This window comes from Phoenix dactylifera, chromosome 14 (assembly GCF_009389715.1).
Source record: "Phoenix dactylifera cultivar Barhee BC4 chromosome 14, palm_55x_up_171113_PBpolish2nd_filt_p, whole genome shotgun sequence".
NCBI classification, from domain to species: Eukaryota; Viridiplantae; Streptophyta; class Magnoliopsida; order Arecales; family Arecaceae; genus Phoenix; species Phoenix dactylifera.
The window spans coordinates 14,516,748-14,660,926 of record NC_052405.1 but is presented as its reverse complement, the minus strand read 5'-3'; the positions used below and the strand labels follow the sequence as shown (position 1 = coordinate 14,660,926).

The 144,179-nt window shown below is 37.9% G+C and overlaps 5 protein-coding genes and 2 long non-coding RNA genes across 12 annotated transcripts; 4 read left to right on the top strand and 3 right to left on the bottom strand.

The window, feature by feature from the left end:
- The first annotated feature begins 12,666 nt into the window (after positions 1 to 12,666).
- Positions 12,667 to 25,265, top strand: LOC113461643. 3 transcript variants are annotated; one of them, XM_039133793.1, is made up of 5 exons: positions 12,667 to 13,046; positions 13,123 to 13,209; positions 19,013 to 19,150; positions 19,248 to 19,310; positions 24,488 to 25,265. In XM_039133793.1, the coding sequence occupies exons 1-5, from the start codon at positions 12,954 to 12,956 to the stop codon at positions 24,944 to 24,946; spliced, it is 840 nt and encodes a 279-aa protein (XP_038989721.1). In that variant the 5' UTR covers positions 12,667 to 12,953; the 3' UTR covers positions 24,947 to 25,265. The 3 variants fall into 3 exon arrangements, with proteins under 3 accessions (XP_038989721.1, XP_038989722.1, XP_038989720.1); XM_039133794.1 differs by having other exon boundaries at positions 19,010 to 19,150; positions 19,251 to 19,310; XM_039133792.1 differs by having other exon boundaries at positions 19,010 to 19,150.
- A 10,408-nt stretch (positions 25,266 to 35,673) lies between these two features.
- Positions 35,674 to 38,736, bottom strand: LOC120113075 (probable pectate lyase 5). Its single transcript, XM_039133791.1, has 4 exons — positions 38,409 to 38,736; positions 37,573 to 38,313; positions 37,335 to 37,473; positions 35,674 to 36,043 (listed from the first exon to the last, which is right to left on the bottom strand). The coding sequence occupies exons 1-4, from the start codon at positions 38,534 to 38,536 to the stop codon at positions 35,822 to 35,824; spliced, it is 1,230 nt and encodes a 409-aa protein (XP_038989719.1). The 5' UTR covers positions 38,537 to 38,736; the 3' UTR covers positions 35,674 to 35,821.
- Positions 38,737 to 41,491: 2,755 nt separating this feature from the next.
- LOC120113076 lies at positions 41,492 to 43,365 on the top strand. Its single transcript, XR_005514916.1, has 3 exons — positions 41,492 to 41,945; positions 42,467 to 42,521; positions 43,329 to 43,365. It is a non-coding gene; the product is annotated as an uncharacterized LOC120113076 (long non-coding RNA).
- A 19,615-nt stretch (positions 43,366 to 62,980) lies between these two features.
- LOC120103838 (protein STICHEL-like 2) lies at positions 62,981 to 79,790 on the top strand. 2 transcript variants are annotated; one of them, XM_039133790.1, is made up of 8 exons: positions 62,981 to 63,322; positions 64,060 to 65,662; positions 65,802 to 66,021; positions 74,481 to 74,672; positions 74,874 to 75,089; positions 76,860 to 77,598; positions 78,548 to 78,618; positions 79,140 to 79,790. In XM_039133790.1, the coding sequence occupies exons 2-7, from the start codon at positions 64,130 to 64,132 to the stop codon at positions 78,612 to 78,614; spliced, it is 2,967 nt and encodes a 988-aa protein (XP_038989718.1). In that variant the 5' UTR covers positions 62,981 to 63,322; positions 64,060 to 64,129; the 3' UTR covers positions 78,615 to 78,618; positions 79,140 to 79,790. The 2 variants fall into 2 exon arrangements, with proteins under 2 accessions (XP_038989718.1, XP_038989717.1); XM_039133789.1 differs by having other exon boundaries at positions 63,168 to 63,322; positions 63,989 to 65,662.
- A 2,686-nt stretch (positions 79,791 to 82,476) lies between these two features.
- Positions 82,477 to 102,586, top strand: LOC103711593 (probable Ufm1-specific protease). 2 transcript variants are annotated; one of them, XM_008797805.4, is made up of 14 exons: positions 82,477 to 82,819; positions 87,094 to 87,441; positions 89,665 to 89,918; positions 90,562 to 90,646; positions 90,774 to 90,949; positions 91,927 to 92,017; positions 92,153 to 92,275; positions 92,419 to 92,466; positions 92,585 to 92,661; positions 93,046 to 93,134; positions 93,426 to 93,537; positions 101,090 to 101,192; positions 101,762 to 101,808; positions 102,341 to 102,586. In XM_008797805.4, the coding sequence occupies exons 1-14, from the start codon at positions 82,621 to 82,623 to the stop codon at positions 102,344 to 102,346; spliced, it is 1,758 nt and encodes a 585-aa protein (XP_008796027.2). In that variant the 5' UTR covers positions 82,477 to 82,620; the 3' UTR covers positions 102,347 to 102,586. The 2 variants fall into 2 exon arrangements, with proteins under 2 accessions (XP_008796027.2, XP_008796025.2); XM_008797803.4 differs by having other exon boundaries at positions 82,478 to 82,819; positions 101,762 to 102,586.
- Positions 102,274 to 106,273, bottom strand: LOC108511469. Of its 2 annotated transcripts, XR_005514915.1 has the most exons (3): positions 105,715 to 106,273; positions 104,284 to 104,543; positions 102,274 to 103,948 (listed from the first exon to the last, which is right to left on the bottom strand). It is a non-coding gene; the product is annotated as an uncharacterized LOC108511469 (long non-coding RNA). The 2 variants fall into 2 exon arrangements; XR_003386557.2 differs by having other exon boundaries at positions 102,274 to 104,543.
- A 17,322-nt stretch (positions 106,274 to 123,595) lies between these two features.
- Positions 123,596 to 128,111, bottom strand: LOC103711595 (ultraviolet-B receptor UVR8). Its single transcript, XM_039133788.1, is given in 7 exon segments — positions 123,596 to 124,166; positions 124,522 to 124,589; positions 124,592 to 124,675; positions 124,678 to 124,904; positions 125,371 to 125,772; positions 125,854 to 126,555; positions 126,642 to 128,111. Coding segments are annotated over 6 exon segments (1,671 nt in total). The 5' UTR covers positions 126,501 to 126,555; positions 126,642 to 128,111; the 3' UTR covers positions 123,596 to 123,923.
- Positions 128,112 to 144,179: the final 16,068 nt, after the last annotated feature.

Sequence of the window (144,179 nt, the reverse complement as noted above, 5' to 3'; positions counted from 1 at the left end):
ATAATTATCAATAAAATATGCTAGCTAAGTTTTAATCAATTTATCTTAAACAGTTGTTTCTATCAAAATTCAGATTATAATTCATTTGTTATCAATAAAATATGATTCATTAGAGTTAGATTGAAGTCTTGCACAAGGGCACATAAAGAGCATACAATCTGGTCTACTAGCTGTATGATAAAATAATTATTCTATCATGCTTCAACACAGCTTTAAAACAATAGATCTACTTTGCTCATCCTTTTTAAATTCTACAAGATGGGGTCATAGACATACCTTCTTCATGCCAATCCTTTATAAGAGTTTTCTTGTGGACTAACTTTGGTCAATGAAGATCCTCTTTCTTGTTTGTCTTAATTTGGAGTTCGAAAGAAAATGTTAATTCATTCATTATACATATTTCAAACTCACTTTACATGAGCTTAGTAAAATCTCCATATAAATCTTCATTAGTAGAACCAAAAATGATGCCATCAATGTATGCTTTGAGCAAGCAAGATATCACAAATTCTTCTTTTTAATGTATAGATTTATCATTATTACTTTTTATCAAAAAGTTACTCAAGCTTTTATATATCATGCTTTTGATGCTTGTTCCAAATCACATATTGCTTTATCATATTTATAATGAGTGTTTTCAAATAAGGTGGTTATTTTACATAGATCTTTTTTAATGAAATAACCACATAGGAGTGCATTCTACACATTCATTTGACAGAATATAAAGCTCATAAAGCAAGCAAATGATAATGGTGATCTTTACTTCTAATCATGCAAGAATTTCATCAAGATCTATTTCATCTTTTCTTGATTTAGTCTTTTAGTAGTTATCAATTTTTCTTCATTAAGTGCATTTCTGAAAAACTCAATTTCGTTCTAATTATTAACAAGTTTTCAGATTGTTATATGTTAAAGATTAACCATATACATATATAATTTGATTTTAGTATCTTGATAATAAATCATTAGTCTCATAAAGAATAAAATGAATTGATATTTCTACAACTAGAATCTTTTCATTGAATGTTCTATATGCATTGCTTGATGAATGATATCCAAAGATAGAAATATCTTTATCAGATTTGGCATTATTTTCAAAAGATCATATCAAGCATAACATATACTACTGAAAAATATGAAAGATATGCAATAGATCATTTTTTATTTTTCAGAAGATCAAATGGAGTTTTCATCAAAAAATAGATCTAATAGAAACCATATATATGACAAGCAATGATGATAGCTTTTAACAAAAAATCATTTAAGTAGATGACTATCATACAACATTGCATTTTTCATTTCTTCAAGGATTCTATTAATCCTATTTTACTTATGGTGTTCTTGGTGCAGAAACAATTGTATTCAATATTATTTTCTGTGCACAGCTTAATACAAAATTGGTTTTCAAAATTATGCCATGATACTTCCTTATTTTCATAGTTTGCAAACCTTTTTCATTTGAACCCTTTTTGTGAGTTTGTGCCAATGTAAAAAATATTTCAATTGAGTGCCAAGAACAAAACTAATGTAAGCTTTTGAAAACTTAGTAATGGAAACAACATCTTTAGATTTAGAAATTGATTTTTGTTTGTTTTCTTAGTTAACATGCATAGCAAACTTTGACCTTTTAGAAGATAATCTAAGTAAGCTAATGGTAAGGTCTTTTGAGATTAAGTACATACTAGCATGAGTTGATTTTATATGCCAAAGATGGTTTCTTTAATCTTGGTATTCATAGTGCATATATTCAAAGGCATACCAAGTGCACATTTTCATATCTATGATCGATAAACAATAATGCCATGGATAAAAACTCTCAATCAAGCATATAAAGAATTCATAGAGTTATTCTTAATAAATTGATTAATCATTTAGCAACTTATCCAATAGTGAGTAAAGCATACTATAAAATGAAGTGATTTGATTATATTTCCAAAAGTATTTTCTATATCACAAAATTGATCAATACTTGCAATTCATATTTTAATCAAATACTAAAGCAAAAATAATGATGAGATGCAAGGGTTACTGATTTCATTATTATTATTTTTTAATTACTTTTCATAAGTATATTTTAAGTTTCATTTTTTGACGTGTGTCTAGAACACCCATTTGTATGAAAGTTCTATTTGTTCCATGGGTATCTTGGCACACCTACATCTACATCCTCATATTTTCATTTTGGGTACCCAAGCTTGCTTGGGTCCTTGAGAGTTAGGACATATAGTTCCTTTTGAAACCCAAATTTATTTAATTGTAATAACTTTACCACTTGATTTAATTATGTTAGAACGATAGGTAAAGTTGTTATGCCCATTCTTTTCATGTTTGAAATAAGTTATCTTATTTAATGGTTTGCTTGGTGAATTGATAACCTTTTTCTCTAGAGATTTATTGTTAAGTAAAGGAGTCAAGCCAAGTTTTGATTTATCATAAGCAACATATTGGCTTTCAAACATCATTTTTAATCTTTCTGAACTTACAGTGAATTTGTTAATAAAAGATTTTAATTGGTTAATTTCTTTACTTAAGTTTTAATTTTCTTTAATTAAACTCTGATTTTTTTGAATCAATTGTTCTAAATTTAACCTTAAGCTTTTATTTTCAGAATTTAGTTTATCTTGTATTTCATCACTAGAATTTCTTTCTTTTGAAATTTTCAGATTTAGTTTCTTAAGATTTTTATTCTTCATAGCTAATTTTCTATATTCACCATACAAATCATGAAAAGCATTTAATAATCCATCATAAGGGAATTCTTCTTGAAAATCATTTGATGTAAAAGTAGATTCAGATTTTACCTTATCTTCTTGTGCCATAAAGCACAAGTTAGTTACCTCTTGTAGTTCTTTGGAGCTAATATCATCATTGTTGCTCCTAGCTTTCATTTTCTTGTTTAACTCTTCCTTGGTCAAGGCTTTCTTCCTTTTTATCTCTTTCTTTCTTTCATCTTGCTTCCTCTTCTTCTTTGTCTTTAGGAAGCTTTTGAATTTTTTTGTTGTTCTTTCTTCCTCGAGTCGACTCGGGTTTACCCGAGTCGACTCGACTGACTTGAGAGTCGACTCGAGATCTTCGGAAGACGTCTCGTTCTCAGAGGCCTAAAAGATGATTCTCTGTCTTTTGAACTGTTCTGCCTCGGAGTCGACTCGGGCCTTGTTGGAGTCGACTCGGCTAACTTGAGAGTCGACTCTGAAATACTTGGAGTCGACTCGTTCACAGGATCTCGAAGACTGAGTCTCTGCCTTTCAGACTGTTTTTCTCTAGGAGTCGACTTGGACAAACTGGGAGTCGACTCGGCTAATGTGGAAGATTCTGCAGTCTCATAGTTAGTATGCAATTGAAGCACATGTGAGCTAATCTGTGATTTATCATAAATATTTCTTAAAGTATCCCAGATTTCTTTAGCAGATAAGCATGCAGAAATCTTATGAAATATAGATTCATGGATAGCACAATATAGAATGTTCATAGCATTAGCATTCAATTGTATTAAGTCTTTTTCATTGACAGCTTGAGAGAGTGTGTGAGGGCCATTTATAATGATATTCCATATTTTATAGTTTTGTGATTGAACAAAAATTTTCATTCTAGCTTTCCATTGAATATAGTAAGTTCCATCAAATAGTGGAGGTCTGTTTATGGAAAGTCCCTCGGCAAATAATATATTATGTGGGGTTGTCATAATCTTTAGCTCTAGTCGGTTAAGACTATAATTAATAGAAGAGCACCTGCTCTGATACCACTTGTTGTCCAAGGTGACAACCCAAGAGGAGGGGTGAATTGGGTTTTCTAAAAATTATGTTTCCTAATTTTTACTTTGAATTGAATGCAGCGAAATGATAAGATGTTATTTACTTAAGCTCTAGGCAATTACAAGTAAAGCAGTGGAAAATTAAGCTAGAGCAATTATACTATGGCTTTAGGGTGCAATTGATCTAAAATTAACTTATAGTTGTCTGATCAATTTTAATCTATGTGTATCGTAAGAATGGAGTGAAAGCTAAACAAATTCTAAATAATCACTTATAGCTCTATAGAAAACTAGAGATATTACACAATCAAGTATGAGTGTAAAGCATGAAATACAAGAGATAAGGCATCACAAACACAAAGATATATAGTGGATCGGTGCACCCCAGCACCTACATCCACTCTCCAAGACCTCTTGGAAATTTCACTATAATCCCTCAGATTACAGCCGGTTGTTTTACAAGCTCACAACCCAACTTGTTGTTTTGCGAGATCACAATGAACTCGGTCGGTTTTCACAGGCTCACCGACTAGAACCAACCGATTGTTTTCACGGGCTCACAATCCAACCCAGTTGGTTTTCTCCGGTTCACCAACCACAACCTTACACAGTTGGTTTTTTCTTTGGCTCACCAACAAACCTTAACACCGTTGGTTTTTCTTTTGGCTCACCAACAAACCTTAACACCGTTGATTTTTCTTTTGGCTCACCAACAAATACAAGCTTCTTAACTAAGCAAATATAGCAATGTAAACAAGTAGAGTAAAGAGAAGCCCTCAAACAAGTTTTGAAGATGAAGGAACTTGGCTTCTTCTTTTCTTGACCCTCTTCTGATTTGGCACGAGGTAGAGGATCACTAAGGCAGCGCACAGTTGGAGAGAAAGCTTTGGGATTCACTTGGATGCTCTTTTTCTCTCTATTTTGCTTTGAATGGCCCTTTTGTGCTTTTGGGATATTTCTCTTGTAATCTCTTTGAAATCTCTTTCCTAAATGTTCTCTCCCACTTCCATACCTTCTCCCCTAGCTCTCCTCTTGATTTTATAGCTTTAGATGGCGTGGAAACAAAAATCTAGCCGTTAGAGACAAAAATAGAGCCATTGGAATCAAGAAAAAACTAGCCGTTATGCCTCCCAGCGTGCTGGAGTCGACTCGGCTGAAGTAGGAGTCGACTCGGCTGAACCAGGAGTCGACTTGTGAATAGTAGTCTGTCGGCACTGTAGCTGGGAGTCGACTCTGCACTGTAGCGCTGAAGTAGGAGTCGACTCGAGCACTGTAGCACTGAAGTAGGAGTCGACTCGAGCACTGTAGCGCTGAAAATCAACTCTCTGTCTTTTTGTTTGTTCTCAGTCGGAGTCGACTCGTAGAGTATCGGAGTCGACTCGAGCACTGTTTCTTGAAACTCCGGAGTGCCAGAGTCGACTCTAAACTTCCAGGAGTCGACTCGAGGACTATTCTTTGAATCTTTCTTTAAATTTGCTCCTCTAACTTGAATCATTTGAACTTGAAACTTGGCCCAATGAAGTATAGATTTCTTCCAACTTTTCTTGAGAGCTTTTGAGGCCTTCTTCTATTCTTTCAACTTGTTATGTTTCTTGCAAAATAAATTATCTTTCTTCTTGCAACACAAACATTAGTTTTTATACTTCAAGGTTTTGTGATCATCAAAATCAATCTTTAAATCAATCTTTGGGTCATCAAGTTGTGTGGGTATAGGGTAGATGAAAGGGGATTAGCCCATTCTCTAACTCTTGGTCGACCCTCATATTGATGTCCATATGAGGGTCATTAAATACTTTCAAAAGTACTTGGTTTTTCTCATTAAATACTTCTAGCTTGATCTGGAGTTGTATGACTTCCGTTCTCAATTTTTCTGTCTTCTCCATATCATCATCTCTTACTTCGGTCATTTATTTTTTCAACATGCTATGAGTTTCTTCCCTCCATATCTTACATGATGTCTCCATATGAAGTCTCTTTTTCCAATGTTTTTATGGCCTCATCAATCAAAGCTTCACCCTCATTTATATTGGAAATCCTATCGCGTGGCTCCGTGCCCATATATTTTCACTGGACATATGCATTGGCTTTTGCATCCTTTTGGATTGGAACCAAAAAGCCATCTCTCTTCTCTTGCATGTTCAAATAGTTTGAAAGAATCAACAATGACAAAAATTAGTTATGAAGATATTTGAACATGTAAAAAAGCTATAAAACTAAGTCTATGTTCAATTCTTATTGAGGCGGTGAGACTTATATTATGCAACAAGTCTCCTTTCTTGTAATATCAGTTAAGCTTCCAATCAGGAGCGGCCCAATATATTTGGAGGCCTAAGGCCATTTTGTCTTTGAGACCTTCCCTGTAGTGGGCCGACCTAAGGCGAACTCACAGGGGGCCTTTTTTTCTTTTCATTTTGTCTTTGAGGCATTTCCTGTGGTGGGCCTTCTTTAGGCCGGGGCCTTAGGCGACCACCTTAGTTGCCTAATGGTTGGGCCGGCCCTGCTTCCAATTAAGAAATCTAGGAGTTTTCCCATGTGTAAGCTGCTATCCACATCCATTCTGCTCGTAAAGCCAAACTTGTATTATAAATTTTGTTATTAAATAACATAAATTTGAATCCTAAATGCTTAGCAATGAGAGGAATTTGAGCAGACTTGCGGGCTAAACAAGTATGCAGCACTTTGGGCAGCCATCACTTTGAACTTCTTTCCTTTCCCTTTTATTCTCTATCAGCTCAAGACTTGTGAACTGTCATTGCCAAGCTTACTCTCACAAAGCCTCAAGAGGATCCACATAAAGTACCATAGTGAAGTATTGCCCCTTTAATTTGCGAGAATGAAACCATGCAAAAGAGAGATAATATAAGGATTTTGCCAAAATCCTCCAACCGCAAGGCATAACATACTAAATCCTTCAGGTGGTCTTGTAATCTTCTTCTTGTCACACTTACCCCATCAAAATAAGTCCTCTTTACTGCTAAATTTTGACTTCATACAATTATCCACCACTACTGATTTCCTTCAAGGTCGATAAGCTAATAGTGAGTGTCACATCCTAAATACTTTCTAGCTCTCATCCCAAGTTTCCAAAATATCATTGATTCCTCCTTTACACCAAGTTTCGGTATTTGAAACAGTGGTTAGATGATGGAATGGATTACTTTGAAGAAAATCATGATGCAGCTCGATCATATTCGACTTCGAGTCCTTAACATAGAATTCATAAAATGGCTGCATATAGCATTAATAATTGATTAACCTATGCTTCTTTCAATTCCCTTAATCCTTTGCAACACCATCTCCCTCGCTACCATTAACCTCATAGTTATATTCTTGATTTGAATTTAAAAGTTATGGGCCACATCCTCCTATTCTCTCTCTTTTTTTTTTTTTCTAAACCTTTTTACATTCCTCTCGTCGGAGCCTCTTCCAACTGTTTCCTCAATATCGTCACCCTATTTTTTAACTCTTACTCTCTTAATCATTTCAATTCTGGTCTCTACTCGAAGCCTCTTGGTTCTTTTACTCTTCTTCATAGTTGTTGCAGCTTTAACCTATAGCTTGTATCGTTTGTGTAAAACCTTTGTCCCATTTCCACTCTAGAATTCCTGAAAATAGAGGCAAGAAGATCAATCCATATAGGAAGAAGAAGACCTTTAAGATATATATACAAAGAACAAAATTCTTAATAGGCCTACAATATGTTTTTCTTTTAAATCAAAATTTTACTTTTTAGCTTTGAGCAAGTTAGGAATGTAATAATCCAAGTTATTAATGTATGAACAAATATTACACTAAAAACTTCTATTAGGATCAATGGAGTAAAATATTCTTCTATAGTGGAGTAGGCATGTTCTATGAGGATTAAGTTCAACAAGGAAAAACCAGTAGCAACTGTAAATATGTTGATCACTAAAGTTGGTATATGGTAAAATCAATGAGGTATTTACAAAGAAGTGCATGTACACACACATATACATGCATGAATTCATGCATACACATATATTTGTATATTCATTTGTGCATATACCAAACTAGCATATATGTACAGGAAAAATGATATATAATATAATATATATATATACATATATATGTATGTATGTATGTATATGTATATATATATTCACTTAATGCACATATGTACATGTATGTACTACGTGCTTGTACATGTGCTTGTTTTTGTGTAAATTTATATACAAATGTATGCATGCAAATTTCTCTTTATTTTGGAGTTAGCTGAGTTTTTGTTTCTCCTTCCTTTTTCCTTCATAGCACTTTATATATATATATATATATACACACACATATACATACATACACACACAAACAAACACATGCGCACACGCGTGCGCGCACACGCACGCGCGCGCGCACACACACACATATATATATATATATATATATGCGCCGTAGTGTTCTTTTGTTAGAATGGACTTTTTTTATGATCTTTGCTTTCCCGTGTACAACACATAACAAAGAAACTTTAGTTTAAAGAATGGATGGATATTTTTGGTGGTAGATTTGGCTGTATTATGCTAGATTAGAAGGCAAATTTCATCAAGTTAAAATGTTATATAATCATAAATGAGGATCTCATATGTGATTCTTTATCATTGAATTTGTTAATTCACAATAGAGAATCTTAAAACATTTGCTCTTTTTCTTTCCCTTTTTGGTAAGTAATTTTTTCGCAATCAATAGATATTTTAACCTATATTGTAATAGCTCTTTCTTGGATGGTCTTAAATACATGCTAATTACTAAAGAAATTATAAATTGAAAAGGAAAGAAAAAAATAATAACTGTTTTACTCTTTCTATTATTTATTTTAAATATGTTCAACTTGGAAATTTTTGTAAATTGATTACCAATACTTTTCATTCATATTAATTGGTAACATTTATCTCTCAAAAAGCCCATTTTTGAGTTGTTTAGTATACCCGTCTATTTTAAAAAATAGCTTATTTGTAAGTTCCTCAATATAGATATTTATAATTAAAATCATAATTATTGATAACTACCATTTAAAGCTATGCATTTGATTGGGTTTTTCACTCAAGAATCTTGCACCTAGCTAAATAAAAATTTTAAAAAAAAATCCTAGATATAGCTTCACAGATCTTACCCTACATATCGGCAGATATCCCATCATTTGCACAAATGCTTGAGGCTTCATGTTTGTTCTCTTTGTTGCCCAGATAGACAACCCAAGAGGGGGGGGTGAATTGAGTTTTAAAATAATTTTGCAATTAAAACGTTTGAGGATGACTAATTAATACTTTTGCAAGATGATTAATTAGTTGCTATGTGCTGTGAGTGAAATGAGAGTGAGAGAGAGAGACACAAGCAATCACAAACACAATGTTTATAGTGGTTCGGAGCTAACCCTTGCTCCTACGTCCACTCTCCAAGTCTCACATAGGAATTCACTATAACCCCTTGGATTACAGCCGGTTGTTTTACAAGCTCACAACCCAACTTGTTGTTTTACGAGCTCACAATGAACTCGGTCGGTTTTTCCAGGCTCACCGACTAGAACCACCTCGATTGTTTTTCCGGGATCACAATCGAACCCTTACACGTTGGTTTTACCCTCGGCTCACCAACCAACCTCTACACTCTTGATTCAATCCCCCTGATTGAATCAAGCAAAGACAAGATGGAAAGAACAAGGACAAACAGAAAAACAGAGTTTCTAAAAAATAGATATACAGCAATATAAACTAGAGAGAAGTTAAGAGCCCTCAAACACGTTTGAGTTGGAGTAGAGTAGGGCTTCTTGAACTGTGAGTCTCCTTTTGAATGTCTGGTCGACTTGAAGGCAGGAGGAGACTTCTTTTAAATGCTGGGAAGAGGTAGCTGGATGGAGTTAATGGCGCTCTTCCTTCTTTTCTGTTGAAAACTAGTTGGCAGAGATAGGATGCTTGATTTCTTTGAGTGGAATAGTGCTTCTCTGCCTTGCTACAGTCCTCTGTGGCTATTTAAGCCATCCCCCATGGAAACTAGCCGTTAGACACCTTTTTCTGCCCGTTCTGCACACTCTGCACATCCTGACAATATGTCCGTTGGGGTCGGAGTCGACTCGCGCGATCTGGAGTCGACTTGGCTGTAGCGGGAGTCGACTCATGCTTTTCTGGAGTCGGCTGGGCAACTGTTCCGGATTTGAATTAAAGTGACCTCCGCGACTGGGAGTCGACTCGACTTAACCCGGAGTCGACTCGCCAACTTCTGGAGCTGACTTGCCATTTTCGGAGTCGGCTCATCCCATGAAGTCCATGGAGCTAATTTTTCAACTTGGCCCACTCGAGTCGACTCGACAATCCTGGGAGTCGACTCGGCGCTCAGAGCCCGAACTTCCGATCTTCTGTCTTTTGGCTCGTCCAGTCTTGGAGTCGACTCGAACTGTTCCGGAGTCGACTCGGCTCTCAGTTTCCGAAACACAGCCTTCTGCCTTTTTGATGTAGCGCTGCCTTGGAGTCGACTCGAGCTGTCTGGGAGTCGACTCGGCTCTCAGAGACAATAATTCGGTCTTCTGTCTTTTTGGGGTCGCGCTGTCTCGGAGTCGACTCGGATCTCAGAGTCCGAAAACTGCTCTCTGACTTTTGCCTTGTGTACCACTGAGAGTCGACTCTCACTTTCTTTGGAGTCGACCTGCCAACCATCGGAGTCGACTCGCGTTCCACAGGAGTCGACTCGAATCTCAGGGTCGAAAATCGCTCTCTGACTTTTCTGTCTGTAACTCCTTGGAGTCGACTCATACTACTCCGGAGTCGACTCGGTAATCATCGGAGTCGACTCGAGTCTCAGACTTTGGTTCAAACTGACTTCTTAACTTATCCAAAATATCTTGAACCAAGTCTAGAAACACTTAGACAAGATTTTCACTGAAATACTCAATTGAATTCATTAGTAATCAAAAGATATACTCAATTGTTTGAGCTCATCAAAATCAAATAGGATTTTAATCAATCACTCCACACTCTTTAAGAGAGTAAACTAAGAGAAGTGTTGAGGTCCAAAATGATGTAAACTGATTTCTTTAAGAATATATAATATAGGGGTGTTTTGGCTAAATTCTACCTTCAATAGTTCGGTAGAAAATTTGCTCTCACTTTAGCTAGGGTATCCATCTTTGTTAACATCCTGCATCCATTTGATCACCCATCACTAAATGGATGAGTGAGGTGGTCTCTCTGCCACTTCTTAAGCCCATATATTCTCTTTGCTACGTATCATGAGCGGTTTTAACTGAAATTAAATGAGGATGGTTTCCACAATGGTTTTAAAAATTAAAAATTATTTAGTTTCGATTTTGGTTTCAATTTTGTTGAATTCTCTAACCCAAAGCCAGTCCAAAACTGAAGCAGAAACCGAACCCCGCACCAAACTCGAAATTGAATATATCCGATAATTAATACCCTTAATACCTTTCTTATTTAGTGTAAATACAAATTAGGAACTCCATAAGATAGTAGTGAAGATGACATTTATATTGACAAGGTAATCTATAGAACCTTTCTTGGTTTAATAAATTTGTAGAGTTTAAATAAATGATTGTAAATTATATTATAAATTATTTTATTAATTGAGCTTCCTTTTTTTTTGCTTCTCTTAGGCATAATATGTTCATGGATTGGTGAAGGTAAAATGGAGGATTGGATTGCTCACCAAAATTCTCTTATGTTAGAAAATTTATCATTACATTTTCTTTAATGTAGTTGGACTTGTTTTTAACTTTGATTATTGTATCTATGGATGGTTTTATTATTATTTTTAAATTATTGAGTTTGTTTGATGGTGGTGTTATTAGTTTGGGATATATTTATTAGTTGAGGTAGTATCAATTATATTATGAAAATTAGGATGATGCATTTAATTTGGTTATTTCTATGTGAAAATTTTGAAATGAATAAAAAATGATAAATAGTTTCAGTTCCAATTTTGTAGTTTTTTCGGTGGTGGTTATGGTTTTTATTTCAAAAACTATTTGGTTTGGGTTTTGGTTTTGGCGAGCGGTGTAGATTTCGGATTTGGTTTCGGTTTTTCACCAACTATACTGAATTCGCCTCGTTGACATCCCTAGGTGGGGGAGCTAACCTTTGCAATTCTCCAAAATCTATATCACTTTGTGTGAGAGGTGACAATCGGGTTAAGTGAACAAGATACGGATTGGATCGGATACAAGATATATCAAAAATCTATCAACTTAACCTAATCTATTTATTAAATAGGTCAAAAATCTATATCTGCATCTAACCATTTTTTTTAAAACAAGTAATCTAACTCAATCTACGATGAGTTGAAGCAGGTTAAATGGACTAAACAGTTAAACATTGCCACCCCTACATTGTGTTCACCATTACCTCCATCAACATTAATTAGGTTTCTTACTTGAATTCTTCCGACAAATCCTCACTTCTTTACATATCTCTCCCCGTCTTCCCGATCTAAAACACTTTCAATCATGAATACAAATAGCCCCTGTAACTGTCATTATTTTGGTATTTAATAATTCCAAATAACAAGGGCCAATAGCAGCTCCCCATCCTCCCCATTTCTAGTTTATTTTCTTATTTCCTCTGCTCTTCTCTTGTTTTATTTATTAAATGAAATTTGTGACGTAGCTTGACATTGTTTTGCTAAGAGAGAATTTCTTTTGAACAAAGTTATATGGCTCATTAATGTAATACTTTTTAGTAAAATGGGCACTAAGTAGGTCACTAGGTAGAAGTCAATGAGCCTAATATCTCACAAACTTAATTTTACGAGGCTAAACTATTGGTAGAGACAACTTTAGCTAAAGGTGGCAAATAAATCCAACAACTAACATCCCGCCTCCCGTTGTGGAAAACCGAGCCAACAAAGCTTCTTCTTTTTCTGTTTCCCATCGTCCCGTGTTCTACGAAGCAGAACTCGTTTTGTTTTTCCATTTTTGGGTGGACTTTTCGGAGTCTACCCAAGTCTTCCTTCCATGCGAGAGACTGCTACGCGGAGTGTTGACGGCCGCTCCTCTTTGAGCTCTCGAGTTCAATCAGCTCATTGGAGCTATCAGCTTCTGGGCTTGCTCGCAGCACCTGCGAGGTAATTCCCCCCATCCTACTGTTTCGCGCGCCGTTCGTCGCCCTTCAAGCTTTCTCCTCTCAAACGTTCGACACCCCGTTTATTTGTTCGATCTCTTTCCTCTCTCCACAATCATCTCCGAGCCATGGCTCTCTTCTGTGTTCTCGCTTTTCTCCAAGTCCTCGCCCTCACCGCCATCGCCTCCGTCAAGAGCGGAGGTCGCCATGGAAGCGACGAGGTAAACCAATCCTCACACTCAAATCCATGTACCGAAATTTCGGCCGCTCATTCGTTTCTAGTCGTCTACTTTTCAGGTCAACCGCGCCGAAGATGTCGAGGGCCAGCCAGCGAAAGGGGCAGAAGCCGAGATAAATCCGACAACCCGGCAGAGCTGCCATGAGGTAAATTGCTTCCAGTCCCATGCTGCTGTTTATGTGTTGCTTTATCTTGGTTCAAAACACAATAATTGGAACAAAAATACAATGGAAAATAGCTTTGTTTTTTTCTTTGAGGTGAGAGCACTAATTAGGCTAAGGTGTGGAAATCTTGCCCTCTTTAAAGAGATTCAAGCTCTATGTAGTTGGTAAAGCCCACGAACCGATGCAATAAACCTTCTCTTTAGCTTGTTCCTTCCAGAATACAACAGCTCGACTGGGTCGTTGAATGGCTCGTGTACAAGAGGTTGAGCCCAAAAATCCACCAAGAAAACACTTTCTTAGCTAGAGAATTTTCAAGTTTATTGGTATGGGGAATGACAATGTATTGTGTTTGAAGCTAACGTTGAATGGTCTATTTTTAAGCTCATAGGGCTTCCCAAATTAATATGGTCAATTAGTAGTCAAAATAGAGGGGGTCATAAATGTTCCGTTACAAAAAATGGGAATAATTAGGACCGTTAGTATATGAGCAGTGCCAAAACATGAAACTTCTATCCATGCATATTCCCCACATTATCTCAAATTTATTAACACATTATTATCATTTTGATATTAAGATGCACCAACACTTTAGAGTCATCCAATCTACTTTCGGGTAGCTAGACGAGGGTGTTGTTGCAGTGGAGAGTGGGAGAGGAGGAACAGCTGATAAAATTGTGCTGACCAAGAGTGCTGAGAGTGCCTGGAAGTATATGTTTGCCTTCTTGGTATGGCTTGGGTTAGCCGGCGACAGGTGTAATAGAAGGGTAGTAGGAAGGGCTCCCTCAACGGTAATGATGTGACTTAGTTTTGATTAAGAGATGGTTATAGGAGTTGATTCTATATTTTCTTTCTCCTTTTTTATTGATGACCCCTTTTTTTTTCCAACCAACGGACGACTTTGAGGCTCAGTTGGGAAACAGCTTCTAATGAAAAAATTCTCTTAGGTGGGATTCCTGAAGATTCAAAAGCACATGAGGTGTATCTTCACTTTTTCATTTTCTTTCTTTCTTTCTTTTCTTTTTTCTTTAATATATAAACACGTTCTCTATAAAGTAAGAGGGTGGGCCTCGGTGCAACGGCAAGGTTGCTTTATTATGATCTAGAGATCACGGGTTCAAAATATGAAAACATTCTTTCTGCATGGGAGTAAGGCTATATACATCTGACCCTCCTTTGACCTATAATGGCGGGAGCCTTATGTACTAAGCCTCCCTTTTTGTTCTCTATAAATATATTCCAAATGCTTATGGGGGGAGACTTATGTACTAGACTTCCCTTTTTGTTTTCTATAAATATATTCCAAAGACTTCGTTATTCTCCTTTTTCCTTTTTAATCTTTCTTTCTCTCTCTATCCATCTCATCATTTGAATCAGAAGAAAGAACATTTAATTCCATGACATTGTTTCATGTACCTTATAAATTAGGTGCCATAGCTTTTAGCTTCACTTGGATGACATCTATTATGGTAATAAATGATTGAGGTGATGTGGTGCAACTCATCATCCATGTGGCGACCCAGGCGCCTGAAAGTTAGGACGAGCAGACTAGAAGCAGTGACTTATAGAATCGAAGTCAAGGTAAGCCATCTCGGTACCGGGCTCCGTACCAGTGCCATCCTATTACTATGTTGGTACGTCTGATATAGGGGCTAGTTGTGCATACCAAGTGTCGGTACGCCTTTCGTACCACATACCGGTACTAAACAATATGATATGATACGCTCCATACTATCCAATTCGGTACGGTATGGCATACTTTGGCTGAAGTCCTTCAACTTAACTTGGCGACCTTGGCGACCAACCCAAGTTGAGCAGAACTACTTTGTGGCAGAGACAACCTGGTCCCTTCACCTAGGTGTGCACGTGACTTCAGCAATTCTATCACGTGTTAAGTGGTTGCAGCACATCCTTGGATTGTTACGCCACGTCAGCAGTTTGTTACGGCACGACCTTCTCGAATTTATTGGGATACAATTCGCTGAAGACTCGGAATCCTAGCTATAAAAGGCTCGAAAGGCTCTCCATAGAAGATGAATGCTTCACTACTCTCTAGTATCGGTATTATTATTATCCCTTTTATCCTTCTTCCTTACTTCCTACAAAAAATTCTCTCTGACTTAAGCATCAGAGGGCCCGACTGGAGCCAATCTGGCGAGCTCTTTGACCCTTGCCTGTTGCCTTGTAGGTCCATAGAGCCAATCCATGTCGGCGTCCATGGATCAGTAGCAACAAATTGGCACTGACTGTGGGAACAAAACAAGGAAAGCCATGAAGCTTAGGAAAAACAACCACCAAGGAGTTGGCTAGCTAGAGTTCCATGGCTTTCTACACAGCTCCTTAAGTTCTTTGTCCTCTTGAACAACTACGGAGGTTGCCGACTCCAGACAACTTGAGCTGCTTGTCTGGTAGGTACAAACTCTCATAGTGATGATGCAAGACCAGCAACAATAGATGACCCCTCCTTTGAGTCAGACGAACCATCGGGATGAGCCTGAGGCAGCGATCGTCTTGATCTCGAAGGTCCCGGAGGGGGCGGAAGCAAGGTCACTACCATTTCCCCTCTGGAGCCTATTCCAACTACGACAATTCCTCTCCACATCAACTAGCCTGGAGACTGACCTCGACCATACAATAGAGAAGATGAGCAACCAGATCAAGGCCCTGCAAGGGTAGAGGGTCAGAGAAGGGGACGATTTTGAGACGAACGAACCTCCTTTTGCCAAGAAGATTATGGAAGAACCTCTGCCGAAGGAGTTCAAATACCTCAATTTAGGCTTTATGACATACAACGGACCCAATGAACCACCTCTAGAGCTTTAAAGCTCTCATGCTGCTGCAAGAAGCTTCAGAAGCCATGATGCGCTAAGCTTTTCTAGAAGATAGGACATTAGGACTCGTCCTTTGAGGCAGCACCATTCAGGAGTTAATAGCCTCTTTAAAGTAGCACAGAGTCTAATAAAACGGTTACTTCATTTGTCCGAACCAAAGAGATACTTCGGACTCGGAAGTGGGGTGCTAGTGTTATGACAATAATTGATTAGGGTGGAGTGGTGCAAATCATCATCCATATGGCGATTTGGGCGCCCACAGAAATTCTCCAAGGCATTCTTATCAGGCTCCCTGAGCCGATCTGGAAGCTGAGACGAGTAGATCAGAAGCAACTGACCTGTAGAGCCGAAGTCCGTCAACTCAGTCCGGTGACCTCAACGGCTAACCCCAGCTAAGTAGAACTACTTCGTGGTAGAGGCAACTTGGTTTCTTCATCTGGGTGCGCACATAGCTTCAGCAATTCCATCACGTGTTAAGCGGCTACAACACGTCCCTGTGTTATTGCACCATGTCAGTAGTTTATTGCGGCATGACCTTAAATTTCTTAGAATACTATTCATTGAAGATGAGGGACCCCAACCATAAAACGTTCAAAAGTATCTCCATAGAAGCTAAATGCTATACTACTCTCCATCACCGGTATTGTATTATCCCTTTTATCTATTTTTCTTACTTTCCACAAAAGAAATCCTTTTTGAGTTAAGCATCATAGAGCTCGGCCGGAGCTAATCCGGCATGCTCTCTAACCCTTGCATGTTTCCTTGCAGGTCCACGAAGGAGGTCTGCATCGGCATTCTGGGATCGACAACAACATATTGGCACTGTTTGTAGGAACGAAAGAAGAAAAACCATGAAGCTAAGGAAAAAAACTACCAAGGGGCTGTCCAGCTAGAGTCCTATGGCTCTCTATATAGCTTCCCAAGGTCTCCACCCCATTGATCGATTGTGGAGGCTACTGACTCTGGCCTACTTGTCTTTCTTGTCCAGCAAGTATAAGCTCTCACTGCATGATGCAAGACCTACAACAACGGGTCGCTCCTCATCCATCAAGTCAGTCGAACCATTGTGACGATTCAGCTCGAGGCAGTGGCCGTATTCATCTCGAAGGTCTTAGGGGACCTGGAAGCGAGATTCGCTCCTCTTCCCCTTCTGGAGCTTATTCCAGCTCTAATAATTTCTCTCCATGTCAACTAGGAAGAGTCTCCAAACAAAAGACCGACCTCAACCGTAAAGTAGAGAAGATGAGCAACCAGATCAAAGCCCTGCAAGGGCAGAGGGTCAAAGCGGGGGATAATTTTAAGGCTATGAGCGAACTTTCCTTTGCCGAGAAGATTATGGAGGATCCCTTGCTTAACAAGTTCAAAATACCTCAATTTGAGCTCTATGATGGTATTGTGAACCCGATGGACCATTTCAAGAACTTCAAAGCTCTCATGCTGCTGCAAGGAGCTTCGGAAGCCATGATGTGCTGAGATTTTTTGTGAGGCCAGGCGTCATAACTCGTCCATTGGGGGAGAACCACCTAAGAGTTATTACTCTCTTTAAAGCGGCACAGTATGACAAAATAGTTACTTCCTTTGCCCGAAGCAAAGAGACACTTCGAACTCAGAAGTGTGGGGTGCCAGTGTTATGGCAATAAATGATCGAGGTGATGTGGTGAAACTCATCATCCATAAGGCAACTCGGGCTCCCACAAGAATTTTCCTAGGTATGCTGGTTGGACTCTTTGAGCCGACTGGAAACTAGGATGAGCAGACCAGAAGCAGCTGACCTGCAGAGCTAAAGTCCCTCAGCTCAGCCCGACGACCTTAACAACCAACCCGAGCTAAGCAGAACTACCTCACGGTAGAGGCAACCGAGTCCCTTCACCTAAGTGAGCACGTGGCTTTAGAAATTTCATCACGTGTTAAGCGGTTGTGATATTTTCTGGATTGTTGTGCCATGTCAGCAGTTTGTTCCAACACGATTCCAAGTTTGTTGGAATATGATTCACTGAAGATGCGGGATCTCAGCTATAAAATGTCCGAAAGGCCCTCCATAGAAGGTGAATGCTCCATTACTCTTTAGTACTGGCATTATTATTATTATCCCTTTTATCCTTCTTTCTTGCTTCCCACAAAAGAAACCCTCTCTGACTTAAGCATCGGCGGGCCCGGTTGGAGCGAATGCTATGAGCTCTCTAATCCTTTCCTGTTGCCTTGCTGGTCCATGGCGACAGTTTGTACTGGCGTCCCAGGATCGGCAGAAACAACTTCCATCTTTGAGATGGAGAACACATTGTTGCCATCTGCAGCCGTGCCAATGAGGACATACTTTGGTATAGCTTAAAGTCTTATTACTTCTGTTATGTTACCGAGATTTCAGCTGACTAACACTAGTGAAGATGATGATCAATTAAGGAAAGCGGTGAATGAAACTAAAAGGTGCAAGAAAGAAAGCACTTCACCCATGAAGAGGGCTGAAATTCTTGCTTACCCCTCTAAGTGCAATAGAAGAATCTGTTTCTGCAATAATATAAGATTATTGCAATGGTCAATACACAATCTATAGAGTTTATGCAGAGATGGTAGTTCCAATTTCTGTTTATTTACATGATTTTTTTTCCTTTACTAGCCTATTGATCAGATTTGTTCTTCAAATGACTGAATTATTGACCAAGTATTTAAGAATTTACAAGTTCTGCCAATTGATCAGAGTATTCATGATATATTCAGAATTACTGAAATATTGATGCTCTTTGTTGTTCCTTGGTAAAGATGATTGACAAATAAGTATCATAAAGTTGATATGCAGGTCTTGGTTTTTTCCGTTTTTGGTTCATAAACTCATGCTAGTTGTTTCTATTTGTAATCTCCATAATACAAAAATGCATACTTGGCATAATTTGCATATGTACATATCAATTTCGGCATTTTCTTTTTTAAACCAAGTGCGGTTTGTTGCCTTCCTCTAGCAGCACCATCATTTACAAGCTGAAAAATCCTCTGGCACAGAAGATGAGCATCCTACACCTTGTATGCTTCAGAACATGCGTGAAGAGGCAAGTCAGTACCATGATGACACTGGGAACAATAAATTTGATCAAGTACTCCAGGTAAATTATATATTACCCATCTAAAGCAGTAAGTTCTGAAGAGTAAATTACATTGATTCAAAGTTATGGATGACTGACTCAGAGTTATGTATGGCAGCAGACAGATTTATCTCCAGCAACCACTGTTAGAGATGTGCCTGAGCCAGCTGAAAATAATAGAGTAACTGATATGAACTCAGAATTGTTATTATAACCTCCCACATATATAACTTAGATTTCTGCATGTTCTCTTTTATGATAATCTTGGTGATATGATTATACTAATATCCTGTGGTGTATAAGTATGACATTCTAATTTTTTTACACTGTTGTTCTTATTACTGGCTTTGTCTTGTTGTTTGATAGCTAGTTCCATACAGAGGTTTTCAGTCAGTTGTTCCTCTCATCCCACTAGTGCATAATATGTACTAAAATAATAAACTAAGGTTTGCTATACTGGTCGGTACCGTACCATATTGGGCATACCATACCGTACTGGTACTGAACCGGTATGTGGTACCATACCATACTGGCACTCAGTATGCCAAATCTTACCATACCATACCACGTATCGATATTGTAAGATGGTATCGGTATGAGGTTCAGTACTGAAACAATGAACCTCACAAAAAAAACATTCCATATTGGTGTCATTTTACACTTTTGGTAGCAATATCCGTATTACCAGAAAATTTGATGTTACTTAAAGGTTGTATATGATTTATTTTTGTCTGATTTTTAGTGAAGAGTACATATGCAATATCTCCCCACCCTAACCCCTAAAGAAAAGAAAAAGAAAAGTAACAAGATGAAAATAAAGTGAAATATGGTGGACCATGATTAATGGTGAATCCAATATTGTGGGAAACCTTCACCCGATTCGTGAGAAACATAAATTCATATTAAAGGTTCTCTGTTAAACATGAAAAAATTGTTTCTTAGGATTTTTGTGAAACCGATAATTACATTCATGAATTACACCTATGAACCCTTAAACTACCTCCAGTTAAGCTGGCTGAAAATTTATAATCCTTCCAATATGATAAAGACAACAAACTAAAATAATGAATTTTATTAATATGAACAACAGTACACCATTTGAGAAAGTATCATTTATTTGGATTCGGCGTAATAACTTGGATACAACTCAGACCATCTTTTTTACCTGGAGTGTGTGTTGTGCACCTGCTCACAGGCATGTGTACATGAATGATAATTTTATGTATATGTATACAATTATGTACGTATGTGCATGAGTACATATATTAGCATGCCAAAAGTTCTTTTGTCCAAGTTCTATCATCTAATGAGCAGTATGACCAAGGAAATTATGCAGTCTTTTGCATTGCGAGCTGAGAGAACAGTGATATATGTTGGCACTTTTCATGCTGGCCTTCACTGAGTATTATTGGCTCTTGCAAGAATATCCCAAATACAACCCTTTGGGTTGAAGTCCTGTCCATCCAACCTTCCATATCTTTGCTGGTTTCTATCATCCCTCATCAAGGACCACCTCATCTAGCCAAAATTTTTTCCAAACCCACCATACAGAGGTTCCCCTATCCAACCCAAATAGTGGCCGTGGTGGTCCAACAAGCCCCCAAGTACATTGCTGAACAACCTGAACTACTCTGGGTGAGTGCCCCAACCAATAGTAGCATCCACAGTCAGATTATGGTATCAAAGTTGGGTGCCATTCCTCCATCCATGCTTGTTCTTTTGTTCGCAGCCTGTGTTTGTGCTTGGGCCTATGTTTGCACCCATTCTTACACATGCACCTTATAGACTTTGCTCCTTGTATGCCCATGCTCATGCGTTTTGTGCCCTCATCTGTCTAAGTCCTTAGTTGCCGTGCCCTCATGTGCATGTCAACTTTTGCTTGTGCCCATGGTGGGTGTCATCACCCTATGTTTGTAGTGTGAACTCATGCTTGCATACTTGTGCCCCATACCATCATGCACCTACATTCTTCTTTGCTCAGTGTCTTCATGCACTTGTCTCCTCATGCTTATGCCCAAGCTCATGCTTGTTCTTTCTTACCAGTGTCCCCTGCAGCCTTACCTTGCACCTTCATGTACTTGTAACCCTTGTTGGTGCCCATGTTTTCCTCATTATTGCATGCTCGTACCCATGTTTGCATACTCATGTGCCCCCCATCTTCATGAGCTCTTTTGTAACTATGCATCTTAATGAACATCTTTCTGCTTGTTCTCGAGATCTGCAAAATGGACACCTAATTCTATAGCTCATACCAGCTGCTGCACTACTGTCTGGGGCTTCTTTTTCTTCCATTGGCAGATTGACTGGTCTTAGCTTGTTAAGGACATAGGGTGTTTTGGCCTTGCACACAATGCAGACATGCTGACCATGATATACTCTTTTTGAATGTGATGAGTCTATACATGTTCAGACCTATGCATGGTGGCTGACTTCAATCTGAGTCCTTGTGACTTGTGTATATGTGGCTGAAGCCCCAAAAGTAGATGGACTCTTGAACTTGGCTTCTCAAGGTCTTCAAATTTCACCATCTATCAACATCTATTTTGCATGGCAATTTTTTAGTTAAAAGCTAATGCTCATAAGGGTGCTGAATTTCTTATGTTCATTGAGAGATGAAATCACTTGATACCAATAAAACAATAACTTGTTCCTGTTGGAGGAGGAAAACATGCAATTGACAAAGATGAGAATAGATTCTTTAACATTTTCTCAATGCGACTTTGGACAGACTGAAGACTAGGTTTCTAGAAAAGGATAAGCACAGATCTACAGTTATCTTGAAACCATTCCTCAAGGGGCTGAGCATATTTATGTAGAAGAATGATTATTTTTAGAAGAATGATTGAACATTTTGTGATTTTTTTTTTGGCTTAGGTTGCTTGTACTAGAGACTCTCTATTTGAAGGTACTATGATAGTCAAGAAGCATATAACATTGCTTGCTATTATATCTTTAGTGAGAAGACTGAGCACATAACCGCAAATTAATAGTATGTTCATGACGAGAGTGTGAAACGAGATCTAGTCAGGCCATTCAATAATTCTTAAGATCATGTGACTTATCTGTTCAAGGAAAAGGTTAGGAAGAAAACAATAGTCTGAGTCTTGTTCCAGGCTTGAGAACTTAAATATTTAGCTCCTTCCGGCGGTTCTTAAAGATTGATTATTTTGATTAAATGATAAATGTGTAGATGTTATCCACAAAGTATGAAGTGGATTAAAATAGTCCTCAACCACCTTGTTTTGGACCCAATCATATCATATGACAACTTATAAGCACACAAATATTATGATCATTCAAGCATGAATTATTGCTCTCTCTCTCTCTCTCTCTCTCTCTTATTTTTTTGGTTGGGAGAGGGGGGTTAGAGGATCGCATGGCTTGTTGCGATCCTCTAATTGCCTTTAAAGCTGCATACCTAATTTGCAGTTTTTTTTCCTATTCCATGTATGCATACATATGAAGGCTTCTTTTATAATCTCTTTCCAAAGATGACCATAAAAGTATACTGCGGGTAGGCATATTTATTAGAAATTAAATGGACCTGCATCTCAAAAAACTTAGGTACATCCCTCGGAAATTATATAAATGTTTTCTACTTTCTACTCTTTTAATTTTGAGGTGCACATTCAAGAAACTTTGGGATGAATGGAGCCTTGTAGGTAAGGATTGTGAGTGGACTGTGTGCTCTACCTATGCTCCAAATCAAGGTCCGCAATCTCGGTACCGGATACCATATCAGTACCTTATTGGTTCGCTTCGGTTCGGTACGATACTGTATGGTATACTTCTATACCAAAATAGCTCTCTAGTCATTTTTCTCAAATTTTTTCGGTACGCCTTGATACAAGTCGGTACATCTTGGTATTGGTCGGTATGCATCTTAATACGCCTCGGTACAGGACGGTACGAGGCTTGTACCGACTTGAAGTTAAATTTTATACAGGTTTTCTCGCGATACAGTATGGTACAGGGCGGTACGGCAGACTATGCTCCAAATAGAAATTAACTACCCAGGATGTCATCCAAAAAAGCTAGCTGGAAAGTGTTATTTGGATTTCTTGGCCCCACATAAGTATCAAATATATATCCAGTATAGGACCGATGTGGGGCTAAACACATGCCACATGGGTCCTCACATATGCCCTATGTTTAAGCATCGGCATCCTCGCCAAGCTAAGTCCCGTAGTCTGCATGGGCTATGAGCTAAGTTCACTCTGATACTATTTGTAACAGCTTAGAACCTCGTCCAAAAAGGCTAGCTAGATAGTATTATTTAGTTTCTTGGCCCTGTATAAGTATCCAATATCTACCCAGTGTATGGTCAAGGTGGAACTAAATATATGCCTACACAAGTCCTCACAAGTATATATTGGAAATATCAAGTGAGATTCTTTTTTTTCTTGTAAAAGAGAAATAATCCTACAACCTTTATTTAGAATCTCTTTCCTTTTCCAGTTCATACAAAGAAAATTGCATTGTCATAACCATTCATAAAGTATTCCTGCTTTCATGTACTCACAACTATTTACTTAAATATTTGAATAATTTAATTATGTTATTTGTTGTCTCTTATGCTTTTTTTATTTTTTTCCACATGTAACATTCGTCTAAGTATAGTCAAATGTACATGTATATCAGATTTTCTGAATTCATCTTTTAATTTTTTATTTCGAAAATTTCTGCTTTCTTCTCACCTAGACAAATTGTAGCTTATTTTCCGACCTGCAACCGTGCTGGATAAATCATTCTACTGGTCAAAAGAGAAAAAAAATGCTTCTAGGTGTCTTGTTTTAGTTGCAATCCAAGCCACCTGTATGCCTGCAGTGCATTTTATTATCTGGTAATCTCATTAAAATGATGATACCTCCTGCTTTTAGAGGTGAGGAGTCATGGGTTTGCTAATAAAGATATTTTGTTGATGTGCTAGGGCAAGCTGATGAGAATCTGTTTAAAAAGTGATCAAATAAATTTTGAGGGGTCTCTGTATCTTCTCTCTCTCTCCTCTCTCTCTCTCTCTATCTCTCCTTTTTCCTTCCCTTAGTGCATGTACCTTCAGAAGATTGGTAGTCAGATATGTGCCTTGTTCTTGACTAGCATTCACATGATGGTGGTCTCTCCTTTTTGGAGAAAAGGATATATTTCTGTCTAAAATTAGATATAGTCTGAGTGCCATCTTGGCTTATAAGCATTCAAATCAAGCATTATTTTTTCAAATTACATTTGGATTATATTCATCGCCATTTCTACTAGCTTGCTTCCTGTTTTTGATGCACTGCTACTATCTATTGTTACTTGAATGTCCATTGTTACTTTTTTGATGAATCTGAGACCAGCGTCACCCTATTCAAATGCAAGGATGGACAGAGAGAGGTTGGAGAAGCGGAAGAAGAGATGAAGTCCACCTCAAAATTTTCTTACTTTTCGACTGGCATTTCTGTTGCTGGAATCATAAGCATTTTCTCTGGATATCTTGGAGATCAAACAGGACATGCCCATACAGTCCCTCTCAAGGTTTGCACCCTCTTCATGCTGGCCACCTTCGTATCTGGAGCCAGCATGCTGCTTCTGACATTCCTCCATCTTAGCAGCCGCATCTCTATTAAATTCTTCAGAAGCCTCAAGTATACAACATTGGGGTTCCTGACCCTTTCGATGTTTAGCGTCTCCATTCTCTTCCTAAAGATGTTTACCATTCTTGCCTTTGTTCCGGCATTGTTTATAGCAATGATCTCATTCATTATGGCTTGGCATCCATGCAGTCATCACCAAGGTAATAGGGGCATGTCATTCAGACGTTTGTCCGAATCCGTTTGAAACATTTGGATGCTGTTATTTTCAATCCTGGACTCCTGTTACTATGTAATATTAGTTCTTAATATTGTTTTTGGTGATGATTGCATTCATTATGGCTGGGTTTCCATGGAGTCATCATCAAAGTAATAGTGTCATGTTGTTCAATCCTTTATCCGAAGCTGTCTGAAACATTTGGATGCTGTACAGTTGCATTATATTCAACACTAGATTCCTATTCGTATGTAAATATTGATGTGTAAATTGATCAGTGACGCATTAAAACCATTGTTGTGTACTAAAACCATTGATCAGTGAAAAATAGATTAAGATTCTTTGTGTACTGAAACCGTTGTTGTGTTGTCTGATTTCATTTGGATACAGGGAAAAGTAGAGAATCTGTAATAATGTAGTATTTTTCTCAATAATCAATTAACCTTTCAGATATGAAATTATGTTGGTTTTGAGCCGGGATCCTTTGCGGTACACATTTTGCACCTGTACTGCAAAAGCCAATGGTAGAAATCAGTGCATGTTTGAATGGGGGACACATCGCTTATCTCAAAAATGGATGGCTATTGCCCATCTCTCAACCCACATGTTTGGCATGCCAGTCATATTCGGCACACCAACACAATGAATGACAGCCATCCATTTCAAAGATGGACGATGTGTCGCCATCCAAATATGCACAAGCCTCTACGGTGCAAAACATGTATCATAAAAGATCTGAACTTGTTAGTTTTAATATTTCAGGTTGCACATCATCACCGGTCACATTCTATATGTTTGACATATATTTTCAAATAAATTATTTGATTGATTTCTTTTATCATTTTGTGAGCATGGAAGGTTTTAACATCAAGAAAAGTTCATTTTAAAGAGCAAGCTTTTCCATCTTCGCTCAAGCTTCAACCAAGCATAATAATTGAATTAGTGTTCAGTTTTGGAAATTCAAGATAATTTTGATTATAATATTTCCTGTGTCAATCAAGATCAATGCATTAACGTACAAAGCAATCAAGAGGATCAAACATTTTGGGAGCAACCATTAAATAGGAAATAATTAATGTCAACAAACTTTGACCCAAGACTATGAGTGAAATGTACCTAACTTTGGAGGGTTCTAGTGTTTGAATCCTGGTGGGGGTATCTCTGCCCTAATTCCCGACAAAAGGAGAACCGAGCCTAATTTATATTTTCATGGATTGTTCTTGTTCAAGCTTTACAGTTTTATATGTTTTGGAAGATGAATAGCTTATTTCTCTTTTTTCATCAGTCATCATGGCATCTACCTGGTTATCGTTGATACATTTTTTTCTTTGTAACAGGGTAATAACTAAAAACAGTCATCAAGCATTGTCCTAAAAAGTTTGGGTTTAGCTTTATGATTTCCAAGTCATTGATTAAGTGTTCCTTTTGACAACTTCCATCTATAACAGCTTAATGTTCTACTTGATTTTCTCAAATCCTTTTATAGATATAATTATCAGCAAGGGTTAGAAGTAGGCTCGAGTCGGCTCGAAGTCCATCGGGCTGAGCCGACTGCAATGGGGCTAAGGCTAGGCCTGAGCATTTTCAGTTCCAGTCTAAGCTTCAAAGTAGAGCTAATATATATTTTGGGTGGGGCTCGGGTAGTTATTTGGCCCGCCTGAGTTTGAGCCCGAATCAGGCCCGAAAATCAAGCAACAAACGGGCTTTGTATCTGGCCCAACGTGGGTTTACAAGGTTTACGAGGCTGAGCCCCTTGATTCCTCGCCCTCTCTCGAGGTCACGTCTAGCCCGAATCAAAATGCTCGCCCTTCTCTTCTCTCCACTTCCGCCGCTTCTCTGCCCCATAAACACCTTTCTTCCTCTCAAGTCGGCATGTAAATACTTCACTCCAAACCTCCCCTAAATCTAAGTTTCCTCCCCACTCTTCTCTGCTGCAGCAGGCTCTAGAATCACCTCTATGAAAACTCTAGAAATGGTGCAAGAAACTATAGAAATGCACGATTTGATTGCCTATACCACTGACTAGGCGGCATAGCAGTGTTCTGGCCCCTCACTATCCCACACGGTCTCCTCCAAATTTGGGGAGCATGATACTGTTCAGACGGTGGGTAATGTGGATCCAACTCCTCTACTAGTGAGGGAGAGAATCCTTAAGGGGTTGTCCAAGATTATAAAATAGGTCGGTACTCAGGGTGACAATCTTTGCCTCCCTCTTCCTTCAAAAAAAGAAAAAAAATAGGTCAGTGCTTTCTCCCACTTGCTAATTGGGTTTCAGGTTGGGCCCGAAACAAGGCACTGGTTAGGCTCAAGCCTACATTTTCTAAATTTTTTTGGCCTAAGCCTATCTTGATGCCCGGAAAAAAAAAAATCAAGTTGGGCTTAGATAGGAGAAGTCCCGGTCCGGCCTAGCCTAGCCCGTTTCCCACCCTAATATAGAATCCTCTCTTCTTTGGATATATCATCTAAATTATTTTTGTATTACATTTATAAATAAGTTATTTAACTTTGGAATACCCATTTCTCACTTTCTCCTTCATTATTTTCTAGCATATGTATTCCAATAAGTTTGCTTCAAATGTTTAGCTTATTTCTTTAGACCCTTATTTATTGCCAAAATCCAAGTCACCAACACAATAGATAAATGTGTTTGAAATCCAAAAAAAACACTTTGTTGAAATTGTTGTCTCCTTTCTCAAAGCCTATATATAGATACCCGCAAGCATCCACTCTTAAGCTTCAAGTCTAAAATCTATAAGGATCATGCTCCTAAATTAAAGACTCCTTGATTTTCTTAAATTTTTCTCTCACTAACCTCCTTTCCTTACTTTAGTTAACACAGGATTGTTCACTCCCACCTTCAAATATGCAATCGTACTCAATTATATCAATTGAACCATTTTTCTCGATTTTAAACCCTAATACATCCGTTTCAACCAATTTAACCTATCCCGAGCCATTTCAAACCCAATTCACTCTCTCTTCTATCTAATTCTACATTCAATCGATTAATTACAAACCCATTAAATAAGATTTCTACTAATTTCATCATATAACTTGAACGAGCAAGCTTGAGTTTTTTTCGATCTAGCCTGATTTTCTAACCCTATCCAATTATATCCAAACTACCCATCATTCCCCTCCTCTTTTTGCCTAATTAAAGATTTGTGGTTCCAATTAGACTTTTCCAGGCCTGGTTTGATCAATTTTCAGATATGCAATTCGATTGGACCCAACCTAATGTACTTTTGAGCCTAATTTTGATGATTTTTGAAACCTAGCCAAACAAGATTAGGCTGAGCTCAAAACCGAATTATGGTGTCCTCTCATACTCTAAGTATTTCAATTAACTTCATATTTTTTGGACATTTCTACCTCTACTAACATAAAAGATCCCCAAATAACCTAAAGATCCATCTAAAAGGGAAAAGGGGTTATAATATAAAGTAGATATGATCTTTTTGAACTTTGACTAACTTTTCCTCTCAAAGCTGAGTAGAGGGTACTACTTCTAGCTATTAGATCTAGGAGAGAGATTCCTATCCATTGAACATGCTTTGATCTATGGCTCTCTTCTCAAACAATCCTAAGATGCTACTTAGCATCATCTCCACCCTTCTCCAGTTCAAGAAAATTAAAACTCCATCATTGATTCCTCTCTCTCCTCTAGCCATTCATAGCCTCCTAGAGGAGAGAATTAGATTATCTCCCATTTTATAGCCATCTTAGGGGTTATTTGAAACCCTGCTGTCACGGTAACTGATGTTGCAATGCAAGTTGAGTTGCAAGCAATTAAGCTGCAAGGGCTTAACCTCCCCTGTATGGATCTGAAGATGAGGAGTGGTGGAGAGGGAGGGGAGGAATTGGTGGAGAGGGAGGGGAAGAAGAGTGAGAAAGCAAGAGGAAAGATGGAAAGGATGAGAGGAAGAAGATGGCAAGGATAGCCTAGTGGATTCTCAAGTTTGTCTTCTGCCAGTCCTTTAAGGACTGAGTGGCAAAAGAGATCCTCTTTGCCCTCTCCATTCTCTTACCCCTTGCCTCAAAGACACCCTCCTCCTCCATCGCTTCTATTCCAATCTTTACCATTTCTCCTTCGGCTACACACTTCTCAAGCTTATTGAGGAGCTTGATCATTTCACCGGTGCCAGCACTCCCTCTGACTCCCTTGCTATCACCAATGCCATGATTATCGTCAGGTGCACTACCCACTTTCTTTGTGAGTGCTCTAACAATGACTATGACAAGGACTTATTCAATGCCATCAACGGGATCTGGTATTGCATGGTCATGGTCTGATTGCCAAACTAGTCACGCTAGTGATGAGAGAAGTGAGGATGGAGGTGGAGGTGGCTATCATGAACCCCATCCCAAGGATTAGTCTCATGGGGAGGACATAAAGAAGGTGGCTTTGGGCACAATTAGGGTTTATTTGGAGGAGGTTGAGAAGGATATGGGGCTTTCTTATCTTGAGCACATGGCAGAAGTGGTCATTGAGGAGTGGAGGAGCTCAGGGATGACTTTAGGAGGAGCTTATGTCTTCAGCATTGGTGAGATGGGTTTTACAAGGCAAGAGAGTCTAAAGTGGGACTATGCTCGATGGAGGGATGGGGTGTATGAAGAAATAACGAAGGGACTCATGAAGAAGACAGAGAGACATGGAGGAATTAGACAGCTCGAAGACTCGAGTCGCTACAACTCATGCTGCAGTTATTTTGACCATGAGTTGACCTACTATAAGATAGTCTTGAGTTGCAGTCCAACAAGCAACTTGACTTACTGCGTAATCCAAGCTAGCACACATGTACAACTTGAGTTGTATGTGTCTGTACTCCAGAACTTTAAACAACCTTTGAGTTCTCTTGAACTCTCTTCTGGTCTTTGCTCTCTTAGCTTGAGCTTAGATTCTCCTTAACTTTAGCTTCCCCTTTCTTTTTTCTTCTTCTTCGCTCTCAATTCTTTTAAATCTAGATCTCCCAAAACCAAGGAGCAAACTCCATTCAGGAAGGCTAAAGAAAAGAAATGTACAAATTAGGAGAGATCCCTAAGCGGTTTCTTTCAAAGAGGAGGAAGCAAGCCGATTCATGCCGATTCACTCTGGAGAAACTTCTTTTCCTTATTTTGTTTTTGCTTTGATTCATATAACGATGATGGCACTATTCTGTATTTTAATTGAAATCAAAAAAAAAATTGGTCCTTGATAACATATTGTCCTGTTATCTTGTTTTTTTTACTTATTTAGGTTATTTTTATATACCTTGTGGATATTGGATTTCTCTACTTTTTTTATAAGGGCACCTAGATGGATAGATATGGTCTAGGATCCCTGTAGTTCATCCTCTAAAATGTCTACTACATCATCAAAGCCCTAATATAAACCATCCTAGAGTATACTGGAGCTAAAATTTATAGTTTCTAGACCCCATCCACTATGAATCTCTCTAAGAGATACATGGTGGGTGCACCTAAGCTCTTCCACATAAAAAAGTACGTGCCTAGGCCATTGTACCTATATTAGATGAAAAAACTAACTTCTTGAGCCTTCTTAATAGTTCCTTCAAGTTATCTAGGATAGGATGGATCTACCTTATCTGCTTTTGTTCTTATGGATTTCTAGTTGTTAAGCCAGAAAAAACCAGCGGCAACTCATACTCCTCCTGTATTGTACGGTTTGTCACCTTTTCTCTTGGGGTGACCATAAGGCCCTTATTCACAACTATCAAAAGATCGGACATGCCATTTCTTTGGGCTTCCCATATTTAAAATTATTAAAAATCTACGAAATTTCTTTTTTTTCTTTTGGGCCAATTTTATTTATTATCATGCCATGACACAATTCACAGTAATTTCAAATTAATCGTTCTCTTTCTACCTTCGGTATCATATTTTTCTCTTTCCTTTTCTCTAAATACCATTTCTTTCATTAACTGTAAATCCAATCCACCAATCTATAAGGTTTGATCATGTAATCTGAAAATCATACTATCAATGAATAGTGATGTTATCGGAATAAATACAACTCAACTCAAGTAAGCGTTAATCCCAATCTAGTTAGCGTTTCCGCTAGGTTTGGAGTCATATTTTCTGAAAAAATATTGACATATCAAGACCTTTTTTACTACCTCATGCCATATATTTTTCGACCTAGCTTTTTCCTTCACTTCGTCTACATACGTCAAATCACTCTTTTGTATTGATACATCTCTCAGCATACATTATACATATCCAAATCATTTAAGTCATCTTCCTCTCAAATTATCCTCTATTTGTGCTACTTCTTTTTTTTTATAAATAAATTTATTTCTTATGCTATCTTTTTTAAGTATTATCATACATTTATCTTAATACTCTCATTTCGGTCATGCATTCATTTCAACAGTATTAAAACAAATAACAAAATTTAATAATTAGTAGGCATGCATGTCAATTTACGAAGCACATGACCGACTCCGCAATCACATTTGCGGAACATCAGAATGCGTAAAGATTTTTCAATGATGAGCTACAAACTGACAACACGATGTTAGAAGATTATACTGATGCCATACATTCGCAATGGTTATTTCGGTTCTTTGATGTTTTAAAATTTATGGCTAAAATCTATTCAAACGCATCTGCTCCTATGGCAACACAAGCAGCCCTAAACTAGTCATATCTTTAATGTAGAATCGTCAAGCCTGGACCCTGGTTTACTCTCCTTGCATTCAATTAGTCATATCCTATTAAAAGGTACGGCAGCCTTCCTCCATGAAGCACTGAAAGCGAGATGAAGTTATCATATGCCAAAAAAAAAGGGAATAAAGTGGATTTAAACATGCACCCCATATAATCTTCGTCTTCTTTTACGGCCATTGAATGCTTCAAGCTTAGTACAGTTCCTGAATAAAGCCGCACATCATTTTTATACTTGATCATTTATGCTCGGATGGCTGAAAAAGATGAATAGTTTAAAGTGTAACCCACCTATAACCAGTATCACCATAACCTTCAGTGTAGTGATTGAATATGAGTGATTATTCCGGTCTACTAAATCAAGTTACAGCCACTGCAACCAATATGTGTACTTTACTGTGCATTACTGGTGCTAATGGGCATCATATTTGTTGTGATTAGTGCTTTCACTCTTGATTCTCTGAAGGTCTAATACTGGTCTGAGGTCCCAAAATGTAGTTTAGATTGGCCAATCTCCCCAAGCCACAAGGCATTTCAGGCTATAGGCCTGCTCATGGGGGAGACCCTCCGTTTTGAATGTGATGCAATGACTAACCTGCGGTCCTGCCGATATGTTGAGAAAAGACAACAAACAAGTGAGTGAGCCTGAGAATCTGAAGGCTTTGCCTGTTGAATTTCAGCCAAAAATTGTTGATCATCTGCTCATCCCATAATACGGTACCTTCGTACATATACTGCATGAACAACTTCCAATAGTTCCAATTTGGGCATATGATTGGCCCATCTTGTCCGATCTTCTACAGCTTCCTCGATTTAATTTGCAGGACCATATTTATGATCCATCATAGGTCTATCTTTCTTTATTTGTAGAATTTACTCCTGCAGACTTCTTAAAGCTATCTTCATTTACTCCTATTTGGACAAAGGATGGAGAAATGCTATTCCCTCATCCGAAAAGATCGTCTTAGATCCTTGCTTCTATAATGAACCTCCATAGATGAAACTTAACTATGCAAACAGGTACATATGTGTCAGTTTTAGCCTTGATCTTTAGCATTAGATTCCATCTCAACTTGTAGTTAGCATGCACATATGACTGAGTTCAGCCAAATTTTTCCATGCATTTGCAAGATAGATGGTCCATGAAGCATGCACATGAACATGATACCTTCTTTTATTCCCATTTGGGTAGGGGAACATCCATGCATGGACATAGCATATCTTATCTTGAGTTGCTAAATCTTCTGATTTGTGTACAGTGGCCTATAATAAGAAAGTCTTGAGCAACTTTTCATGGGTTGGAATGCAGCATTTCTATCTGATCTGATTCTAACTACTAACAACCATCTACTGGTCTGTGGCTATAAATTGTGAGAGATGTAATGCTGCAAACATGTCGGTGAGCAACAGTGTCAGTTGTTTGAATGGGTCCCAAATTAAGTTTCTAGACTACCTTGTCCAAAACAATGTCTGCAAGAGGACAACTTCTAGGGTGCAAGCAGTGGCAATTATGACACTCCAACTAGAGCAAGTAGAGGTTTACTCATGACTGAAAATTTTGATTGTATTCCTTGCACATTGTACGTGGTTACATTTAAAATTCAGGACATTTTATTTGATGGAGAGATTGGACGAAACCTAATCGCTTTCGTTCAGTAAATGAAAGAGACCAGTTGGTGAGATGCAAATAGAAATAAGAGCAGCTATGTCGGCCAACACTTCTTATTCCTGGAATAACAATTCCAAGGGAACTTGAATAGCAGTATTCCTAAGATAAGGTCCTCGATCTCTAATTCCTGCCCACTTTTACATGGGCAAAGAGAGCTATTTTCGCAAGAAATAAGAAATTTTGTATGAACAAAAACTGGAGAAACGACTCATTCCTATACTGCTTTTTCTTGTTCTTGAACAAATACAACCTTGGTGGAATTCTTTGGACGTCTCACTCTAGTATTCCTATTCAGTTTAGAGATGTACTGTTTTCTCATTCTGTAGGATGTATTCATGCATGTATGATCGAGCCATCTGGTTTAACAAAAAAAAACAAAAAACAAAAAAATACAACCCAAAATATTGGTTCAAGCAGGCCAGGTAGAATTTAGTCCAATGTATTGCTCAATTTAATTCACAGCCAAGCCCATCCTCTAATTCTAGACCAATGTAACAGATACAGGCATGTTGAGAACTGTGCTTCAGCTACGTTTGTGATGAATCTCACAGAATTTGATCCAACCCAGTGATCAGGATCTAACTTTGCTCATTTCAAACCTGACATGAAAAGGACTTGTTATGCAGATTATTTGAGTCAAATCTTGGTTCAAGTCAAGATCAAACTTAACCACATTTCTAAACTCTTTCAGTTGAGATCGTAAGGCCCATGTAGCAACTTGGTTGCACCTAGGTTTTATGCTCTCTGCAAATAGAGCACTAAAACTTAATTTAAGGGCTTATATATTCAAGTTCATTACTGAACAGATCAAGGCCAGACCTCAATTTTTAGTTCGACATGTGATCTACTCAAAACTCTAATGACATCCGACTCGCAGAAATGAGTAGCAATTCAAGCCAAACTCCTTATGTCTGGTGAGCAAAGCTTAAACAGTCGTCGCTGAGGTTGGTTTTATAAAGTCTGATATGTATTGCTGTTTTTGAAGTCATTAGCGACTCAATTATCTCTCCTCGTACGAAGTCCGGGAAAAGGCTACACATAGTTATCCTTCTATGCAAGTAGATATATAGTTTTGGAAGGAAGGTATTAAGCATGATATATGTTACCAATCCATTATCTATCAGTTTAGGTTTTAGAGATCAATTACTCGGTCAACAGTTTTAAGCATAAGTCAAGTAGTCTAGACTAAAATGGTGGCAAATTGGTGGCAATTCCAGTGCCATATTGCTCAGTTATCCTTCTTGCACAACCTTCGTGTGTATGGTACTTAGTACTTATTCCAGTGATTGATTACAGCAATTAATGCCCTTGGCCAAGGCGACTTCTCCGGTTCCAACCTCGCCAAACATGAGCTTAAAGTCCTTAGAGCCAAAAAAGTCAGAATCTTGAAAGGGAGCTCCTCACATGCTTTTGCGCTCATCTTCCCGACATCCCATCAATACCAACCCATTCTTTCTACCCATATACATACATACATACATACATACATACATACATATATATATATATATATATATATATATATATATATATATATATATATGGGGATTGATAACCTACTCTCTGGTAGGTTATTAATCTACCCATTTTTCATTGGACAAAAAATACCCTTATTTTTTGTAACTTTTAAGGGTGCTTTATGTCTTTTTACAATCTCACATTTACTCACCCTCTTAACCCCTCCAATTAATGCTCTCCCTCTCTCTCTCTCTCTCTCATACATATACATATACATATGCATACATACATACATACACATACATACATACACACACATACATACACATACATATATACACATACATACATACATACACATACATACACACATACATACATACATACATACACACATATACATAGATACATAGACATACATACATACATAGACATACATACATACATATACATACATGCATACGTATGTATGTACATACATGCATACACACACACCGGAGAGAGAGAGGGAGAGAGCATTAATTGGGGGTTGAGAGGGTGAGTTAATGTGAGATTATAAAAGACATAAAGCACCCTTAAAAGTTACAAAAAATAAGGATATTTTTTGTCCAATGAAAAATGGGTAGATTGATAACCTACCATAACAGAGAGTAGGTTATCAATCCCATATATATATATATATATATATATATATATATATATATATATATATATATATATATATATATATATATATATATATATAGAGAGAGAGAGAGAGAGAGAGAGAGAGAGAGAGAGATTGTGTTCAATAAGCATTTTCACTTCACACACAATTTAGTAGTATCAACACATCAGTACGTGCTGCCCCTAAATGCCACTAGGTTTCCAGTGTGGAACCAAGGCGGTCATTGGAACAACAGGCCGAGGTTGGTATTACAAGGTATAAGAACGGGCAATGAAATTTAAAAATGAAACCGAAAACTGAAATCCAGGTACCAATTTGAAATATATAGAAGACATATATAGCATTGAGATCCCACTCTCCAACAGTATCTAATTGTCAAGTCTTATTTCTGGAAGTCCAATGAATCAACACTCAATGAAGCATTCCTTGACCCGGCCGGTGGCATTCAACAATGCGAGCCCTTCTTGCAGAGGAGTGCACCAGCCGACATGGTGATCGAGCTCACCAGAGAGGATGGCCTCGCCCCCAAGCTCGAGGCCTTGGCATAGCTCGATGAGGCCCCGGCGCCGGAGGGTGTGAAGAAGGCCCCATTTAACATCAGGTCCCCTTCCGATCTCCAGTTCCAGTTCTTCCACTCGCCCTCTGAAGCATCCTCGCGCTTGGTCACCTACATAAATGAGATCAATCCATTAGCATAGTTACATAACTGAAAGTTGGTGATACTTCTACTTGTCTTCTTCACCTAGCACTTGATTTAGAGATGGTGCCTATTGCACCGCAATTCATTGTGTAACAATCTAGGATCTCATCTAAAATGGCTAGCTGAAAGTTAAGTAATATTTAGGTTCCTTAATCCTATATAACTACTCGAGATCTATCCAGTGAATAACCAGTGTAGGACTAAGTGCATGCTTGCACGGGTTCTCACACATTGGGAATCGAAAATTTGATTCATACTGGTCTCCATGTTGTTCTTGAGAAGTCCTAATCAATGACCATTAAGTTCATGTATATGTGGTCTTCTATCACTGTTTATACACTCTAGTTGAGCAGCAATGTTAACTGCAATTCAGATCAGTTCCTAATACTTCTTGAGAAAACTATTCTACTCTTATTTGAGTCGCAATTCATCTCCCACAAAACTATAATTCGTATCGATAACAAAAAAGAATGCAGTGCAAATGTATAGGAGCAATTTATGTTAGCTTTTAGTGGAGTTACATTTTAGCGGCTCTTAAGGCAAGCACATGCAACTCGTAGCACAAGAAACATAAGTGCTTTACCTAACTAAAAGTGTCACTATAAGGACATTGAAGCGCACATGATCATGACAAGTACTGCACTGTCGGTGGAAACACATTGTTTTACCCACCAAGCATGCTAACTAAATTTAATAAAGATAGATGTTACCTATAGCCTTTGTTGTTTCTAAGATATCTTTAATATATATAAATATGTTAAAGAAGGACAGGGGTTGCATTTTTGCACGAAAGGAGGATTCTTCTTCCTTCACATAAATCTACCGTTGGATCATGCAACAGTGGCTTTGAGATCTGTATGGAAAAATGACTATTTTGAGATTTATGCAGAATGCGATTTGACAGTTAATGTCATAAAGAAAGATCAACCATTCTTCCATGCGAAAGATACAACTCGAACCCACCATGTAATCCCACCCATTGTACTAGTCTCTGGCTGCTATATATAATTGATCTATTAAGCATTGTATCTAGAGAGATTAAATGCAGTAGCTTTTACTATTTATTGCACAACTTGTAGAGGATGGATGCATGGACAATAAGAAAATAAAATTTTTTAATTGACACCAGGACAAAAAAGAATTTACTAACTAAATGATATGAAGTTAATTTAGAAGGTCGAGGTGTGAAAAAGAGCCAGAAAAAAGAAAGTGGGAGAACTTATGCGAGTAAAGCCAAATGGTGGAACAATGGCGTCACCTCTTTGGAGAACCGGGTGTCTGGTGCTAAGAACCTATTCCCTTGGCTGTTTATGGTGGGGGCCGCGCTCCCTCCAATGGCGTACATTTCCCAGTGCGTGTAGTCGTTATTCACCACATGGAAATACCCAAGCCGACACCTGCCCATAATACCAGGAATAACTCATGGAATAACTATTCCAAAAGGAATAACTATTCCAAAAGGAATAACTATTACCAATGAAAGGAATTAATCTCACCTCGGCATCCTCTGAATGAGCCCTTCCCCGAAGTGGTTGAAGGCAATGGTGGCCTGCATGTTCTTGTCATTCGTGAAGCCATCACTATGCCCCAAGAGCATCACCTTGTCATGGTGACTCATGTAGTTGTTCGATATCGTGATCGCCGTGGAGCCATGAATTGCGTCGACGAGCCCGTCGTGGCAGCTCGACAGCGTGCAGTGGTCGACCCATACATGGCTCCCTCCGAAGATCGACACACCGTCGCCGTCCGACACCGTGCGCCACCCGTAGTGCTCCGGCGAGTCCCGCACGTAGGCATTCCCCCCGGGCTTGCAGTCGTGGATGTGGAGGCCGTGGATGATGATGTGGTTCACGTACTGGATCGTGATGCAGGGGCCGCCGGCGATGTGCACGCTGGCGCCGCGGCCGTCGAGGGTCTTGTAGGAGTTCATGATTAGCTCCTCCTTGAGCTTGATAACCATGTCTTGCTGGAAGATGATCCAGAGGGGCTCGTCCTGGATGACGGCGTAGCGCAAAGTTCCGGGCTTCGGGTTGACGGGGTCGTCGTCGCCGCTGTCGGTCACGACGTAAATTTTGCCGTCGCGTCCGCCGATAGCGTTCTTGCCGAACCCGATGGCGCAGTCCGCGAGGCGCTGCCGGTTGCTCTCCCAATTCCGGTCGCACCGCCAGCAGTCGTCGATCGGGTTGCCGGTGCCGCACGACAGGTAGCCCAGCCGCCGCCGAGAACTGTTTAAGCTCCTGCAAATGGACATGAACTCATAGCCAATTGAGCAAACTTGTACAACTGAGAGCTACATTGTGTTATAGTAACAGCATGATCTGATCCTGGTTACCTCTGCACTTCTTGGACTACTAACTCTGGATCTTGAACTGCTGCTGATGGTGTGGGCGTGGGGGAGGAGGAACTGGGGATTGTGAGGAGTGAGGAAAGGAAGAGGAGAATGAATGGTAGAGTGGCCATTTTCTAGTTTGGTAGGGGAAGTATAAAGAGAAATAGATCAAGAGAGAGGGATGAGGTGGGGGTGAGAGTTGTGAGGAGAAGGGGAGAGGTGGGAAGGGGGTTATAAAGGAGAGCCAAAAGGGGCTGTGGGGAAGGAGGGCGTGATCGAACTATGCATGCGGTGGGGCAGGCCTAGTAACGTGATTTGTGGACTCACAGGATCCAACTTGGTAGTTTTAGGCCGTTAAGCAAGGGGAAAAAAATATTCTCGTTTCTCTCTCTCTCACTGTCTGACTGTCTTTCCTCTTCTTTGTGCTGCTAAATTATGATATGGATAGGACTGCTGACCTACCATGTCCAAAAGAGCACCGCTAGGGAATGAGCCTTGTTATAAAAATACGAGCTTAAAATTATTTAAAGATGTGTACTGATGAATCTAGGTTATATAGTATGAGAGGATAACTTCCAATTGTCACATTGTTAAACAACTTAGAATACCTTAACATTCTTGTCCGGGTTTCATGCTTTCAGATACATGAATATTAAAATTTGTTTCATGTCATGTTTGTGGGACTTAGTTCTAGTTTAGTTACCAAATTTATGGATTAATATGAGAGAGAAACATGGAGAGCAAAGCCGGGATGACAATTTACAGTGGCAAAGTAGAATGGACAAGACCAAGTGGGTGTGCGCACATTGCGTGAGAGATTTGGAGATCTAATGAAGAAGATTTCATACATCACCCTATCTACTCTTTATCTTGGAAACAAGCGAGGACATAGATGTGTAAGAATCTCATGAATCGTATGGTACCAGTAATCCATTCCCATCACATGGATATTACTCGATCTCGGTTCTAAAATATTTTGGAAAACGAGGGGATATTGCTGTTGGTATTAGTAGCCATTCGAAGGCATGAATAGCACTCACATGGACAATGTCAGAAGGGGTTGAAATCCCCCACCCCAAATGTTTATTTTGATTGAGAGCGTGCATTCAATGATCACCTGTCGGTGTTACGCCTTCCAATCCACTGCCTTCTTTTAGGTAGAGCAGAAGATTTGTTCATCTCTTCCTGCAAATGCGTTGGGGAAACAAGCTCTTGTGCATTATTGAGTTGAGGACGGCCCGGGTTTGCATGCATGGGGGGACGCATTATCCCAAATCTTAGGACCCACCTTTCCTTGGGGGCAGGTGGGGCTCAAATGGAAGCATTCACCTAAGGAATGTTAGTCATTGGGTTGGCTTTGGCTTTGGCTTTGGCTGTATTTCAATCTTTTGGAATTAGAGGGTTTGGTTCGATCATTCGTCATCCATGCATTAGTTGATAGTGGATGATTAACAGGGTTGAATCTAGTTTTATTCAATTATCCACCATCAACCGATGAATAGGATATCCTTCATGTGCGATATCCTTCATATGTGATATTGGCCAATGCATTGGGGGGGTTTCCTTAAATAATGCATGCATCGACTATGGGTGATCGAACCGGTTCTTCGAATAAACAAGGATGCTTCGAACTCTAGAGTTGTATGTGGAGGGGATACGCTTAATTAGCTTAGACTAATGATAGCTGGTTTGATGCAAACTCTAATTTGTCTTAAAATAGAAGAAACATGCAACAAAAAATATTACGTTCTTAGTCATGCAAAACCTCTATTCAGGTATACTATTTTCTAATTTAGGGTAGCATCGAGCCATTTTCTCTCACTCTTTGCCATAAATAAAATTCTATCATTGACTTATTGGCCTTTTCACAAACTTTGTAGTCATCTTCTAAACGTCTTTTTTTTAGTTATCAGTATAGTACTTTCTCATTTACATCAATATCTAGCCCCTTTTCTCATCCTTTCTCTCCTTCAACTTTTCACAAAGATAGCTTATAGAGCCATACGCTGAGTAAACTTCCTTATTCACATTAATTTTTGATACATAAGTCAAGCTTATACTTTAAAAAACCTAATTAATTATCTATTTATTATTTCTGGTGGAAATCTACCGGACCAACAAGGCCAACGAAGAACAATTTTGTTTAACTTTTTTTTTATCTTTCTATAAATGAACGTTAAATAACAAGATATAACAATCTTATTCTACCATGAGCGCAAAACGCATCATATATTCTAAAAATAATTTAGACAACTATAATCAAATCATATAACCTTTCTTCATAGTTTTGTTAGTATTTTTTTTATGCATGTCCAAGTAATTGAAAAAAAAAATCTTTTACATATCTACCTAGTTTATTAACTTTTTCGAAAATGATAAAACAAAAAATATCTTTGTATATGACAAAAAAATTATCCCATGGAGATCTCTATAATTATTGGGTGTGATACCCAGTAAGCATGTTTAAATTCAAGATAAATAGAATGGAAAAAATTACCACCCCAAATTTGAAAGCAAAGACAGTATTGTGGGCGGGCACATGGGGGGTGGGACTTGGAAGCTGCTTCGCAGCCGCAAAATCCGCCGGGATTTATAGCGAACCACCACCACCCGACCAAGATGCTGACGTGGATAACATTCGTCACCTTCCATGCCACGTCAGCAAGTCATGGTCCCACTTGGGAGGCCGTGGTCAGAGGACGTACTGTCCCGGTGATAGCGTTTACGCTGCAGGCAGGGCACGTTCTCCCATGTGGGCTTTCTAACCGGCCCACGCCATTGCATGGGCCCACAAAACCGATTCTTGAAGGCACCATCGCCGTCGATTCGGGGATCGAGATGATATCTGCCGTCGGGTGGTTGTGGGGTCCGCTTAGGTCTAACGTGGGTGTCACTGTGGAGAAGGGCACGTGATAGGTTTGGGCCCGCCATAATTTGGGCCTAGCCTTGAGATGGAACCAAAAGCCTCTCGCCTAGAAAGGGAGTGATGGCTCCTCCTCGCCAGCTAATTTCTGAGGGAACTGCTCCTCTAAAACTCAAGTTGTATGAAATTCCTGCAACTTTGTCTGCTTATGGCATGCGTTCTCTTCCTCTCTCTACAATTTTTTAGCTGCAAGTGTTTAGCTTAACACAAAAATACTTGCACTTTGTTGTTCAAAGAATCTATGATAAATTGTAACATATTGTTTGAGTAATACTTTTGTGAGACCCTGGAACTGGGTCCGGTCCACTTGACCGGCCTAGTCCCAACACTTGCACGTGAGGCAGCAACGGGATGGATTCTTTCCATCCCGAAGAAGAAGGAGGAGCCCTGTTTTAGGGCTTCCTTCTCCTTCTTCTTCTCCTTTGAGCCCACCGAAGGAGAGCCGCCGCACGCAAAGGGAGGAGGGTCTTCTTCGTGTGGCCACCGAGAGAGAGGGAGAGAGGGAGAGAGAGAGAGAGAGAGAGGGAGAGAGGGAGAGAGAGAGGAGCCACGGCACCGGGTGGTCTCCTTCTTCCTTGCCGCCGGAGAAGAGAGGTGCCGTCTTCGTCGGGGCTAAGGTAAACTTCTCCTTCTCCTTGCTTGATGCTTGGCCATGATGTGTTGGGGGTTGGGGCGGGCCGATCGCCGGAAACTTGGGTCCAAAAATGGGTCGGCCGAATGCTCCATCGTCGGCCATGTTCGCCGCCGCCAGCCGCCGGGAGTGGTCGGGCTTGCTCCGCCACCTCCTGCCGCTGTCAGGGCCGGCCACCACGGCCGCCCTTGGGCCCGACCGAGAGGGAAGAAGAAGGGGGGCGGGGGCTCACGGGTCCCCTGTCTCGCCGAGGAAGAAGAGGGGATTCGGGAGAAGAAGGGAAAAGAAAAAGGAAAGAAGAAGGAAAAAAGAAAAGAAAAGAAAAGGTAAAAAAAAAAAGAATAAATAACTAAAAGAAGGGTGGTTTACGGGTATGAACCCGGATCCGAACCCGAACCCGGGGTGCTAGACACTTCGGCAGGGTCGGCCCTGGGAGAATGTTAAAATTTAGGTTTTATATATATATTGTGATGAATTTTAAAAGAAAATATGGTTTTTGAATATTAGGTGCTGCAAGGGATTTGCGGAAATAATTGGATTTGTTGTGGATCGCGTTCGCAAGGTAAGTAATGTAACCTCTTTTCTAGATTTATCGGCAAACTATATATATGTTTCACGAATCGAATTATTCGTGATTTCGAATTTGATGCATGGATTATATGTGTATTTTTAGAATATTATATGATTATGATTGAACGTATTTGTTTCTGATTTGAATTGTGTTTAATTGCTCTGACATTGTACCTTTTGGTTTAGAACACTAAACATAATGTAAGAAAAGATTATGACTTGAAATAGATTTAGACTTGCAGTCGGGCTATGTTGAGGACCCTGCCAATGGGGGCTAATACATTGGTACCGCAAGATGAATAGTCGGTGATATGACCCTACCACAGGGAACATGTGGTCATAGTTTCTGGCTGTTGAGTTGAATCCGATAAATTGAAAGAAATTCAGATATGAACGACATTTGGTTTTGACATTGTATGATTTTTCTTATATATAACTGAAATATGAAATAGAGAACAAACTGAACTATCGACCTGGCTATGTTGAGGACCCCGCCAATGGAGGCAGATACGTTGGCAATTGACTGTCCTGAAGGACTCACCGCAAGAAGATTAGTCGGTAATATGACCCTACCACAGGGAACATGTGGTCATAGTCCAGGATCGACATGATAAATTGAATATGTGAAAGAATCTTGAAACCGCGAAAAGAATCTTATGAATTCAAGAAATATTTGACTTATACTTTGGAACTGCATATTTATTTATTTTCCACATATTATTGCTTGATTTATCTAGCTAGAGTGTTCATTACTTACTGGGCTGTCTAGCTCATTATATTATCTCTTGTTATTTTACAGATTTCGAGAACTAATCTATTGGGGATTCAAATTGGGGAGAGCGACTAGAAGGATTGTGGCACAAGTTATCTTAGATTAGGGTTATTTAAGTTGATTTGTTATTATGGACATTTATTATGATCGGTGGACTTTTGTTATTTTAAGAACTAGGTTTTTGCATGTTGGTAAATGATTATTCCGCTGCGTATTTAGACTTGTGAGACCTTATGACTTGAGTTAGTCAATGGAATAAGATTGCATTTATTCAGTTAAATTATTTTAGAATTGCATAATTGAGGTGTTTGGTTTAGATGCCTTGCATGCTCGTGGGGAGAGTTTCCTACGGGTGTGCGGTGGTTGGCGCGACCCCCGGCCCACGATCTCGGGACGGGGGCGTGACAACTTTTGAGTGAAATTTCTATATGTATAGACTAACAACTTTACGAGAGACATAATGCTATCTTATATGCACAAGCATAGTGATTTTTATGCGGTTGCCGGATATGCGGTTGCCGGATTTGCTGTCCATATCATGATGATGTTCAGATGTGATGTAAACAATCTGAAGATAATTTTATTCATTTCAAGTGATAGATATTTTTATTTATTTATTTATTTATTTTTGCTAAAATGGAGGTATCATACATAACGTGTACAGATACACTTAAGAAAATCAAAAAATAAAACATCACGAAGCGCATCAAGCAACTCCGCATCGCCCACTCGTAGATGGTCTTCAGAGTGGTTGGCAACAAAGGAAGCCATCTAATCCGTAGCCCCATTGGCCTTCCTGAACACATGCCCCGTCTGGATCACCAACCCATCACAAACCATAGCCCGAATGTCTCTCAACAGCGGGTGGTAATCGCCAACCCCACCCGATGTCTATAGGATCCACCCAATGACCGTCGCAGAGTCATCCTTCAGGAGGACCTCTCATCCCAGTAAAGCACACCGAACATAGCTCAATCCCGACCAAGCCACTCTCAACTCCACCGCCGGCACCGAGGTGTCGATCAAGTGGCAGCCCCCGACCGCGATCGCTCTACTTATATTCTACTTATTATTCTACTTGTTTAGTTCAGTGAGGTTCACAAATGATCTCATGTAGGCTCGATATAATATATCAAGCCTATAAGTCAGTTATTCCGGTGCCTCCTATGTCATTCATGTCTTCTACTAAATGAGACCCGTAAAATCTTCGGACTAGGGTGTTGAAATTTTTTCAATCTAATTATTGTATACATCTGACTTTTCCAATCTCTCTAGTGGTGGGAGCTCTATACAATGGGATGCCTTTTTTTTATCCTTGATGAATAAAAATATATCCAAAAAAGATAGGGAGAATCTGCCAATTCCTTTATACATTATTGTGCTTCATATCCATGTTGAATTTGTATTAGCTGCAAGCCAATTTCATTTACCTTTCCCATAGATCTACTACGATTTGCATCCTAGAGATTAAACTAGAAACACATGCAAGAGGTTTGAAGCCTCATTTTGAGATGCTCTCGCCTTTATAAACCGGCAAGGTGCACAGGGAACATTGTAGTGCTTTTTTTAAATGCATCCAAGTCCTGAAATATAACAGAGATTGCTTAAACTCAGCCATCGTTTCTTTTTCCCTTTTTCTTTCTCAATTACTCAGGTAAGAATAATTGAAACAACTTCACAAGACTTTGTCTTTTCCCTATAAACCTGTAATATCTTATCTGGTGGGAGTCCCGTCCATGAATAGGCTTCAATTATTTTGTTGAGGGCTAAGATTTGTAATACAACTATTGATATATAATCTTGGTAGCATAGCTATTTCTGATCTTTCAATAAAGTTGACTGTGTTTTTGCCGAGAAAAAAAAATTAAAGATAAAAAAAAATTGGATGTATACTCTTCAAAATATATAAACTTGTATGAATATCTGCGTAAAATTGCTATTTGCATGAATACCCTCATAAAATACTTATTTTGCATGTATATCTTTTTTCTCTTTCTTTTTAATATATATACCCATACTATCTAACGTCGTTAAAATAAACGATTTAAATTTGCTCTTACAGGTAAAGATGCAAAAAGAAAACTTTATAAGGATACATGATGGGGACATCAGCTAGGTCCCCATCTTATTTGCATATTTGTTTATTTTATTTCTGGGTTTATTTGCATTTAGGGGTTTATTTGTGGTTTATTTTATTTCTGGACTCATTTGCATTTTAGGGCTTATTTGTGGGTTTTATTTTGTGTAAGGGGTTTTATTTTAAGTGTTCTTATTGGGCCCTATTTATAGGGAACTTTTATGTTGATTAGGGTTAATGAATGATTAAGAATTTTTTTTCCTTACGTTCTTTCTTCTCTTCTTCTCCTCTCCTTCTCTATTCTTCCTGCGTCTCTACAACCTCTTCTTCCTTCTCCTTCTCTTGTTCTTCCTTCTTCTCCTCTTCCCCCGCACTGGTGCTACATCAACTTGGTATCAGAGCTTCGGCTTTGCCACTGCTGCCAAAGCCACGATCCAGCGTTACCTTTCTTCCCTCTTTCTCGGTTTCCACCAGGCGCTCTCTTTCTCGGTTTTCACCAGCCCCCCCTCCCTCCCCTCTGTCGATTTTCACCAGAAAAAAAAAAAAAAAAGAAACCCCTGCAGCGGGATCCTCCACCGCCCGACACACCCGCGACCACCATCACTCCCGCTCGCCGCCGCAGGCCACCTGCGGTCACCACCTCGAAGTGTGGTCAGGTCCCCATCCTCCCTCTCGGTTGTCACAAAGAACAAAGGAAGGGCCCCGCCATAGATTTTCCCTTCTGCCCATCGCCGTGTCTGCGCCAACTGCCGCCCCACCTCGCAGCGCCACCGACTCGCCACCGGAGATCGTCGCGTCCCCACGAGAGCGCCGCTGCCCCCGAGTGCTTCGCGTCTGCCACCAACCGTCGGCGTCGGGTCCATAGAGGGGACCGCCGCCGACCTTCGCCGCTGGCCACGAAGCCGTGGCCGTGATCTCGCCGCCGCCGCAGGTCGCGGAGCCGCCGTTGTGATCCCTGCCTCGGCCCGCAGCCGCCGCCGTGAAGATCGACGCCCTCCCGAATCCGTCGGGAGGTTGAAGAAGGTTGGGGCAACGGGTAAGTCTCAGACCCGTTAGCCCGCCCCACTAGCCCGGATCCGTTCCGGAGGAAAAAAAAAAAAAAAAGACGCACGTGACCGCACGTGCCGCCTAAAAAAGAAAAAAAAAACAAAAAAACCTTTGCACGTGACTGCACGTGCGTAAAAAAAAAAAAAAAAACCTACCTGTTCATCTTCCCCGATCGGCTGCCCCTCACCGCATCTCCGCCGAGCTGCGCCACCACGCCCGCCGCCGTGCGACGCCTCCTTCGGGCGCCTCTTTTCCGCGGTCGACCGCCGACGATCGAAGCCGACCGTCACCGAGCCCCGACGACGCCCCTCCCCGCCGAGCCGCACCACCTGCGTACCCTTCGCCGCCTCCACCGTGCCGCTCCGCCTTTGCCGCCTCCGCCCGTGCCGCTCCGCCTTTGCCGCCTCCGCCTGTGACGCCTCCTTCCGCCGACGAGATCCGCCTCCGCCCGTGCCGTCTCCTGCCGCCGCCTCGCCATCGCTGTCCCGCCACTCCCGCAACCGCCCGATTGCCACCACCGCTGCATCCTTCCCCGGGCCCGCGTGCTCCACCACTGCCGCCGTGCGCCGTCGGCCGCTGCCTACTCCGGACTTGCAGCGCCCATCGCCGAGCCTTCGTCCGAGCCGCTCCCATCCAGCTCTCATCCGCGAACAGGGACACCCCTGTGTGCCAGGCTGCCAGCCGAGAGGTGCATCAGGCCACATCCGAGCCCGACCGGCCTGGCCCAGTTGTCCTCAGCAGGCCGCCAGCCCAGCCCGTGCGCCATACTGTAGCGCGGTCCAAGCCCAATCAGCCGCAGACCCTGTTTCAGGCTCGATCTAGCCATTTTTCAGCCCACTCCAGGAGCCCCTTGTGCTGCAGATCCAGGACCACAGCTCCAGCTAGTTTCACTCGGCGCCAACTTCGTGCTCGAGACTTTACAACTTCCGGTTGACTGTATCCACCACAGGTAACAGGTTGTTCTTTCTTTTGGGCTTGTTTATCTAATTATGTTCTAGTTCTCTTGCATGACGGTCCTATTTTGAAAACTTACTTTCCTGTCAAACTGCAAAACCTAGAACATTTACTACCACACCCATCATACCCACCATTTAAATCTAAATATTAAATTAACACACTTTGGCAACAGGATAATTCTCAATATCCGTCGATCAGATTACTTTAGGATTAGAACGACTGTAATACGTGCTTGCAACCTAATTTCTCATAGTGATTAATTTTCTACTTTAACTCTGAAATAACCAAAGTACAAATTAGTAATATTTAATTTTAAGTTATCTTTGTGAAAATTTGTTGATTTCCGAATTTATAGTAGATTGCAGTAGTAGGTTGTCTTGCATTGTATTTGGTAAGTTAGGGTTCATTAGTAGCATTGCATATCATATCACCAACTAGAGTAGTCCCTGCATGCCAACCCGTAGTGGTAGAGAGTACCTCCTCACTGACTCTCAGACCCCTTACCCACCATGGACCCCAGCGTTCTACAAGATATTTTGGGACAATTAGCTGCATTACGAGCTGATCGTGACGAATTCAAACGAGATCCGTGTTCTAGTGCAACACCCTAGGACTCCTGAACCGTCAACCCCAATTGCAGCTTATCCCGAGCTTGGTTTGACCACACCACCTGTAGCTTTTCCCCATCCCCCTAGGAACCAACCTCCTCCTGATCACCAGCGCGATCTTGATGAGCGACTACTTCGTACCGTACGAGTAGATGTCCCACATTTGCTGGTCAATTAGAGCCGAGTGTGTACCTTGATTGGAGAGCAGCCATGGATAACTATTTTGAGTGGTACGAAATGACTGACGATAGAAAAGTACGATTCGCTAAAATGAAGCTTATTGGGCAAGCTCACTGGTACTGGCATAATGTTGAACATATGCGTGAGACCCAAAGGCTTCCTCGTATCACTACCTGGGAGGATATGAAGGAAAAGCTGAATGAGAAGTATCTGCCATTCTCTTACCGACAACACCTTATGGATAGGTGGCAGAAACTAACTCAAGGGACATCAACCGTTGCTGATTACATTGCACGATTTGAGGAGTTTCATATGAGGTGCGGTGTAATCGAAGAGGAGACTGTTACTCTCTCTAGGTTTCGGGCAGGACTCCACGAGGAGATCCAGAAAGAACTAATCCTCCGAGAGATTAATACTCTTGGCCAAGCATACCAGTTGGCTCAAGATGTAGATAGTTTCTTACAAGCCCCTGTAGTGAGGTGTACCGACTCTCGGTTCATACCTCCAGGAACCCGACCTAATCAAAACTACCCCGCACAACCCAGGCAGTTTCCCAATCCTTTTAACCAGCCCGGCCCTAGCCAAGCACCGATTAGGACATCCCCGATACCTGTCCAGAACCATTCAAATGATAAAGAAAAGGGCATACTACGGTCCCAATCCTCCTTCTAGAAGCCAAACCCAATGTTTTAGGTGCCAAAATTTGGCCATATAGCATCCCAGTGTAATGCCAAGACCTATCTCATGACTGAACTAGAAGTTGGGACTCAAGCGAATGAATGTGTTGAAGAAGTCTATGAGCCAAACATTGAGGATTTTGTAGAAGACTTTGGAGACGAACAGACCCGGGTTAGAGTTTCTCCAGGCTGAACCCCAAAAGGAGCCCCACTGATCCAAATAACCAAAACCCCTAGGCTTCATGTGGTTAGGTGCACTCTAACTCAGACTAAGACCGAACAAGATTGGCGTAGGACCTCCCTATTTTACACACTCATTAAGATCAATGATAAAACATGCAAAATCCTATTTGATAGCGGAAGTTGTATTAATACCATTGCTTCCGGAGTTGTCTCCCGCCTCGGCCTGAAATCTACCCCTCATCCCAATCCATATAAAGTAGCTTGGGTAGATAAGACAGTCTCTTTCGGTGTCGGAAAGATGCCTCGTCCCGATTCAATTCCTATCCTATAAAGACGAAATCTGGTGCGACTTGCATTCCGATGAATGTAGGTCAAGTCATCCTAGGGAGGCCTTGGCTATACGATATGGACGTCACACTTCATGGGCGTTCGAATTCGTGTAGCTTTATGTTCCAGGGTCGGAAAATTATACTGAACTCATTGCCTCCTCGAGAGTCCACCCCTGAAAAGAAGAGTGCCACCTTACGAAAAGATGAACCATTTCACATCATTACTTCGAAAGAGGTAATGAAAGATATCGAAAGCCAATCATCTGTGTTTGCCTTTGTGGCTAGAGCCATTAGTATGGAGTCGAACCTTGAGCACTCACCAGCAACAGTTCCCCTGTTGGAGGAGTTCCACTCTGTTTTCCCTAAGGATCTTCAGATACACTTCTTCCGATGCGTGATATCCAGCACGCGACTGACCTCGTTCCCGGAGCACCCTTGCCAAATCTTCCCCATCATAGGCTCAACCCAAACGAGCACACTGAACTGCAATGTCAAGTTGACGAACTCCACACCCCGAGGGTATATTCGTGAGAGTTTGAGCCCCTGTGTTGTACCTGCACTCCTCACTCCCAAGAAAGATGACTCTTGGAGGATGTGCATTGATAGTCGTGCCATTGATAAAATCGTTAAGTATCATTTTTCCATTCTTAGGCTGGACGACCTCTTAGATTTTATGTCTAGTGTCACGATCCCATGGCAAGATGTCAGTATGAACTTCGTGTTAGAACTTCCTAGTACCTATGTCAAGCATGATTCCATATTTATGGTTGTGGACCATTTTTCAAATATGGCTCCCTTTCTCCTATGTCCTAAGACTTCTAACGCTTCTAGATTTGCCAAACTTTATTTCAATGAAGTCGTTAGACCTCCTGACCTTCCCAAAATCTATTATATATGAAAGAGATGTTAGATTCGTGAGCTCCTTTAGGAAAATTCTTAGGCACATGATTGGCACTAAATTAAAATTTTCGTCGGCCTATGTTAGGACTTTGGATTTAGTGTTACCGACCGCCGAGTTTGCATATAATAGTTCGGTCAATAGGTCCTTAGGCATGAGTTCTTTCGAAGTGGTGAATGGATATAAACCTAGGCAACCCATAGACTTGATTCTCATGTCTCATCAACATAAAGTCTCTGAGTCTGCACAATCATTTGCATCACACCTGCATTCATTGCATCAAGAAATCAGCAAACGTATTCACTCTAATAACTTAAAATATAAATTCCTTGCTGATTTGCACAGACGATATAAAGAGTTGAATGTAGGAGATTCTGTCATGGTGAGAATTAGACCTGAACGGATTTCTCGGAAACATTCAAAAAGTTGCAATCCCGTAGTGCAGGACCGTTCAAAATCCTAAAGAAAATCAGTTTCGAATGCTTATGTTGTAAATTTTCCTGAAGCCTATGGGATTAGTGCGACATTTAATATTGAAGAGTTAGTCCCATACAAAATATCCACATTCATTCCTTCTGACCCTTTTGTTGCTACACCCACTGTTGTTGATCACCCTGATCTAGCACCTGCTAGTGAGCCTCCACTTCACAGTTTCATGCACGCAGAGAACACATAGAACATATATTAGATGAGCAGGTTATATCTACCAGGAGAGGAAGCTACCAACGTTACCTTGTTCGGTGGAAAGGTCGATCCGAATCAGATGTGTCGTGGATTTCGCGAGCTGAGTTGCAGCGCCTTGACCCGGATCTTCTGGAGCAGTACGACAGCCGACCCGATATACACTCGACGGAGTCGAGTTTTTCTCACCCGGGAGGAGTTGATGGGGACATCAGCTAGGTCCCCATCTTATTTGCATATTTGTTTATTTTATTTCTGGGTTATTTGCATTTAGGGGTTTATTTGTGGTTTATTTTATTTCTGGACTCATTTGCATTTTAGGGCTTATTTGTGGGTTTTATTTTGTGTAAGGGGTTTTATTTTAAGTGTTCTTATTGGGCCCTATTTATAGGGAACTTTTATGTTGATTAGGGTTAATGAATGATTAAGAATTTCTTTTCCTTACGTTCTTTCTTCTCTTCTTCTCCTCTCCTTCTCTATTCTTCCTGCGTCTCTACAACCTCTTCTTCCTTCTCCTTCTCTTGTTCTTCCTTCTTCTCCTCTTCCCCCGCACTGGTGCTACATCAATACACATGCAAATAGCAACTTTGTAAAGGTATTTATGCAATTATGCATATTTAGGAGGGTATACACTAAAAAAAAAAGATAAAGTTTTCTTAATAAAAAAAGTGGCAAAAAATATTAATATTATCATATCACATGATCTCATATTAATATCAACTCTTATAGAATGACTAAGTTTGGATCTTTTTTTTAATAAAATTTTTAAATGTATATCCTTCTAAATATGAGAAATTACATGAATATCCTCGTAATATTTCTGTTTGCATGTATACATATATCCTTATAATATTTTTTGCATATCAATCCATAAAGGTATTTCAGTCAATTTAGTTTTAAGCCCTTTTTTTTAACGACATTAAATGGTATAGGTACATATGTAATAAAAAAGAGAGAATATATATGCAAATAGTAATTTTATGTGAGTATTCATATAATTTCATATATTTAAGAGAGTATACATGTAAAAAAAAATCTAAAAAAAAATACTATATTGCCGGCATCAATTTGTTGCCACTGAGAGAAGAAATGATGACTTGAAAGGTATAGTCAACTTATAAGTTCTTTTGGAAGAAGGTTGGTGGTCCTAGAATTCATAGAGGAAAGTCCATGCGGTAATTATAGTGCCAAAGCAAGACCGACACTTTTGTTATCCGTGTGAATTAAATGGTGAAAATTCAGAGATTGCAGAAAATATTGTATATGACTATTTGTGTTGCAGGTTTAGCTAGGAAGAAAATATGAAGTTTTCGCTAAGAAAGTCAGATGAAACATCTAGCTTTTGTATTCTCTAAATCACTATGGTGGAGTTGCCTTCTTATGATATGGTAACAAAGTAAAACTTATTTAAAGTTGATGTATTAATTCTCATCATGCTAACAAGTATCTTAACTATTGTGTTGCTTAAAAAAACAAATCTCTTACACAGGGTTATAGAAGGTGGTCAGTTTGTTTGTTACCTTTATGGGCTTGCGTGCATTAAAAATATAGGGTCTTGTTTGCTTGCAAAAACTCTTGGGTTGGATGGCACTTAGCCTGTGCTACATAAGATTCTTGTTTTTAGTTGATAAAGTCATCCACACCGGTCCCAGATGTGTTTCTATTTCCTTGTAGTTTTCCGGGTGTTAGCAAAAAAGAGGTGGCTATCCTTTGACTGTTGTATGCGTGGGCTGTTAATCAAAATAATGGCTTGCTAAGAACATATTTTGAAATTATTCTAACATTAGCTAGATCAAAGTGTATTTTCGCATGAAAGAAGGATTCACCTCAATTCGTGCCAAGCCACCATCAGATTACCCACCACATAGATCCCAAAGCACTCTGAATCCATTTTCCATCCGTTTCCACATATTTCAAAGCAACCAATGAATGATGCAATGGTGAATTCATGCGAACGAAGGTGATTCCTTCGTTCTTGCTTATGATGCACTTTCGACTTGAAACCAAAAAAAGATCAAGGTATTGGTTTTTCCTTACCTTTTTGAAAGTGTTAGCTTTCCAATATGAAGTTTGTAGTTTGATTGTGATTTTCCTACTTTGTGATCCATTTTCTTTAGGCTTAAAAGGTAGCTTTTGAACTTTATCCTTTATTGATTTGCATATATATATATATATATATATATATATATATATATATATATATATATATATATATATATATATATAGGGACTACCATAAGCTCTCAATCCTATTTATTAAGAATTTTTCCAAAAAATACTAATTTTATTCTTATTTTTAAATGTTTAGTTATTTTGTAGAAAATCTTCAAGTATTAAAAATTTTGGATAGTTCTAGGCTGCAAGGATATATTTGAGAATAAAAAATATGTGCATCTAGAATTCAAACTAAGTATGCCCATTTGATATTGAAAATATACGCATTGATACTAAAAAAATATGTATATTTATTATAAAGAACTATGTGCTTTTTAAAAAAAGAATTAGTAAAAGATGCACGTTCAACTTCCCTCGAAAGAAGGCTGAATTCCACTATGGAGTCAGAGGCAAAGGCATTTAAAAGTCAAAACTAAATAAAAATTATCCAAATTCCTAAAATATAGAAAAGGATCATTTTTACAATTTTTATTTAATTATAAAGTGCTTTAGTTGATCCTTCTCTTTCACAAATTTGATGTGAATGCCGGTGACTAGCTTTGAACCATGGATTTATTCCCCTCCATTGTGAGTGAAAGAGAGATGTGCTAACCAACATATCTAGAAAGTTGGATAAATATTTCCTACACTTACATTAGGAAGTGCATTTTCATACAATTTAAACAATAGGAGCTTCTCATGAAGTGAAGTAAAATTCTGGTCGATATTGATAATTTATATTTTCAATAATGTGGGCTTTTGGCTCCTACATTAGTGAATATAGGTTAATAATTTACTCTACCCTATCGGTTATGCAATCCAACCCGATCCTAATAAGCTGAGTTTTACTTGACCTGCAGGTAGTGTAGGTAATAGTAAAACCCGCTCTAAACTTGACCGGGATATGCATAACTCTTCACAAAGCCTTTTTTTCGAGAAAAAAAAATATAGCTTTATTCAATTCGATACACCCAACCAGTTTTGTCTTACTTTATCCAGCTAACTCTACCAGCTCTATCCTAAGATAAGTATGGGATGGGTAGAGGTAACAGTAGCCTACTCGACCATTACCATCCCTAAGTGAATGTACGTTGTTGGGGTACCCATATTTGTGAACGTAAGACCGTGAGTGGCAGTAGTTTTTAACGTTGGCACTCCCCATACTAAGAGAACCTTTTGCCTCCATGCATGCATGGTTAAAAAGCACCCATCAATGGAAAAGCAGGCCAGGAGAGGATTTTTTTTTTTTGCTAATTAAGGTGGTGAGGCAAAAAGATGATATTGCTTGCACTGCAAGAAAATTGAGCATTAGTGACGTCTTTTTTGGCCATTACCGACGCTTTTACGCGTCCGTAAAAGGATTTCCGACGCTTTCCAAAACGTCGGTAAAGCGTCGCCAATGTAACCGTGGAAAAAATATTTTCCGACGCTTTTGAACCTAGCGTCGGTAAATACCTGCAATTTAGCAAATGAAGCAGAACGTAGCGATGCTTGAAAGCGTCATCTTATAAGCGTATGAATGAAGTCTGACGACGTTTATAAGTGTCGTATTATTTTTTCTCTACGCCGACGCTTATAAGCGTCGGTGATTAAATCTTCCGACGCTTATAAGCGTCGGTAATGAGCCGCTGACGTCGACGCTACAGAAAGCGTCGGCGGAACCTTTTTTTACCGACGCTTTTTAGAAACGTCAGCGGTTACTGTTGCAAGAAAAAAAATTACTGACGCTTTTATCTAACGTCGATATAAAGTCGGCAAAAATCTTTTTTGTTGGAGTGTTGGTTTGGCCTCGTTGTCTTCGTGATCTAGAGTACTGAAGAGTGCTTGCACATGACTACATCAATTCAGTGCTTAGGCTGGCTCTCAGAATTAGGGCTTGGGCTCCTTTACCATAATTTTTAATGTTACCAAACCTCGATCGGCGAAGTCTAATCCATTAGAATGACAATTAATCACAACAACCTAGTGTGTCTCCATCAATGCCTTTCATGGCATGTGTCTTGAGTCCCAACTTGCTTGCCTTTAATTGGGTGCATGACAATTTCTTCTTCCACTAGAATTCTTGGTGGAATTCCAAGGATCCTCTTGAGTGTTCCTCAACCATGATCGCAGCTTGTTTTGACTTCAAACTGTATAATTACATGGAAAAAACAACATCATGCATGTGGGTTTCTTGTGCAGGTAATAATTTGATCATGAACCCTGGCACCAACACAACCAGTGAAAGGTGTGGACGTATGAAAAGGTTTTGAGGCTTTAGGCCTATGATCACATGCATTTAGGGTTTCGATCGATGGAGATAAAAAGTCTCCAACCAAGAGAATCTAAAGATTATCTTTACCGCATTCAATGGAGCAAATAAGGCTTTTGTGCTCAATACCTGGTTAGACTTTTTAGGTTTGCCTCACCATGATGTTCCCTAATGTCCCGGCGGCTCATGTGCTTAGAAATAAAAGAGGTCCACCACTTGATTTACTCTTTGTTTGCACAGTGTTGTTGAAAGAGACATGGTAGTTGTCTTTAGTTTATATAAGAGCACAACATTAGGCCATGAAAATAGATTAAGCCTTTCCGGAAGTCAGCTTAGATCTGATAATGTGAGAATTTTTTTTCCAATGTCTTGCTTGTTTCAGAAGTGTATGAAGGGGAATCATCCGAGTTATGGTGTATATATCTTGTCCTTATCAATGGTCCACTTTTGATAAGTTGGTTAGGAACCTTCAATGTACTTAAGGATTCGATCAAATATATATCATTTCGATCAGATGAAATGTGTTCGGTTTAATTGGATCATTGCAGTATAATGCATCCGAAGTGTGACCAATCTACTACTAATAATATTAATGCAGATGTTTAGTACTCTCCAAAAACATTTTCTGTGACTGTAGGTTAACCTTCATCACACAAATGCTAGTGCAATTTGATATGTGGCTTGTAAGGTAGTCGCATATTAGAGGAGTCTATTAGGGGTACTAATGGGCTGGTTCATTCCGAGTTGAGCCTACCAACCGGATTGGGCCCAAAGCTGGTCCAAGAGTACTAGGCTCTTGAAGAATCTGAGTCTAGGTACATTTTGAGGCCAGAAAGGGCCCAAATAAGCTGGGCTTTCTTTGAACCCAAAAGAGTTTAGGGCATTTTTTTTCCACAAATCTTGTTGGACACAGGCTATCCAATGCAGTATTGCTACCAAGTAATTGGCTGTACCTGCCATTGGATTTTGACCAATAAGCAATCTATTAAAAGTGTCTAGCTATTTCTATCCAAACATGCATTGCCTTCTTCTTCTTTTTTTGTCGATGTTGAGAAAGATGTAGAGACAATATTATGGTTTCTTGCATCCATTTAATGACACGACAACTTCTATACTCAAATAGTATCGAAATAACATGAAAATTTATCCCAACAGGAAATATATATATATATATATATATATATATATATATATATATATATACATATTTGAAAAATACTCAACTCAACTAAGCCCTAGCAGTTAAATCAGGTTGATGATTTTGATCTCTTGGTTTTCTTGATCTCCTGCCTAGAATCTTCATTTAAATCATCTTTCTAATTTCTCCTTGATCAGCTCATCATCTTTACCGTACAACACTTGTAAAAGTAATTAAAAACTTGTAAACTTTGGAAAAGGCAAACAACTATTAGAAATTACATACTACTAGCTATTGTTATATCATAAAAGAATACTATATCTGCAGTGCATTTGTGTGTATATGGAGTAAAACTTTTGTGTTTAGCTAGTAAATATTTTGCATGTATAAAATATGTATAATATTTTTTTTGCATATTGTATTAAAAGATGTCATGGGTAATTATAAAAAAATTGTATGAAATGGAAAATTATTTTACAAGCACTACACATTGATAGGTATCATCTTACGTCATACATTTATGTTATCATCACTACTATGAAAGCTAGTTGTATAAATTTATGATATAATTACCATGTAATGTTTGACTAATCAAGTCTTGAACTATATTTTTTAAATAAAATAATCATTATAGTGGATGTTAGTAGTTAGTAAAATGAAAAATAGTAGAACGATTGTGTCCATTTTTATAAACAAAATACTGGGGTTGCCACTGCTAGAGTTTAAATCCTAATCCTCTCAAATTTGAAAAAGGATGCAAACTAACTAGAGGTGTATACAATTTGAAAACAAGTGAGCTGGATCTTATTTGAGCTTTAGCTATATAGGGTCAGCTTAAGATTAACTTGAGCTTGAGTCAAGCTGTGGAAACCTAGCTTGAACTCAAGTCATAGATAAATCGAACCAACTATTATCTCACTATCATTGTAACCATCAATGTTGATCTCACCATTATTGCCACTATTGAACTCGCTATTGCCATCTAACTTGCCCTTGCTCATCATCACCACCTTCGACCTCAATGTGGATGTCACCAGCATCAACCTCGACCTCTCCTCTATCGTCCTCAACCTCAGCCTTGCATAATTGGGGATGGGGGAGATACGGGAATCACCAATGATAGGCAGGGATTGGTGCTGTTGTATGGGAGTAGTGGAATCCCAATAACAGGTCAGATTGGGATGGGTGAGATTTATAATGAGAAGAAATTAAAGTGCAGAAACCTTAAGTCTAACTCTAAATTTGATGATGAGGGAGAAGTAAAACTAGTAACAGCAAAAGCAATGGCAACAACAATGGAAGAGGAGAACCATTAGTGGGTGGACCTCTGGAAGGAGGACAGCTAGTTAAGGACTGTGGACCATGGAGGAGGGCCCTTGGTGGGATCGGAAGAACTATGATTTGAAGCAAAAATGAAACATGGATTTAAGAGACAAGGAGAAAGGGATAGGGTTTCACCATTTTAATTATTATTTATCTACCCACTACAATGCTTCAAACAGATAACCAACTTCTAGATAAACAACTTCGATGGTTGGTTTAAATTCAATAGCTACTTATTAAAATATATAATATTTATTTATATATATAAGTATTAAATGAGATGGTTCATGAGATAGAAAATTTATTTGAAGTTGAAATTACTTCTACATAATATCTTGCAATTATTATTATGATGTACAAATAATCAATTATTTACAGTTTTGTATTTTATTATGCATTAATTTGAATGTATAAAAAAGTAAAGTGAAATTTAAAAATGCATTCTTTTATTTTAATAATTATTAAATAATAAATCTAATAAAAGTTCTTAAAATACTTTGTCTCTAATAATTTTCTAATAAATCAAAGTAGAATTTTTTGTTAGTTTTTTCATGCATAACTTGTTTAATAAAATATTTTCAAATGATAATATGTAACATGAAAAATTTGTTAGATCCAAATTAAAGATATGATAACATCGCATTTGGTATTGGTTGATTTGTTTGTGTTCTAGACTGATGATTACTAATGTCAAAATAAAGATCTTAATCTTGCAAAAGATAAATAACCTAAAACTACCTTCACTGTAGGTAAAATATCCTAAAATAATCGCAGAAAAACTAGCATGTTTGTATTGCTTATATAGTGTTCTAGGCTATCATCCAACATGATAGCTAAATTAACCAATTAGTCCCCATCATTTACACTAATGAAAAGAAAAATTGAAGAAAAAATAGCAATATTTTCTTGTTATCGTATTTTCCTAAAATTTTCCCCTTGCTTACTAGACTTCTACATAAGAACACACCTTGCACCATTGTCGTAGTCACCAACTAGGCTAGGGTTAGACACACACATAGAAAGAGAGAGGGAGGAGATGGCATGCTAATGATTATAAAGCGAACAGGTTGCTTGAGTTAAGTTAGGACCCTAGGCCCCAACCTCTCCAAAGGTCTCCAGCACCATCTTTGTGAGGTTAACAGTTTGGAGGTACCACAAGAGGGTGGTGGACCATCACAACAACCCTTGGAAACATGGAGTACTTCCACAAGAACAACCCAATGGTGGGGATAGGGTTGGTGGGCATGTTGACCTATGGCAACATCTTGCAGCTCTAGTACAAGGTTAGTGAGAATTTTTGCAAGATCATCGATACCCACTCAAGACCTTTGATTGCTCTATCATCACCTCATGATAATAAAATCATAGATGACTATAAATTTTAATAATAGTGAGGTTGTTGAGATTGGCGAGGCAGGAGAGCCAGACAATGGAGGGAGGCAACATCATGCAGAGATGGAGCAGTGGAAACCTCATCATTGTTGATGCATCTCGGCTTATTGATGAAGATGGGCTCAATGGTGGTAGGAGTGTAAGGATGGAATTTAAGATGAAGGGATGGGCCGAGGTGAGGTCGATTGTCACAATAGTGGCATCTACAATGAGGACAAAGGGCTCAAGCAACTAAGAAGCAGATAAAGAAGTTCAAGAAAAAAATTACAATGAAGATTTTCTTTATATAATGTTTCTCTCCATTAGAGTATATATAATAGACTTATTAGTTGCCACATTGGAGATAGCTTAGAATGCACATAGATATGCTAGTTTTGTATATGACATTTTCCATGTTACCTTAATATTACTTATAAGGAATTGATTATCTATCTCAAGTAGCATTTTTCGTGTTTTATTTGATATTTTTATAAATTAGAGACACAAACTAATTAGCACAATTGAAGACAAACAATAATAAAAATAATAAAAAGAAAAGTAATCAACCAAATAAGAAGAAGAATAGAAGAAACAACAACAATAAACAATAAAACATTTAAATAAATCTAAAGGCAAAATAATAAAATTCAAAAGAGGAAAATATCCTAGGTTTGTGGGAGAAAAAATCATCTTGCTTGACTTGCTTTTATTGAAAGCACAAATAGCCTTTATACAAAAATAAAAATTGGAGAATCCTAGTCTATGCAAGTGAATATTTAGATCACCACGATTCATAAAGATATGCAAGTATAATACCCAAATTTAATTTTATTAGTCTTTTCAGTTGGATAAAACACAAGTGCTAAGATATTTTTTTGCTTCAATTTACTCAAAAAAATTTAGAAACAAATTATTTAAGAGTTTTATATAAGATTTCTCATTTGACAAATACTAAGAAAAATAAATAAAAAAATAAAGTTTTAAATCCACTAAACTTTTTTATACATCCTTTTCTGAGAGAAATATTTATCTATATATTCAAAATGATGAATAACAAAAATACAAATATTGCAGCTATGTATTAAATTCAGAAATATTTAAAAAATAATATTTTTATTTTTAATATTTAACATAATTATCCATTGGTGTATTTTTGAAGATATTTATATATGTTATGTATATAGAGTCTAGTATAATTAGTGTAGAACACAATTTTTTAAAGGTTTAATATGACTATTGTTATGCATAATTGTAAGCAATGATAATAAAATAACAACTTAACAAAATAAACTCTTTATTTAAGCTACTTTAAGATTAAAATAATAGAGCTATATCTCTCTATGTAAATGGATGGACCATATAGCCTGAGCCTTATTTTATTTTATTTTATAAAATATAAAATCTTAAACAATCCTAATGATGGATTATGTTTTTATTTTTTGAATGTCAAAGTGTGTTGTCCTCTTTCTTAAATATTTGATTAAGAAATGTTAATTTTATGATCTAATTTTGGAGAAAGAAAATTTTTCTCAGCCTGCTCAACTTGAATCTCTTAAAAGAATTATGAAAGTAGGGTTTTTAAGTCCTATTTTCTTTTATTGATGAACTAAAATCAAAATACACAACCTTTATTTATAATATGAGGTTTGTTCTCTTACAATTCGGGTTGTACTCTTCTTCTTAATTCTAATAGAACTATCTTTCCTAAAATACATATGATTAGTAGAAATAAACTTAAAAAAATAAAATTATTTAGAGGTAGCTCAACTTTTACATTAACTCTATTTTCTGTTGTTTCACCTAATTTTTCTCGGATTGGGAGATACATCCGGTCAAAATTTATTCGAACAAGAAACTTTCAGTTTGATTAGCCCATTTTAGGCTCCAAATAATAAAATATGGGCTCAGGCGTCACCTCCTAAAGGACTAAGCATCATGGCTTAGATTTTAAGAAATTATTCAATTTAAAAAAATGATCATTTCAATCGGATGTTGTATGATCAAATTATAGCCTTTGAAAATTTGGTTTGTAGCTTAGCTTTTCGATATTGCAACTATAATGCCAACAAGTTGATCTTGTGCTTGTTTCACTGCCTTTGTGAATTATGGGTGGGAATATCCCTAGAAAAAAGTATAGGCCATTAATTCCAAACAAACTCATGAATAGTTTAAGATAGCTAGCATTATGGGTGTAAATGGGTCAGGTCGGACTGGGTCGCGGGTGATCCTGACCCAATCCGGTTCTTTGTTCGGATTCTAATTTTGGATTCATATCTAACCCAATAGAAGATCGGGTAGGGTTAGATCGGGTCCATGACTATAATTTTTGACCTAACGGATCATTTAGGTTGGGTTGGATCCATGTATAATCCGGTCCCAACCCAAAAAATTTGGGTCTGGTTCCGATTGGGTCCCAACCTCATTCAATTTTACAAAATAAACTCAAACCCGAATGTATTCGGCATAGAGACATAGTAACAAAAAATCAAGACCATAACAATCTTCAAGTATTGCAAAGACTCAAAAATTTATCTTATTTTCTGGATAATTCTTTTAAAACCACTTTTCGTTATATTTCTTCGGTATGTTTCAAGAAATTGCAACCCTCATCAAAAAAGAAAGAAAAATAGAAAATTTACTAAACAAAAGTAAAAGGGAAAAAAAATCCAAACTTTCAACTGAAAAAGAAAAAAACAATCGAAGAATCTTAAAAAAAGCTACGGTACCTGATCAGAAGCGACTCCTCCAACGCGTCCATGGTTTCCAGCGGCCCCTTATACTTGCTCTGCACCTCTTTCTCCTCAGACTCCTCCCTATCTAATCCTGATCCCGCGGCCGAGCAATCACTGTTCTGCCCCATCGATGAGTTGCACGACTCCTCTTCCTGCCCTTTCACCACCCCCTTCCCCGCCGCCACCTCCTCCTCCAGCAGATCAATCCACCACCGCTCCGACGACTCGTAGATTGAGAAGCACTAGATCCCCTATCGAACCCCAAGTCTCGGATCCCATGCTGCCTCTCAAGCACGATCACATCCCTTCGATCACCCAAACAATCTATGCGACTAACTCAAACTTAATGAAACTCTCCACCAAGGTCCACCGAACGGTCCTCCGATCCTCCCAATGCCAAATAACGATTCCTCTCAGCGAGAAAGAAGAAAGAAGACCTTATTCAAATGGGTCGGGTCGGGTCGAGTCAGAATTTAGTAAATTCAGACTCAATCTGAAAAATAGAATGAGTCCAATTTTAAAACTCGACCTAGCCCCACTAGTCCTTTAAATCAAGTGGAATTAGATCTAAGCAGGTTAGGCTCGATCAGGTTACGGTCAATCCGACCCATCTGCAGCTTTAGCTAGCATGCAAAACAATTGAAATACAGTACACTTGACTCCAAATATATATATATATATACATATATATATATATATATATATATATATATATATATATATATATATATGTGTGTGTGTGTGTGTGTGTGTGTGTGTGTGTGTGTTACACTATTGCAATAAAAAATAAGCTAAAACCTGGAAGTCGACGAAATCAACACAATTTTCAATCCTGTGACACATAAAATAAGGAGCAAAAGAAGCAGAACCCAAGGCAACCTAACCAACAACCCCTTTCAAAATTATTAAACCAACCCATGTTGTTCCGTCAACTAAATGAGCTCTAGATAAGACTAGAAACGCGACACCGTGTGGTGGACTCACACGGCACAGCTACGTTTTCCCAACCGTTAAATTTTTTCCGCTGGCTTCTTCCCCCACGGGAGATCTGCCCCTAACCGACAAAAATAGCAGCTTTTTGCAGAGAGCGAAGGCGCCCCTTGTCTTCCACCATAATTACCGAACTACCACCCCCCCGGCGCCTTTCACGAGGCCGAGCCCCGTCGCAGAGGAGCGGCAGAATCTCCGGAAACCCAACCCCACACGCTTCCTCTCGCGGCCAAACACTATGTCCCTCCTTTTGCCCCATCTCTTGGACATTTTTTTACCATCCTGCCACTCTACCCTTGGCTCCATTCCCTTCTGGGCCCTGGTTTCTAAAACCAGGGTTAGCGTCAGTCTCCCCTTCTCTCCCGCTCTCTTCGTTAGGGTTAAGAGTTTTTGGGAGAGCACTTTCTTGCGCTGCATTGTGGCTGGTGAGTGCTTTGTTTTCCTTTTCTTGTTGTCTTTTGATCTTTGTTTCCGTTTCTGGTTGCATTGAAGGGATTCTTGGGTGGTTGTTATGGCAGGTTTTTTTGACTTTGGGTGCTTTTGGGGGCTTTTGGGGGATTTTGGTATTCTTTTTCAGATTTTTTTTCCTGCTTTCATTGGGTGGGAAATTCTGAGAAGTACAGTCCTTTTTCTTACGTTGCTATTCTTTCGCTTTGTAAGATGATTTCCGCAGTGTTTTGGGATTTTTTTTGCTATACTTCTTTATTTAAATATTGTGCTGAATCCTCCTTTATTCTATTTCCATTACTGGGAGTTAGCTTCATCTACTTTGAGTGTCTCAGATTTCATGTTAGATTGAAATTTTATTTTGTTTGTGTCTCATATAGTCAAAGCAGCTGAACTTTCTAAACTCATAGGTGCTGGAAAACCTGAAGGATATTAGCGGGCATTACTATCGTGGTGAAACATACAACTTACTAATTCTGTATTCTAATAAATTTTTCATGCAATGATTGTATTTTTTTGTAAATTTTTCCTCTCAGTATTTGATAGTGGCATGGAAAATAGATTCTTAGTCTGATGAAGTAGTTATTGAAGTTGTTTAAGGAAACTTCAGCTTCTAATAATTACTGTTTGCTTATTTTGCTCAGGCATCTAATTTTGGAGAATTTTCAAAAGATGGGCTCACTGCAACCTGCCTTGTGTTGTTTGATCCTTATAGGGAAGGAAGGAGAATCAAAGTAATATAGGACATATGCTATGAATATGTAAAGAACTGAGAGCATTACAAGATGTCTGAGGCAAGGCGGCATTCCGTAGACATCCCTCTTTCAAAAACTCTAGTGGCACTCAAAAGAGTTCGGTCGCTAAGGGATCCAGCGACCATTTCTATGAGCAAGTTTGCAACAGTTGTAGACAATATACACTGGCAAACAAATCCTTGCAGTGGTGCAGCTCTAGACGTAAACAATTGTGATAAACAACTTATAGTTCATTCTGGTAACTGTCATTTGAAAGAAGAAATTGAGGATCATGGAAGTAATCCTGAGTTGGATCATGGCTCGAGAATACCCAGAAACAGAAGTGCTGCTTCCAAAAAATCTTCTATAGTCAAAATTAGAGGCTTAGATCCGAAAAGAACCAAGCTAATTCACAAAACTCGTCGAGACCGACCACTTAAATCACAGAATTCTACATGGGTACAACATTCTGCAAACCATGTGGAAGAGGAAGTGGATTCGTATCGGGAACCAGACTGGGAATTGACCAAGAGGGTCAATGCAACAGTAGTAAAGAAGTCTCATCATGGCAATTTGAGGAAGTCATCCACTGCATTGAGCTGTGTAGGAAGTCCATGCATGTCTTTGAGTGAACCACGGACAAATGCTTCGAGACATAGCACCTTGGGGCGTACGACTGAGGACACCCAAATCAAATACAATGATGTCGTCGATTCAAATTTCAGTGGGTGTGGAATCAGTTACTGCTGGTCAGGAACACCAAAATACAGGGACCGGAATTTTTCTTCTGAAAGTGAAGATCAGGAACAACCTTTGCTATCTGCTGAAGGGACAGAGACAGCTTACAGAGATGCTGCTCCCTGTCCAGCGAGCCCAAGAAGTTTGAGCCAGAAATTTAGACCAAGATCCTTCAACGAGCTAGTTGGGCTGAGTGTGGTTGCTCAATCTCTTTTGCACGCCATATCAAAGGGAAAGGTGGCTCCTATATATCTGTTTCATGGTCCTCGTGGTACAGGTAAGACATCAACTGCAAGGATTTTTGCAGCTGCTTTGAACTGCCTTTCTTTTGAGGATCAAAAGCCATGCGGATTCTGCCGCGAATGCATTTTTGTACTCTCTGGAAGGTCTAGGGATGTCAAAGAGCTGGATGCTGTGAAAATTAATCATATAGCTAGGGTTAAAGCTCTTGTGAAGAGTGCATCTCTTGTTCCCCTTTCCTCGCGCTTTAAGGTCTTCATAATTGATGAATGCCAGTCCCTAAGAGGGGAGGCATGGGCTGCCATTTTGAAAAGTCTTGATGAACTTCCTCGAAATACTGTATATGTCATGATTACTTCTGACCTGGATGAGCTGCCATGTAATTCCATATCACGCTGCCAAAGGTTTCACTTTCCAAAGATAAAGGATGTCGATATGGTCTGCAGGTTGCAGAAAATTTGTATAGAAGAAAGATTAGAGTTTGAGAAGGATGCATTGTGCTTCATTGCTTCAAAATCTAATGGTTCCCTTCGCGATGCAGAGACGATGCTTGATCAGCTTAGCTTGCTCGGGAAGAAAATCACAGTATCTCTTGCATATGAGCTCGTGAGTAATAATCATTAATTTCCATGCTTACTGGCTGTCTTGGTTATCTTTGGTTGCAGTTGCCATGTATATTACATGTCTTCTGCAAGTACTCAGAAAGAAGTGTTGTATTACATTTGTTTCTAATGCTTCTGTGCAGATAGGAGTTGTTTCTGATGATGAGTTGCTCGATTTGCTAGATCTAGCACTGTCTTCAGACACTGCTAATACAGTTAGACGGGCAAGAGAGCTTATGAGTTCGAGGGTTGATCCTCTGCAGTTAGTATCACAGCTTGCAAATCTTATTATGGATATTCTTGCTGGAAGAAGCCAATCAGGATTTTCTGAAGTTGGCAGGGACTTTATTGGAAGACACGCTTGTATGTGTCCTGGCCCACTGGCCGTTACTTATAAACTGTTGGTTTAGTGATTTTGATTCTAAAGGTTTGCTGTGTTATCTGTGCTGTCAACTCGAAACATCCATTTCTTGTTTCCCAAGGGTCTAGTCCTATTATTATACTTATCTCTTTCAGCTCATTCTCTTATCATTAAATGGAGAGTCTGATAGTATCTTACTTAGACCCTAGGTATTGTTATGATGCCAAACCACAGATTGCAGTCAGTCACATCTTATTTAAGCCATACTGCAATCATTTTATTCTAGTCATCCATTGAATGCCATTTGATACCTATTAAATAGTAATTTTTACGTTATTGAGTTTTATTTAAAACTGAAAACTGCATTTCTTACATCTACAACTGATCCTTCTAATCAGTAAGACAGGAATAAAAGGCCAAATAATTATCATTAAACATACAACACAATAAAATCATTTTATACTCCTAAATTAGATTCCTGAAAGAATATAATGATAAAGTTATAGTATTCATTGTTGTTTATCTTTTTTTGGGTAAGAAATTGCTGCGCATCTTTTCAAAATACTAAATTCAATGGACGCGTTTGTTGGAAACATGATGTGAAATCATGTGTAGTGCCCATGTTGCTTATTTCTTGGCATGTTATTTTAAGTAGCATCAGTAATGTTACTTTCATATATACATGCGCACACACACACACACATATATATGTATGCACGCACGCATGTACGTATGCACGCACGCATGTACGTATGCACGCACGCATGTATGTATATAAAACCACACTTGGCTACACTCAAGTAGATCTCCACTTAGATTCGGGCAGGTATAGATTGGATGATGGGGGTCTCACATTGATGATCCAAGCCGTCATAAGTGATCTACCACCGTTAATTGCTTACATACCAAAAATCATGCGATTCGGAAACCTCTAGCCTATGCATCAAGTAGTCAAAAAATCGGACAATTTAAATTACATTAAATTATATGTGTGTGTTTTTTTAATCAATTGACATATGCTAGGAATCTTCAAGTCACATAATTTGTCATTTGTAAGTAGTTTAAAGGTAGTAGATCACATCCAGTGGTTTGGATCATCAATGTAGGATCTCCATTGTCCAATGTAGACATGAACGGATTTGAGTGGAGACTCACTCAAGTATAATCAAGTTCAGCTCTCTCCCTCTCTCTCTTTATATATATGTATATTCATTTATTTATTGATAGGCATATATTTTTTTTAAAACTGTAGATGATTTTGGATAGATTTTTAATTAAGGATGTAAATGATTTGAACCTTTCTATTTGTTCTCTGGTATAAAATTCAAGTTTTTATATTAAAAAATTTAATTTAAAAGCCATTATATGTGCATTTTTTTTTTATTCAGTAAAATCATTATTCTAGGACCTCTTAAGTAATGGTAAGATTTCTGACAGCTTTTTTGCGAAGTTAAGGTTCAATAACTTCAGTTTTAGTTTTGGCTTCAATAGAACAGATTTGGTTGTCTTAGCTCCAATTCTGTTAGTTTAGATTGAAAATCATTAAAAAATAAAAAAAATTCAGTTAGTGGTTTTGCATCAATAAAGCCCTAATGATACTTCATAACATATAATGTCAAGAAATGTGAGCACATTACTTTTTTATTGTTTGATATCAATCTAACACATGGCAATCCAGATGTCAAGGAGATTTGACTATTAGGATAAGGAAAACTGTATCTAAAGATTTTCCTTCTAAATCTCTTTAGAAGGTATTGTAGCAATGCATCTAATCTTTTCAAAACTTGCAAAAGCTTTATTTAAACTAGATACAGTGGTTTCTTGCATTAGGAAAGGATAAATGGCTGAATGGAAAAAAGAGGCATAAAAGGCTCATGCAAACACTGGACTAGGACGCATCAATTGCTAGCCTTACTTTTTGTCTAATTTTGGCCTAAGCTGAAACATTTTGGTTTTGATTTTGCAATTTATGTAAAATTTTAGAGCATTGTTTCTGTAAAAACATTTTAGTTTTTTTTCTGACTTTTCTATTCTTTTTATATCTTGTATTATCCTAGCTTTGGCACATGATTTAGCCCATATTCTATGAGTGTCTTATCAACTAAGGAAATGACTCATTTCAGCCATTTGATGACCCATTCAAACATGTAAGAAGCTGATCAATCTACTCATCTACCTGATAAGTGCAAAATATTCACTTTTGGGCATTGTTGGCATCATGACCAAATTGCTCCAACCATAGGCACATTTTTAAACACTTAAAGCATACAATTGGTGTCCGCATTATATCTAGCAGTGTTTGGATGATGTTCTTGGAGACCAGAGGTTTAAAAATTACCAAATTGTTTAAAGGTTGAGGGCAAATTGACTGATTTGAAGGTTGGAGGAACTCCTTTCTTTGTCAAAGCCATCAAAAGAACTTCTCCAACATGAGGAATAATTATCCTCCATTCTTCAGTGAAGGCACCTATGAAGTTTCATGTAAATTGAAAGCCTAATGCTGATTCTAATTAAGATCACTGAAGAATATTTTCATCGTTTCACCATTTGATCAATCCTCATGAAGAGGTCATGGTAAACTTATAAAAGAATAGGCAATCAAGACTTTTTGCCCTGCCTAATAAGTCTATTGACTTTGTTGAAAATGCAAATGACCATATTCTCCTTGCCCTCACCTGCAGCATGTTCTCAACAAAATACATAGAGGACTTTGCCATGGGTATTAAAACAATTTTCAACTAATTGAAAGCATGAAAAGTCTATCGGCTTTGCTGAGCTTGCAAGAGGACTTTTTTTTTTTTTGCTTTTTCATTATTTGGATTTGTCATGTGAGGACCCGTGCGGGCATATGTTTTGTTCCACATCGGCTATGCATTTGGGTAGAGATTAGGTACTTATATAGGGTCAAGAAATCCAAATAACACCTTTCAGTCAGCTTTTTGGATTAGGTCCTAGGTTATTAACATAGTATTGGAGCAGAAACAATCTATGGCCTATGTGGACTAGGGGACACTGTAGTATGAGCTAATTTGGACTAACCATGAGCTGATCGTGGTATTTGTAACTAGATTTATAATACTTATGATTGGATTTAGGTGGGTTTGGACTCGTAGCCTAGCAAGGATGCCGGGGCTTAAATAGGAGGAGCATGTGAGGACCTATGTAGGCGCTTGTTTTTTCCCACATTGGCAATACACTGGATAGATCTTGGGTACTGATACAAAGCCAAGGAATCTAAATAACATCTTCTGGCTAGCTTTTCTGGATGAGGCACTAGATTGTTAAAACAACCAATTGTTAAAACAACCATGTCAATGGGAGGAATTCTAGTTTTTATCTCTCATTGACACCATTTCTAGCCTTTTGAGAGCTTTGGTAGTCTATCAACTTCACTAGGCCCATCATGGTATATTTTGTCCTTTGTCATAGGTGCTTTACCCTCACATCCCTCATGATCCTCACCGTAATTTTTGACATAGGAAGCTTAGGAAGTACATTATCTACGAGAGATTGTTACATGACTGTTCCATCTTTTCACTATTTGAGTCCTTTTCGCAACAACCAAGGCCATGAGGCACCTAAGGACTGGATGCAAGCCCCCTACCTCTTTCAATGAGCTTCAACATTAATTTAGCCTTGCTAGAAGACATTTTCATTATGTCTCTGTATGAGTTTTATTCATAAAGTCACCCAATAAATGCCATGAGGAAATCAAAGGAGAAACAGTCAGCTCCTTCCAGTGAGTGTTAGTACAATTTGCAATCCTTTGGATGCTTTGGAAGTGTATCAAATTCACTAAGCACATCAAAAGACATTTTTCATCAATTGACATAGTTAGTCTTTGCCTATATAGGAGAAGATCTTGTCTTAAGACACTTCAACTTCATCACTTTAACATCATCAAGGGATCTTGCTGGGCTTCTTTGCCATAAACTTTTTGAAATGATGTCATTTAGTTCAATGATCGGCTTCTGGTCAACCCATGGCTGAAAGATAATTATAAACCTGAAGACTTTGTAAGGAACATGAAAACTCCATTCTACTTATTAATAAGTGAATTGCTTTTACTGACAACCTTTTCGCCCAAATTATCATGATAATCCTATTGTCCTTAACTATTTAGCATGACAGATAATGCTGATTACTTATCATCATCATGTGATGAAGAAAGCCATGATCTATGGCAACATATACATAACCACAACAATGGCCTCCATGGAATAAGCACCTTAGGCCATGATCACTTACTCTAAGGACCTAATGACTTTCACTCAATTGCGAAGACTTGAAGAAGAATGTACTTGACTCCTGAGGATGCTTGATGAACAAGCACTGAAAATGAAGGTCTTTGGTCTTAGGGCCTAGGAACCCAAATATTAGGGAGGGGACGAAAAAGCAAATCCCATTTCTCCACTTCTTGTTTAGCTGATTTTCATGCTCTGCAGTGTTTTAGGGGGCTGCGGTTTGCATTAGTCAAGGGACCGCAAGCACAAATGCAGCATATTGGCACATGTGCTGTTGGTGTTTTTCTAAAATATCTAGAGAATAAATAAAATACATGAACATATAATAATAACAAATAATAACAAAAACCTTTTATAAGAACGACAGCTAACATTTAGTACTTATTACTACTAGTTAGTGCAGTATTTATATCAATTATTAAAAATACCCTTAATGGGTTCCATCCAAATCCATCTTGATTGTATGGGCAAACATGATAATGGACTGCATGCTGGGTATGCAGTGCAGTCAGAGGACTGCATCTCCATATGCACCACTTAAAATGCTAATGCTGTGTGTAAAAGATATGGAGTGAGTCAATAGAAGGATGTTGGAAGAAGAATGGAGATTCTAGGATTGGATATCGAGTTTATAGCATAGTGAAAAACATGGGTGTTGGTTGATACCACCAATCAACCGCATGGCATGTATTATAACATTATTTATGCAGGGCTATCTTTGAGCCATTTGTTTTTTGTTCTTTTCTTCCCTCAAGGCAAGCCTCAATGCTGAAATAATATGAGAATTTGTGTATATATTTCATGCTATCCACCCAAAGGACAGTTGGATTGGGGCACGCTTGACCTGGCCTGAAGGATCATGATTTTGGACCTGAACCCAATCCATTAATTGATTAGGTTTTTTTTTTTTTTTGGGGGGGGGGGTCATAGAAATGATTTTAGACCTAGCAGGTTATTTAGTTTTCATGAGGGTCAAGTATTAGCAGGACTCGACCCAAAATGTTCAAGTTTGCCGGGGGTTGGTGGGGTTGGGTTTGCAGTTTGAGGCACGCATCTAGCTGTTCTTTTATAGCTAAAATATAATAACTGACAAATAAATATAAAATTACTAATAAATAAATAAAACTAAAAACAACCAACTTAAACTTGAACTTTCATTCAAAATCTTTTAATTTTATCCAAGTAATTGATCATTCTTAAGTTTACAAACTATGATTTTTTAATATATTCATATTAGTAGAGGCCAATCTAAATGAGAATCCACCAAAAAGAACAATGAAATATGAATGTTTAAACATAATTAAGTGAAAATTGATGAGAAAAGATATAGTTGTTGAGATGAAAAAGGGGAATTAGTTTAAATGACAATTCATTCAAGGAATTGCGAAAGATATTTAGAGTGAAGGAGGAGGTTTATATGATTCAAGTTCTTAGGTTGGGCTGGATTGTGCCCATTTTTTGTCGACCCAATTTGACCTAGATGACATATGGCCGGGTTGGGCCGGGTTGAAAATTACATGATCTAGACCCATTGGACCTTAGATTGGGTCTAATTTTTGAACCTGAGCCAACCCATAGGTCTTCAAATACAGATCGGGTTGGGACTTGGTTTGGTTATAGGTTACTCGGCCCATTTGCAGCCGTAATTATATGTTACATAAATCAAGCTGATGTAGGACATTCGAGGAAAGAGACCTTATTAGGGTTTGGGATAAGGTAGAAATATATATCTTGCAAGAATTTCAAGTTTTAAGATATGAGTTTTCCATAAAACTGAACTAAAAAGGTTATGTTTTAAAAGTAAATAGGTAATGGATGATTACTATCTAACCTAGCCTTCTAGGGTTTAAATTGGGTTTTTAAGGATTTATGCCAAGGTTTGCCATACCGGTCAGTACCGGTGCATACCTACTGTACCATACCGGTATTGAATTGGTACATGATACGGAGGAGCATATCTACACTTGATACGCCGAACTGAGTACCATATCGAGCATACCGACATTGTAATAAGATGGTACTTGTACGGGGTCGAGTATCGAGATGGTAAATTTTGGTTTATGGAATTAAATTATTGAAAAAAATGCTTGTTGGAATGTCCTGGAAAAGAATCTGCGATGTATATGTTATGAAATATCTTTGTGACATAAAATGATATTTTATATGAACAATAAGAGACGAGGTGGATTATTAGTAGAAGGAAAAATAAAAAGGAGAGAAGGAAAAAGGTAGAGGGAAGAGGAAGGAGAGCATCGAACTTACCCCGAGATCTAGGAATCACATCTAGTCTTTGAAGTTCTCATACCTCCATTGTAGAATTACACCACAAAAGTAAATACCAAATGAAACATCCCTTAGACACAATTCAACTCAACTAAGTCTTAATCCCAAACTAGTTGGGGTTGGCTACATAAATCTTTTTCCTCCATTCAGCTCTATTTAGGGCACTCTTTTTGAAATTGTAGCGATGTCGGGTCCTTCCTTATACTTGATCCTATGTGATTTTTAGTCTACTGCTACCTCTCTTTCCTTCTTCATGTATCAAATCAATCCTTCATGCCATTGCATCCCTTAGTCTACATTGTACATGTCCAAACCATCTAAGTTGTCATTCCCCCAATTTATCCTCTATTGGTATTATCACTACTTTTGTACAAATGACTTCATTTCTTGTTCTATCTTTTTTTGTGTTGTCTCACATTCATCTCAACATTCTCATTTTGATCACACTCATCTTGTGCACGTGTTTTAACTATCTAACATTTTGTATCATAAAGCATAGCTAGTCCGTATAGCTATCCTATAATATTTTCTCTTCAACTTGGTAGGTATCCTGCGATCATATATTATCTTAATTGTACTCTATTTTAACCACCCTAACACTAATTTTATCACGATTATTCTCTCCCTGCTCTCGTAATATCTACAATCCCATTATATAAGCTCTTACATACAGCAACTCCTACTCCATAAAGAAAATATCCCTTACATTAGTCAATTGTCCAACTCTGTTCCATAAAACATTAAGGCCCTTACATATAACAAAGAAAACACCTAATAGCACTTTTTGATTCGCTGGTGATTGTTCATAGTTAGTGTAGTGTGAGCAGTATTATGTGAATAGTACCATGAACAATGCTGTGACCAAAAATTGGGCCTATCAAGTTGTTACATGACATCTATGATCACTTAGTCTAAGTCTTTGGTTCAAAGTAACCCACATATAACCAGAAAAACAAAAAGAATATATATAGAAATTTGACTACTATAAGTAAATCTATAGAAACCATAGTTTCAAATACTGCTGAAATGAGACAAGGTCTGGGACACCAAAACACAGTGGAACAAGACAGGGCGGTGCCAGAGGAGGAGGAGGCAGCGGCGTGGTGATGGAGGAGGCAGAGATGGAGGAGGGGGAATAGGCTCCATTCATGGTAGTTTATGGTGGTTTACAGCCACTCCCCCATTGCCTTGCACGGCCGGGCCAACTGGGGAAGGCAATTGCTGTGCATGCACGAGAGAGAGGGAAATTTTAGGGGTCCGAGCATCCGAAGGAGGAGATGGGGAGTTAGGGTTCCTCCCCCTCTGCTTAATTGAGAGGACGGATTATCTTCAATTGGCATATTCTAGGCTTTAAAGCCTATTTCTGGGCTTTAATGGCCCATTTTACCCTTCATAGACCCACCACATTCAACCTGTGTCTGCCCCGAGTGTCCCAAGTGTTCAATTGAAATATTGGCACACCCTCGTACCAAGGTGTTTAAAACCCTGAAACCAGTTTGGATCATAATGCAATTTTGTATCTCCATTATGAGCTTTGTAAGGGTCTTATGTTAGGAAGGGTAAACATGAATGAAATTTCGGCTTCTAGTGCATTCAGTCCGCTAAATTTTCCTTTTTTTTGGTGGGTATTTTTTTTTGGTGGGTCTAAATTTTCCTTTTGACTCCTTTATAGTTTGAACTCTTTTTAATAGGACTTATAGTACTGAACTCCTCTGTGGTGCTGCATGTCAAAACTGAGTTTCTTATTTCTTGCAATTTCCATCGCAACAACCATGTCAGCTTTCTTCTGGAACTACACATTTGCAATCTCCTGAGCATGCACACATTCATGTGGATTATATCTGTTTCATATATCTTTAGCGTTTAGTGTTCTACATATCTTTGCATAAATCCTTGGAAATTGGTTCTTATACAGAGTACTGATTTTTATGTAGTTGCTGAGATTGGCATGCAGAAACTGAGGCATGCATTAAAAGTTCTGTCTGAAACTGAGAAACAATTGAGGGCATCAAAAAATCAGTCCACATGGCTTACGGTTGCTCTTTTGCAGTTCAACACTGGAGAATCTTCTCCTCTAATGGAAATTAATGATTCACAGGCGTATGCGAGAATAACATACATGAGAGGTAAGAGGTAAAATTTAGAGCATATTTACCTCTAGGGGAAAAAATTCTTTGTAATACTCACTGTTCGACTCCCAGAAACTAGCCATTTTTTGTGAGCACCAAATCTCTGAACTCTGAGATTCTCAAATTTTGGAAATGAAGGTGGCTCGGTTATATTTCTAATGATAACATATATTATGCAATATTATTTGTGGAACGCAGATGACAAGGTATCAAGCATATCTTCACCAAGGGGGAGTTTAAAGAGCTCTGCTTGTTACACGTGCAACTACAACAAGTCAAATTGTTCAGAGAGACATTGCAGCAGAAAAAAACTGGAAAACATCTGGAAGGAAGCCTTAATAAAATGCCAATCAAACTCATTAAAAAACTTCTTACATAAAGAAGGGTACTTATCAGCAGTCTATGTCAATGAAGGTGATTCCACTACAATATATGGCAACTTACTGCTTTGTATCTTAAATACTTGCATTGATATTACCTCATTTGTTCTGCTGACCATGCGGCTGGTTAGTTAAGCTAGGGCATAGGACAAGCCATAGGTTCATCATTGATGCTGGCTGGTTCAATTCAGAATTCCATGCTGTAGTGTAATTTTTTGAGTTATTTACTGTACATAACAATAGTTGAAACAACTAAGATGCCCTATGGTTGAAGGTTCAATAGGTGCTTTCATCACATTGAGAAGATGAACATGTTTTTAATAGTCAAAGTGCTATAAATCTTGCAAGGATTCCAATGCCAGGGCTAGCACACATCAACATTTAGTATACTGAGTTGAGAGAGGTTGCTGATGAGGAAAATGGCATGATTCAATTACAGAATTCTCTTAAACAAATGTTGTAATGGACATGAGGAATTTATAGTGATACTGAACAAATTTTGGCGATAGCCTATTCTTGGCAAGTCTTTGTTAAAGACCTGGTGATAAAGGTGATGATATGAGAGAGAGTCATGGAGTACCTTTTGTGCACCAGCAGAAAGGACTAAATAAGAAATAAATTGAGTTGATAGGATGTTTTCTCACACAATTTGAGAGACTCTTTTCTTCTTTTTAGGGTCCACATGTTTCCTATGGTTTTGTGTTTGATCTAATGGGACGGTTGATTTCCTGATTTTGATTTTTCCTCTTGAAATAGATGTTATGGGATGTCTTCTGAAGGGTTTGTGTTTACATCTTGACAGGCTTCTGCTAGAGTTTCAAGAGAGCTTTCTTTTCAGGGTTTAGTGCATGATTGCTCTTGTCTTTAGATTAATAGGAGTACTCTGAGGTACTTATGATAGGAAGAAGAATAATTACACTGAAGACTCTCTCTCTCTCTCATATCTATAGGATTTTGTTCCAATGATGTAAAATTCACTTCTCTTCTTTTACTTTTTACTCTTTGATTACCTGTGTTCTCTTATTTGGCTTTGCATCTTGTGGTAGGTTTGCCATTAGAAAGTTATGTACGGTTGCTTTATGGTTCAGCACAATACTAGAATATGAAATTCCCATTTTACACGTAGCATAGACAATATCCCCTCATTTATAATGCCTCTCCACAATTTGATTATGCGGGGAATATGTAAAACATAGAGTTGTCTAGGATTTCAAAGTAATACCAAAATTAATGATTTTTTTATCCCTAAGAGAAACTGCGAAGAATAATGACCATTTAAAATTAACTATTGATAATCTGTTGCTACTTGAAGAGCAAATTTTTCTGGAAGGTTCACCAATATGGGTTTGACTAGTCTGATCTATTATTGGACTCTTTGCATTTACTTTTAGGTTCCGATGGCTGTTATGGCTGAGCTTTTGTGGCTAATGCTGGTATCCTCTGTAAGTTTTGTTACATATTGTCAAATTCCATTTCATTATTAATTTCTAAATCATAACCTGCAAAATGGTGAAAATGGAAGATCGGTTGCTTGACTTTCCACTGGGTATAGTCTGCTTTACTACTTTACTATCATCTTTGCATTGCTCCTAAGATTATTTTGTAACGCTTGTCTTGCATATCATCTATATAGCTCTCTGGCATTATTGCATTACAGAGCAAAGATGTAATGTGGTTTGAAGTTTTGCATTTCTTTTGAGGATGTTTAACCTATTAGAATGTTTCAGTATGTTTAAGCGTTTGCTTTCTTGAAATTTTTTTCTTGGTAAGAAGGCTATAGTTTGTAACATCTTCAAAATTTCAGGTCTAGCAATTGCTGAAGTTGAATTCTGTCATCCTGATCATGTATCCAGGGCAGAAAAATCACAGAACCTAATTGCAAATCTACTTCAGCATGTTCTGGGTTGCAATGTAGATATTAGAGTCAAACTCGTCCCATCATCCATGAGAAGGGATGCCAAATGGAAGAAGCTATCATTTAGTTTGCTGAGCTGTTCTGGTAGGAAGAAAGAAAATTCAGATTCAACAGTATCAGAAGATGAAAATGAAACATCTGCAGGAAGAGAGACATCTTTCAAAGTTTATTTATCTCATCATGGGCAGCAGTTGCCACCTCAGCAGTTTGATTCTAAATCAGTGCGTGACTTTCATGACACAAAAGCAGTCACCATTAGAAATGCTGAAGGGAATGCTCAAAGCATTGAAACTACGGCATCTGATAGATCTGTACTAGATGACCTGTCAAAAAGATGCAAGTTAGAATCTGACTTATCAACGGAAGTAGGTGAAGATGTTCCATATGTTAGCATTCAAGAACCTGAAACTCAGCCGAGCTGTTTTTCACGGACATTGAAACTTCAAAGAAAGTTATTTTCATCTAATGGTTCTCATACAATCTGTTTAAGGGTCCAACCACACAACAAACTGGAATTGTCTGTTCCCAAGAGGGGAGCATCTGAAACATATTTCTGCGCATATGATCCTTACAATTTACATTCTAGATCAAATTCGCAAGTCACCTGCAGTTCTGGTGAAGATAATCTGTAAGTGATCTGATAATTTTTGTTGTATTTTTCAAGGAAGTATTTATATCAATATTTTTTGATATATTGAAAAATTGTATGTCTTGTGAACTACATAAATTCCACCATTACAGTAAGTCCATCAAGCAGTTCTTTTTGGTTCATATCAAATTATGACTCCTCAAATGACAAATGTAATTTAAGTTGAATTCACAAGCATCCTCCAATTTTGGGGGAGAAATATGGTGAGTGGAATGAAGCATCTTGTCATAATGTTGTAATGTTGTGAGTGCTTTCTTGCATTGCATCTCTAGGCAGATCCATGTGCCATGAGCTTTATAAATTCCACCTATACTGTAAGTTAATAAGCAAGTGCTTAATGGTTAACAAAAGTTTTTGAAAATTTTTTTGGAATCCATTGTTATGCAGCTAACACCATTAGTTCAGAAGTCCCTGGATTAGTAAATGAATCAATGCAACAGCACATTTTTCTTAACATTTGTTATGTTTGTTTAAGGTAGCATATTTGCACTTTTCTTTATTTTTATCCACACATATATAACGAGATAAATTGAACTCTATATATAGGTATTCCATTGTTAGCAAAATGATTGCGTGCCAGGTCACAGCTCCATGGTTAGTGTAAAATTTTTGTTCTGACTTTATATATCCTAACTTGGTTCCAACAATAATTTCATCTTAATGAAACACCTATCTAGTTATAACTATTCTCTGCTATTTAAAGTAGGCATCATGTGTATACATTGACAACTCAAATGATTATTTCTGTATTTGTTTCACTTTTTTATGTCGCTTAAAATTTATCTATGCACCTGTGGATGCATTGTGCTTGTAGCAACTATTCCTTTTGTCCATGGTGTTATTTATAAGATATTTGTTGCATGTACATGGTTGAGGGAGTAGTATCAGTTTTTCTGAAATGTCATTTGAAAATTCTCTCTCTCTGCAGAGCAAGTGAAGATTCAAGGTTTAGCTCAAAGTTACTTTGTTGGAGGACTCCCAAGGCTTTCCATTAGAAAGGTAGTTCATGTTTCTTTTTTGAACTATTTAAATAAATTTAGAGAGCTCGTGTTGTTTTAAAGAGGGACGCTAAACTGCAAACACCATGTTCTCTGACATGAGAAAATGCTTTGATGATGCTCACAGAAAAACCCCATACTTCCCCTTCTGGGAAAAACAATGTTCTGACACATGGGGACCACCAAATGCATGGTATTTACTTCCAAAAAGAAATAATTAGGAGGGTTGTCTTCCCCTAGTGTTGTCATCATAGCATTTCCATTCTGAGACCCTTCGGGATCATGATAAAATCGATGTCTGGCATAATAGAGGTCCAGCTAAGTCAGTGCAAGACGGTACACTTGTCTGTAGGCCAAGCATGGATCTCTTTTAGTATCTGACTATAATAAGTTCCTGCTGAGAATACCGTTTCATGAACCATCATGAGACATTGGTATGGAGGTTTATCATCAATAACTGTGTATATTTGTTTTCAGGGTAATGTAATCTACTAATGTTTGCTGATGCATGTCTCCATTCAGGTTTTTTAATGCGGAATTGACGCCAGGAAGCATGGATTGAAAATTGTAGTGCAACTAGGGTAAGTTGGGATTGCATTGTTCTTACAGCCATGGCAGCAAAAATAGCATCACTGAGGATTTTGGTTGAGTATATTTTATCTTGCAAGGACTCCTACAGATCAGTCATGGTACATTGGAGGAGGTGCATCTTTAGGAGTTGCATCCAATTTTGTTTCATCATTTTTTGAGGCACACTTAAGATTTCTACGTGAAACTTGAGAGCTATTTTGAATGATGACTCCCCTGACGAGCTTTTTCTCAAGGAATTGCAGTAGTGTGTGGATGATCCAAGAAGCGTGAGTATGCTATTCTGTAGTTCCATGCTTCCCAGAGCAAAAGAATACCTGGTTTTTAGGTATTTCAACAGGCAGGAAATCTGTAAAGCCATTAGCTAAGAGAAATTGCATTTTCAGGGCTTAGATCATCTTGTTTAGTTTATTTGTTGGTTTATGGACGTTATTATAGATGAACTCCTAATTGGTTGCATGGACCGCGACTGTTATGTATAGTACTTCTTACAGGAGCTTATCATCTGCTACATTTTCATTCATACTGTGTGATTGTGATCTTTATGTGAATTAGAATGCCACCGAGTATGCTATTCTGTAGTTCCATGCTTCCCAGGGCAAAAGAATACCTGGTTTTTTGGTATTTCAACAGGCAGGAAATCTGTAAAGCCATTAGCTAAGAGAAACTGCATTTTGAGGGCTTAGACCATCTTGTTTAGTTTATTTGTTGGTTTATGGACGTTATTATAGATGAACTCCTAATTGGTTGCATGGACTGCGACTGTTTTGTATAGTACTTCTTACATGAGCTTATCATCTGCTACATTTTCATTCATATTGTGTGATTGTGATCTTTATGGGAATTAGAATGCCTCCGAGTATGCTATTCTGTAGTTCCATGCTTTTTTTTTGCTAAAGCTGTAGTTCCATGCTTCCCAGAGCAAAAGAATACCTGTTTTTTTTAGGTATTTCAACAGGCAGGAAATCTGTGAAGCCATTAGCTAAGAGAAATTGCATTTTCAGGGCTTAGATCATCTTGTTTAGTTTATTTGTTGGTTTATGGACGTTATTATAGGTGAACTCCTAATTGGTTGCATGGACCGCGACTGTTATGTATAGTACTTACAGGAGCTTATCATCTGCTACATTTTCATTCATATTGTGCGATTGTGATCTTTATGTGAATTAGAATGCATGCATGAGTGCATGCTCATGCGCGCCCACATCTGTGATTATATCTTTTTCTGGTTAGATTGGGCATATAAGAGAAGCAAAATGTAGATGCCCTAAGCCTGTTTACAGGTTACTACAGGGGTCGAGCAGCCCTTAATTGGGCACCTAAACAAAAAAAAAAAGAAGAAAAAACCCTTGTTAATTTTGCATATTCATTTGCTTAAGTGAATTTTGGACACAATATTCACTTAATTATTAATTTTGGAAGGGTGCCAAGATATATGTATTCATTCATCTGCAGAATGGTACATGTTTAAAGGCTCATGGATGATTTTGCCCATGACTTTGTATGCAAGTCGATCCATACATATGTACCGGATACTCGATACATATTTTGAACATTTGATGCATGTTAGTTTAGACTATCATATAAAATTGTAACAATTCTTAAATGTGTATAATTCTGAAAGAGAGTCTGACCTTAATAATTTATTGGATTTTTTTATGCAAAATCCACCATTTAAAATCTAATTAAGGTGCAAAAGGAAACACAAAAAAAAAAAAATTGAACGCCGTCAATAATGGCCTTCTTGTCAGCTGACTCGTTTTAATTGTGATAAAGTTAATTCATTAAAAAGGTGGAATAAGCTTATTTTGTGTTAAATAAATGTTTGCTTGCCTTGCTAGCTTGATTTTTTAACTATGCTTAGTCAAACTGGTATCAACCACTATAACAATTATAATGCTACTTATTTGTCCCAGTATTGGTGATCGGAAAGTTTTAGCATTAAAACAATATTTCTTTGAAGAGAGAGGATGGATCTATCTTTGTTATATTTATCCAAAGTTCACTTATTTAAGATACATCATCTAGGACTTGAATCCAGAATCTCGTGTTGCTAAATAGATGGGTGTGGTCGCTGAAATAAGTTCTAATTCACTAACAATAACTATTATTATGGTCATTATTAGTATTATAATTTAGATGATAACAGAAAAATAATAATGCTATTCTACACCACCATTTGCTTAATAAAAATATTATTTTTGAGGGAAAAATGGTGTAAAAGTTAGAATTTTGGACACATATTATTTTAAGCCACTGTAATTCCTACATAGGGGTAGCAATTAGGTCGGGTCGGAAATAAACGAATCGGGTCAGATGCAGGTCGGGTCAAAAAATCATAAACCTGAACCCGACCTGTTTATTAAATAGGTTAGGAATTAGAACCTGAACCTGTAATGTTTAATAAAGAGGTAACCCGATCCGACCCATTTAACCTATTTAATAAATAGGTCTTTAATACGTCAAGAAAGATAGAGAAAGATGGAAACCCTAATGTAGATTGGAGTTGAGAACAAGGAGAAGAGAGCTCACCCGAGTACAGAACTTGCACTAATTGGAGAAGCAGTGCATCTTTTGGTTTGTAGGGGGCACTGAAAACGGACTCCCGACCTGGAATCGGCCCTCCCCGCTCCCCATCCCTATTTGGTACCGATCTAACTCCCTAGCCCTAGGCCGCCGCCGCCGTCGTAACCCCCTAGCCCTGGGCTCGCCGGGGTGAGCGTAGACGGAAAGCTAGTTCGAGAAAGGATGGACCTCACGGGTGGGGTCGATCTCGATGATCTTCTTCCAACGCTCCTAGAGGCGAAGGCGCTCGAGATGGGCTACGCCGAGGCCTCACTGAGGGGGGCGCCTGGGGCCGCCGCCTTGGAGCCTGGAGGCCTTCCTTGGCTTCGGCCTCGCCGGGGAGGAGTCCTTAGCCATGGGATCCGACAAGGGCAGGAGCCCATTCTGGGAGGTGCTGCCGTCGTTTCTGTTCTCTTGCGAGGAGGAGGAGGAATGCTGAATGCGGGGTAGGGGAGTAGTTAGCGGAAAAGGAGGACGAGAGAAACTTAGGGTTTGGTTTGTTTAATAGGTAAACGGTTATTTGATTCAACCCGATCAATATATTAAATGGGTTAAATGGGTCAGATATCTAAGATATGTATCCGATCTAATTAATAAATCGATTAAATGGATTAATCTGTTTATGATCCGAATCTATTTAGGTCAAATTCAAACCTATTTATAGTGGGTCGAATACGGATTGAGGTCGGGTCATATTTTGCCATCCATATTCCTACAGCCGTAGTAATACGCCCCGCTGAGAGCAGTTGACTTGAACCGGGCGCACCGCGACCGCAGCTCCCCTGCGCAGGCGAGAGCGAGACCGCCGCAGCAGCTAAATCTCTCTCTCTCCCCTCTGATCTCTTTGGTGATGGAGGGCGAGAACGGGCGGTGCGTGCGAGTGCTCTGCCCTAAGAAGACTCTCCTCGGCTTCTCCTCCTCCTCTAAGGAGTCGCTGGGTATTAGATGGCTGATCGGATCCCCTCTCTTCCTCCCTCCCCTCACCGTTGTCTCCGCCTTCCGGTGCCTCCACGGCGATCCCTTCTCCCCGGACTTCTCCAGAGAAGCAGGTCTCTATCCATCGACGTTCTTGGCATCGCTTTCCGTTTTATTTCCCTTTCTTTCTGATTCTTAACCCACCAATTGGTTTATTAGTTAATCTACAGTTGAAGGGTGCTGTTTCTTATATGTATTATTGAAAGATGACCAAAAAGCTTCCTTTTTGACGCGGCCTGATTGGATTGATATGCAGATGGAAAAATCAGAATTTGGATGTGTAGTTTGTTCAGATAGTCTGTAATCCAAAATATAGATTTTTTTTTATTTTTGTAAAAAAATATATTATCTTGAGAGTTCATATATTGTAGTGCCATTACATTTCAAGAAGTTGGAGCTTGGTGAACAATCATGGGATTGAAGAAAGATAGATGGGATATATTAGAAAGTTGTTGAACAACGAAAATGTAAGATTGGGTAAAAGTTAATGGAGGAATTTGGTCGGACAGGTTAGCAAGGATGTTCCATGTGATTTTGAGATACTAGAAAGTGAGGATAAATTGGGATAATGGAAAATTACACGTTAAGGAAGTAATATCTGGGTGCAGTGCTACAAAGTTATGGGATCTCAATCTCATGCTTGTATCGGTGCATAAATGTAAGAGCTTTTGAATGGACTACTCACTTCAAAGTTACTTTAGGAGTTGGTGTGTGAGTTGGCTGCAAATAGATATCAAAGAGATGGGTCCATATCTCTCTAATGGTACAAGACTCAAATTATGAGGACAAAGAGATGCTACAGAGCACGGACATGAATACTATATGCATTTTATGAGAAATTTTAAATATACTGTCTCAATAGATCTTGAAAGTTTAAGATAGGTTACAATGGATGCAACAATAATTAGTTATAACTTTTCCCATGTATAACTATGTTGTTCATGATAAACATCAATTGTTCTTAATTTATTAACAATTATGTTATTCCTTTTCACTAATGAATAACTAATTTATTAATGATTTATACTGGCAGTTGCTTTTTAATTAATAAATAGGTTTAACTATGTTATACCCTCTCTTTGTCTCGCTCTGTCTCTCTCTCTCTCCCTCTGGGGTACAAATGAAGATGAAGATCAAATAGGTTTCCATTTATATTTGAAGGATCAGGGATCTGGATGTTGCTTGCCTGACCCAACTCGACCTGTAAACCAGTGGGCCACAAAATTGTCTGGAATTTGTCAAAGATATGGCCAGAACATCATTTATTGCCGAGTGTATAACTATCATGTGCAATCATGTTCAACAGATGAACAAATGTGGACACAACTACTCAAGGGGAAGGATCCTTGCTTGAAATTAGATAACTCCACAAATGTCATGAAATCAACAAATTGTGCTACTTAGAGTTACAACTTACAACATTTTGTAGCAATGATAAGCCAGATGAGTTAAGGGTCATGTTTGCGATTGCCATAAATGCTGACTCTTTATCATGCTTGATTGAGTGTTCCTGTATGGTTCTAAATTGCCCCCACGGTTTTTCTATAGTCTCTTACTGGAATGCATGGAGATGAAGATGAATAGTTTTTCATTGATATCTTAAATGATTAGGGATTCAGACATCACTAGCCTGATATGACTCGACCTATAGGCTAACAGGCCACAAAACTGTTTGGAATGTGTCCAAGATGTTGCTAGAATCACCTAATTGTTTCTGATATCAGTATTGAAAAAAGATAAAGATTCGTATAGGTAGCACCCACCATATACTGCCCTGTGTATAAATATCATATTGGCCTTGGACGGGGACACGGCTGTATCCTTACTTGAAGATAGAGGTGACTCCACCAATGTCATTGGTTATGAATGACAACAATCAATTTGAAGCTACTTAGAATTAGATGACTTTGTAGCAATTATGATACCAAATGAATTAAGAGTTGTGTTTCTATATCCACAAAGGTGACCTCTGTATCATGTTTTGAATGGGGATTGATAGTTCTAGAACATGCCAGTTAGTCACTTAAACTAGCAAGCTTACCTTTTGTGGTAGCAAAGTGGTTTTGTATCACATAATGGCGTGAGGGGTTAATGATGAAATTTCATGAAAGCTCAAGAAGGCTAGCAAAGGAACAATGATAGCCTCAATATATATTTTCTTTAAAAGAAAGTAATCCAAACATTTTGGGCTTTTTAAAAACAAAAGTTTAAAACTTAAAAAAGCTATAGGATAGTGATAGAAGTTTGTTGGACACATAATAAGTTAAGCAGAACTACTGGAAATGGGTATAATAAATTACATACTACTGGTTATTTGATTTGGCTTGTACACGATTTTGTTCAAATGTATTTCACTGCTAGCTTTTATATACATGAGTATATGTAATATGTGCAGGCAATCATGCATGTATGTGCATGTATATATGTGCATGTATATGTTTGTGTAGTTGAGCTAGAACCCTAGTGGGAAAGTTCAAGCTGAAACTTATATGTGTAATTGCTTGATGGTCCAATTAAAATGAGAATCTACTCAGGTGGTTGTATTCTATGACATTTACAATGATTAAAAAACAAAATGATATGTGTTGGAGGTGTCACATCTTTGCATTTAATACCTATAAATAGGAAGGTAATGGCTGAGCTAGCTTTACAAGTGCTTAGTTAGCTACATAGAAAAAATGTCAACATTGTTGATCCACATAATTTAAAACATATAAAATCCACAAGGCTTGCATACTTCTGAACCACAAATTAGCTAAGGCCAATTTATCAGTCCCTTACTGCCCTTTCTGTAATCACTTTATGCATTAGTATGTAACTTCTGACATCAATGAACTTTTCATTTTTAGGCATTTTGAGGGTCTTAGGTCATGAACAATGGTGTGCATCATGGATTTTGCAAATCCTCACATTTGATTCTCTCTCAACTCTCTCTTCCTCTCTCCCTCCCTCCCTCCCCCCTACCCTTTCTTCACACGCTCTTTACGTACATAGAGGATTGATGTTAGCTTGACAGCCAAGAGTCTATTGAAAAATTTACATATGGTGATAAGATGCCCATATACCATTGGGAGCGGTGTTTTGTTCGTTCGATCGATGCATTCAAATTATCGTTTTATCTAATGTTTTGACATTTATTCATTTCATGCATTGGTTAGATGACCAAAACACCCATCCTGGATTTTCATTTCATGTGAATAAATTTCCAGTTGTTTGGGTTTTTTTTGTGTCATTTCACCTCTATATGGAAGCCCTTGCCAAGATAACCACTATAGAACCCTGTTAATACATATAAGTATATAATTCTTGTCCCAAGTGTTTGTTTGGCTTGATGAATCCTTCGCCTCCTTCCTCATCTTTTTTAAAAGTGTTCATGGGTCTTTTGCTTCTCCTAGTAACCCGTTAATTCTATTTTTCGCTTCTCTCTTTTCTGTGTCCCTCCCCCTACCCTTTCTTCACACGCTCTTTACATACATAGAGGATTGATGTTAGCTTGACAGCCAAGAGTCTATTGAAAAATTTACATATGGTGATGAGATGCCCATATACCAGTAGGAGCGGTGTTTTGTTCATTCCATCGATGCATTCAAATTATCGTTTTATCTAATGTTTTGACATTTATTCATTTCATGCACTAGTTAGATGACCAAAACACCCATCCTGGCTTTTCATTTCATGTGAATAAATTTCCAGTTGTTTGTTTTTTTTTTCTCATTTCACCTCAACTGATGTAACTATAATGTTTGATTCTTTGGAGTCATCTCTAACTGTGGTCCTAATTATCCAAATATATATCTCAACATTCTGACTGTAGCTCGTTTTTATACATCGAAACATTGAACATCTTGTATTCTGTAAATATTGATATTTTCATACTTATTATCACTTGTATTATGTTAGCACATTAGGGAAACTGTATGTATGGATTTTGCTTTCATCATGTATTCATATACCACATCAGGTAGTTGAGGTGAAACTATGGGTTATGATAGTGTTTATTTATAGCTGGTTATGCTGGTTATATCTAATGTTTCATTTTGCAAGCAATTTCATGTTTCTGTGTATGCTGGTTTAATAACTAGAATGGTTTTTTTGTTCACTTTCCTATAATTTAAAATAATTTTGAGAATTTTTTGGGGATTTCTTAGTGCTAGAAATAATATATCTCCTGATGAATTTTGACAAAAATCTTTAACATATTGTCTTCCTGCCTTCTTGCTTTTAGAACCCAATTTCTTGGTTTTCATACTGTTTTATTTTGACACTATGATATGCACCTTCATTTCTTTCATTACTTACTAACTAGAGATGCTTGTGTTGCATTGTATCACATTTTATTTTTTAACAGATGATATTCGTACACTATTATTGAGAGGATTCGATATCATAGGAGCATTGTTCATTGGACATGGAACCTTGGAGGAAAATGCTATTAAGGCAGTAGAGGCTTTTTGTAGGTTGAGAAAGTCTCTTCATAATGATGAAGTAAGTTTTGATATGATCGGAGCAGCTGCTGATTTGACAATTGGTGACATTTGCTTTTTTGTCTCTGGTTCTGCAAAACCAATAAACATGGAAGCTAGCACTGTTATCTATGAAGATAATCCTGATAACTATCTGTGGGAGAAAGGCTGTCTACTTAGATGTGAGCTGGCATTCAAGTTGCCTACCTACGTTCCTGTAAATAAAACATCTGGTAGGTTTCTTCTGTTTTTCTGATTAATTTTACGTGAATGTACCACCTTAAGACTCTCTCTCTCTCTCGCCTCTCTATGTACAAACACACACAATAGACAGGAGCATGTAATACTGTACTATGTTCTCCTCTGTATTTCTTTTTTATTTGGGGTTAGATGACCATCAAAAACACATGAGCTCATAATATTAGTACTTATGTATGTCATTGGATAGGTGTAGGACTACGTGCTGATCAATATCCACAAAAAGTATTCAATAGAAAAAGTGTAAGCGCCATTTTAGCGGATGCCGTGTCAGAGATGTCTATGAGTCAGAAAATTTAAGGGCAATGAATCTGGAGATGCATGACGTCTAAACTATATATTAAAATGTATTTTCAGCAAACTAAAGAATAAGGGCAATTCACCTATATAACATGCTGCAAGCTTAATAATTACTAAGTAGACTATTCACACTGGATTCTGCAAGGGAGAAGTTGCCATCATAATTTGAACTAGACAGTTTGTAGTTCATTATCCTGAAATGCATGGCAATCTCAATCAAAGTCATGCTTTCAGTGGGTTAGATATTTCCCACCATATTATAAATAGGTTCATCTACTTCACCATTTGAGTACCTTAGCAAATGAACTTATAGAGAAGATCCCAGATGCATCCGATCTTGGAACTATTATGTCCTCCTGATCTTTCTTTTGTATACGGAGAGCCTGATATCTATCAAAACCACAAACCTATGAAGTTCATCAGCTTATAGTTTTTGGTCAAAAAAATGATGAAAGCACTATACTATACCCTTAGTCAACTACACTAATATTGTTCCCAGCATTCACCAAAAATGACTAGCCATTAACTGTATAGGAATACTTCTCCATGTGATAAATTATAAGGTTATTGTGGACTGATCTCGCTGTTTATAACTCATCTTTTTTGGCATTTAAACAAGTCAACTAAAACTAACAAACAATTTCACACTTAGACATATTTTATGTAGGGGAATATACAATGTTTATCAACTCTTAATGGTATCAGGAATCAGATATTAAAGATCAAGTATGTTAACTATGAGAAGGATTAAATTAAAATGTTTACAATTGGGGCTGCACTCTGGCGCTCCAACTTGGTGATGGAAGGTGAAAGATATCTTGTTCTTTTCAATTTATATCATCTTCTTGAAATTGCGAAAGTTGTACAATTCAGTTACATCTGATACTAAAGCTCAACTCTAGAAATCTTAATATAAATAAATTGTTGAAAAAGGTTTTTAAGGCTTGCTATGCCTTGTGGCATGGTGCTCTTAAAAATGGCTTGAAGCTCAAAGGTACATCGTGCAAAGATTCTTATATGTGTCACCTAAGTTGTGCCTTTGGATACCTTTGATTTATTTTAGGATTTGATTATATGATTCACTAGCAGTTGAAGAGGGATGATCTTGTGTATATAAACATTATCGTGTTTAAACTCTAATACCAACCTTAGATATGGCAGCACATGTTACTGTACACTGAAAGCTTTACTCTGACAATGATGTGATATTGAACTATATGTCACCTTTTGACATGTTTTCGTCATGATGACCTTCCCATTTTAGTTTCGATTATCAGATTATTATCAATGCCCAGTAACATAACAAAGCCAACATTCCAGTATTATTCTTATATTACCTTTTTCACTTTTTTTTCTCATTTTCTATTTCTTAAATGCAAAGGAAGATCTTTGTAGCTTACGCTTTATGTCTTATGCTTAATGTGTCAAGCCTAGTGCCTTTCCACTGTAAGCATTATGCCTTGACCTTCATTGAACTTTGGTTGACATTTGTTTCTTTTGAGGTGAAATGAATTGTTCTGATCTTCAGTCTGTGCTTACAAAGAACAATATGCAAATTAAAGTGACTGAGCTTTTAATAAGTTGGTACAAGTCTGTTATTTTTCATTTTCAAAGGTTTTATATGGAGATATAGTTGACAACTGGAGGCTTTCCTTTTTTATATTTTGTTTATGAACCTAAAATCTAAGTTATGCTCAAGATTCAGCAGGGATTTCTTTTGCATGCTCGTGATTTCAATTCCAGTTCCTTGCAATAATTGTTCAAATGTCTCTGAGTTTTTAAATGTATTAAGTGACCATATAGGATGTTGATCTTATATAAACCAAAGACCTGGTTTGTTTACTTGTTAGGCACATTCATTTCTAGTTGTCTTATGAACTTTTCTTAATTTTTCTCAGATGTTGAAGAGACATTTTCTTCACTGGTTGATGCTGCTGCTGCTAAATTCAAAGGTCCTTATGTTGCTTACCTTGTTGAAGGTCCTAATATCAGTTCTGGGGAAGCATCTCATTCTATTGTTTTGCATGGAGAGGAGTTTGATTTCAACAAGCATCCCTCTCATCAGAAGCCTTTAAACACTAGTGCAGAAGCTCAATCTTGTTCATATTTTTGTTCAAAAAATAAGTTTAAGTCTACATCTGCTACAAGAGAGGTAAGCTACAATTCAGAAATGCTGACAATCTGTGATGTTAGTGCAGTAACACCACTGTTGGGGTTGCTTGGCCTACTTGTTAGAGTGCTGGTAGGAAAAATATTATATCAGTCATCAAATGTATTATTTAGTCGGGTTTAGTTTCTTTCAGCCAATTTTCTAGCCTTCCCCTGTTTGGGGGGATTAGTTTGTCTTGTGTATTTTTAGAATATAACCCAAGGGCATAATTCTGCCATATATTAAGTGCTTCCATGTCATTGTTCAAAATCATCAAATGTATTGTGGGCCTGGTTGATGATTCAAGGAGTGCTAAAATCAGTTTGGGAGAGGGATGAGGAGAACCGAAGCAAAATTATAGTCTCTGACCTCTATGATATAGATATGTTATTCTGTACCAGCACTGTCTTGTTTATTGTCCAACTTATCTTTCAGAGCATATACTTCTAACTGGCTGTTCCCGACCTCCGACCCCTTTCTTTTGTTTTTTCTTGAGCCACCGGGCCATATCTAAGCTGGTCAGCATACCTCTCCTTTTGAGAGAGGTCCAGGGTTTGAACCCTGGTGGTGTCCTCACCATGTTTCTCAAAAAGAAAAAAAATGTTAATTTGAAGTATTTAAACTTTCTGACTGTTTTGTTTCTTAGACTGCAGATGCAATTCGAGTAACTGTCCTGTTAAATAAATCAAGAAATAATAACTCTGGTGCACCTATCGCAGAGTATTTACCAGGTGCTGATTTCGTTGTTACCTAATCTGGCATGAGACACCTTTTAGTTCAAGTAGTACATGTATGTATACATAATATTTATCTTTAATGTTCTCAGCTGACTAATTGATGATCAACACCTGTGTTCAGCATCGGAACTGGCGAGACTTGTAGTTGTGAGCTTCAAGCTAGATGTATTGTGCTATGCTTCGGAAGATTTTCCTGTGGCTGCTGCTATATCTGAATTGGTTGTACCTGCATTAGTCGATCAGTTAGAAACTATGAAGAAGGCTATCATACCAGAGCTTTTATCACAACATCCTCAGGTGATGTAACCCCTGTAAGTTTCAAGTTTAGTCGATAGTCTGATTAGTGAAAAATGCTTATAAATGGGATCATCTTGCTTTTGTTTGCACAAACTTCCATTACCCACATTTACCTCAGCAGGAGCATTGCTGGCATATATTAACACTTTAGATGCGGTTGTAGGGTAATACTTCTTAACATCATCCTACTAACTAGCCTGAGAGATTTAGATGGTTTCTACTTCATCGGAAGTGGAAATGAATGGAACAATGGTGGAAACATGTAGGATTAAGGGTCGATGGAAACTTATTTAATTTTCTTTGTTAGAACTTGTATCTTAGTATAGGCCTTCCAGGAAAATGTTACATACGGTATGGGTGCATAAGTGGAGATGGGGGAAAATGAAATGTTTCTCATGTTTCAAAATTCAAGGCATTTTTAGTAGGTACCAAGCTATTGTGGCCTTCTTTCCTGTATGACTTCTGAAACCAATTTCTAGACCGGACAGCTAAACATTCAGTAAAATCTCCTTCTGTTTTTTTCATCTAATGTCTTTCGGAATCAGGAGAAATTTCGAGGGTAGCTTCTTAGTAGCATGAGTTCAAAGTAGCTTGGCTAGGAATTCAGCACCAATTTAGAGCTGATTATAAAACATTTGCAAAGCTTATGGATCATATCTTGATTGACAAAGCCAGTCTGATGTAAATGGGATGGGGCTTATTGGTTGATGGGTTGCCTAGTGTATAGTATATTCATTTTTTCAATTTGCAGTAATCCTGTTATACTTAATCAGTTTTGTATTTGCAAAATGAATTATATCAGGCTATGTGGTCAATACAAGAATGTAATAATTGTTATCCTTTTGTGAGTACATCTTCTGTAATAATTGTTATACTTTTTCATCCTTCTTGTTTGAGATCCGGAGGTCTTCAATTCTACAACTGATATTAATGCCTCTTTTCCCTGTTAAATGTAAATTTATGTTTTATGTTTGCAGGTATGTCCATACCACTTCCTCCCCCCTGGGATTTTGCATCCAATAACAGCTATTTATGAACTCAGATATGGGGAGACAGAGGTGAAACAAGGTAATTTGGGATCTGTTATAGACTAGAATTTACGCAAATCTTGCTGTATTTCTATTACTTTGAACGCAAAAGTGATCTAAAAATTATAATTCTGCTTACTGGTTAGAGGTTGATAACAAGTGGTTGTGTTTCTAGGTGAAATTAGAAAATCTTTACACTCAAGACTGGGTTTGCCGATGGATCGTCCCTTATTACGTATTGCTAATGCACTAAGTTTTGGCAGTAAAGGCATCATGGGAAGCAACTCAATACCAAATGGTACTTGGTTAATTCTGATGATGAATCATAGCCTCCAGTTTCCAATAGCTGTGGTGCTTTGGTATTGCTTTTCAGTATATAATTTGTGCCAAGGTTTTTGAAGATGTCTTAACTGTGACTAATTCTTTGGATATAATGTACAGGTTGTCCATTACTTAAAGATGTCCACACTGGAATTCCAAATAGTGGGGGTTAGTTTTCTGATTTACACTTTGTATATAGTTCTACCTGTGGAGAGGGAGAAAATGATCTCAAACAAATCTTTTCCCCCAGTGTATAATGCATGTATGATTTTGATGGATTTTGTAGTTTCTGGAGGCATCACATCCCTCGTTGATGGTTCTTATGAATATTATCATTACCTTCTCAATGGTATGGATGACAATGTAAGGTCTCTCTCCTGTTGTGACTTTTGTAGAGGTTGTTTTTTATTTTCACCCTACATTTTTCAGTTATGCATTAGACATGTTCTTCTTATAAGCGACATGCCATGCAAAATATCTTGGAATAATCTTATAATGTTCTTTAAGTGGTTTATCCTTTGTATGTTCTACAAACTTTAATGTCCTAGTGTCCTAGATGTTTAAATATTTCTTTCCAATTCTTTCAGGTACTCAATTTATTTAGATATTTTGTTCGTATATGTCAAGTTGGTTTTCTAGCTGCTAGTTTGAAATATGTTGTAGCTGTGATAATGGAATCAGTAAATAAACTCTGCATAATTGTCTACCATTTTCATCTTTTTCATTAGTAATTAAATTAATTACCAGGGCTGGGGATGTGCTTACCGCTCTCTACAGACTATCATATCTTGGTATCGGCTTCAGCAGTACACATCCATTGAAGTTCCCTCACACAGGTTTGTGACATTCAGATCACATTAACATAATGTAATATTGCAATTTGTTGCACTATATACCTTATATTAATTTGTGATCGGCTATCTTCTGTTTTGCCAACTTATGCTAATTTGTTTGTTAAGTCTGAACCATTATTTTATGAGCTACGTTATGATAAATTTTTTTTTGAGGTTTATGGTTTATCAATAAGGAGGGTATCCATGGAAAAAATATACAATTCAATGATATGATTCTCTTTATTTATCAGTATTGGTTAGACAGTGCCTTTTAATTGGTGCCATTCTTTTCAGGGAAATTCAGCTGTCTCTTGTTGAAATTGGTGATAAGGAACCGTCATTTGTTGGGTCACGTGAATGGATTGGAGCCATTGAGTTAAGCTTTGTTTTGGATAAACTTCTGGGTGTAAGATTGCTATTTTTCTTTTTGAGCACTTCAATGAATTCAGTTCCAAAGAATAAGTAGATTGGCATGGAAGTAATAGTTATTGGAATTTTAGATAACTATTCTTATCAAAATCACATCTATGATATATGCATTCATAAATTTGAGAACATATCTCTACAAATTTTTTGACAAATTAATAATATATCAAACTTACCAAAAACATAATATAGGTATTAAACTTTCATTGAAAATTGAGAATAAGTGTTGGAGATCATGGCACATAAACACTATTCACAGTTGCAAGAGCTACATGCAATTGTCATGTCATTATATTATTGCTGGTTAGATGCATATATGCATATCATATATAGACTTCAACAATAAAATGCTTCGTCAATAAAATAAAGTTTGGTCATATATCAAGAGTTGTGTTGCTTAGACTTGGTTCAACTTTTGGTGTTTTCTTGCTATCTTCTTACGCACATCCTAAAGTATAGAGATACATATCTAAGGGCCTGTTTGGGTACTTAGGATTTATAACCTTAGGATGAAATTCATGAGGGGATCTAGGTTTTGATCCTATAAGATTATATATGAAATCATAATGGGAGAAAAATCCCATGGATCACTAATCCTATCTGATGTTTGGATAATGAACTAGCATTTGCTCCCTCCCCTCCCTCCTTCCTCCCCCTCCCCTCTCTCTCCTCCCCTTCTTTTATCCTTTTCAACATTTCCAACAACTAGAAATTGGTAGATGCCTCAATTTGACATGATTTTACATACCAAAATTATCGCATGGGCTTTATAGGAGAATAATATGAGCTATATGGGATATAAGATATCATTTGCTAATTATTGGAAAGCCTTTAAAATTTCTTGACTTAATAAAAAGGATCTTTGAATTTTAAAATATTATTTTAAGTTTAGTCTTTCGCTTCTTTTCTTAAAATACCCTCCACTAAGCTAAGATATTGTTATTTCACTTTTTTAACCTCATGATAATAAGTGTGAGTAGGCATTTACAATAAACATAAATAGGCATGTTTCATGTATGACTAACCAACATAGTAGGATATCATTAGTCTGTTCTTTAATATCTCTTGTCCTTATTTTTGCATCACAAAAAAAAAAAATCTTCTCTACTCTATACAATGGACTCTGATGAAGAACAGTGGTATGTTAACAAGGAGAAAGATGAAGATGATTGGATGATATTCCTATCTTCATCATATTTTTATGTTGCTTATAAAAAAAGGCCATGCATTACTTCAATTCTTACTAGTGCTTTGTGGATTGAAGAAATTCGTCAAGGGCATGATGATCGTTGCAAGCAAGGTTTTAAGTTTCGGCAGGATCGGAGGCATCTCGTCCTATTTCTATGAAAAAAGGGGATCGAATGGGGTTGGGACATCAAAACCCAACCATGCATGGAAGGAAGAAGAAAAAGAAAAGAAGGAAGTAAAGATGAAGAAAAGGAAAAAGTTAAAGGAAAGAAGAAAATGGAAGGAAGGAAAGAAAGGGAGAAGAAAAGAATGGAAGGAAGGAAACAAGGAAGAAAGGAAAGAGAAAGAAGAAGAAAAAGAAAAGAACGAAAGAAGAAAAAGAAGGGATAAGAAAAGAAAGAAGAAGAAAAAAAGGAAAGAAAGGAAAGGAAAAAAGGAAGGAAAGAAGGAAAAAAGAAAGGAAAGAAAAAAATAAATAAAGAAAAGAAGAAAAAAATAAATAAAGAAAAGAAGAAAAAATAAAGAAAGAAAAGAAAGGAAAGGAAAGAAAAAAAGGGGGAGAGAGACGAAAGGATCTTTAGGATGGGGTGGGACAGCGGGGCATCCCGCTTCATAGAGAAATCAGGACACCCCCATCCTATGGGATTTAAAATCTTGGTTGCAATTTCAAATTTTGTATGGATCCATATATTTTCCAAACACTTGCAAAACAAAAGGATCTTTTAAGTGATACTATGGGTATGATAGTGGAAGAGCAACTTGCAAACATCGTGTATACACTTTCAAGAAATGCGAGTAATTGAGCATCGCAAGAACGTTTTTTAGTATAGTGGTGAAACCATTCATCAAACACTTTCAAGTAGTTCTTAATACAATTATAGAAGTCATATATGATTAGAAACAAAGTAGAAGCAATGATTCGAGAATTACATTGAGTTAATCTAGAAAAAAGATAAATATTGAGAGTGGATCAAACTGAGAAAACAAAATTTGAATAAATAAATATGTGAACTAATTCAAATGACCTTGCTTTTAAGTTTCCTTCACCTACCCCAAATACCCATATATATATTTTTTTAAAAAAATTGCTATAGTTTTACATCTTACCAGAACCAACTTCAAATTTCAAATAACTTTGTAAAGGTCTGTCATTATATTCCATGATGAAGATATTTCTTAGCCTCAAAATTTCCAGCAAGAAGCATTTCAGTAGTGAAAACAAAACAAATCAGGTCTCACAGCCAGCATAATCTTATACAGATCCTAAAAAGAAAATTCCAAAAGGAACATGTGAGAATTAAACTCTCAAGTTACATCATCAAGAAACATGTGGTCAGCATATTGCAATAGGAAATAATATCAACCTCTTTAACATACTTTTAAGCATTAAACAACTATTAGACATCTCCATATTTGACATATAGCACATAAATCTAAGAGTAACACTGATTATGTGGAGAAAGGTTGCTCCAAAATAAACGCGAAGTTCCAGTGAAGAACTAATTTTGAACAAGGAGTTACAAACACCATTTTTTTTCAATCCTTGAACAAGTCTTCCTCTTACACGAAAGAGTTCTCTCCTACAAAATCGGTGAAAGCATTCTAGTGCCTTTTTAGTAAGCAAGCATTCTAGATTTTAAAGTTTTGGTACTTCAGCTACTATAAAGACTAAGTATTAAAAACGTGATATTTATGGAAGAAACCAACACAAAAGATAAAGCACATTTAGTATAATTTCATCAATACATTTTATATGTACAACTCCATGATAGGAGCTATGCTACAATACCATTGGTAGTATTTAAACCATAATCTTACTAATGGAAAGTGCATGATGGGCCATTTGAATTAAAAAATTGCACCACTAAATGTGTTTTTATGAAAACAAAAGACAAAATGTTTTTGAGCTTCTTTTATGAATGGACATTTTATGACAAGATACATTATTTTGATTTTAGTCATGGACTAACATGCTGAATTTGGTTGTGTTTTGAAATATCTGATTTATGATTGGTGTGGTAAACTTTAATTTTATATAGCTTACCATGTAGTTTGGTACATTAGCCCTTCTGGAGTTGACTATTTTGTGTCCTTTGATCCGTAGGTAGAAAACCTGTAAAACATATGACTATTGCTTTCAGGCATTTTAAATATTGCAGATCATGATAGATAGTCTAACTTCTCAATTCAAAGGGCTCATCATTGATTTTGCACCATTAGACTACTAATTATTTTTGGTGTTATTCTAAATCAAGTTTTAAAGCTCCAATCCTAAGTCCAAGTGTCAACATCTATAGGAGATCGGGTTTGTATTGCACTATAATGGTGCTGTATCAGCACTTGGAGCCAATAGCATCCTAATACCCTTGAAAATACTATATTTTTACTTTATTTTGGTGTTTTTATTGTTATTAAGGATTTTTTTTTTTAAATCATAAATTGGAGATAGGTGAGGTTTTCATTTTTTTCTTTCTATCTTAAGTTTTGACTTTTGTTTTTTTCCCTTTTCTTTCCCTCTCCGGTTTGTATGGGTTTTGTGTTGTGTCACTTGGTATCAATTGATACTAATTGGGACAGCCTAGTACAAAGGGGTTTGACATCCTTAGTTTGTTATAAGGATTGTTTATAGTTACCATTATGATTCGAGATACCCAGTATAGACAAACCGATAGGGACTTAAACCCTTGTTAAATCAGAAAAAATTATTGTACCAAATTGGTAGATTAATTTCTTTATTTTTTTTCCTAGAACAAAGATTGCTACTAATGAGATTTTTCTTTCATAAAGTTTTGAAGTACAATAGGACTGAGATAGCAAGCCTAACTTCACTATAAACTTGGTCTTACCCTTTTCCAAGCATTACCTTTTTTTTAGGCCAAAAGAAGCTAAACCATTAACCAAGGTTTGTCGTCTCGGTACCGGACCCCGTATCGGTACCATACTGGTTCGGTATCAGTATGGTATATGCACCAGTACCGACTGGTATGATAAATCTTGCCATCAACTAAGATTGGGAACGACAAAGTTATGATCCAAATAGTCGACTCAAAAGGCTCCAAGGAAATGGCACATGATTTTCTTTTCATGAAGTGCAATAGATATTTCATTATATGTTTTAACTAGGTTTGCAACTTGGGTAGGTTGGGTTTGGTTGAGGGCAATACCCTAATCTAACCCAACCTTTATATCTCTCAACTCTAATCCAACCCAACCTGGTCACAAGTTGAAATTTTTCTAACCCAACCCAACCCCTATCTCAAGCTAGGTTCAGGATGGATCATGTTAGTTGGGTCGAGTTCTTAATAGCTTGAAGCAAGTGTGGATTCGAGTATGTGGAAGCAGCGAGGTTAAAAAAAGGTGGGAGTGCCAAGAAATATATTATATAAATAATATAATACTAATTTCTAAAAAATAAAATATTTGTAATATATATAAAATTACATATGTTAATTTTTTTAAGCTGTAAAAGAAATGCTATATATTGATTGGAACCCTTGCATACTCATGTGAAGAGAACCTGGAGGCTTCATCCTTAACCACTTAAGCAAACACTTAATATCGTTTTAATTGAATAACTAAATGTATTAAATTATGAGAAAATAAGCACTTATAAAAAAAAAATAAAAAATGAAAGAGCACTCTCTTTCTCTCTCCATTTTGAACCTTACCGTTGGCCTGCCCCTCTTTTTATTTTTATTTTTCGTTATCCCCATTCCTCCCCTTGCTCCCTTTTCCTCTCCCAAGCAATTACCAAAGAGTCAAGAAGAGAAAAAAGTGAAGCTGAGAACCCTCCTTTTTCTTCCTCAGTCCTTTCTTTCTTCATTTCCTAATCACAGATGGGGAACATGTCCTTCTTCCTCTAGGGTTAGGGCTCCTTATGCCCCCTTCCATGGGTGTTGATTGTGACTCCATCCACACGGGCGACCTAGCCACCGTCACTGGTGGCAGGGATTGGGCCATCGCCCACATTCACTATGCCAATATGTCCAAGTTCATGTTCTAGGTCAACCTTGATTCCACTGTAGACAAGTATGGAGGCATTTTAGTATGGTTCTAGAGGAAGGTGGACTGAATCCCAACCCTCTATCCCCCCTCCTCCCCCACCTTGGTGCATGGACATGATTCGGGATCCTGAGGTTTGCATTTCCTAGCGAAATATGGTTCAGAAACATGGAATCAGGGTTAGGAATCAGGTTCGGTGGGGGTGTTGGATAGTTCCTATTACTAAAAATCGGGTTGGGTTGTGCCATGTTAATCGGGTTGAAAATTGGGTTGAATGGAAATCATAAGATAAGGGAAAGGTTTGGGATGCTTTTTTTTGTTTTGAGGCCTCAACCATTCATCAATTTGGATGATACAACTACACATAATTTAACAAGATTAAAGATGTTATATTAACATGAGTAATTTTTATGATACATAACTATGAATTGGAATCATAAAATGTCGAATGTATTTTTTTTTTTAAATATTGGGTTAGGTTATGTTAGTTTGGGTTTGGGTTGGGTTGAAGGTTAACCCTAACCCAACCCTACATGGGTCGGGTTTGGGATTTTGAGCCCATGCCCAACCTAAATTTATAAATCTCAGCCCAACCTTGCCCAATGAACAGGTTGGGCTGGTTGGTTTAGGTTGAGCCCAACTCGAGTTGCATCCCTAGCTTCAACCTAATGTATGATAAGGGAAAGAAACCCAATATTTTGCTATGACCAAAATTCTAAACCTTGATCATGCTTTTATTGAATAATAAAAGCAGCATTTTTGCTGCAGAGCAATCCCCTTGAAAATCAATTCTGTCCACTTTTCTTCAACTCACTGCATCTTAGCATGCAGTACTCACCTTTAGTATGAAAACAATTGGATTGTGGGAGACTTGAGTATAGCTATTGCCTGGATCAATGGGAACATTGTCTCTACTTGGCATCACTATAATTGTGATATCAGATTTCTGATGCAATAGCTATCTATGCTCGCGCATCTCATACTTTTAAAGAAGGAAATCAAGTTTCTAATTTAATGTCTGGTTCCACCTATACTTTTCAACATGAGAGGGTGTGGAAGTACATTAAAGGCAGATAACTAGTGTTGACTGGGCAAAGATACGAGAATCGAATTCAGATGCATCCAAGTATTAGACTCATCAAGAGGGGAAAAGGAATATAAATTTAACTAAATTTTATATTTGTACCTTTAAATATTTCTTTTTAAATATGATATAATATTAAAAAGATTTTGATCTATGCTTCTTATTTAAATATCCCAATTAGCTTAAGGATATAAGAAAAATAATATATTGAAAAGTTGTTTCAAACTATCAACACCTGTGTCCTTGGCCATTCTTTAAAAAGAACAAATATTCATTCCTAATATCAAAATAAAGGATCAGACCCATTGGAAGAGTTCAACTCTCTTCAATATTTAAAAAGTTTCCAAAGAACTTCATAGTTTCCAAGTGTTGCATACATATCCAACTCAGATACTGAGATTTTTTGGAGCTGGAAGCAAGTGTCCAGGTAACACAGTGGATGGCAGGTATTGTCCATTTGAGTGGCTGTAATTGAAAGTTATGAGCCTTTTTTTGGGTAAAGGAGAGAGATCACATTCAGCAGTCTGGATTTTTATTTTGAAATCTCTTTCTTCGAATTGAACCTGCTCAAAAATAAGACCAAATCTGGTTGATTTTACAATATCCCATAACTTTGTACCGGCTGATATATTGTCAGATGTTGCTGCCATACCCTTTACACTGCTTGGTGTTATTTAGCCCTTTTATTGATGTTTCAGACTGTGTCACTAATCGCTGAAACCTTGTTGATTCTTGGCAGTTGTATGACCTCCAGAACAAGTTGCAATAGAGTTGCTATTGGCCAGCTGTATGATTCCCAAGACAACTTACATATATGCATGAATAATATCCACAAACTGTAAATTTCTTTTATTATTTTGATAAGGAAGATTATAGTTTCTGTGGTGATTGAAGCTTTCAAGTCTCACTGTGTTTCTTGCCTATATCAAGTTAATTTTCCCTGTATTAATACCTGGATCTACCACAAAAAACCATTATTAAAGTCTAATAAAGAATTTCTCATTACAAATAAAGATGAGAAAGACATCTGATAGTATATCCTGGTTATGGTTGTTCTTGCATAATTATTACTTTGCTTCGTCTTCTCAAAATTATGTTGAAATCTTTCCCCCATCTTCGTATAAATCTTAATCAGAAATGAATTTTAACAAATTCAATTAAGAACTTCGCGAGGTTGTTTTGCAGAGTGTTAAAATTCTCATATGTTAGGAATATTTTCAATTTGTTCAGTTGGTAAATAAGAGCAGTGCTTCTACAGGTTAGCTGCAAGATCATAAATGTGAGATCCGGGGAAGAGCTTCCAGAGAAATGCAGGGAGCTTGCCATGCATTTTGAGACACAGGGAACTCCTGTAATGATTGGTACGTATTTCTGCATTTGGATGATATAGGTGGTTCACAAATTAAGTCTGATTCATGCTATCCCATCAATGGCCTTCATCCAGCCTGAATATGCCGTCTGTGAAATACAGTCCTCCTTATGTGCAAATAGACTAGATCATGTGTTGCCTTATATGCTTAAGACCTGTTATACGTACATTGGCACTCTAACCCCGCTACCTAACACCAGCCCCTTCATTCTCACGAGTTTGGTTTATATGCAGTAACATGGGAATTTAAACGTTTAAGACCCATATCTGAGGAACAGCACTTATTCTAAGGTCCACCATGAGCTCAGTTAATATGTTTGTTGCCCAATGATACCCTGTTTCTTTTCTTACCAGCTTCTGTAGAAAGTAATCACAGTGTGAGAAAATAGGCAGACCTGTAGAGCATTATGATCACAGATTTGTACGAGGTCATACTGAATTAAAATATATTTAAGATCCTCACTGCTGATGCATGCCAAAACATGGCTAGGAAGTAGTTTGGTCATGTTTAACCTACATTCATAGAAAAATGTCCTTGATACATTTTATCATGATTTGCAGGTGGTGGTGTCTTGGCATATACTCTACTGGGAGTTGATTACAACGAGGTGAGTGGGGATTGTGCCTTTCTAATTCTCGATCCTCACTACACAGGTAATGATGATTTGAAAAAGATTGTTAATGGTGGATGGTGTGGGTGGAAGAAGGCTGTTGATAGCAAAGGCCGAAGTTTCTTCTTGAAGGATAAATTCTACAATCTTCTGCTTCCCCAAAGGCCTAACATGGTGTGAGAGATCATGTGAAGTATCGGGGTGATTTAAGAAACTATAAAAAAAAAAAAGATGATACAGGTAGAAGAGGATAAAGAAAAAGAAACATGCACTTTTTCCAAATCCCCGCACACCTCCACCCCCAAACCCCCCCCCCCCCCCCCCCCCCCCCCCCAACTAAAGGAGGGAAAAAAAAGACAGATTTGTATTGGTAGCAAGGGTAACAAGGACTGGCCTGAATTTTCTACGTTACACAAGCTCATCTCAAGCCAACTTCTATTCAGATGTTTTTTTGTTTTACCCTTTTCAAGTCACATGTTATTGCATTGGATCTTTCTCAGTAAGAACATGGTTTAATATCTTCTTGAAGGCATAACAGAAGATGGTCATATGTTCATCAGTGGTGGAAGCAGGCAGCAAGTGGATCCTGTCAACCAACCTTTTGTGACCCTGAAGGTGGGATTATTTCTTTTGACCATCTCATGCACATCCATATTTAGCTTATCTTAACTGACCTGAAATTATAAGAACTTTTGTAGCTGTTTTTAAACTTTATTTTCTTTCGCTGGTGTATCATTATCCACTTCACTGGAGAACTATATGTTTTGTGGTCTAATCTTGGGAGTCATTTTAGTGTGGATGGCTGGGGTAGGGGGGCGCCTCTTTCTGTATGTGGTGATGCATTTATTTATTTATTTATTTCTTGGACCCAGCACCTGCCTGCGTACTAGACATTTCATCTTTTCTTTTTATGAGAAATGAAACTGCTTGGAATTCCACCTTCACCTTTCAAAGAAAGATGATGCAACCTGGACCTAAGGGTGTTCCTGGATGTGATTGGTCTTCAATTGGCTGGGGTCATCTAGTTTTTTAGTGAAGTGGTTTTAGTGTCATCATTGCATGGGGTTTTATAATCTGTTTCAAGACATGATTTTTTCCTATTTGGAATCTGTACGGTGCTTGAAGGATTTCTGATCTCATTCTTGGTTTTAAAATGATCCCTTGTCAACGTGGTGAAAAGAATAGTTTCCCTGGCATGCGACATCTGACATAAAGCCTCTTTGGATGCTTAGCAATACCATACAAGGGCACCGCGCTGCATAATAGCACGGTTGTTCGAAGAAGAGATCAGGAAGGTTGATGATCTTGATATCCCAAGAATTATTGGACGCCACAAAATAACCTGAGAAAATTACAATATTTCATGTCGATTTGTTTGATGACTTCACCAAAAGAAAGCTAATTTTGGGGACATCTGAGGATCAGGGTTTGTGAGGCTGAGGAAGGTGCGAATGAATTCAAGTATCGCAGCAACTCTCACATATGAACTATGGAGTAGCACCATCAAACCTGTGAAGTAGGAAGGGCATGGGTTCTATTTTTCTTGGTTGCAATGTCTTTGAGCAGAAGCAGCAGAGGAAACATTGGATTCTCTCAGGAGCAGCAAGTCTGAGGAGTGAATTGACTCCAGGTGATGAAGATAGATAATCCACTTGTAGTAGCTTTTCTCAAATTGGGATACAGGTTGGGTCCATGGTGCATCAGAAACTTTATTTTCTGCTGTGAGCTTAAGTAGGATGATAAAAGCGAACTCCTTGGCTGGTACCTGCGAATGCTTGTTATACATCAGAAGCACATTAGTTCCCATGAGTCATAATGGAAGTTCGGTATGAAGACATTGAAGAGCAAAGTACTTGATATGTAGTTGCAGTTACAAATGCAAATCTATAGATATTCAGCTAGCATATTTGCTTTGCTGCTTTTTTCTTTTCTTTTCTTTTTGAGAAAAGAAAAGAATTGAGTACCATACGGAAAGAATTGAGACATTTGAACCAGCAATACTTGACGCCGAAAGAATTGGAGCCAAATGCAACAAATGGAAGGCTCGGCATTAGAACCGCAGATTAAAAGAAGCCACCAACGAGTCCTGGTCATCAGCCATGAGCAAGCTGCGTCTGGTGCAGAAGAAGGCCTCTCCCTGTCCAAATAATTTTCAGAGATTTTGAGAATAAACTGGGAAGGATCACAGTGACTAGCATGGGAATGATGGAGGGGCAAAAACCTTAGAACAAGATTCACATAATTCGAGAAAAGAGAGGTTTGAGCAAAAGAATGTCATGATGTACTGTAAGATCATCAAAAATAGCTGGAGCAGTCATTTGCAGTGATCAGCAAGATCATCTCCAAAATGGTCGTAGAGTTTGCCTTGAGAAAATATACGAAGCAAGCACTGTCTGTTGTGGTTTGAAATACAGTGCTAGTGGCAATTTGAGAAAGCAGGGGGATCAAATAGTAGGATTTTAAGTAACTTACAATTTTCAGTTGTGAGAACTTTCCTCCTGCAAATCAGAAGGCTACTTCTGGAGGACAGCTTTTCCCTTAAATTGCAGCAACAACAGCTAATGATAAGATTAATTGCCACACCTCTCCATAGTGCTTTGGTGCACTACCAGCAAGTGACTCCAAGACTTTTATTTTGATATATTCATCCCGCAGGCAATTCTTTGAACAGCTTCAATAATTCCAGCTCCTCTAAATTTGCACCAAAAATACAGAACTTCTGCTGCAAATAACTGTAGGCAAATGAAACAGCCATTAGGGAATGGGAACAAGATAAGGATTTAAGGTTTTTTTTTATTATTATTTTTAATAAAAGGGAGATCTAATCAAAATTAGACACAATATATTGATGAAATATAAGGATGCAATAGAAAAGAAAATATACAGTCAAATTATAAGAACTGCAAATTGCAATCGGACCAGACAAATGTCAAGTAGAATTGGAAATCACACCACAGTATGAAGCAGCAAAAAGAAGATCTCACTTGCATTTATCTTGTTTTAAAATTCTAATCCTAAATCTTGCAGAGGGGCACATGAGCTCCTCAATCAGTATAAAACAAGACTTGCTTGCTGTTTGCCTTCCCAACAAGGAATCTTCCAAGGACCATTTTGGCAATCTGAAAGAAAAAGTCACCAAGACTTGCTTGCTGTTTGCCTTCCCAACAAGCAATCTTCCAAAGACCATTTTGGCAATCTGAAAGAAAAAGTCACCTGACTGCCTGACTGTACCCTAATGCTTAAACTTTGCCATTAGCCCCATCCATCAAAATCAAAACACCTTGGGGCCTTCCTGCCAATCTACCAAAACAAAAGCTACCTAACAGATATCTCAGGAGTGAAATGGAAAATTCCAGGCAATAAATCAATAAAGAAATTTAAGTTCACACTCTGTGAAACCAGTCCTGTTTTTCCTTTCTTCTGGTTATCCTCATTGAGTAGCTAGTTAGATGCAATAGCAAGCCTGTGTCATGATACAAAGAGCCTTTAAATCAAGTTCCAGATCCAAATAGTCTCTTAGTAACCTTAGCACATTGGGCATCGCCAATCAATAAAGCACCAAATGAGAATTCTACTAGGCACATTTAATTCCAAATCATATAACTATTTACAAATCCCTCTTTAATTTGCAAACTCAAACTGAGAGATAGCAAAAAAAACACACTCTCCCATCAGCTTCTACACACAGACATCCCGAAATCTCTTCTTCTCCCTCGGCAAATTCTCAAAACAGAACCATCAGCTTATCTCCCATCCCCACCCTCCCCAAATTCGGAAACAGAAGCGAACACGACCTCGGCGTCAACAGCGATGGCTCCTGCAAACCCATCCACTCGTAAAGATACAAACTTTCCCGATCCAATCTCTCCTTCCCCATCCTCCCCAAAAGGTCAATGAACTCACCTTCCCCGACCTTCCTGGTGAAAGAACCGAAGAATTCCCCCAATGTGGAGTTCTCCAGAGGCGAAGGGGCCGAGGGTTTTGAGCACCGCAGGGGTCCGACACTTCGAGCTCCGAAGATACGCTGGAATAATGTTGGGATATTTTGGCGCGTGGAATATGGAGGGGATAACCGCTGGTCCTGCTTTCCTTCTCCCGCCACAGGGAACCGGGACCGGTCACCGGTGCGGTGGGATTGCACGTGGAACAGGCCGGGGTTTGCGCCGGAATACGATCCGGTCGAGCTGAAGCGAAAGTACGAGATATAATATTTTTTTACTAAATTACAAAAATCTTTTTAAAATTTAAATTTTTTATATTCACATCAAATAATTTGTAAAACCTATGCTTAGATCTAGTTATATTAACGATGTTAGTAAAATCGTTTACTTTATGTAAAAAATTAAAATTGCCTTTTTTTTTTCGCTAAACCGGGTGATCTATACAACACGTGTGCGGATACACCCAATAAAGTCGGAAAACAAAACATCCCGGAGCTCCCGGGGTAGCTCCCCGTCCCCTGCCCATAGGGTACTACTAGCATGGTTAGCCACATACGTGGTCACCCAATCCGCAGCCCCATTGGCTTCTCTGAACACATGCTTCGCCTGGACCACCCCTCCGTCCCTCATGTCAACCAGATATCGCGGATCAAAGGATGGTCGGCAGCACCGGCCCTCTAACCCCCCGGATCCAACGAATGATCGTAGCCGAGTCACCCTCCAAAATGACTGATCTAGCTGAGAACACACGCTGAGCGTGTCGAAGAACCGCCCAGGCAGCTCTCAGTTCCGCTCCAGGAACCGTGCAGTCAAATAACTGACAGCCTCCCGCTGCCACTACCCTAGAGGTCGGGTCCCGAATAACGAAACCCGCTCCACCTAGAGTTGGGCATCGGGCCGTGCCGGGCCGGCCCGGCCCAGGCCCACCGGGCCCAAGGTCTAAACGGGCCGTGCCTGGCCCGGCCCGCTTATGAAGCGGGCCGTGCCGGCACGGCCCATCTCGGGCGCAAAAGGAAGCCCGGCCCGGCCCCAGGCCCGTCTATTGGCGGGCCGGGCCTTGCGGGCCGTGCCTGGCACGGCCCGTTTGGAACCGTTGCGGGCCGTGCCTGGCACGGCCCGTCTGGAGAGGGGGGGAGAAAAATAGCCGTTTCCGACGGTTATTTTGGAAAATTTCCAATTTTGCCCCTCCCAACAGTCCAAAAATGGCTAAATTGAGGGGTATTTTGGGAAAAAAATTTTGGGCTTCTATAAATAGCCCTTTCTTCCCTCATTCTCACCACACCAAACCAACTATTCTCTCCTTCTCTACTGCTATTATTTCTCTCTTCTAAAGTGCTCTTCTAGCAATTTAATTTTTAGTTTGCATTTAGCAAGTGTTCAAGTGCTACACAAGAGGAGGTTTCTATTGAGAAGAGAAGGTCACTCCTGTTGAGAGCACAAGAGGAAGCTCAGAATCTTGGCTCTGCCTCTGCCCTCCGACCCTCTACTCAATTCCTCCTTGTGGTTAGTTTTTATTTTTTGAATTCATCAATTTAGATATGTCATCTTTTGAGGAAAGTCAGTTTGGCATTCCTCCTGTTTCTGAGGGAGAAGAAACTAATCCCCAACCCCATGTTCCTAGTTCCTCTAGAACTAGTGAACCGAGTGAAGATCAAACCTCTTCTCGTAAGAGGACTAGTGCTGTATGGAATGAATTCGATAGAGTTATGGTTGATGGAGTCTGGAAAGCTAAATGTAAAAAATGTGCCAAACTTTATAGTTGTAGTAGTAGTGGGGGAACAGGGCATTTAAAAAGACATCAAGAGAGTCATAGGATGCATGATTCTCATGCTCAAACTCAAAGTACCCTTAATATACAAGGGGGATTACTTGTATGTAATTTTGCATATAATCATGAAAATCAAAGAAAAGTACTTGTAAAATGGATAGTTAAGGATGAATTACCTTTTAGTTTATGTAAATCTTTTAATTTTGAAGAATATGTTCAATTAAACCTACAACCTGCTTACAAAAGAACTAGTAGGCGTACATTTAGAAGAGTAGCTATGACTAACTTTTTAGCAATGAAACAAAGTTTAATTGAAATACTTTCTACTTTAAATGTAAAAATTTCATTAACTTCTGATATTTGGTCAGCATCTGTAGGTAGTAATTGTTTTATTGCCATTACTGCTCATTATATTGATAATGATTGGCAATTAAATAAACGTATTCTTGCTTTTCGTGCTTTTGATTTTCCACATTCTGGGCAACAAATTTCAAATATCATTTATCAAACTGCATGTTCATATAATATTAATGATAAAATTATGTCTATTACTTTGATAATGCATCTAATAATAATTCTGCTGTTGCATTATTAAAAGACTCATTGCATCCCATGTTAGATGGAAATTTATTGCATATTAGATGTGCATGTCATATCTTAAATCTTTCTGTTCAAGCTGGCATGGGTATGATTCAAGATGTGATTGGTAAAATTAGAAATGCAGTTTCTTTTATTCATGCTTCAAGATCAAGACTTCAAGGATTTAAGGAACTATGTATAAATCATGATAAACGTTTTAAAAAATTTAAACTTGATGTAATTACTCGTTGGAACTCAACATATAGCATGATACATGATGCATACCCATATAAAAACTTATTAAGTGCATATATTAATGATCGTGGATTAGGCTTTACATTGACTGAAACTGATTGGAATAAAGGAAAAATTTTGGAAGATTTTTTGCTTAGTTTTTATAATGCTACCAATGTTCTTTCTGGTATTTATTATCCAACTTCATGTTCATTTTTACAACAAGCATATATAATTAGTCAAAAATTTGCAGAACATAGATATGATGATGTTTTAATGCCTATTATTGACCTAATGGAATCTAAATGGAATGAGTATTGGGACAAGATATGTCCTATGCATAACTTAGCTGCTGTATTTGATCCTAGAGTTAAATTAAATGGCGTGCTAATTTTACTTGATGCATACTGTGAAAATATGAATCAAGATTCTGAATCTGCTAAAAATTAGGTAAAACAACTTCTTTATGATATTTATGCTATATATGATGAAAAAATTCGTGGATCTAGAACACAAATACAAACTTCTATTTCTTCTTCTAGTAGTTCTCGTTCGTCATCTATTTTTTCATTCATTGCACAGAGAAGACACACACATGCTTCAAGTTTATCTTCATCTTCTTCATCTTTAAATAGTGAACTAGAATTTTATTTACGAAATGATCTTCAGTCTGCATATGATGAAAATCAAATAGAGAATCTAGATGTATTATCTTGGTGGAAGAGTGTTAGAAATCAATATCCTGTTATGTCTGCAATTGCACGCGATATTTTAGCTGTGCCGATGTCCACGGTAGCATCGGAATCCGCTTTTAGTGCAGGTTGACGTGTTCTTGACAAAAAGAGAAGTAGGATGACGGGCGAAACGGTGGAGATGCTTTTCTGCTTCAAAGATTGGTTGGATGCTGAGGCAAGACTTCAAGATAAAGGTGGACATAATACAACATCCTCTGATGATGATGATACAAACACTACTGAAGACTGAAGAGTGAATACTGATTCACTGAATCACTGATGATTAGTAAGATTTCTTAATTTTTTATAATTGTACATTTTTATTGTATTCTGGAGGTCAGACCAAGGTCCAAACCTCGGCCCTTTCTTATTGTATTCTGGAGGTCAGACCAAGGTCCAAACCTCCCTTCATGTACCATTTTGATTTAAATTAATAAACTGGTAGGGGTCTATGCCAACCCCCACCATTAAGGTAGCTTTATATTCATAAATCCTTAGTTTTCAATATTTATTAATTTATTAAAAAATTTATGAAGCATTAATTTTTATCGGGCCGGGCCGGGCCCAAGCCCGGACCGTGCCAGGCCCGCGGGCCAGCCCGGCCCAGGCCCTTATGGGCCGTGCCGGGCTGGCCCGCGGGCCATGCCGTGCTTGGCCCGCGGGCCTAGAACGGGCCGTGCCGGCCCAGGCCCGAAGCGGGCCGTGCCGGGCTCGGCCCGCGGGCCAGTAACCTGTGACCCAGCACGGCCCCCTTAAATGGGTCGTGCCAGGCACGGCCCAGCACTGTAGCTATCGGGCCGTGCCAGGCACGGCCCGCTTCGTGCCGGGCCGTGGGCGGCCCGGCCCAGTGCCCAACTCTAGCTCCACCTATCGTGCCACCATCCAGCACTGACCCATCGCCCGCTTCGTGCCGGGCCGTGGGCGGCCCGGCCCAGTGCCCAACTCTAGCTCCACCTATCGTGCCACCATCCAGCACTGACCCATCAAAATTGCCTCTTGGATAGAAAAAAAAGATGCACATGTTTTCTTATATTCTTGGGTAGTTATTATGGATACCAACATTCATTTTCTTATTTGCTTTAAATAAATATTTATACAAATTAGACATTGATAGCACAAAGATAAATATTGATAATAGAAACCACCTGTCATGCCTCAAAATCAAGGGCATAATATGGTCATGCTAGCATGAGGTATTGCTCATGATAACACGAAACCAACAATTATAATTTCAAATAAAATAAAATATATAAGTCCATCATAATTGAATAAACATATTTTTGAATGTAGATACCAAATCGAAATATAGATACCAAAACCCATATTTTTTGAAAATTTGGAAAGTCATTAGCTATAAATTAATAGTCAATTAAATAACTAAATATCTGGTACAAAATCATCAAGCTTGCTAATGTGAACTCAAAGCTTGGACCATCCTTCGTTTCTAGTATTTTTATTTTTATTTTTTTAAAAAAATAAAAAGAGTATGGGCTACACAGCTTAGTAAATAAAATTTACACTACCTTATGGATCAAGCATAGCTTTTCTATAACCAATGCATCATTTAAAGAAAATAATAAATATTACAAAAATAAAGCATTTCATATTATAATATATTAAAATAAGTCATACAGCCAATTATGCATGCATAAATTATTAATTTTATAAACATGGTTTCAAGTATATTGTACAAGTAAAATCATAAATCATTTGTTGTCATTAAGTCATATTATAGTTCGAAACATTACTCACAGATATTGGTGCTATGGGCACTATATACCCATGATAGGGTCCGTATTCATAATTGATAAAGTATCATGTTTTGTTTACTAACTTTATACCCACTGGCAGGGTATGTGCTTCGTATGGATGCTAGCTCTAGGTGTCAACCTTTTCTAATTCTAGGAGTCATGCATAGCTATCTGAGAGCCTTTGAAATATGCATATCTTTTCATAAAACATACACATCATTAGATGAAAAATACTAAATGGCACGATAAAATTCATGCTTCATATCCATGCTATTTTCATTAAAAATATTCATAAAACTATTTTTTATAATAAAGCATGATTTTCATAACATATATGCTGATCCATAATTTAAAAAAAATATCATATATTTAAAATCATATGTATTAAGAACATATAGGGATAAAAGTAGATCAGATAATATCTATACGAATCTATTTTCGTATTTGAATCTATCCAGATATGGATAGAAATTTGAGCCATCTGACTAATATCTCCATATCCATATTCATAAAAAAATGGATATGGATATAGATAGACAACTATCCGATCCGTATCCTTTATTTAATAATATTTGTAACTCTATTTAATTTTATATGACATTCATGAATTTTTTTAAAAAATAAATGATCATATTAACATGCTATTAACTTGTTTTATCATCCACTTAGTAATATCTTTGATTCTATAGTCATAAAGTTTAATTGTCCGATTTATATCCGTATTTATATCCATATTTTTAGTATCCAATTTGTATCCGTATTCATTTAAAACAAATAAAGATATGAATTTTGCATCCGACTAACATCCATATCCGTATCTGTATTACCAAACAAAACAAATATGAATATAGATATACCAGTATCCAATCCGACCTCAACCCCTAAAACATGATAATTTTAAAAATAATAAGTGTAAGATCTATTTACAAGTTTGAAAATTAGTGAGGAGTATAACGTTTTATATACATCTTCCATCTTAGACCTTCAAACTTTACCAGGCAAATTTGCTAAACCTTAGTTCCGGCGGCGTTCTCCGGCCTTGATTTTCGATGGGCACAATGCTAAGGAATAGCAAGTTCGAAGGAAGAAAGAGGAAAAAGAGGAAGAAAGAGGGAGAAAGAAGAGAGGTGGAGGCACGATGCTCGTGGTGGTGAGTCATGGTGGAAAGGGGCTTCCTATTTATAGAGGCGACTTAGATTTCTAGCAGTTCTACGAGAGTTCTAGTAGCCCTAGGTCTCCTATTTTTACTAGGAGTTGTCTACTTCAGATGGAAAAGAAAACGTCTATCGGGAGTCTAGTGCTGCTCATCAGTCTAGGAGAGTTCTAGTAGCCCTAGGTCTCCTATTTCTACTATGAGTTACCTGTTTCGAATGGAAAAGCAAACTCCTAATAGGAGTCTACTACTGCTCATCACGTGCGACGCATGAACGGGTCTAGTATTCAAGTCGGGCTGGTCAAGTGGACTGGTCCCTGACCAAGCCATCACACCACCAATTGAAGATAAAATTGAATTAAGTTACAAAAAAATGTTAATGTTGTGAGTTGTTCTCGTTTTAAGTTCATGGCAGCTATATAAGATAATAAGATAACACAGAACTAGGTAGTCTAATATGGATGAAATAGTTACCAATTCATAACTATATTTCGCTTTTCTTTGATCAATATAGATATTAGTTAAATTTTGAAAATTTGTAATTGAATAGATTTGGGTTTTGAGATGAATCTAGACCGATATTATCTAGTCTAATTTCACCTCGAGTCTAGGGCCTTATTGAAGGAAGATTAGTAGGGAAATTTCCTGATCCATGAAACGTATGGTAAGTCATAAAAATATTCTAAGACCATTATTGTATAATATAATGGGTGTAAGACTGCATGGCTAAAGGGGTATATTTAGGTAAGATCGAGAGTCTAGGGCCTTATCATAGCAAGTCTAGCAAGAAAATTCCTTAAAAAGGAAAAATAAAAAATAGTAAGGATGGGAATTAAGCCACAAAGTGATGTACAAGCTATGAATAAGATATGACATAGGTAGGAGATGGATGAGGTCTCCAACCACTCTTCTAAGTTAAGAAGCTCATTTCTTATTATAGCTAGGGATTATGTAAACTAGATTCAATATTTTCTAATTCTAAAATTATGTCCTCATTATCTTATTATCAAGAAATTTATTATCAGTCAACATAAAAATAAAACCTGGGTCCTACAAACCTAACTATTAAAATACATAAATATAAGAAAATAAATTTATATAAAGTAGAAAGTTAGTAAAATATTATTTTTTATAATAAGATTATTCAATTGAGATATAGATATAAAGAAAAATAAATTGTTATAATGCAACAATTCGATTTGGCACAAAAATGAGTTCAAATAATTTATATCCAAAATACATGTTAAACTTAACATTTCTATCCATAAGATGATACTGATATTCTATATTAAAACTATCGTATAAACTTGAATTAAAAATAGATTAAGAATATTCCATCAACTCAAGCCTGGATAATCTGTTTTTTCGCTTTGTCACCAAAAACACATCCATTCCACTAATACATGATGTCACATAAAAATACATTTGTTTATGAAATGCCATGCATGATTGGAAGGGTCAAGTGCACAAGGGAAACAAGTGTGTCATATTAGGAGCCCTAAGTTTCTATATGATATTGAATGAAAACTTTCCCAAATATTCAAATATGAAGACACATAAAAATAACCAGTAGTTGACATTAACAAATTGCAGTACAGTCAAATTCTAGATTTATCTCATGAAAAGAGATGCAATCGTGGGTGCCATGAAGAGGAGAAGACAAATTACACAGTAATGTCTTTTCTTAATTAACATAGTTTGTCATTAGCCCATTAGGAAACACCATACAATTTTTACTATGGATTCGTGACACTAAAGAAAGAACTGATATATAATAGTTTTCGAATATAAATTCGGCTACAATTTCATAAAAGTTAGAGATAAATGACTCAAAATAAAGGGATATAATGGAAACAAAAACTGTTAAAGAATGAGGAAGTTAGGGAAAAAAATCAGGAGCAAAACAGTAGAAAAGTTGGAATACGAGAAGCAATAACAAGGAGTAATTTACTAATACAGTAGCAAGAGATATAGTCATTCATCTAGCAACCAGTGAGTTTATTTTTGATGGAAAACTAAATAGAACATTGTGTTATGTTAGAGAAATCAAATTAGGACAAATAAGTAAAGATTTACCGATGATCCAATTGTACGTATATTATCAAATCTTAAAGTTCGAATTCTTGTTCTCCATTTTTGTTTTGCATAATATTCATCTGGGAAAAGAGAGATCTCCCCTCTACTGACATAGTCATTAGTCAGTACTCAAGTTGGTTAAATTGATCATAACACCAATCAAATGAAGAATTTTCCTTGCCCTAACTTCACGCGTGAAGACTGCATTTGCTCTGATACAAGGACAGCACATAAGACCTTGACTTCAGTTTTCAATGTCTTATTAAGCTAGGTTCAACAAGACAAACTGGAACTTCTACAACCCATTAATTTCTCATTTCAAGTTGCTTGAGATGAGACCAAATTCCTACTATGTTTCGTCCGAAGATACTGAAACTCATCTCGAGCAGATTCGATCAATCCAATGTTAGTAATATATCATCTAACTAAACAAATAAATCTATAAATGCAATTAATGAAAAATCTTAAAGGAGTTATATATATATATATATAATTCTATTTTAATGCAAAATAAATCTGTTCTAACACAAGATAAATCTATGCATTTAATAAGTTTATATAATAGAATTTCAAATCCTACAAATCTACTAATATTAAATCAAAAATAAAAGTAGAAGAAATTAGCCTGATTGAATGCAGGTCGAAGAGCGTAGACGCTGTCCCAAAGAAATATTTGCCCCCATGTACAGTCTCCCGACAATCCTCCTCTGGGATACGACGACCCTACAACTTCTTCTTCGGCACGTCTCGGAAGAAGTCAAAACGAACCCGATCGAACTTGCAGATCCAGCAAAGAGTGGAATGGAAAGAATAAAATAAACTGAATAAATATATAAAAGCAAAAAGCAAAAGTGGCTAAGAGGAGGAAGAATTTCTCCAGAGTTTTTCTACTATTTTTCCGTAATTTTTCGTGTTTAGAATAGGATGAAATAGGGGGTTTATATAGGGATTTTATGCAGGGGCATTCCGGTAATTTTGCGGACATGCGGGCGCATTCCGCGGATGCGTTCGTATCCTTCACGCGGTACTTAAGCGCACGTGGGCGCTGGCTTAATACCAAAAATGCCCAACGGACGTTTTAATTTTCAAACGCGCACGCGGCCTGAGACTCGGCCGCGTGCGCATTTAATTTTTCCTTTAGCACCCGGTCGTTTCCAAATCCAAACGCGCATGCAGACCGAGACTCGGCCACGTGCGCATTTAATTTTTTACACAATCCCCCATAAAAATTCATTTAAATAATTTTAAAATCAAAATAAAATGCTGGATATCTTATATTATGTAATAGGTGTAGGTACCTTTCGGTTTGAACCTTCACTTAGTGACAATTGATTACATCTGTGGAGCCAAGGTGGTCTTAACCTTGAACCTCGGTCCATGGCTCAGATTAAATCAAAGCACACATAATATAGCCCGATCTGGGTTCTAAGCGGGTTGCGCTATTATGGCCATGCGCAGTATCTATCATGTGCTTTTTAGGGAATCGCCCATTTTCCATAATCGCGGCCTCACGACTGCACATATAGGTGAGTCCTAATAAGGAAGCTAGCAAAATTGGGTCTCGGACTCATTAAGAGTTATACAAACGAACTCATCCTACCGCTTGCTTTTATGAGCACTAGCGCCATAGGGATGAGGAAAATATGAAATAGTGCTCCTCTTAGTCACACTCCGGTTTGTTTCTACCCATTGAACCTTTTAAGGTTGGGTTCCCACCGTGGTGATCTATCTTTATGGGCTAAGCCCCATCCCCCTCGACGACTCTAGAACCACTGTTCTAGATAAACCTTTTGTAAGCTGATCAGCCAAATTATTTTCTGATTTTACAAAATTCAAGGCAATAACATTATTTTTCAATTTATATCTCAATGATTTATGACGTACTTTTAAGTGCCTGTTCATTTTTACATTGGCATTTTCTTGGTTGCACTTATCTATTGCAGATTTACAGTCACAATGTAAGGAGACAGGTGGTAAAGGTGACTCATCTACAGGAAGGTCTATAAGTAGATCTCTGAGCCACTCAGCCTCAGTGCTAGTAGTGTCTAAAGCTATCAGTTCAGACTCCATGGTACTCCTAGATATTAAGGTTTGTTTGGTGGATTTCCAAGACACAGCAGCACCTCCTAGGAGAAAGACGTATCCTGTGGTGGATTTAACATCTAAGGTATCGCTGATCCAGTTGGCATCACTATAGCCTTCTAGAACAGCAGGAAACCCACTAAAGTGCAAACTATAGGACTTGGTACCCTTAAGATACCTAAGAATTCTCTCTAATGCTGTCCAATGATCTCTATTTGGATTAACAGTATATCTACTAAGTCTATTTACAGCATATGCTATGTCTGGCCTAGTGTATTTGTTAGGAATCCTAGTGAGCCTATGATTTGAGCATATAGGCTTTGAAGGACAGGAGTTCCTAAGTTCTTCTTAAGATGAGTAGAGGGATCAAATGGAGTAGAGACAGGCTGACAATCGAATAATTAAATTTATTGAGTATCTTGTCAACATAATGACTTTGGGATAACTCAATACATTTGCACTTCTAATTATTTTGGTATTTAAAATTAAGTCAGCTTGTCCCAAGTCTTTCATATCAAACTTATGACTTAAAAATTGTTTTACTTCATCAATTATCTGAAGATCTGTCCCAAAGATCAGTATATCATCTACATAAAGGCACAAGATCACAAATTTGTGTCCAACTCTCTGTATTATACACATTCGTCTGTGCTATTGATTTCAAATCCAAATGTCATTATGGTTTCATCAAATTTCAAGTGCCATTGCTTGGGTGCTTGTTTAAGACCATAAAGAGATCTGACTAGTCTGCAAACTTTATTTTCTTCCTGGGGTTTTAAATCCCTCTGGTTGGTCCATATAAATTTCTTCATTTAAGTCTCCATTTAGAAAAGCTGTCTTAACATCCATCTGATGAATCACTAATCTATGAATGGAGGCTAATGCTATAAGGACCCTAATAGTAGTAATCCTAGCTACAGGTGCATAAACATCAAAGAAATCTACCCCAGGTCTCTGAGTAAAGCCCTTGGCAACTAATCTAGCCTTAAATTTATCTACAGAGCCATCAGGCCTAAGTTTCTTCTTAAAGATCCATTTGCATCCTATTGTTTTACAACCAGGAGGAAGATCAGTCAATTCCCAAGTATGTTTTGGATAATTGATTGCATCTCATTGTCCACAGCTTCTCTCCAAAAAGGTGAATCCAAAGATTTCATTGCGTCCTCAAAGGTAGTTGGAGAGTCTTCTATTAGGAAGGTATAAAATCATCTCCAAATGTTTTCTCTACCCTGGATCTTTTACTCCTCCTAGGTTCTGCTTCTACTTCTATTTCCTTGTCCTTATTCTACTAGAGCTACTAGCTATACCGCTATCTACTCTAGTCTTAAGTGGAAAGGTGTCTTCAAAATATGTTGCATCTCTGGCTTCTATGATAGTGTTGTTACTAATATCATTTTTCTGAACTTATCACCAGAAATCTATTGGCATTACTATTGGCTGCATAACCTATGAATATGGCATCCACTGTTTTAGGGCCTATTTTCTTTCTCTTAAAATCAGGTATTTTTACTTTTGCCAAGCACCCCCACACTTTAAATAGCTAAGATTAGGTTTTCTATGTTTCCAAACTTCATATGGGGTTAGATCATTATTTTTAGAGGAATCCTATTAAGGATATAACAGGCTGAAACAAGAGCTTCCCCCCACAAATTTTCTGGCACTCCTGAGCTTATAAGCATGGAGTTCACCATATCCATTAAAGTCCTATTCTTCCTTTCTGCTACTCCATTTGATTGGGGAGAATAGGGTGCAGTCACTTCATGAATGATTCCATGATCTTCACAAATTGAGTTATTGATGTATATTCACCTCCCCGATCTGATCTAAGAATTTTAATTTGTTGGTTCTCTTAAAAATTTTAAATTTGCTGAGCACCTCATCCTTGGTTTTAATTAGGTAGATGTAACAGAACTTCGATAGATCATCTATAAATTACAAAGTATCTGTTACCTCCCCTAGAAGTTCTACCAGAGTCACAAACATCACTATGAATCAACTCTAATAGATCAGAATCCCTATTAACAGATTTAAAAGGCTTCCTAGGGAGTTTGGCTTCTACACAAGTTTGACATTTCTCATGGTTCTTGAGATCACTTTTTGGTATTAGATTTAGGTTCATAAGTTGCTTAATTGAATTATAATTTATATGACCTAATCTACCATGCCAAATAGAAGGAGGCTCTATATTCATAATCAAAGGATTTTCATTTATTGAAGGAGCTATTACATTCAATTTGAACAATCCTTCACTAAGGAATCCTTTTCCAATAAACATAACACCATGAGAAATTACAACCTTATTGGACTCAAAAACAAGACGAAAGCCTTGCTGGACAAGCAAAAGAACCACTAATGAGGTTTCTCCTAACAACTGGAACATGTTGGACGCCGTGCAGTGACAGGACTTTTCCAGAGGTAAGCTTTAAGTCCACACGTCCTACTCCTAACACACGTGCCTCCGAGCTGTTTGCCATGATCACAGCTCCTCCACTTGAGATCTGGTAAGAAGAAAACCAGGAACGATCCGAACAAATATGAATACCAGCTCCGGTATCAATCCACCAATCTAGTGCTTGTAAAGTCATGTTAACTTCAGGAGTGAAGGAAACAGACCTGAAAGCTGTCTCAGAGGAGCCAGCGCCGGAAGTCACCATGTTGACTTGAGCACTGGATGTGTGTGGACCCTTCTTCTTAGATTGAAGAGGTGCAGTCTTCTTATAGAAGCACTGTGGAGACAAATGGTTGGTCCGACCACACACATAACAGAAACGAGCACCACCTTCCTCTTTCTTCTTCTTCTGCTCCTGGGATTGAATAGGCTTCCCATTGTAGTGGTGGTTAGGGTTTCTAGGGTTGTAGGGTTTCTTCTTGAAATTCTTACGGAAGGGTCGGTTCTGATTTTTCTTAGGAGGAGCTTCTACATTATATGCATTATTTTTGGATCCAGTAGAGGTATTATTTCTGAGCCTATGCTGCTCTTCAATCCTAATGGAGTTTAAGACTTGGGTTAGGGTGAGAATTCCTTGGGTATGGCTCAGGGTCTTAGCAAAATCAGACCAGGAAGTAGGTAGTTTATCTATCAAACAGGCTACCTGGAATGATTCATCCAAATTGGTTCCATTAGCCCTAAGCTGGTGGATCAGGGTTTCAAATTCATGAATTTGGTCATTCATAGGCTTTGAGTCCACCATCCTAAACTTATTGAAATCGGAGGCCTTGAACCTCTTTACCCCAGCATCATCAAGACCATATTTGCTATCTAGGGTGTCCCAGAGTTCTTTGGCACTCTTGGCTGTGTAATAGATATCATACAGCCTCTCAGAAAGAGCACCTAGGATTCTATGGATACAATGATAATCTATCTCATCAGGTGTCCTAGAGGGTGTGCTAGTGGAGGCAGAATGTTCAGTGTTGGAAGAGGTAGTTGGGTTGGACCCGTTATCAACTTCGATCGTACTTTCACCTATGGCTGAGATTAACCCTAATGTGGTGAGCCAGAACCGCATTTGGTTCTGCCACCTCCTAAAGTTATGGCCATCAAATTTTTCAGGTTTGGCACTAAGATGGTCACTAGTGTTTGAGGCCATAGGATCAGGGTTACAGAATAGTGACAGAAACCTGATTGAAGGCAAAAAATCTATGTCAAAAGATTGCACTAATATTTATATTGAACTTTGGATGTCTAATTGATATATCCAAAAAACTAATAGCCAGATCAGCTCCAGATCGGTGGTGGAGCACTAGGCTCACTTAAGTACCAGCCTTTCTTAGGCACGTATGCCTTTTTGACAAGCTTTTCTTAGACACTATTAGTTAGTGGATATAATCACTAGAAATCACACAAATTCAATATTTAAAATAACCTAAATGCAAATTTAAATTAGATATTGTGGATTAACTAATTTCAAATTTTTCGTTTGAATTTTCCGAATTAGCAATGATTGATTACTAATTTAGTAGTAGCAAATCAATTATTTTAATTGAGATCTAAAATATCAATTTAATGAATTATATGTTAGAATTGATTATTGCCTTATTAAATAATTGATTACTAATTTTATGGCAAATCAATTATTGTAATTAAGATCTAAAATGTCAATTCACGAATTAAAAGATTTATTCCTTTATTAGAATAATTGATTGAGATCTAATAAGTCAATTCAATAGATTAATTATTATGTATCAACCAATTTCCGAATTTTCCGTTTGAATGGGATCTGGAAATTACTCCTTGAGGAGTCCAAATGGAGGTATAATAAACCTCTTGGAGGTTAACCAAATTATTAACTCTTTAGAATAATTTATTATTAATGATGTGCTAGCAAAAAAATTATTGCAATTAAAATCTAATATGCCACAATTGTAATAAAGAATTTAATTAATTATATATTACTAACAAAAAAATAAATACTTCTTTGGATTGTTAGCAATATATCTCCTAACTAAATAAATAAATCTATAAATTCAATTAATAAAAATCTTAAAGGAGTTATATATATATATATATATATATATATATTATATAATATATATATATTATATATATATATATAATATATATATATATATAATATATTATATATCATTCGGCATCCAAATAATTCTATTTTAATGCAAAATAAATCTATTCTAGCACAAGATAAATCTATGCATTTAATAAATTTATATAATAGAATTTCAAATCCTACAAATCTACTAATATTAAATCAAAAAATAAAAGTAGAAGAAATTAGCCTGATTGAAGGCAGTCGAAGCGCGTAGACGCGTAAGAAGTATTTGCCCCCACGTACGGGTCTCCCGGCAATCCTCCTCTGAGATACGACGACCCTACAACTTCTTCTTCGGCACGTCTCGGAAGAAGTTAAAACGAACCCGATCGGATTTCAGATCCAGCAAAGAGTGGAATGGAAAGAATAAAATAAACGATTAAATATATAAAAGCAAAAAAGCAAAAGTGGCTAAGAGGAGGAAGAATTCTCCAGAGTTTTTCTACTATTTTTCTGTAATTTTCGTGTTTAGAATAGGATGAAATAGGAGGTTTATATAGGGGTTTTATGCAGGAGCATTCCGGTAATTTTGCGGATATGCGGGCGCATTCCGCGGACGCGTCCGCATCCTTCACGTGGTACTTAAACGCACGCGGGCGCTGGCTCAATACCAAAAACGCCCAATGGACGTTTTAATTTTCAAACGCGCACGCCAGCCCGAGACTCGGCCGCGTGCGCATTTAATTTTTCCTTTAGCGCCAGCCGTTTCCAAATCCAAACGCGCATGTGGACAGAGACTCCGGCCGCGTGCGCATTTAATTTTTCTCACATCCAAACACACTCTAAATTATGGTACACCGTATCGGCCCGAACCAAATAGTACGGAGCATATCGTACCATATCGGTTCAGTACCAGCATCTAGTACGAAATGGCGTGAGTACATTCGGTACGTCAAACAAATTTTGTACTTATACTATACAGACACTGTGCTAGCTATGGCACCAGTGTGGCGGTCCGATACCGAGACGGCAAATCTTGCTCTAAATTAGCTTGACTTAGGCCGGTTGCACCCATGACAATTGTCTCCGATTTACATACCCTGATTAGAAACAAACAATTTTATTATTGAAGCTAACAAGTTGAGTTCTAATAAATTAATTTAGAAAAAAAAAACATATGCAATGGTGCCAAACTCCAGTTTTAAAGAGTTGTTATTTTATGTTCTGTAGGCACTGCAATTCTGCACGCCATGATATGTTATAATAGACATGCTGCATCCAGGTAAATTCCACCTATGGCGTATCAATGTACTTCATCCTATTCGTGGAAACAAACCCCAGGCCACAAGGAAACAAATGTACAAAAAGAAAGCAAGTTGAAATAGTTTGCCAAACTGCGCAAGCAGGCTTTAGCACTTGCAACTTGGAAGATTCCACACCCCAGAGTCTTTCCCAAGTAGTAAATCTTGTGGACAAGTAACCTTGGCACTGTCCTTGGATATTTTTTAAGAAGCTAGTTTCCATAGCTGGAAAGCTAAAGATGCGTAATGACATGGAATTATGACTTTTCTTCTGTCAATCTTATGGCTGGCACCACATTATATTAAGATGCTGCCATTAGTGGCTGCTCGTTTTAATCCTCAGCAAGTCCGCGTCGATCCACAAAAGCAGTTGTGGAATCTTTGTGATCCAAGTCCTCTACCATAAGGAACTTGTGAATGACTGCTTCGTGCCATAAACTTATCAGGTTGGATCATCCAAAACCTAAAATAAAAAACTCTTCTGTAAGAGTGGCAATTTATGATCCGACCTGTCAATCCAACCCGCAAATGTTCCGCCTTAATTAGGTTCGATTTTGATATAAATAGGTTAGGATCGTAAATGGATAGTCAAAACCCATTTATTAAGCAGATCGAGTTAAAGGAGTTAAAGTTCTTTGATTATTTAATAATTGAGTCGGATCATAATCTAATATATTTAACTCATTTAAGACCTGTTTAACTCATTTAATACATATTTGACCCATTTATATCTCATGTAACCTGACCCATTTAATTTGTTTATTTAAATTTATTTAATCTATTAAGAACCCACATAATCTGTTTAACCCATTCAGGTTCGATTCTGCTTAGCAAACAAGTTATGCGGATTAGGTAGATTACCCATTTAATAAATAAATCGGGTTCATAACCAAATTTTTGATTTTGATTTGTTTAATAAAATAAATTAAGTTTGGGTTCATAAATTTTCGATCCTGACCTATATCTGACCAGATTGCGACCCACCCCTGCCTCTCCTGTTATTATGAAAAGTTGGCTGGCCATAACACAGCTCTGCTCCCTGGATCTTCTCCAGGGAAATTAGATGGGATGAGATGTTAATAGGACCATTAATTGAGCCTTCTGCAGGTAGCCTTTGGCACAAGGCCCTCTTTTTTATAAAGTTCAATCATCAGGGAACTAACAGACTGCTGTCTTAGAAGGATGATATGCCAAAATACAAGACAAGCAAGGGCCGCACAACACCCAGCATTTGTGGTCATTCTGTTGTCAGCTGTTACTAATATGGACTCCTAAATCACTAAAGCACAATGGCCAGATGCCATTTGAATGCTTGAGTGCCCCTTCTTGTCTTGACATACAGAGTAGAATCACCTTCACCTTCAAGGGAAAAAAAAAATTTGATGACTTGCCATTTAGCCTGAATGTAAATCAATTCAGAGAGTACAGACTAGTTTACGTCGTCATCGACAAGCATGCAAACTTCCATTAGAAATCCTATGGCCTCCTCATCTCCAACCAGGAGTTCAGAAAGAATACCTTAAACAAATTTGGCGTAAAATGCAATTCCAATTGGCATTCTCCAAGCAATTACACCGAGGCAATGAATTAATTTGCACATTTTGCAGTCAAACCTAAGTTCTACCTTGAGCCATAAGATTTTATCAATGGTGCACATGTTCCAGAGATCACATTGGCATTCTTCCAGCAAGGGCATGAAGACATTGAATTAATTTGCACACTTTGAATTTAAAACCTATCAACTGCATGCCAGCTATAAATGTTCAAGAGATCCCAGTGCTTCACCTGGGCCCTGCTTCTAGCTCGATCATGCATTGAACATGGTTTTTTTCATATTTACATATAGACAAGAATTTTAAATCGTCGTGGCATATGAACATGAGATGCTTTTGATGAGTCATCATGGTGATCACGATCATGGTTATTGGCACCAGTATGAGGGGACAGAGATGAGCCATGGTGCCGAATGAAATCGAAAGAAGCCTTTTAGAATAAACAAACGGGAACTAACTAAGATCGATGTCGACGCGCTCTGGAGATCCTCTCTCATTCTGCTGTCCAACAAGTTCGATGCCAAGCTGTCCCTTGTCTGCAGCTCCAAATGCATACAGTTTTCCAGAGTCTGTAAGAGCAAAAGTATGCGCGTTCCAATATATCGAGTTTGTGAGACTAATCTGCACTACCCTCTCATTGATCTTCTTTAGCGAGGTGACCAACTCTGGGCTGAGAACATTTGTATGTCTGTTGGCCTGCAAACAAGACATTACTCAGAATTCATCAATACCAATGAAAAGCAAATATGCGAAGCGAGAACATTGCTAGTCGTTGAAGGGATACACAGACCAGTGCTAAATTTATCAATGCTTTAAGCTTTGATGATGTTAATTTTGCATCATCAAGGTAGTGTATAGTTAAAATAGTCAAACCGAGCAACTCACCAGCTAATGAGTTTCAAGGTTTAGCTACTGCCATGAGTCTTTGCGTCATTGTCAAATACTAGAACTTCTAAATGGGGAGGGAAAAAAAGATAACAATTGGTTTAAATGGTATGATGCGTTCTTTTCTGCAAATCAAAAGTTGATAACAAGCGAAAGGATGCCAAACCTGTCCATCAGCCCCGGTGGAGTGTCCCAGGCTTGAGGATTCTCCACAGCCGAATGAGTAGACATCCCTGTTTCAGCAACCACGAAGGTGGTGTAATCGCCGGTTGCGACATGGACAGCTTTGACGTTGCTCAAGGCTTCCACCACCTTGGGACAGACTCACACTCCTCATTCCCATGGCCCAAGCAGCCATAACGCCCCCATCCCCAGGTGCATACCCGTCCATCCCGTCCCACAACAGCAGCATGCCAGGCACCTGCTGCAACCACCATAGGTTGCAGGTTCAAAGTCTGAAATTGCTCAATCAACTTTGGGTACTTTTCGTCAGTCCTAGATCCATGCCCAAGCTTCCCTCCTAAACCACAGCCAACAGAGTACACAGACCTGCAAAACATCCACAACTATGAGATGAGAGGAAAGACGACGGGCCAGATGGAAAGCATTCCAGGTCATGGAAAGACGGTGTTAAGAGTCTCTTGACAACCTCAGAGCATTCATCATGAGAATTGTTAAGATCCAGAAAACCTTGCAGTACAATAATTAAGTGGACTATCTAACAAAATGTAGATAGTTTAGAACTCCCTTAACAAAATCTACAGTCATTAGAATGCACGATTACTGAAATTATTTGTTACAGTTAGACAATTTAAAACTTGGCAATAGATATGGTCCCTCTGGATAATATCCGACATACTCTAGTTCCAATGAAACATTGTGATGACAATATGTGCGCATGCATTTGGATATTATATGCTTGAATATATCCTACTCCCAAAACCTTCATCACCAAAGGATGTACTACTGGAAATTTGAATTCATAGCACATGTATTTCCAGAAAGGAAAACTTACATGCCGCTCGGTTGACATGCCAATGCTAAAAGGTAACAGTAGCCAGCAGCAATCTGCACCACTGGAATGTTTTCAAGAGGGCCTGAAAGAAGATGGGGCTCATGGTCATTTGGTTCTGTCTGGTGACCTAGTTTTGTCTCATTACCCCAAGAGAACGTGTAAACCCTTCCCTCTCGAGATAGGACCGCAGTGAAGAAGTTCCCTATTGCTGCTTGAACAATATATATGCCCTTCAATGATTCTACTATCTGCGGTGTTGTAACAACCTTCGACCCTTGAACTCCATACTCTGCTTCACCAAAGGAGTCCTTGCCAAATGCATAAACCTGTCCAGCATCACTTATCAGCATTGTCCGTCCAGCTCCTGCTGCTGCTTGTATGATTCGAATGCCTTGCAGCGATCTGCCAAGGACCAAATATTTCGTGTTCTCGGTACTTTTATTTGCATCAAGTGTATGAAGCAACTGGAAATTTTAAAAGCACCTGATAAGACGTGGCCTCCACTCCTCTTCTAATGTGCCATGGCCAAGTTGCCCAGAGTTGTTGGATCCAAAGGAGTAGACTGCTCCGCTTGAAGTCACGGCAATGCTGTGGCCAGGCCCAGCGATCGCCTGAGACCTCTCTCTCCGGCAACATGCCTCACCTGCCAGTAAGTACCTCAGAACTAACTTCCAGGAGCCCCCACAGCATTGCTTAAGATATTCTCGTTCCTCATTTTTCAAAGGCTTAAATATGGCCCTTTTCTGGCACAGGTCCAATGCTGCGAGCTCCGATATAGGCAATTCAAAGTCAGGAGCGAAATTGGCAGGCTTCCTGAAAATGTACATGTTGCCTGGCACGACACGAGACCCATCAGCGGCATTATCAATTCCAACAACAAGAGAATGAAAAAAAACACTACTTGCCTCCAGATTAGCAAGATCCTGGGGATCCAAATTGCAAGCAGTGAGGACATGGAGGACGATGGAGGGGTTTGCCGCCAAGGGGAATTCCCCTGGGATGGAGTCACCAAAGCAGTGGCGCTGCACACGTTGGAAGGTTTGCTGCAATGGAGAGACAAGAGAGAGAGGCTGGTCTACGATAGTATGGAAGGTTATGGAAGGAGTGGCTCCACTGGTGGTGGTGTCCATTGGGCACTGCCCAAACTCGCAGTGCCCCAAGCTCAAGCAGGAAAGGGTGTCCAAGCTGCAGTCCATTTTGACAGCAACAACATCATGAAAACACTATTCTAGACAATTGCAAACTACCTGCAGTGACATAGCAACACTTACTATTATTGGCTATTGTGTCTTCTGATGAGGATTCTCAATGCACAAATCAACTCCATAGGTTTGGATACTCAAACCTATACAAATTAAATGGGGCCAAAGTAACAATTTTTCATCATATGCAACAAGAATCCAGCTATAGACCACAAAAAGCTTAACATAAACAGAGAGGAGAGCTATCAGATAATACGAAGGGTTTCTGCAGTTCTACCATATATTGACACTACTATAAATCCAGACCACCCAGACTAGAGATGATCTTCTTTCAAGAGTCGAAAACCATGAATCAAGAGAAATAACAAAATTACATGAACAAAACTATCTAACTAATGCCAGATGAATGATTGTAACATAATCTCACAATCTAAAAGAAAAACAACTCATTTATTTGACAGAAAAATGTTTGAAAATGAACAACAAACCCATGTCTCAAAAGAAATGAAAGAAAGAGAGCCATTTCTGAAACCATTGTGCAAAAGCAATCTATAGACAGACCGAGAGAAAAACAATAGTTATTGCACCCAACCATAGAGTTAAATTTTGATATACAACAGATAACGAATAACAGACACCCAACAGAACAGGGAAAACAGATTATAGATAAACAGCGCTACTTCCTAAAGGAAGCATATTCTCAAATGATCAAAGGACAGCTATAAAGCAAAGCATTCCACTTCAAAAAGAATACTTTTCTTAATCCATCTGATGATTATCCATCAACGCTGACTCACAAATCCAAAACGCAATCCAATTCAAGATTCCAAGGAAAGATACACCATAAACACAATATTTCAAAAAAAAAGTATCAATCAAAACAACTGCAAGAGGTCAGATCCCCATGAAGAAGATCGAATCTTTTCACAAACCTCTCCAAAACCAAAACCAAATAGATCCAGAACCATGAAAACCAGAAAAGGACCCAGTGAATTCCGACTCCAGACCCCAAAAGGCCTCATCAAAAAACTAACCCAGATGAGAAAAAAAAAATCCCATCTTTAACATCAAAACTGCACCAACCATCCCAACCCAGTCCTCCCTTCCCCTCCAAACCCCACAAAAGCATGATCAAAATCAGGGAAAGGGGAGAGGGTTAAAGATCCATCTTTTAGGGTCAGATCGGGGGGAGATCAAGAAATAAAAGACCGATGAGGGTGAAATACATCATCTAAAGCGCCGGGACGTCCACGGAGGCCAAGAATTCCAAGGACTGCCGGCCGATGCTCGTGCTTTATTTCCTCGTTTCTGCACCAAAAAAGGCCAAAAAAGGTCCAAGTTGAAGCTGGATCGAAGGGGAAGACTATAATTCTACGGATTCGATCCAGATATCGATTTAAAATCGGGCGAATCGAGAGGAGAGGATCCAATCTAGAGGGCGAAGGGGAAGAGAGAGAGAGAGAGAGAGAGAGAGAGGAGAGGAAAGGCAGGAGTTTTGGTTCTTCCCGTTCTATTTTTTTTCTTTTTTTCTCTCATTTGGGTCACGACCAAGTTTATTTATAAAGAGAGAAGGGGAGGCGTGATGTGGTGTCCGCGAGGGGGGAGGAGTCGGCTTCCGGGAATTATACGCAGGTGAGAGTGCCACGTCAGCAGGGGCTCGTAACGGGGTTATGAATAACGGCTTTAAAACCTGCGGTTAAACGGAAAGCATGGGAGGGCGGGGTGAGAGCACCGAGAGGATAGAGAGAGAGAGAGAGAGAGTAGCCGGACCGAGTACGGCAGGGGAAACTCGAGGAGTACGCGGGACTGGAGCTGACGATAATGGGCCGGGATTGCCGGGCCCGGCTTGGGCCGGGCTTCACAGCGTCTGGACCAAAACTCAAAAGCAAGCTTTGAAGTTTGAAGGGGTTGCAATCTAGATGGATGGATGGACTAGGGAAAAAAAAGAAGAAGCAGATACGACACTTTGATTTGATTTATGGGTTAGAAGTATTCAAGCTAATTGAAGTTTGGGGATTTGTATGTGTTATAGGATGACTAGATCAAGATTGAATATCATGGACTATATGCTAAGAGTCTTCATAAACCCTAATCTTGGTAACTTCCATACGAACAAGGCGAAGAAAAAAAAAAAAGCGATGGATAAGTGGAGTCATGGATAACTGAAGATGCTTCATGGATAGATAAAAGGAGGGTGTTAGTCTTATAATATATAATAGAAAAGATGATCATGCATGCATATATGCAAACAAAGAGATACGACAATCTAAGTGCTAAGAGAAGAAAAATAACAGAAGAAGAAGAAAATGATGAAATTTTCTAATTTGTATATAAATTACTTGTATATAATAGTATGTACATAATGTATATATAAGCCTAACTATAACAGACTTTGAGTATGATAACAACTTCCTTAATATTACAAGTTGATTATATTAACACTAAGACTGAGAAGAATTTAAGGATAAATCTATTTAAAATAAATATAAAGTTTCAACTTATAGGAGATGGTTGGACTCATGCATATATGTTTATGCGTGTGCGTATTTATGTATATTATATTTCAAAAGATAAGAGTTTTTCCTCCAAAACATTCTTGATCTGAAAAGAAAAAAAGAAAACATACGCAATTTCCCTCGAGTCTCTTTCTCTAATTATCGCAAGAAATTGGTGGAGGACCACTATAGAGGAAAGAGAGAAGAATATGAAAGATATAATACTAACCAAAATTTCATTAATACCTAAGCTTCTTATAAATATAAACATCTTTTTTTCAATTCAAATTAGGGTCATACTTACATAAATAAAAACATCTCTTGTATGTACTGGTCATAAAAAATAATACATCTTCTTTTCTCTCCCTTCTGAATTTCTTATATTGACAAAGAGATGTAAAAAGTTATTGTTAACAAAAAATAAGTAAGACAAAATTAAACAACAAATAGTATATCAATGCTTAATGAGATTAAATATTCATCCATCAATTACTTTCTCCCCTTTTGTTTATGTTAATATCTATGTTTTTTCATTTTATTTTATATTTAATTAACTTAATATTATTTTATTTTATTTATTTATATTTAATTTTATTTTTTTTAGTTCTCTTCTCAAACATGACATCATTACATCCATGGTGGTTATGGATATATGCACAAAGATATGCATGCTCATGAGTGAAAATGCATGGTGACCATAAATGTTATCTAAAAAAAAAGAACTTTGGATGCAATTTAATCATCTTAGTTTGATGCATATTATACTTGATTACTTAATTCATGATTTAATCATGATTTGAACTATTTCACAAAGAAGCTAAGAAGCCAAGTACAATTATGTTTTTTATTTAAAAGATATAATTTCAATTATGTAGGAAAAAATAGTGATGTTGCACTATATAGACCATCTTGAAAGTAGAGCAACTTTTGTTTTCGCTAGAATTTTCTTATTTTATTAGAAAGAGGCTCATAAGCAACAAGCTATAGGCTATATAAGAGAGTAGCCCTTCCCAAATACTACTAACCTCTTAAACTATGAGGAGGGAATTGAGCCCAGATCTCTAGTACAACCATCGATGAAATTTAAAGAAAGTATATTTTGCCCCCCTAAAGTTTCAATGGTCTTTACATAGTTTCTCACTTCTTTAAAAATTTTCAATCAATTCTTTCAAGTTAATTTTCCGATATAGTGCAATATAATCATTGCACTATCCCTTAATATGTTGTTAATGGTGGGCACCAATAGACACAAATTCTCTAGTCCTCATCTAAAGAGGGTTTAGGGTGGTCATCTAAGAATCACGTTAGGGTTGAAACATATAATGAACTCTTCTTTTTTCTTGTTATTTGAATCCAAGTAAAATCTACCAAGATGAAACAAAATCTTTCACAAACAAAGAAGAAATAAAATTTGGAAACATCCTTGAGCAATTCATCCATCGTGTCCTTATCCTTTGGTCCTACCATCGAAAGGTAAGCTAATGAATTCATTTGAATCCAAACAAAATAATTTTTCTATTTTATTATTGATAAATGAGGCCCGATGACATTGTTGGGAATTGTATCCTAAATGTCAATCGTCAGCATATTGATGATTGAATTTTGTAAATGAATTGACAAATTAATAAAGTATTATTTGGCATTATTCATCATTTCATCTTCAAATGAACTCTTATATGATGAAGTCCTTAGGACTTATGTTATGATAAAGGAGGATTTATCTTTGAGTCCTTAAACTTGTTCGCGACCAAATGATATGTTGTTACTAGGACGACAACATTATCGAGATTAGGTCGTTGTGTGACATATACGTTGGTTGTCCTCTTAACCAAGGAGTGTGGAGACACTGGTATGCCATACAGGTGAAGTGTAGAAGTACATTTCACTGAACGTGACCAATTCCGGAATGCTCTACTGTCGAGAGATGTTTCGAGTGGATATGGGTATAAGTTTGGCCCTCTGACCTGAGACCGCAACCTGTGACTAGCAAGCAACTCACTGTACTTTGGTACCGGACTACCTGAATTTCTAATTCAGTGACGGAAGGTCACTGGGTGCAGTCAAGTACTTGCGTAGTCAGTTGTGAGTTAAGATGGAATTGACCCCTCCTGAAAATAGGAGATAATGTCTTGTGATTAATTTAGCAAAACCTTGGCCAGGGTAATCTCAGTGAGGAGTCAGGGGATATCTAAAGTTAATCACATAATGGATGTACTAATTATAGGGTTGACAGTGAGCTCTAAGTCATCCTGGCATTAGGAGTCAAAGAGATTGAATTATACAGTAACCATAGTCCAGGGTCTCAGAATATTTGCTTCGCATATATTCGGCCTATCCGGACGTCGGGTACCATTGCTAGATGGTCACATCGATTAGTATAGGAAGACGTTCCTATACTACCGGCTTAGGTTCGAACCTATGAGGTCACACGCATAGAAGTTTCTAGGTTAATCAAATGGCTGGTTGATGATTAAGAATCATTCAGGGGTAATTTGGCCAATTCGATTGACAAATTATCCAAAGCAAAAGTTGCATTAAAATAATTATTAAATTATTGGAGGACTAATTAGCAATTAGATTGCTAATGAACTCAATTTGATTGAGTAAATTGGGCTTAGGTTGAGCCAAATTGAATAGGATTTAATTTGGGCTGCATCAGGGTTTGACCTAATTGGATTGGGTTCAACCCAAGTAGATTGAGCTTGACCCAATTGATGGGACTTGACCCAATTGGATTGGGCTTGATCCAAATCAATTAGAAGACCTTATTTGATGAGGATTATGAGTCCAAATAATCAGAATTGGATAAGGAGAAGAATCCCTAAATTTTAGGAACTCATCCTTATCTTCTTGGAGAAGAATGACACCTTAATTTATTCCCAATATGTTCTACGCCTATCCTCTTTATTTTTGGCCAAAAATTGGCATGAGAAGAGAGGAGGCGTGGGGCTATAATTTCTATAAAAATGACGCCTTAAATATTTCTAGAAAGATTTAGCTGAATTTCCTAATTTGTAGAGATTGCATGGTGCATGAAATAGGGTGGTCTGCGGCTGAACTTTGGACGCGTGAATTCCTATCTTTTAGGGATCCAAAATGCACGAAATTTGGATATGTTTATCTTCTCTTAGCTGCCAAACCACCAAAATTTTTTGGGAATTTTATCAGCCAAATTAGTTGGCTAAATTAGGTGTGATACGTGGGGGGAACTTTTGGCTATAAAAGACCCCCATGCCTTGGGTTCAATATATACCATATTTAGAGGTTTCAAAAAATTCTGAAAAAATTCCCTGAGGGCCTCCATCCCTTCTTATCCTTCTTCCTCACGTCCATCCTCCATCTCCTTGAAGAACAATCAAAGGTTGAGTGTTTAGAAGGAGAAAGCTTCAGCCATTGCTGCGTTCCTGCGCGAGCTAGCACTCCCGTGGAAGACGATCTACCTAGGGCTTCGCGTGTACTTCTCATAGAGGCCATTCGTGTGCGTGGCTGCGAAGTCAAGGATCAGATCCATAAGTTTCTTTCATCATAAAAGGTATTAATCCCACATCAATATTTTATTTTGGAGTCAGGGTCTAGGTCTGATTCCCCGAGGTTTTACCCTCCTTTGGGGCTCCTCACGGAGTTATCTCCAGAATCCATTCGATGGATATTCGGAGATTAATCAAAATAGAGTTCTTAAGTTTCAGATCTGATAGTTAATCATGCATGAAAGTTTTAGCATAATTGTTTAAATGATTCCGGCATAATCCTATGTGTTCTTAAGGTGCTGATTTCTAGATTTGATCTTGTAAGCATGCATGAATTAAATTGTTTGATTCGATTTTTCCGCTGCATTTTAAAACTTAAAAAGAACTACGTATGGCTTGATCCCCCTTATGAAGGGGTACGTAGGCAATCCGATCAGGTTCAGCCATGGTTTTTTTTTAAAAAAAAAAATCAGCCTGCTTAACACCGAAGAACCTAGGATTCACTTTCAGTGGTATCAGAGCAAATGTCCAAAAGTTGTGACCGATCTCCAGAAACTCTCACGCGTGATCGTGTGACGAAGCATGGCTCTCCATCCGGAGGCATATAGAGATGCGTGCTCTGATAGGTATACATGGGTGTCACCCTATTTTTAATAGGACCGAACCCATGCAGGAGTGGAGACTCCCCCTTTCAGTGGTATCAGAGCCAGGTTCATGTTTAAACTTTTATGTTTTAATTTTTGCAATTAAATCTGAAATCATGAGCATGCTTAGATTAGATCTAAAGTATTTTTTATGATTGATTTAATTGCTGATTATGCATGATTAACTAGATCTGAAATTTTGAATGCATATGATGCATGTTTGTGTTAAGATTTGTAACATAAATAAATCTGAAATCATAATATTATTTAGATTAGATCAAAATAAAATTTATGATTCATATGATCTCTGATTTTAATGAACAAATCAGATCTGAAAATAAAAGTGAAAAAACAAATACATAAGATGTATGTTGTTTGTATTAATTCATGTTGTTATGTATATGTGATGCATGAACATTAAATATAATGACTTAAACATGAATTAAATCTGATTACATGTGATTAATTACAAAAACTCAGATCTGAAAATATGTTTTAAGAACTGAAAGATTGTAATTAATATGTAATTAAAAAGAAATATGCAATGATCAAAACTTTCATAAGTCTAAACTTAATTGAGAATTAAGTGTTATGAAATAGAATTGTAACTCAATTAATTGACATTGCATAATTCTTTGGGCATATGGGTTAGCTTGAATCAAGTTCCTAGGATTGGGATAGATCTAAGGTTAGAATCATACATGGACAAATAGAATTAATTGATCAAATCTAATTAAGTAGTAATTAGATTAGGTTAAGAAAATTCTAGGTCAATTTACAATAGTTGTAGATGGATCAAGTCCATGTCTTTGATTAGACCAAGATGGAACTTGATTTAGGCTCAGAGGTGTAGCCCGAGTCATTTGAGTAATCAAATCGAAATTGATTAACCAGTCGGTGTCTAAGGTAAGTTTGGCAGTTTTGACCGGTGGTTTTTAATTGGGAGCTACTCGCACTGATTCGTCTTTGTCGAGTTAATGGCATATCCCTTCCACCGATCTCACTTACCTGGCCGACATGGTCAATCATATTTTGATTGGATCACTTAATGATTCGAGTTAGCCCATGCCTATAAGAAAAATCAGTTTGACTGATTTAGGTGCCTCCTTAACCGGTTTGAGTTTAATCTGATTTGGTGAAGTCAGTGGAAGAAATTAGACTAACCGGATCTTCTTATCTATCCTAATTATGAAATCCTCTAAAATTATTAGGTCCTTAAAATGAAATGGTTATGGAGATAACTAGATCATAGCCTCCCATTAAGTTGGGTGATAATGGGTCCAATGTTTTGATAATTATTGGAGGCGCGACACGCCTGGTACTTATCAAGCATTGGAATTGTCATTCAATATATGATGAGTTAAGTGTACCTTCAATAGGTGGTCAGGTGAGCCGAGCCACACTCGGGCTTGGTCGTCTATTAGTTGATTAGACTTAACCCTATCATTTAATGGTTGGACCTGACTAGGGTATTCGGTGGAGGCGCCACACGCCTGCCGAAGAACCTAGGGCAAAATTATCACTAGAAGTTACTTGGTGAAGCAACTGGTTTAGAACCTACCAATAGGTGCATATGGGTTAGCCGAGCCACACTCGGGCCTATATGCGATCTATTGGGTTCTAGTGCCCACTAAAGAATTAGGAGTAATTTTTTGAATTGGAGGTCGAGGCTACCAATTTGTATAAAATAGTGGGAGTATCTTTAGACTAAAGTCCAAGTCTACTGTGTTTAGTCAATTCATATACTAATAGCCAAATTTTCTTTTATGTAGAAATGACCACAAGTTTGTCACTTCGCTCATTATTGGATAATGACAAGTTGACAGGTCCCAACTTCAATAATTGGTATAGAAAACTGAAAATTGTGCTAGAGCATGAATGGATCCTTTATATGATAACAGATCCGGCACCTGAGCAGCCCGCTGCTAATGCACGGGGTACAGTCAGAGACACTTATCAGAAGTGGCTCAGTGATCATATCACTGTCCGTTGCATTATGCTCGCTGCAATGAATGATGAGTTTAGTAGGCATTTTGAGAATGCGCAGCCGGAAGACATCATTCAAGTGTTGAATGAATCTTTCGGTATTCCTGATGATGTTGAAAGGCACAAGACTAGTTGTGCAATTTTCAGCGCACGTATGAAGGACGGGGCTTCGGTGACCGATCATGTATTGTACATGATTGAGTTAATCGAGCGCCTAGGCACTTTCGGATCTCCCCTACATGATCAATTGGGGAAGGATGCTATACTGAATTCTCTTTCTGGTTTGTACTGCCCATTTCTCACCAACTTTCGTATGATGAAACTGGTAGTAAATTATCACCAATTGTTGGGTTTACTACAATCTTTTGAGAAGGATCACGAACTCCTAAAAGGGTCGGTGAATTTAGTGGGAGGTTCGTCCAGAGGTCGTGGTACCTTTAAAGGAAAGAAGAAAAATAAGAATCAAAAGAAAAAGGTGCAACATGCTAAGCCAAGTCAGACCAAAAAGATTAAGGCTGACCACAATCTGGCAGAATGCTTCTATTGTAAGAAGCAGGGGCATTAGAAGAGGAATTGTCCTCAGTACCTTACCTCACTTGACCCGAACAGGCCAAGCAAGAGAAAAGGGCAATCAGTTGCTGATCAAGGTATTTATATGATAACACCTTGTAATTTCTCTATATGTGATAATTCGACCTGGGTATTAGATACTGGAAGTCCGTTTAATATATGCAATTCGTTGCAAGGACTTCAGGTCAATGAGAGATTTGAAAACAGCGAGAGATTCCTGAATATTGGAGATGGAAGATCTGTTCCAGTTCTAGCTTTAGGAAATCTCAAACTTGTTTTCAATTCTCATGTAGTTGTCTTGAGTGATTGTCACTATTGTCCTACATTCTTATTGAATGTAATTTCCGTAGGCCTTTTGGCCATGAACGGTTATGAAATTTCAATAAAGAAATATTCTTGTGATATCATTATGAATGGTGTTACTGTAATGAATGAACGATTGAGCAATGGCATCTACTTGTTATCACAACCTGTTAATGTAATGTACACGTCAAGTAAGCGTCCTAGAATAGATAATGTCACGGATGTCTACCTTTGGCATCATAGGCTCGGTCATATTAACAAGAACAAGATGAACATGTTAAGTAAAGAGGGAATCCTCAATGTTAATGATTGTGAATCATTGACAACCTATGAATCATGTCTTCTTGGTAAAATGACCAAATCACCTTTTACCGGAAAAGGTGAACGAGCTAGTGATTTATTGACCCTTGTACATTTTGATGTATGTGGGCCAATGAGCACAAATGCTAGAGGTGGCTATTCATATTTCATTACGTTTACAGACGACCTTTCTAGGTATGGTTATGTCTATTTAATGAGACATAAATCTGAATCATTTGAAATGTTCAAATTATATCGTAATGAAGTAGAAAAACAAACTAGAAAGTGTATTAAAACTCTTCGATCAGATCGAGGAGGTGAATACCTCACCAGTGAGCTTTTGACATATCTAGAAAAAAATGGAATTCTCTCTCAATGGACTCCTCCTGGTACACCACAGTATAACGGTGTATCAGAAAGGAGAAATCGAACTCTGTTAGACATGGTACGATCCATGATAGGGTTTGCTGATCTGCCCATATCCTTTTGGGGATATGCTCTTGAGTCAGCCTGCTACATTCTAAATAAGGTTCCAAGTAAGTCTGTAAATAAAACACCACATGAGATGTGGACTGGACGTAAGCCGATGCTCTCTCACCTTAGGGTTTGGGGGTGTCCAGCGTACGTCAAACGTTTGAAGACAGACAAACTTGAACCCAAGTCTGACAAATGTTTTTTTGTTGGTTATCCTAAAGAAACTAAAGGATATTACTTCTACTTTGCTAAAGAACAAAAGTTGTTCGTAAGCAATAGAGCTGTTTTCTTAGAGAAAGAATTTCTTAGTGAAGGAACTAAAAGCTCTAATAAAGAATTTCTTAGTGAAGGAACTAAAAGCTCTAATATTGAGCTTAGGAAAGTTCAACGTGTAAAAGACCCGACACCATCCACTAAACCAATTGAGTCGGATTTGATTAGATCAGATCCAAAACCCATATTAGATGCACCATTAAGGCGATCGGGTAGAGTACCACGTCAGTCGGACAGATACTACGGTTTCTTGGTCTGGGACAGGGATCCTATCGAACTTGATGAAAACGATGAGGATCCGATCACATATATGGATGCAATGCAGAGGTATGACTCTGATAAATGGCTTGGAGCTATGCAATCCAAAATGGAATCCATGAAGGTCAATGATGTATGGACATTAGTTGACCCACCCGAAGGGATTAAACCCATAGGGTGTAAGTGGATTTTCAAAAGAAAACGGGGCGCAGATGGAAAAGTAGAGACCTATAAAGCCCGTCTGGTTGCCAAGGGATATCGTCAACGTTATGGTATTGACTATGACGAGACGTTTTCTCCTGTAGCAATGCTCAAATCCATTCGGATTATGCTTGCGATAGCAGCACACTTAGATTATGAGATCTGGCAGATGGATGTTAAAACCGCTTTTCTAAATGGAGATTTAGAAGAGGAGGTGTATATGATGCAACCTGAAGGTTTTATATCTGCAGATTAGTCTAAGGTGTGCAAGCTTCAAAAATCCATTTATGGATTAAAGTAAGCTTCACGGAGTTGGAACATACGATTTGATAAGGTGATCAAATCATATGGCTTCATTAAGAATGAAGAGGAACCTTGCATTTATAAATGGGCAAATGGTTCAGTTATTATATTTCTTATTTTGTATGTGGATGACATTCTTTTAATCGGAAATGACATTCCTGCATTACAAGGAATAAAGGTTTGGCTATCATCTCAATTTGCCATGAAGAATTTGGGAGAAGCATCTTACATCCTAGGGATGAAGATCTATAGAGATAGATCTAAAAGATTGCTTGGATTATCCCAATCCACATACATTGATACTATACTCAAGAGGTTCAGTATGATTAATTCCAAGAAAGGCTATCTTCCAATGGGCCATGGAATTAACCTCTCTAAAAGGGATTGTCCGACGACCTCTCAAGAAAGAGAGAGTATGGATAGAATTCCATATGCTTCGGCAGTGGGATCTATAATGTATGCCATGACATGTACTAGACCAGATGTGGCATACTCACTAGGAGTAGTGAGCAGATACCAGTCTGATCCAGGTAGCAACCACTGGAAGGTTGTAAAAACCATCCTTAAGTATTTGAAAAATACTAAAGATCAGTAGCTTGTCTACGGTGATTCTGACTTAAAACTTGAGGGATATACCGATTCAAGTTTTCAGTCAGATCAAGATCATAGCAAGAGCGTGTCGGGATATATCTTCACTCTTAAGGGTGGTGCTATCTGCTGGAAGAGTTCCAAGCAGCACACAGTGGCGGATTCTACAGAAAATTGAAACAAAAGAAAATATGGCTGACCCATTTACCAAAGTCCTCGGCATCAAAGAGTTCAACGAACACAAGTCGAAGATGGGTATTAGATACTGTGCCGATTGGCTTTAGGCTAAGTGGGAGTTGTTGGAAATTGTATCCTAAATGTCAATCGTCAGCATATTGATGATTGAATTTTGTAAATGAATTGACAAATTAATAAAGTATTATTTGGCATTATTCATCATTTCATCTTCAAATGAACTCTTATATGATGAAGTCCTTAGGACTTATATTATGATAAAGGAGGATTTATCTTTGAGTCCTTAAACTTGTTCGCGACCAAATGATATGTTGTTACTAGGACGACAACATTATCGAGATTAAGTCGTTGTGTGACATATACGTTGGTTGTCCTCTTAACCAAGGAGTGTGGAGACACTGGTATGCCATACAGGTGAAGTGTAGGAGTACATTTCATTGAACGTGACCAATTCCGAAATGCTCTACTGTCGAGAGATGTTTCGAGTGGATATGGGTATAAGTTTGGCCCTCTGACCTGAGACCGCAACCTGTGACTAGCAAGCAACTCACTGTACTTTGGTACCGGACTACCTGAATTTCTAATTCAGTGACGGAAGGTCACTGGGTGCAGTCAAGTACTTGCGTAGTCAGTTGTGAGTTAAGATGGAATTGACCCCTCCTAGAAATAGGAGATAATGTATTGTGATTAATTTAGCAAAACCTTGGCCAGGGTAATCTCAGTGAGGAGTCACGGGATATCTAAAGTTAATCACATAATGGATGTACTAATTATAGGGTTGACAGTGAGCTCTAAGTCATCCTGGCATTAGGAGTCAAAGGGATTGAATTATACAGTAACCATAGTCCAGGGTTTCAGAATATTTGCTTCGCATATATTCGGCCTATCTGGACGTCGGGTACCATTGCTAGATGGTCACATCGATTAGTATAGGAAGACATTCCTATACTACCGGCTTAGGTTCGAACCTATGAGGTCACACGCATAGAAGTTTCTAGGTTAATCAAATGGCTGATTGATGATTAAGAATCATTCAGGGATAATTTGGTCAATTCGATTGACAAATTATCCAAAGCAAAAGTTGCATTAAAATAATTATTAAATTATTGGAGGACTAATTAGCAATTAGATTGCTAATGAACTCAATTTGATTGAGTAAATTGGGCTTAGGTTGAGCCAAATTGAATAGGATTTAATTTGGGCTGCATCAGGGTTTGACCTAATTGGATTGGGTTCAACCCAAGTAGATTGAGCTTGACCCAATTGATGGGACTTGACCCAATTGGATTGGGCTTGATCCAAATCAATTAGAAGACCTTATTTGATGAGGATTATGAGTCCAAATAATCAGAATTGGATAAGGAGAAGAATCCCTAAATTTTAGGAACCCATCCTTATCTTCTTGAAGAAGAATGACACCTTAATTTATTCCCAATATTTTCTATGCCTATCCTCTTTATTTTTGGCCAAAAATTGGCATGAAAGAGAGGAGGCGTGGGGCTATAATTCCTATAAAAATGGTGCCTTAAATCTTTTTAGAAAGATTTAGATGAATTTCCTAATTTATAGGGATTGCATGGTGCATGAAATAGGATGGTCTGCGGCTGAACTTTGGACGCGTGAATTCCTATCTTTTAGGGATCCAAAATGCACGAAATTTGGATATGTTTATCTCCTCTTAGCTACCAAACCACCAGAAGTTTTTGGGAATTTTATCAGCCAAATTAGTTGGCTAAATTAGGTGTGATACGTGGGGGCATCTTTTGGCTATAAAAGACCCCCATGCCTTGGGTTCAATATATACCATATTTAGAGGTTTCAAAAAATTCTGAAAAAATTCCCTGAGGGCCTCCATCCCTTCTTATCCTTCTTCCTCACGTCCATCCTCCATCTCCTTGAAGAACAATCAAAGGTTGAGTGTTTAGAAGGAGAAAGCTTCAGCCATTGCTGCGTTCCTGCGCGAGCTAGCACTTCCGCAGAAGACGATCTACCTAGGGCTTCGCGTGTACTTCTCATAGAGGCCATTCATGTGCGTGGCTGCAAAGTCAAGGATCAGATCCATAAGTTTCTTCCATCATAAAAGGTATTAATCCCACATCAATATTTTATTTTGGAGTCAGGGTCTAGGTCTGATTCTCCGAGGTTTTACCCTCCTTTGGGGCTCCTCACGGAGTTATCTCCAGAATCCATTCGATGGATATTCGGAGATTAATCAGAATAAAGTTCTTAAGTTTCAGATCTGATAGTTAATCATGCATGAAAGTTTTAGCATAATTGTTTAAATGATTCCGGCATAATTCTATGTGTTCTTAAGGTGCTGATTTCTAGATTTGATCTTGTAAGCATGCATGAATTAAATTGTTTGATTCGATTTTTTCGCTGCATTTTAAAACTTAAAAAGAACTACGTATGGCTTGATCCCCCTTATGAAGGGGTACGTAGGCAATCCGATCAGGTTCAGCCATGGTTTTAAAAAGAAAAAAAAAAATCAGCCTGCTTAACACCGAAGAACCTAGGATTCACTTTCAGACATTTCTCCTCGAGTTACTTGCTCTAGGGCGACATATAGAATAGGGCTACTTTTATGGTGCATGATGTAATTTTTTATGGGTTCTGCTCTATTTCTTGAGTTTGGTCTCCATTTTTATGATATTGTCATATTTATTTTTTGTAAAATTATAGAGTATATTCTCTTTGGATCTAGAAAATTAGAAGTATATCCTCGATAGCTTTGAGACAATATTTATCTATGCTAGTTATCTGCATGCTTCGATAAATCATTGGTTGTTCCCATACTTTAAGATATCGTGTAGCAATGGTGGTGGTTCAGGTTTGACTCTTATTCCTTTACAAACCAAACGATGATATGGTCCCCAACCTATGGTAAATTGACAACTAGTATGATCCCTAGCATGTTTATCATGGATTTTTATCCCAATTATTATGGTCTCTCACATGTTAGCCATAGTTATTTTCTTGTAAAGTAACTCTCATTATACATGTGGCCTCTCACTTGTTAAGAACGTTACTATTGCTAATATAACTTTCATGTTTGTTTATAAATTTTATGCTGAATGTTCTTTACTTTAAAATGCATGCTTTTTATTGTCCATAAATGGATATTAAGTTGATCATACTTGAGTTGTATCATGGCTGGTTACTACGGTTCACCCTATTTATGCACTGCAATGGAGGGTCTATAGATTACACAGATTATTCTCAGTTCTACTATTTACAGCCAGACAGGAGCTTAGTTGATGGTTTGAAACCAGTGAACTATGACCAAGATGTGCTCAGCATGCTAGGCTCAACATTTTACAAATATAAGTTGAACATATTATGTAGCGACTATTGGTAGAGCAAGATGGTACACTCCCTCTCATATCCACACAATTATCAACATAGGCCATCTTTCGCTGGTTAAGGCTGAGGAACTAAATGGAAAAAGTGTAGCAATGCATGAAAATGATAGCGTACAAGTAGAAACAATGGATGGAAATAATGGTGGAAAGTTGGAGGAACAACGGTTATATATTTGAATGTTTAAGGATTTGATGCATAAAAAGGGATTGCTTCAAAAGGATGATTCCTGACATCTAAAGATGGGATTGTTAATAAAACTGTGTTGAGGATTGTCCAACTTAGGGTGCTAGTGGACAAGTTGAGTTAGAGCGTATAGATGTTCAAGCGAGTGTAGTATAACCTTGGAAAAATGCATACTATAGCAAATAGAGAAGAAAGTGGTGAGGATAGTTCTCATAGTGATCCCAATATGGCACTAAGTGGATTCAAAAGGCAGACATAAGAATGATGATGACCAATTTAAGGAGTATATTGATAAAAAAATTATTAAAGAGGACATAAAAAAATGGATTCAGTGAAAAGTATGCTAAATGGAAGAAGGTGCTGGATTGGTAAAAAATAAACCACAATCAGAGGATAGCAATGATATTAGGACCCTTTGATAGCTCCTAGAATCATACGAGAAACATTCTGGAATTAAGAAATATCCAAAGTATAACTCAACGTCAGATTTGAAGAATTTTATAAAGCTTCAAGTTGGAATGAAGTTGGATTCTCATGCTGTGTTCAGGGAGGCACCCTGGAAGTTGAGCATTCAAGAATGTTTTGACTACATATATAACTACAATGATAAATTCAAAGTGGCAGCAGTATGCAAAAAAATCGCGAAGGAAGGATATATGCTTCTCCAATGCAAAAAAAGGCTATATTTTAGACCAAGTTCTATGATGTAGCACAAAAGTGTGGCATGCAATTTCATAATTACAATGTCACTTTCAGATGGCTTGCTCAAACCTACCTAAAGGATTCAATAATAAATTTAAAGTTGTAGCATTTATTGATAGGGTGAGGAGAGATAACAAGGTTCTTGTATCCAAAAAACAAGTATAGGGCTAAGATGAAAGTAATCAAGATCATATATAGGTCATACAAGGAGCGGTATGCCAAGTTATAGGAGTACTGTAACATTATTAGGATAAAAAACCTTTGCTCCTCTATGAAGATGAAGATGGACAAACCCAGACTTGGTGTAAAGCCCATTTTTAAAGACTTTATGTGTGCCTAGATGCATACAAGAAGGGCTTTTTAAAATGATGTAGTCTCATTATTGGGTTAGATGATTGCCGTTGGAAAGATGCTACGAGAGGATAACTACTAGCTTAAAAAGTATTATAATGAAAATATAGTTCCAATTGCATAGACTGTGGTTGAAGTTGAGACAAAGGATAGCTGGATGTGGTTTGTTACTTATCTATTAACAGACATTGGACCTAAAGAAAATAGATGGAGCTAAGTTCTTACATTGGCAAAAAGTAAATGATTCCCTAAAATTCTTACATGTTTATTTTATTATTAGTTCTATTAGTGATGCTAAGTTCTTCACATTACAAGAATTGGTGGAGACTTTTGTGGGTCTCATGCTTACTATTGGTCACAGACCTTGTATCAGGCATATGCATGCCAACTTCAAAAAATTGTAACTTCAGAACTGCCCTATCTACTACTGTAGGAGCTTGTAATCGCAAGAGTTTGATATAGATATGGAAGAATTGAGAAAATTGGATGAGAGTGCATTTGCATAGTCAATGGACAACAAGCTAGTTGTGGACAAAATTATTCATGATATTCAATAATATATATGATACTTTTAATAGTTACATTGGAGAGGCTAGGTTTTTGTAAGTAATTTTCATACTTGAAATAATTAGGAGGGTACTAATGCAAATGTGAAGAGATGATGAAATATCAAGGATCGAAATGTCCTAAGATTTAGTAAAAACATGATAAGAAGATGGATGCAATAGAATGTTGATGTTCTCGGGAAGGGGGTACCAAATATAAGACATAACTCAAACAGTATACTTGTGGTGGATTTAGAATGATGAATATGTAAATGCAGGATGTGGGATTTGACTGGAATCTCTATTGCTATGTAGTGGTAGATATAATGTTAATGAAATGGGAGCTTGAGAACTTTACGGATGGATATTATTCTAAAGAGACATTTTTAAAAGCTCATGAAGGTAT

Bases quoted from the DNA above. Each gene is read 5' to 3' on its own strand.
- LOC113461643 (XM_039133792.1), top strand. From the start codon at position 12,954: ATGGCTCTCTTCTGTGTTCTCGCTTTTCTCCAAGTCCTCGCCCTCACC. The intron at 13,047-13,122 runs GTAAACCAATCC...TCTACTTTTCAG, and splicing joins GTCGCCATGGAAGCGACGAG to GTCAACCGCGCCGAAGATGT. The intron at 13,210-19,009 runs GTAAATTGCTTC...GCCTTCCTCTAG, and splicing joins CCCGGCAGAGCTGCCATGAG to CAGCACCATCATTTACAAGC.
- LOC120113075 (XM_039133791.1), bottom strand. From the start codon at position 38,536: ATGGCCACTCTACCATTCATTCTCCTCTTCCTTTCCTCACTCCTCACA. The intron at 38,314-38,408 runs GTAACCAGGATC...GTCCATTTGCAG, and splicing joins GTAGTCCAAGAAGTGCAGAG to GAGCTTAAACAGTTCTCGGC. The intron at 37,474-37,572 runs GTGAGATTAATT...TATTATGGGCAG, and splicing joins CTCATTCAGAGGATGCCGAG to GTGTCGGCTTGGGTATTTCC.
- LOC120103838 (XM_039133790.1), top strand. From the start codon at position 64,130: ATGTCTGAGGCAAGGCGGCATTCCGTAGACATCCCTCTTTCAAAAACT. The intron at 65,663-65,801 runs GTGAGTAATAAT...GCTTCTGTGCAG, and splicing joins TATCTCTTGCATATGAGCTC to ATAGGAGTTGTTTCTGATGA. The intron at 75,090-76,859 runs GTGATTCCACTA...TCAAAATTTCAG, and splicing joins AGCAGTCTATGTCAATGAAG to GTCTAGCAATTGCTGAAGTT.
- LOC103711593 (XM_008797803.4), top strand. From the start codon at position 82,621: ATGGAGGGCGAGAACGGGCGGTGCGTGCGAGTGCTCTGCCCTAAGAAG. The intron at 92,276-92,418 runs GTACTTGGTTAA...TATAATGTACAG, and splicing joins AAGCAACTCAATACCAAATG to GTTGTCCATTACTTAAAGAT. The intron at 101,193-101,761 runs GTACGTATTTCT...CATGATTTGCAG, and splicing joins GGGAACTCCTGTAATGATTG to GTGGTGGTGTCTTGGCATAT.